We start from the raw sequence: 136089 nt of genomic DNA, 5'->3' as shown, positions 1-136089 counted from the left end.
GAGCGTGTGGATCAGCCTCATCATCTCCTGCTGGAGCGAGGTGACCTTGGGGTCGGGGTGTGCCGGGGTCTCGCCCCTCCCTGGTCCCCCCCCCCCGCACAGGAGCACCCACTGCCGTTCCAGGAGGTGCTGGATCCTGCTCACATGGAAGGCCGCCTCCTCGGGGTCCGGGCCCCCCTGTGGGGCCTCCTCTGACGCTTCGGTCGCCTGGACTTCCATGGACCTTCGGTTGGCTGAAGCCACGCCGTCGTGTTGCTCCTCTCCATCTTTAGGGTCGGTCAAATCGGCGGAGGCCGGGGCTTCTTCGTCCAACCCGCCTGAGGTGGACGGGCCGCGGTCCGGCGATGCTGCGGAGGTGCGTCCTCCTGTGGAGCTCTCCTCCCCGTCCTGGTCCACGGCCACCCTCTCGGCTCGGACCCAGACCCCGGCGTTCCGGGTCAGCTGCTCCAGCCGCTCGTCCTTCCTGCGCCTCTCCTCCAGCTGCTCCCCCAGCAGCGCCCTGGCCCTCTGCAGCTCCAGGCTGCTCTCGTGGAGCTTCTGCTCCAGCACCGCCACCTTGGCCTGCAGAGAGGTCACCGTCAGCAGCTCGTCCAGGTCCGTGCTGGTCCTCCACTCGTGGCTGGGGTTCCCGTCCCCTTCCGCCGTGTCGTGGCCGCGGGGGGGAACACGAGGCTCTGACTGTCCTGTCGGGCTCTTTTGAGGTCCGAGGTGGCGTAGGGGGGGTCTTTGGCGCCGTTGGCCGAGGTTCGGGGCCCGGGGCGGGGGGCCAGGCCCAGGCGGAGCCTCTCTCTCTCCTCCTGGAGGATGCAGATCTGAGCCCGGAGCTCAGGGATGACCCGGACCTCCAGCTCCAGCTCGCCCACGCGCTCCAGGGCCTCGCTGAGGCGCCGCAGCGTCCCCGAGAAGTCCTGGCCTGGCGGGCCGCCGTCCGACGAGCGCTCCGGGCAGTAGAAGATGTCTTCGGAGGACGTGTCCCTCCCTCCCAGGTGGTCTCGGGAGCTCCGCAGACTGCCGGGGTCCTCCGTGGACTCGGAGCCCTTCCTCAGGTGCACGGTGAGAGGCAGGCTGGAGGCTCGGAGGAGGTGAGGCCGGATGTGCTCCCCCAGAGACTGCTCATCGAAGGCCCTGATGCTGGCCTCCATTTCGGCCCGAGATGTGAACCCTCCCGGAAAGGCCGGCGACCTTCCGTCAAAGGTGCAGGATCCGTAGCCGTGCTGGCCCTCCAGGAGGCGGGACCTGGGGGCCAGAGCGCCAGTGGAGCCCCAGGGGCTGGGCCGGTAGCCGTTCCCAGAGAGGCTGAGGTACCGGGGCAGAGTACTCGACCTCGGGCCCCTGCTCCGCCGCTGGATGTGGACTCTCTTGATGGTGTTGCCCTTTTCGATGTCGTCCACATACTTGAGGAAGTCCAGGTCCAGAAGGAAGCCATACGGTGTCTCTACAGAGTATGGTGGTTTCCCCTTCAGCCCATTCTCTGCACCTGTAGGGGATAAGCCGTTTCCTACGGAAACATCAGGGTTTAAGTAGCAGCTTCTGCTAATACGGAATATGGTTATTGTCAAGATGTGGCAAATGTATGTAAAGAAATATACTGTATATATGTAAATGCCAACATTGAACCATGTTGTTGTCTCAGAGAGACCTTTACCATTTGGTTTGTCCATCCTTTACAGCTTTCAGTTGTTAGCTGTGTTTGTTGTCACATGATCTGGTTATGGCTACCTGCTATCTGTGGAGACAATAGAGAGAGATGCCTTGAAATCACTGGTCAGGCACTAGGCTGGATTTAAAAAAAACATAAAATCAGGAAGTGGTCATTAAGGAACTTTCTGTGAACTATCTAAACATCATTTCTGTGTTAAGGCCTCAGTGTGGTTGTGGTGTTGGTATGAATATGAACTTGTGGCTCCACCCTGGTATTTCCAAATGATGATTCCCTTCTTATCATGAGGGGACAGCTAATTAACTTGACAGTCACATTCGCTCAAGCATTTTCCGTCACTGCCTGTTCCTTCCTCTCTCTGCGTCTCTGTCTCTCTCTTTCTCTCTCTGTCTGGGTTTCCTTCTCTCTATCCATCTCCCTCTCTTCCAAACGCACTCTTCCTTTCATCCCTCATTCCCAGAGTCCTCCAGGCCAGCAGGGCTCAGCGGCTGCCCTGATGTTCTCTTGATTATAGCCCTGCCGTCCGTGCAGAGACCTGAAAATAACTCCCAGACTGTTGGGACCAGTCACCATGGTCCGTGGAACCAAACACACTCCTACATACAGGAATACAGGCGACCATTGTTCCAACTCTCTCAGTCCTTCTCTCTCTGCCTCCCACGGCACTCTCATAAAACTCCTTCAGGTCTTTTCTAGGCCTCCTCCTCTCTCTTCTCTCCTCACAACCTTTCCAGCCTGCTTTTACCTTGCAACCCTCTGCTCTCTTTCCGTCGTGGAAATTGTCTTAAAATGTGTACAAACTAAATAAATTGTGTTGAAACCTCCATCTTGACTAGTCGAATGACACAGACCCACAACAATTTGCCACCACAGTACCTCCGCCTTATCCTCTCCGTCCTGACCACTGGGCTTGGTGGCGGTGTCCTGTCCTTTGGAAAACACTGCAGGCCCCGGGCCACAGCCACAGCCCCAAACAATGTCAGCTATGCAGTCAACAGACAAACACCAGCTAACAGCCCGGCTGGGAATGAGGCCACTCTCACACACTGATATGAGCAGCAACAGGCGTGCTCACTAACCGTTTACACCGAGGCCCCGCGACACGCACACATACTGCACACATACTGTACACAGCTACCTTGAACACCTCATGCCGTGCATACAACCATGCAGACCTCTCCACCTTATATACAACCTGTACTTAGAATACCGAGGATGTGTCGCTGGATGGTATGCACAAACATACTGTACTGTACGTGAATTTGCACAGTATACATCCTTATATGTACTCCTGAAACACTCCTCTAGCCCTGTGCTTTCTCTCTCTTGCCAGTTAGCCAAACAGAAAAGCCCACTCGGAGCCATTGTTCTGCTTTTTTTTCGGGAGATTGAAAAGAGTCTTTCAGCACCTGTCCTGGCTAAGCCTAGCCAGCAGGCCTGAGATGGGTAGCAAAGCCAGGGACACTTGTGTTCGCTCTGGTAACAGTGAGTGTAGTAACAGCACTGCCTTGAGAAGACAAATAAACAGTGACACCTTAGAGAAATGTATATCATCCTAATTAGTCTGAGTTCTATAGCCTTCCAGGCTTAGTTTCCTATCCTGCATTGTCCTTTAGCTTTGCCGGACTGTACAGTTGAATGTTCTTTCTCGTGAAACTAATTAGCAATACAACAGCAGCTGCTGCTGTTGGGAGTTTCAGCCAATCCCCGGCCTCGCCATAAGGCAGGCAGGGAGTGCTAAGAGATTGGTTAATCACTCCTCAGCTTGGCCGCTGTGGCTGTCTATATGATTTAACATTACTGTCGTGTGATGTCAGCGAAGTATATTAAGGCAAGCTCCTCTCAAACACAAACACGCACACAGAAATAGATTAATACTCCACAGTTCCACCACAAGGTAAACTATGTAGCACAATACAAACTGTGTTGACTATCCAGTGCCAAACTCCCGAAACTCTCATTGCACAGGTTAGAATGGCCACAGCCTAGAGCAGAAACATGGTACACTCAGTTTCCCTGAATAGACCCGTCTCACACCAAGCGCCAGTACTTCCAAGCACTTTACTTTCATTCTGTTCAAATGTTCTGCTGTTTCCAACATCAAAGCTCTTCTCTGATCCACCTTAAATCCTGGGCATATTTTTCAAAGATCTTGCCTGCTGGAAAAAAAGAATCCCTTTTTCCAACAGGCATTTTCCCTTCATCCTGGGGCCTCAGACTCCTCCTGCTTCTGCCCACCACCCGGGTCTGTGGAGAAACGTGCACCCCCCCTCACATAACCTCGCTCCCACAGTGCATCATTGCAAACCTTGCAATCAAAACATCTCCATCCACAGCCTTTTTTTTCTTCTGAAAAACCGCAAATCTAATTTCAACTTATGACACTGTTGAAGCAGCCTCCTCCCTAGGAAGCTATGTCAAAACACCGGAAGGTTCTGATGGAGAAGGCTATCCCACTGAAGATGCTGGTTAAGATGGAGGGGCAGATCTGCAACCAGCACACATACTCCCTGTTTCCATGTATGAGTCATTAAGAGTCAGATGGCTGAACGGTTAGGGAATCGGGCTATTAATCAGAAGGTTGCCGGTTCAATTCCCGACCGAATGACGTTGTGTCCCTGGGCAAGGCACTTCATCCTACTTGCCTCGGGGGAATGTCCCTGTACTTACTGTAAGTCGCTCAGGATAAGGGCGTCTGCTAAATGACTAAATGTAATGTAATGCTATAAAGGTGCAGTGTTGATGCCCTGGCTACGAGTGTTACAGAGTTAGGGCTTTGGAATAGGGACAGATGCCTTAGTCAGTCAAAACTTCGTCCACCTGTTCTCTCTCCAAATTGCCAGTGGGTCAGACCAGTCTGATCGGCATCACTAGCTTCTGCACAAAGTAGTAAGATGACCTTTCGGTCTCATTTCTTTGCATTCCTCCTCCTCCACTCTCTCTCCCTCTCTCTTCCTCTCTCTCTCGGTGTGTGTTCTGTTCTCGGAAAAAAAGAATGAATATTGTGCTCCTCCGCTTTGGCCAGTCAGACTGTGTGGTTTTTCCAGCACATAACTCCATTCCTTGTCTTCTGGCCGGGGCTGGTTTGCAGTACTGAAGCCAGCTCCCCCCAACCCCACCACTGTCTTATTCTGCCTCAATCGCTTTCTCTTGTTTTCACATGTTGTCCATTCAGTGGGGCTCCCTCTGGTTCTGCAGCGTTCTCTCTGTGTTCTGTGTGTTCTCTGTCCAGGGAATGAGAAGTGCTCTGATCACCCTGGATACTTTTCAGCACGTTCTGTACAGAGCAAGGTCACATTGGTGGCCCATGATGGCTCACTGTTCATGTACAGGACCAGGAGCAAGGCCAAAACCCCAAAGCATAGTATGAAACAGCTGCCAGGGACTTCACACACTGAGCGCAGCATGGCCATGGCTTGGCTAAAATAGAATGTGCGTGTGTGTCTGTGCGAGAGAGAGATACGGTGAGCGTGACTGTCAAGATTACAGATGTGATTGATGTACAATTTAAAAAACGTAATTACATTTATCTTGATGGATTAAAAATGTCTTCCTGCTCCCATTAGTCTGGCAACCCGCCATCTAATCATATATCAGCACCAGCCCACAATATCTGAGTCCTCCCAGCCTTCAGTGAGCAGCCCTTTCAAGTTGTATAATCCTTACCAAAAACCCTTCCTACCTGGAGAGTACAATAATATCAACGGAGCATTCCTACAATAACATCAACAGATCCCTACCGTTAATATGGGTCCTTGGTTGGTATGTCCTCTGCCTGGTCCTGGGGGGTGAGGGAGTCCTGAGCTGGGGGGGTATCGTCAGTGAGACTAGGGGTGCCTCTTCCCTGGATGCCAGTGTAGAATCCTCTCATAACACACGCTGTGTTGTTGCGTGTAAAGAGCAAGGGACGGGGAGGGGTTTGTGGACACGCCCCCACCTCCTCCTGCCCAGTGACGTGGCCAGTGGGTGCCCACAGACAGCGGCCACACCCCTGTTTTTCGACGCCGTCCAATGAGAGTGTGGAGGGGGTGTGGCCTGTCAGAGCTGTGGACGGTCGCTCACCCGAAAGCCCTGCTCACTGTGGGAGCGTTTCCAGAAGGAGCCCCCTGCAAGGGTGGGAGGGCACGGCACAGGAGGTTAACTATGTGCCCCCCACACACGCACACGCACCGAAACTTTATCCCGTGTTATGTGGTGTCCGACCGTCCACTATAATCAAGGAAATAGCAAGGAGGGCAGAGAGTGCGGTCGATGCCCAGGGGTCAACTCTCTCAGGACATGCCTCTCATTCTTCATGGATCCCCTTTCTCCTTTACCTTCCTCTTCCAGCTCTCTGAGCCACTGTCCTCTCCTTGTCGGGGGAGATTCTGCCGGAGACAGTCGGACGCACACAGCTACAGCTCCCCCAGCCAGCGGGGTCCCTTTGGTACGAAAGCCAGCCCGTCCCTGTTTTCCTGAGCTACTGGATGACAGGGTGATCATGATTCATGGAGGCTGGAGTGTGTGCGGTGGGAAGGGGGTGTCACAAGCCAAGAGAAAGAGTCCAGCATATTATTACTATTATTACTTATATTTGAATGTCTTTATATTATCAGGAAAGCACACCTACTGTACACAGTTTATTTACTCTGGTGGCTATTCTTGTGCAATTAAACAAAAATACAAAGAGTCATTCTGCAAAGAGCTGCAGTCATAACATTTCACTTTTGCCATGTTCAGAACACGAATGGAAAAGGAATTAGTGAGAAATGCTTCTTTTCCATTACACAGGCAGACCACTGACTCCACAAGGGATTGTGGTTTAACTCCGGGAGAAAAAAATAGAGTCTTTATTGGACTTAAGCGCTGCTGACGGACTGACCACATTTTCTGAACTGAACAGAAACCTCAGACCTTCAAAGTTGGTCCTGGCAGGACAGCAGCAGATTTTTGGCTTCAAATATATGTTCTAGGGGAAAGAAAGGGTGTAAATTTGGTTTCAAACAGGTCATTTATGTTGTGTTGTTTGCGTACATTCTCATTGTGAAGCTTCACAGACTGAACTTGTTCTGTATCTCATGGTGCACACTGTATGGGCCAAGCCTGTCACCTGGTGGCAATACAGGGTCATCACATGACCATTGCAAATGCTGCTGCAAGACGACTGGGGTGATTTCTAAAGCACACAGGGGCCAATCTAGACATTCACCTGGGGTGGGAGGAGGTAGTTTTAGGGTGGCTTGGAGGTGTGGAGGGAGGGTGAGACCCAATGCCACATAAAGTATTACTACATTGGGGTTTAAATAATGCCAATAATACATCATTCATTAATGAAATGTACTATAATTAAAAAAAACAATATATTTTATGATGGGAAGATGGAATCATGTGTCTGTCTTCGTATGGTCTTAAATTATTAGGGTAAGCACACATAGGCAGTATTGACTATTTATTACTATTATATGACATATAGTAAACGAAACGCATTACATTATTCGGGTGAAACTGAATAATTGCCAATGATTGTTTTCTGTGTTCCGTGCAAACAAGAATGAGCTAAAGTGACTATGGACTCCACTTTGTATTATGTAACGGAGCCAATAAAAGGTTGTTTGCGCGTATGTTTGCTGCATGATGGACCTGTGACAGTGTGTTATCAGCCTGGAAGACACCCCCTTGGCCCAAAGTTCACAGACCCCCAACATCTGGCATCTTGTAACATCAAAAACCAATCACAGACCCACCTGTCAGAAGGGACAATCAAACTGTGTCTGTCTAAGGTCAATGTCATCCAGACTGAATGCTGTAGCTTGGTCCTTCTGAATCCCTACGTGTGGAATATATCATCATAAGACTTTTACCTCAGGTTAAGGATGGGTTTAAGACATTTAGGGAACATTGAATGACAAAATACTTATTTTTTAATGGTTTGTTCCACCATGCTATACTATATGCTCTTGTCATGAAATGGAATGAAACCATTCATGATTATGTGTGAATTAAACATTTTTGGTTGTGTTATGAGAAGAATGTGAAGTAAGATACAAAACTTTCCTTCGGAAAATTTTATAATTTGGAATATTAAACATTTCCTGGTGGTTGGGGTACTTTCAGACAGAAAATAAGTATTTTACTTGCTGTCATGGAATAATCAACACTTGAATACAGTCAATAAAGTCCATTGTCCGGTGTAATGTCCAATTCAAGCCTTGACGTCAGGAGTAAGGTCAGGTAACTCTCTCTCACTCTCTCACTCTCTCACTCTTTTGTGTGTTTGACGTTTATGTTGCGCAATCCGGGATATTCTGTGAATGAAGTTGCCAGTGATGGAACACAGAGACCAACAAAATAGTATTTCCCCAGTGACTGGATGACTCAGTGCTCCATCTACAACATGTCCCCTTACAAATTCCTGAAGTGCCCGGGGGGATTTGTCTTGACTAACTATGATCATAAATGTAGACCTAATGTGCTAGACAGACCATATTGTTCTGGTGCTCCACAAATGTTATTTTCAGACAGACACAGGCTAAACAAGGTTTTCCGGGCTGTGCAAGGACAGTGCATGGGCCCTTTAACGGGGACCCATGCCTGACTGCCAACCCACAATGGCTTCAGTTTGGTTTGGCTGACATGACCTGACAAACTCCTAGATACGCTCCTGTCCGTTAAAACTGTTTGACTTGTTTAGTATCAGGCAATGCTGCCCACATGTACAGGAAAGCAATCCAGTGGAAGGGAACCCAGTAACTGATAGACTGTTATCAGTGTTCCACAGAATGTTTATTTTCCTTCCTGGGGAGTCAGATGAAGTTTTACTCGTCAACACAAAGGCTCGATATCTGGTTATCTTTTTTTAGGTGACCTAAGTGAATCTAGGGCACTAGGTTTGCAAAATCCTGTTGACTAGCTGTAAGTCTTGACCCTCCACACAGACACAAAAATATGCATACAGTACATACCCATCGCCAAATCTACAGCCCTGTGCTGATCCTGGCCAGGGGTGAGGACTGTGTTTGCTGTGTCCACACATTTGGCTTTGATGTGGACCAATCCTATGGGTGGTTAATGTTTAACAGGAGGATACCCTGGGAGGTCATCCGCCCAGTAATGTGTGCTGGGGTACATGGAGTTTACATGTCTGATAGAAGCGGTCGGGCATGTTGCCTCAAAAGGACCAACAGAAGATCATGAGCTCAACTCATACAAACATACATACATACATACATACATACATACATACATACATACATACACAATTTGGATTTCGAACAACATGATGACTTTGATTGGCTTATAATAACTGACAGTAATGCATCTGTCTCTATGAAAAGCTCCAAAACTTAGAATTTGTTAGAATTATACTTTCAATGCTTACCTTGTAACAGTATGAACAGAAGTTACAAATCTATATGATGAAACATACTCCCACGGTTCTTGAAGTCTGGTCCAATGTTTCCATGTCTATGTTTACTTCCCATGACATAACAGATCTCTCAGATGGAAAAATACACAAAACACAGAAAATGCAGAGTAAGTCCTGCTTCCAAATCGATAGGAATGGTAAACTGGTACAACCTATTAAATAACTATGCAGTATGTTTACGTCACTGGGAAGCAAACGTATACGTAGATGGACCACAGGTTACCAAAGGTCATTTGAAACGGCCTCCTTGCTAATCTCTACTTTACATGGATGTTCACAGGCAAAGTGAAGAAAAAGTCAAACCAGAAATTATTCTTTGTTGCCATTATTCAGGAGCTTGAATTGTGTTGTGTTGTTTTTGAATGGGAGTGCTGACTGTGTTTTCCTGTACTCCCCCCGGCATAAGTTCTTAGTAGCATCACAGGGCAGAGAAATAACTGCCACATTGGTAAAGGTCACTGCCACTCCACACCTGAATATCAGGGATGCACATTCCGATACATGACATCATAGCATTATCTTTTCAAACCACTGAAAAAGAATTCAGAATTTAGAATGAAACTGAATTATTTGAACACCAAAACGACTGTCTGACAATACAGAAAACAACAATCAAACTAGTTAGAAAACAGACTTTGGGACACTCAAACTCAGGCTCCTCTTTCATCACCTGGTTGAAAACTCGGCCAGAGGGTGAAAGTCAATCATTGACTTTGGTCTGGGCTGTATGCTATATAAAGTCCTGCCTCCGTGTCTTGTGACGTTCTTTGCACCCAGGGAAAAAGGACCCCAGCAGGCTAGCGAAAGCACCGGCACACAGACAGAGAAATAACATCATGAAGCTTGCGCTAACACTCTTGTTTGTCCTCCTAGCTGCTTGGACCCCTGTCCGCTGTGGCAAGGGAGGCAAAGCTCAGGAGCCTCCGCAACCGCAGGATCCTGAAGAAACCCGCTCTGCCTTCGCGGCTCTGGACGACGTCCGTCTCCTGGCTAACGGCCTCCTCCAGCTGGGCCAGAGCCTCCGCGAGTTCGTCCAGAAGACCAAAGGTCAGATCAACGACATCCTCCAGAAGCTCAACATCTTCGACCGCTCCTTCTACCAGCTGTCGGTGCTGGCCAGCGAGATCAAGGAGGAGGAGGAGGAGCTGAAGAAGACCACGGTGGTTCTGAAGGCCAATAATGAGGAGATCAGGAGCTTGTCCCTGGAGATCAGCCACAAGGTGGATAGCATCCTGCAGGAGAGAGGCCAGCTTCAGAGCAAGGTGGGGGGGCTGGAGGAGAAGCTGAGCGGCTTGTCCCTTGTCATGGTCCCTGCGGAGCAGCTGGCTGAGATCTATACCCTCAAGGTAGGTTCATAAGTGGCGACGGGGACGGCCTCTGGTCCGCAGCTGGCTTTCGGGTTTTAGTGTCGAGGTTTTGTCAGGCTTTGGGAGATGGGGAAAAGGGTTTGAAGAGGAAAATCTCTGAGATTCTCGAGTCCAACGGGGGGGGGAAATGTGACGTGTGACTCTCTAGGAGGTGATCCACACTCAGGAGAGGAGCATCACTGAGCTCCTGAAGGCTGTCAGGGAGCAGAGTGACCAGCTCAACCACCAGCAGAGCAAAATCAACAACCTAGAGGAGAAGGTAGGACAGCTCACCCCTGTGAAAGCCACTCGGGTTTCACTCGAGCAAATGTGAACTCGCTGATGTTCCATCTTTCCCACCTCTAGCTCCGCTACAACACCCACGTCCAGGAGACCTTGGACAGACCAGCTGACTTCTTCAGCTCGGTGACGCCCACACTGCCCGCATATCTGACCAGCAACTCTACCAGCAGCAACTTGGACCAGGACGGTAAAACTTTCCACGATGGCTTAATCTCAGTTGGCTTGTCAGTCTCGCGACTCAATAAATCAATCAGTCACTCATTACGAGCCATACTGGGATTCCCGTCCTTGTTGGGTGCTATCAAAGTTTGCATTTACATTTCCCAATCCCTGTCCACACATTAGATCTTTTGTCTCTTGCTAAACCGTTATTGTAATTAAGCATGTGTTCTTAATGGACTTGCCAGGTCAAATAAAAATAAATTCAAAACTGTGTGTGTCTCAGGCCTCCCCTCAGACTGCACCGAGGTGTTTCGCAGGGGAGAAAGGAACAGCGGAGTGTATCCCATCAAGCCCAACGAATCAGAGCCCTTCATGGTCTATTGCGATATGTCCGAAGGTCAGACAATCATCCCAGACAGCATTGTTGTTCCCTTTGAAATCTGCTGACGTTAGATTGCACATACAGTTTACATCACATCGCCATGTAAACTAGTAAATACCGCCTTGACTCTGACCACCTGAATACTGACAGAACTACGCACTCCTTATCCATTATTGTCATGTTCACTGTGTGGCTTCGGATAAAAATGTCAAACATGTCAAATGAACGAGGACTAAGATGTGTTCTCTCGACCTCTTCTAGAAGGAGCAACAGTGATCCAGAGGAGGAAGGACGGATCTGTGAATTTTGATCAGACGTGGGAGATGTACGAAAACGGATTCGGAGACATCCATGGTAAATCACGTCGTCATGGCAGCGCAGGGTCCGCAGGGAACTGTCACAGGGCGGATGCATTCCAACCTAGGCCAATCAAAGTCTGTCCAAGTATGTGTGTGTGTTTGAGTGGAGCATGTTCACCCGGTGAGCGTGTCGAGGTGTGAGCCTTGCGCCATGTGCTCCAGGGGAGTTCTGGCTGGGCCTGAGAAGGATCCATGCGCTGGCTGCTCAGGGAGACTCCCTCCTCCACATCCAGCTGGAGGACTGGAAACAGGGCAAACGCCACATCCAGTACACCCTCTCCCTGGAGGGTCCCGACAGCCACTACACCATCCACCTGGCGCACGCGTCCGGGGATCTGCCCGACGCCATGACCAACCACAGCGGAATGATGTTCTCCACCAAGGACCGAGACCACGACAAGGACGAGGGCTCCAACTGCGCCTACGACTACACAGGTAGAGCCCACGAGGCTGGAGGCCGAGTGTAACGTCCTTTCGAGAGCTCCACATGACTCAGTCTAAAGGTTTTACTGCGAGTTCCAGGGTCCTTCACGTCCTTATCGTCCATGTCGTTTGTTTGTCCCCCCAGGAGGTTGGTGGTTCGATGCCTGTGGAGACACCAACCTGAACGGAAGGTACGTCCACGTGAGGCCCAAGGGTCGCCTGGAGCGCAGGAGGGGGATCCACTGGAGGCCCAGCCACAGGGCCTCCTACTCCCTCATGTCCACACAGATCTCCATCATCCCCATCGCCACCCCCGCCTCTGAAACACACTCGGGCAACTTCCTCTGAAAGGACTCATGAAAAACTCGAAAAACAAACAAAATGTACACCTATCTTTGGTAACCTCTGGCAATGGCTCTAAGCACAGTAGCAGGGTTACGTGTTTTGCATCGTACTGTGAGGTCCTGCCTAGTTAACCAGAGGGGCATTGAATAGGTCGCTGAATCTAAAGGGGAGTTTTTCTGAACCACAGGGTCTTACTCATAAAGTGACTGACTAGTACTTAAACTAAAGTTATTAGAGAAAAGTCACAAAATAAGTGATTAGAGAGACAAATAAGATACAACAAACACCAAAATGAGGTGGAACAAATATCAAAACTTGCATTTAACGGAATAGTAAGGCCTCAGTATTGCGGCATGCATACATACACACGCTGTATTTCAAGCTGTATATAAAACCATGACTGAAGAGGGGAGAGCTGGTCTGTCTGTGTGACAGTCTCTACCAGGATTTTACTGAGTCACATTGACTAACACCATATATATCCACACATCTTTACTGTACATACTGTATTTTTGTTACACATCCCATTTTTACAGGTCTGACAAATAAATCATATTTATATCACTGGTTAATTTGTTCCCAGATTACTTGATTATACAATTGTTTACCCAGCTAAATGTCTGTGCACTTTCCCCAAAGGAACATGTTGAAACAATTGGTGAGGCCAATCATCGGTCTAAATGCATTTTTTTTGTTACCTGGGTCAAAACAGGATCTGTTTAAACTATGCCTGTTTTGTTTTTTTAACTGTTACGTGTGAATAACCCTTTTGGAATGGGTGTCTCTTTAATACCTGTTATGGGTTCTGTGATTGGCTGGCCCAGGTTGGTAAACACATGAATGCCCTTCTGTCTGGTCATCACTGCCTCAGCCTTGACCCTGAAACATCCACTCTGGAACTAAAATGGCAACAATCCCTGATGCAACAGTTGACATCTTCAGTCAAGTTGATAGATGGATGAAAAAAAGAGAAATCACCAACTCTTCACTCCACAGTTTGCGCAGTCAGCACAAAATCAACCCCTAGAGGGCAGTAATGAACTTTGTCGAGGTAGACCCCGCCACTCCTCTCAAGCCCCTCATAATTACACAAGTGTATGGGAGACACCCTGCAGGACCTAGTGGTTGAAATGGGCCTCCCCCCTGCCCAGCCCTCCCCTCCCCTGCCTCCCAGAGGAGCCCCACGGGGCGGGCCGCAGCCTTGACAGTGATCTCCCTGCACATGTGCAAAGGAGCGTCTTCAGTTACTGTACCGCCTGCCTCGGCACTCACGTTAGACTGGCTGGTTATTTTAGGCCTCGTCTCTCCCCCTGTTCCAAGCGTGTGGGAAATGTTGGGCGTGGCTGCGACTGTCCAACAGGCAGGCTCCTCTCCCACCACGACTGGTTCCCCCTTCTTCTTTTTCCTTAGTTTGGGTTTGGACGCCCTCTGGAGCGATGGATGACAGCCCACTGCAGGTTCTGACGCTCCCCACTGCCCCGTACCCAGACCAGAGGCCAGGCAACAGCGGCCTCAGAAGGAAGGTCTTCGTTTTCCAGTCCAAGAGGAACTACCTTCACAACTTCATCCAGAGCATATTTTCCTCCATTGACCTGCGCGACCGCCAGGGGTCCACCATGGTGGTGGGGGGAGATGGACGCTACTTCAACCGAACCGCCATCGGTGTTATTGTGCAGATGGCAGCTGCGAACGGGGTCAGTGTCACCTGTCGCTGTAACCTGTCACCTGCCATGTGGCCTGCTGTGTGTCCGTGTCACCTGGCTTCAGCCACCTGCTCTTAGTCTTCATGTGTGCAGCGATGTGGCCAAGCCAGGGCATGCAAACTATGTAGCTAGCAATGGACCGAGGCTAAAGATAATTGGGTTCGAATTTGAAAACATAATCATACATGTGAATGCATTTCATTGCATTTGCCAGACCTCAATACAGTAGCAGTATATTAAGTCAATAAGAGGCATTGAAAGATATAGATATATGTCCCATAGGAGCTACCAGTCTTGAAATAGATGTGAATTAGACTGCCTTTGTTGTGCCATTGCCAGTACTTAGGTGCTCCCTGAGGTACCCGCTCTTAAATTAGAGAGCCTCTGTTGCATTCAAAGATGAGGGGTATTTTTAGGTTGGAAGTCCATTAAAAAGCCACGCACACTTTTTGGTCGAGGATGCACAACTCTCATTAACAAAACAGGGTCCATTCTAGACCCAATGGCCAAGGAAAAAAAAGGTTTCAAATTTATTGTAAACACAGGCATCTGTGACATTTGCCAGGTTGGCCGTCTGGTGATTGGTCACCATGGGATCATGTCGACGCCAGCTGTCTCCTGTGTCATCAGGAAGTACAAGGCTATTGGTGGCATAGTCCTTACTGCCAGTCACAACCCTGGGGGTCCTGATGGAGACTTTGGCATCAAGTTCAACACATCCAATGGAGGTACTGAAACCTCTAAGGAGGAAACAGGAACAGCTTTGCTAGTCTGCCAAGAGCACAACAGCTTTAACGAGACAAGCAGGACGAGGTTTTCCAGTATGAGTTATTGACAGTTATCCTAATAAGTGACACATTTGAGGGCAAACTAGGACTCTAGGTGAAAGGCTAAGCCTCTGTTTGCAACACAGAATGAACATTGATGTTTACATTTTAAGGTTGTTTGACTTCATGTTCTGCTCAGGCCCAGCCCAAGAGACAGTCACAAACAAAATCTTTCAGCTCAGTCGAACCATAGAGGAGTTTGCCATCTGCCCAGAGCTGAGAGTGGACTTGGCAACTCTGGGTAAACAGATGTTTGACCTGGAGAACAAGTTCAAACCTTTCACAGGTGAGCACAAACACCAGGCAACCCACAACCCAAATACAAATTATGCTGTATTACTACTACACGGTTAAGGAACAGTTACATCATTTTTCACACTTCACTTCTTAACTTGAATTCAACAATATTTACTCTTTAAGATTGTATGTGTACACTGTGTGCTGACATACATTGGTTAATACATGGGGATCTGATTATCTTGATGGCCCTCCACAGTGGAAATAGTGGACTCTGTAGAATCCTATGCCAACATGGTAAGGAACATCTTTGACTTTGCTGCGCTGAAGGAGATGTTGTCCGGGGAAAACCCCATCAAGATCCGTCTAGACGCCATGCATGGAGGTGAGAACAATCTGAAACATAATGAACGAGAAAAGTTGAAAGCCATAAACCTGGCCTTTGTATTGTCATGTTGTTTCAACAGACATTACTATGTTACCTGATACCCTGGTCAGAGCCACAATCAGTCAGCTGGTGTCAGGATGAAGATAAGCAGAGTGTGTTAGGATAGGAAGCCGGGCTGAGTTCTCAGCTGTTGGATCCAACCATTTGATATCTGATCCAGTCTTTCAGGAGAGAGCAGGAGGGTGTTACAGAAACAGTTTTCCCTCTGAGGAGTATGAAGTTTCTACACGCACGCTGTTTGTGGGCAGTGTGGGGAGGTTCAAAGGAGCCCCCTGTGACAACACTGAAACCACAGCCCCCCCCCCCACAGCGCCCCCCCCCCACAGCAGCCCCCCCCCCCACAGCAGCCCCCCCCCCCCCACAGCCCCCACCCCCAGGAAGGCATGTCTACCTAGAGCGCCACATAGAAGAGGATCTTGGGCATGAATTTCAATCTAACTAAGTTCCACAGCCCATCTTCAAAATGAGGTCGCCACTCATCTGGCTTTGAGCCATCAGGAGGTCAACTAAGTCATGTTAACAGTTATTCATACTATCGTCAAAACATTTGAATTTAATTGAATGATGGTCCAAACATGTAATAGAGCTCTTTGGCAGTCCAATACAAAATCTGTTTCAGGTATTTGATATACTTGTTTTCTTCTCTCTGTTTGACTCCTTCTCTTCCTTCCCACTCATCCGTCCTCAGCGCTCGGCCCTTATGTGAAGAGGATACTGTGTGAAGAGCTGGGATGCCCCACCAACTCAGCCATGAACTGTGTTCCTCTGGAGGATTTTGGGGGTCAGTACCCGGACCCCAACCTCACCCACGCTGCAGAGCTGATGGACACCATGAGGGGTGGGCAGTACGACTTTGGAGCTGCGTTTGATGGTGACGGGGTATGGACCTCTTTGTGCACTTCCACCTTAGACAACCATTCTGATAGAAGTGAAGCAATCCAATGGAGCCATTTGCTGCGGGATGTCTCATATGCAGTCACATCTAGTGAAGGCTTTGGTTTGCAGTTGAACCCCAGTTGAACCCCTCCTTTCTTCTTGCCCGCTGTGCTGGCTGTCCAGGACCGAAACATGATCCTTGGTAAGCATGGCTTTTTCGTCAACCCCTCTGACTCTGTGGCTGTCATCGCTGCCAACATCTTCAGCATCCCCTACTTCCAACTCTCAGGAGTGAGGGGCTATGCCCGCAGCATGCCTACCAGCACAGCCTTAGACAGGTGAGGCCTTAGCTTGGCATCGCCCTGGCAACAGTATCCGTGTCAGTAGGACTAGAGGACCAGCTCTGGTTGCTCACAGGGTAGAGAGTGTACTACAGGGGCTAAGGCCTTACCGCAGGGGCCATATTTGATTCCAGCCCTGGCCATTTCCTGCATGTCATCCTTTGTCTCTCTCCCTGCCTTTCCTCTCTCTCCATAACTATCAAGTGGTAAAAGTCCAAAATAGATATTTGTAAAAGAAAACCTGCAATGCCCATAAAAAAGCATTTGCCTATCAAAAAAGTAATTGGTTCTTTGGAATCATTCATTGAAATGACGGGGAGCACAACTTGTCTCAAATTCTCCTGGTTTTTCCTTTAGAGTGGCCAAGGCAACCAAGATTGAGCTGTATGAGACTCCCACTGGGTGGAAGTTCTTTGGGAACCTGATGGATGCAGGCAGACTGTCCCTGTGCGGAGAGGAGAGTTTCGGCACAGGTATCTCATCAGTGAGTGAAGATGCCAAGAGTACAATTTCCTACTTAGAGGGTGAGATTGCCAAAACAACATTGCCACTCAAACCCAATCTACATTTCTTCCATGTCAGGCTCTGATCATATCCGTGAAAAGGATGGACTTTGGGCCGTGCTGGCATGGCTGTCCATCCTAGCCACCAGGAGACAGAGTGTGGAGGACATCATGAGGGAACACTGGCAAAAGTTTGGCAGGAACTTCTACACAAGGTTTGCGTGAGCACTGACAAGCCTCTTCTGACCTCTGGTGGCCAGTTTGAACTATTACACGTTCTTTGTGTCGTGTCCAGGTTGATCCCAGTATCAAGATTAATTAAATGACAGATTACATAGATATAATTCTCCCTAGATTCATTCTTGCTATTGTTTCCGTCATTTCCTATGGACAGGTATGACTATGAGGAAGTAGACATTGATGCAGCCTGTGAGATGATGGAGGATCTGGAGATGTTCATAGTGAACAAGTCCTTTGCAGGCCAAAGGTTTGCGGTCGGGGAGAGGGTCTACCAGGTGGAAAGAGCTGACAACTTTGAGTACAGCGACCCAGTGGATGGGACCATCTCCAGAAACCAAGTGAGGTCACATGTGGCACTGGGGATGATGTCATGAAGTGTCTGGCCCTGGTGCTTGATTGGATAAAAGCTTCTAGTTGTAATTGTGTGGGATGAATACACTGTAATATAAAATTCATCATGTACACTGCAGGGCCTTCGAATAATATTCTGTGATGGCTCCAGAATCATCTACAGACTCAGTGGAACAGGTAGCACTGGGGCAACAGTCCGCATCTACATCGATGGCTATGAGACAGACCCTGACAAGATCTTCCAAGACCCACAGGTAATATATTTGCTGCAGAAACCGTTTGGTGATTCTGTTTATTTACTCTTTGGCTCAATGTCAATTGTGTGTGTCTGGGACAGGCGATGCTGGCTTCCCTGGTTACGATTGCTCTGAAGATTTCACAGCTTCACAACCGAACAGGTCGCAGTGGCCCATCAGTCATCACATAAGTCCCTAAATCGTTTTTTTTATTTTTATGTATCTCATTTTAAATTAATACCAATGTTCATTCAAGTGGAATATTGTAATATAAATAAAATGTTTTTTTGTTGGTTGGTATTGTGCATTGCTGAAATTCTGAATCTTTTTAGTCAGTTAATGTCAACCTTCATAAAAGTATTTCTTAGTATACAAATACTCATGTATGTTCTAAAATTATCCAACAGATGTGATAGGCTAATGCGATTTGATGTGCTTTTGGTGTCTGTAATGCGTGTTTTCTCTTTCTTATTTTTGCGATTGGACTGTTGCCCGTGAAGCCTGATTTGACGGGTCACATGGCGGCACGGTTCAAGGAATTAAATAAAAAATATTTTTGTATTTAAAATGAATGTTATGAATGCCGACTAAACCATCGAGATTAAGGCCTATCGAAAACGTAAATGTACGTAAATCCACTGTTTAGGCTAGTACTAACAAAAATAGTAGGCTATTGCACATTAGGCTATCATTTCGTTCACCGATAAATGACAAAAAAAACAACAGTCATGTTCTTTTGTTTGTAAGCATGCAGCAGAACGTTTGGTAGACACGTTTGTTGCCTGACAACACGGCTCAGAAACATACAAGCTTTGGCCAATTTGTTGCTGAAAACCTTTAAACTAAACGAACTTACATTGGGCTATGCTATGCTCCAAAGATATAGGCCAACGACAAATAGCTGTGCCCACTCGTTGCTGTGGAAAGAGTACATCGAATTTCAGAAAGCAAAACTAGACGTGGGTAGGCCTAGTAGGCTACGGAAAAGCTAGACTTCAGTTAAATGAACACATGACTACCGTAGCTACTGTAACTGTATGTAGGGCTATTCTGAAAAATGTTGAAGACTATAAGGGAATGCCTACAACAGTCAACTCTTTCCTTTCAAGCAATTATTCTATTAACCTTTTTTAATGTAATTATGTTAGGGTATTCAGGCACGCCCAGTGAATGATAACTTTCTTGAATGGGAGGTACAATTAGAAGGACTGAAGAACACATTATGGGAAGGTGTGACCTATAAAAACACATTAACAAAAATATAATTTATGAAATGATACTGTATAGGCTGAGGTGTGTGTGTGTGTTGTTATAAATGATTGATTTAATTAAATACTGTCATACCTTCATTAGGTGCTGTTCTGGAGTTGACATTACTTTTCAGTGATGCCTACAACTCAGTCCTTCCAACGGTTACATTTGTTACCATCCCATTTCACCCCAATGGTAAACTCAGCTCGAAGCAAAATGCCTGAGAGATACTAGTAATTTTCAGAAAATGAGTTCATAACTGTTGTATTCTAGTTCTCATTAAGCCTCTCTGTGTGTCCCACAAATGAAGTGGACCTACACTCAGGACGGCTCTGCCTCTCTTGTTTGGACAACAGACAGGATTGGCAGGCTGGCTTCTCCATTAGCAGCATTCTTGTCAGCATCCAGGTTAGCTTAGTTCTTACTGAACATTAAAGCCACACATTTTCAGTTACAGTTGCCAAAACAACTTCTTTGACCTTGGAGAATAGGTAGGGGAGGCCGGGGCAAGTATGTAGCAGTCCTTTTGCTGTAAAAATACAAGGCAATTATCAATTTTGTGTAGTCTTAGTCTGGTGGGGTCCTTGGCTTGGCACTGTTCTTCTCTTTAGATTCTGCTGTCCAACCCAGTCTTGGAAGGAGCAGTAAACCTAACGGCTGCTAACATGCTCTGGTCAAGCCCCACTTACTATCACAAGGTGTTGCTGGAGTGTTTTCAGGCCAGCCAGCAACTACACAGTGAGCATGAAGCACTGCATTAGATAAGGGAGACCTTTGTGTTTCATGCACAATGCTCATTTAGTTGTACAGTTCTACCTGTTTTGATTGGTCTAGAGTTATATATGTAGTGATGTTGCTCTGTCAGATACATTTATCATTATTATCTGCAGGGATTAGGACAGACGAGCATCCAAATTCACAGGACAAAAGGTGACCGCATCCAATGTAAAGGGTCCTCTGACCCTGTCCATTTTCCAGTCCAGATTTATTGAATATCAAGCCTGAGCTTTAGTTTGACATGAATATGTCAAACTCTCAGGCCTGTGAAGATAATTCATTTTGAGCAATATCTGAAGGCATGGACAAAGATGGCAACATCAACAACTGGATCATGGTTGAGGAACAAAGGTGTGTCAGAATATTGGTTGAACTATGTTAAACCATGATGTGCATTAGCATGGGCTGCTAAGTGGTCATCTTCTTTCAAAGCTCTGGAGGAGCTCATCAAGTCTGCTGAGACCAAATGTCTTCAACGTGAAGCGTGAGTGTGTGCTCATTGCACTAGCTAGCCAGTAAAACTTAGTTTGGCCGTTTCAGCCCTTTTTACTGAATGGCTTGCTTTTCTGCATGTTAACGCATTGCATGCAATTGAATGCTAGTTCAATTGTTTCATAGAATGGCATTGTTTCAGGTTCAAAGCTTTAATGTATGGCACTTTGCATGAGCCCAGGAAAACAGAACCAGTCAGTGAATGGCGTCAAGCCAGGGCCAACCAGCTGAGACGGATTTACCTGCTGCACAGGTCACCGGGTCAGTCCAGTATTTTGCCAAAGTTGCCAAACTTGACACACTGTGTGTGTGCATGTATGTATATGTCTGGTCATAAACCTATAAATGTTCTGTGTGTGTGGGTGTTTGGGTGTGCAGATCTACTGACTCTCAGGACTCCTGTACAGAGAGGCTGCCTAGGCCCCAGAAATGACTCTCAAATCGGGGGCAAACAGGACGACTGGGAGAATGAGGTGGACAAGCTGGTGGCCTGGACTCACTCATTGTCTTTCCAGGAGCTGGAGGGAGAGTAACTGCTTTACATACCCCAACCCCGGGCTCAGAGACTTGGACCAATAAAGATTTTGACACTAAGTGAATTACAGTATCTTTGTTTGCAATGATGAAGGTGGTATTGCAAAAGGATTTGTCGAATGGTTGGTGGTAATAGTCATAAACTGAGCATACATTAATGAATCAGTGTAAAGCGACGTAAAATGTGGGATGTCTCCTTTAAGAAAGTCAGCTGGAAGAAAAAAAACTTACAAGAAGGAAGTAGGAAGTTGGTCAACGTTGAATAACAAGCGATTCTGAAATTACAATAAACGTAAACTGGAATGGCGGGTATTAAATGTAAGCTATACTAATTGTGTGTGCTTTACTTTAACTCCAAGTACGGTTCGCTTCCTTCCAATGTAGCTAGTTACATTTTATCACTCGACAACTTGTTAGATAGTTACAAACTGACGCTGCATCAGTGGTTTACAAATGTGTTTATCAAAATGGGCCTACGTGAAACCGAGCTTCGTTAACTAGTGTAGCGTTCAGTATAGAACTGTTGACTGGCTTGTTATATCGTTTTTCTTTTATTAGAAACAATGTTTTTACTGAATTAGCAGATTTGCCTGAGGAATGTTTTTATAACGATCAATGCAACAGTAGTAATCTATCCTCGTCTATTGCCGTCCATGTAGCTCTGGTTGGGTTGTCCTTCAGTGGTGCCATTGGTTTGACGTGTCTGCTACTCGGCTGTGCATTGGAGCCGTATGGGTATGTGGACGGATGCGCGGCTCACCCCTTGTCAATCTTTCTAGTGCCAAAATGAACAGAACATGTAAGTGCAATGTGTTTCGTTATTACAGGGTGTACTGGCCTCTCTTCGTCCTGTTCTTCTACGTGCTGTCTCCCATCCCCACCTTCATAGCCAGAAGAATGACAGATGACTCAGATGCTGCCAGCAATGCGTGCAGAGAGCTGGCATACTTCTTTACCACTGGGATTGTGGTCTCTGCATTTGGGATGCCCCTTGTACTGGCCCGAAAAGAAGTAGTGAGTTGTAGCCTATGAAGTCTGCCAATAGAGGGTGAAGATGCAACACAACAAGGTTTTATGTCAAAAACAGATTTTTCTGTATCTCTAATGGACGTTTCTGATCCTGCAGATCCAGTGGGGGGCGTGTGGTCTGGTGATGGCTGGCAACGGGGTCATCTTTTCCACCATCCTTGGCTTCTTCCTAGTGTTTGGAAGAGGAGATGACTTCAGCTGGGAGCAGTGGTAGAGGGCCTGTGCTACCCAGGCTGACATAAACTGACAGGAAGGATTGAAAGAGGGACCCAACCAATCAGTCACTTACTGAGATGCAGAGTGGATAATAGCTTGCAGCTGTATGAAATGGGCTACAAAGGAATGCTATGGCTTCTTATATTCTTATAGTTCTTATATCACTACTAATGGATGTGTTACCAAGTTGATGTGTGTCTAGCATCTTTTCACAAGGGGATGGATTAGCAGGAGAGCACTAAATGGTCTTCTGTTGGTGTCTTTCTATTCACTGATGAAGACAGTTCAGTTGCTTTGCTTTTCTCCCCAATCATGCTTCGCCTCAGCATAACCAAAGTGAGAATCTTCAAGATCATCAATTTACTAGCAGCTAGCCACCTTTCTATCACTGTATGTATGAGTTAATTGGTATATAAAGGGATGTTTATGAATGGTTTAGTTTTAACCTCCACTTCCTACTTATTTTAATTGTGACTGTCATTTCAAGCAATCCCAGTATGGTGGGGAACTATTATATAATCATGGGGAATATCTGTTGACGTAAAATATCGTATTTTACTTATTCATTATGCTGCAAGACTAAATAGCCTTATTATATGTCCTGTTGCAAATGTTTACATTATCACCAAAGGCCATTTAAACTGCAGACGGTTGACTGATTCACTTCTCAGATTGTCTATTTTCATGATGCACAGGTGTTCATTCAGAAGCCACTGGTCAATTTGCATACACAGAGCAGACCAGTCATGATGTGGATGTAAATCTCGGCCAATCATTTTGTGTAATGGATTTTATTCTGTGTTGAATGTACACTACATACTTGCTGTTTTTAAGAAAAGACTTGTCTATTTTGTCCTAAACGAAGAGCTACATTTTCTATGTTTCAGCAAGGTTATACAGTAGTTGCCTATTGTATATTTCCTATAGATTTAGAATGAGGTGTTTGTAGAAAATGTGTGCATCACTTTTTTATGTGTTTACCATGATATATTGTGGTGTGTTTGTAGAAGGATGTTGTGCTCTTAAGTCTTGCATGGTCATGTGACAGACCAAAGAATTAGAACGTAGCTTTTTTGTGACAGGGTTAGGTATCAATTGGATAGCAATTTGGACATATAATATTGACATGTATGACCTTGCTAAAAGACACACTCAAAAAACATTCAAGTTGTTGCTCATCTACAAAATTCTTGACACTATTTAAAACATAAGTCAAGATTAGACAGCTGTTTAAGATACATCTCTGTCAAGCATTCCAATGGGAAGCTTTTATCTTGGCAGTCAAAACACAAAGCACTTGAAAACACTACAGATACCTGTTATAAAATCCCCTGTCTGCATCATGTTTTCTAACATAATTAAAGTACTCTTAAAAAAATACTAACACTGTAGTTTACTTACAGTGGCAGTTCTGCCAGTCATATTTTGTGTGGATGGGTGAGTAAGAGCGTGTCTGTCCCATGGCACTAACAGTGATGGATGATGTATTTAGCCAGACACCTGCATCTCCAGTCTGATATCCAAATACAAAAATGACAGTACAACAGTTTGGTAAAGACCTCTTGGGGCAGAGAATAATTTGGAGAGAGAAAGAAAGAAAGAAAGAAAGAAAGAAAGGGAATTGACACTACCCAAAGGAACAGAGTGTTAAAGTGCAGTTTGAATGGTGAGGAATCTAGGTGTGAAGTGCTGATGAATAATTGAAAGCCCAATCCTGCAATATTTATGGCATGTAAAACAACCGGAATTGTCCGCTGTGTTCAAGTCTGTCTGACCCTAAATTAAAATTGGGTTAATATTGTTTTTACTTGGCATGCATCATATTATTAACTGCCAATTTTACAGTCACATTTTTACAAAACGGGTAAGTGGTGTCCCAATTCATTTTCAATGAAACCGGGCGTTGACACTCGCCTGGGGCATTGTGGGAGCGTCAACGCCCGGTTTCATTGAAAATAAATTTGAAGCCGACGCGCCCCCCGCTCTGCTGTAGTGGACACGCACTGTGAGGATGCAGTCAAATTACCTGTCATTTGTAATCCACATATAGCATCCTGCCAATACAAACAAGCCAAGATCTGCTGTGTAAAATTGAATGCAGACAGCTGTGCCTCCTGACTAGCCTTTTACACACCATTAATGAGAAGAATAAGAACACTGGAATTCTCTCTGGCAGAGCGAATCGTCAGTGCTGATTACGTTGATGTAATAGTTGACAGGCGTTGCTGTACCTGTCACCTGGGGGCTTGTAGCAACCTCTTGTTTTAGTTCATTCAGTGCATCATGGGCAGAAACGTTTTTCTTCTATGTTCTTATAGTGCATGTTGACAGAACACTCCCCAGTAAGAAGGATGGTGATTGAGTTCATTATTGATAAACCTCACACACACAAACACAAACACACACACACACACACATATATATATATATATATATATATATATATATATATATATATATATATATATATATATATATATATATATATATATATAGTTATCACTATTAGGAATGATCATTCTTTATTAGCGCATCTCTGTGTTGGATAAGGTGCCCATGAACAGTTTCAAGCTAAGATATGGAAGAAGAGTCCAAGGATATATCTCCTTGTGTCTGGACATCAGTTGCTTGGCAACAACAGATACATCACGGTCCAGCCTACTGGACTAGAACCCTCCATAGAGGCCACCACAATGTAGGTGCATGTGAATAAAGTTGGTTGGCTGTTTCCACCACAGCTCCAAAAGATCAGGCAACTGCTATAATCTAAAATAATCTCTTATTTGTGGAAATGCTTACAAAAAAGAACTAGTGAATAAAAAAAAATCTGCTGTAAACAAGTGTAAAAGGTATTATTAGGGGTGCATAAGCTGGAGGCTGAATAAGCTGTATTTTCAGCTAAACACTGGTGGGGCAACATAAAAAGAGAGCGAGAGAGAGAGAGAGAGAGAGAGAGAGAGAGAGGTAGAGAGAGACTGTCAAAGGGACAGAGCTTGTACGCACGCCAATCGATGTGGGAGGAACAAGCACGCGGCACTCTCGAGAACACACACACTTGTACAGGACTCCGCCACAGAGAGAACACCACAAATTCAGCGGGTTCATTCATCCTTTATATCATTACAGAATTATAGTCTTTCGTCTTTATCTGCCTCGTCAGGTGCAAGTGCAATCATTAACGGGTAAGAGTTTTTGTATGTCCTTCAGCGTATGCTTGTTTTGTTTGTTGAATGTCCCACACTGTATTTTGTGTTAACGGGGCAGGTGTTGAGTAGATAAACCGTGTGTTAACGTACTTGTACTTGCTATTCGTCAAATGATTGCCGCACCGGTACCTATTGTAAGCACGGTTTCTGGGTTCTTCGTTTTATTAGAATAGATTGTGTTCTTTTTCTGCGTAGAGCTTGCTTGTACCCTAAACATGTTGTTGTCTGCGGTAAGAATGATGGACTGGCTAAAGTTAGAGAAGTTGCTTGCTAACTGATCAAATGTTCAAATACCAAATCATGTTTAAACCGGCATTTAAAGAAAGATTTGCGATTTATACTGTTGGCCACACTGACATACGAAAAAGTGAATTCAGGCAGCAGGCAGAATTTGGTCTAATCAGTAGCCTAAGGCTTAATACTGCTTAAACAAGGCGAATTGTAAGAATAATATGGATTCACAAAATCCAAATGTCAAGGTTTTAAATAATTGATGAATAATAATAAAAGCAGTATCATAGTACATGCCTAAATTACCTTTTAAAGTTAAAATATAGCATTTCAGATCTGGCTTGGGTGCACTTCCATCCATCCAATCTTTTTCAACATCAGCCCAAGGAGATGCCTAAGAACGCCTCACCATGCATCCAGTGACGCTCTCTGTCGGAGCTGTCTGCAATGTTCACACACACCTGATCTAATGACCAAATCAAGTGAGGTCCCCCAGACTGATATTTGGCCTCTCAGGTCTAGAAAACCTGTCAGTGAGATGTGGATCCACACCTGGCTAGGTTCTCTGAGATCCAGTAGGACATCTGGCCACCATTGTGTGCTGCTTTCAAACGATCAGACTGAAGCCTGTCATATGTGTATCTGATGACACGTGTTTGGAGTCAGAGTAAAGGGCAAAGCCTCTATAAGGCTCTAGCTTGCAGCATATCCAAGGTACAATACACACCTAACCCAACCTTATGGTCTCCAGGGTAACAATAACTAACCCAACCCAATGGTCTCCGGGGTACAAAATACACCTTACCCAATCTTGTGGTCTCCAGGGTAACAATACCTAACCCAACCCTATCGTCTCCCTGAAGTGGAGAATGGAGAGGCATCAATAGGTGGAGGAATCCTTTTCTAAAATACATCGTTTATCATCAAGTGACTTTCACAGTGGCTCTCTCAAACCCTGGGCTGTGAGCGGTCTTTCCGCTTTAATCCCCCTGGTTCCCTGTCATTATGACCTCAGAAAGGAATTTCAATCCATCAGACAAGCTTCCATAATCAGACCAGTGCTTTGTGGGTAGGGTAATTGACTGAGTGCTGAAACGGCTCAAACTTCAATCACTAGTTCCTCATATGGGCTTCAAATGACTTATGAATTAGATGGAAGGGTTGAGTGGGCTTTGATATACAGTGCACTGTGCTATTCCATTATAATGATGACTAAGCCAGGTAATAAATAGGTCTGATAATAAATGCGTCCATCTTATTATGTTTTCTTTCCTGGGGTCAACAACAGCTACTCTTAAATCAGACACTAAAAGTGTGCAGTAAATCATCTCCTGACTTCCCTTTAAGCTAGAGGAGAGACACTGCACAGGGTTTGTATACTGACTAGCGGAGTTGGTCCATCTGGAGAGCCTGTAAGCTCAGCGCTGCTGTTTACTGCCTTATAAGAAGACAGCGTAGACACCGACAACTATTGGGGTGTCTTCATCCCACTGTGGCGCAGACCGTTGGCTCAACGTGCGTGGCTCGACGCCAGCCTGACGTTGGCAGTGCCCTTGCCCGGGCCCTACAGTTCGAGCTGCATGTGGCCTTCACTGTGATCTCATCTCACAGCTGCTACAGAATGCTCTCCTCTCCGCCTCGACACACGACTAACTCTTCTTCTGACATGGACTCTGACTGTCGGGTCTTTCTCTTTGTCACTGCCCTATCATTTCTCAGGGCTGGGACTTTATTTGAGTGCCTTATTATTTGGTTTCAAGCAACTACATGAACATGTTACCGCTGTCTTCAATATGAAAGAAGCTTAGTTCTAATTAGGCTGTTTTCCATTCAGGTTCCATTCTAGTTGTCTGTCATTAGAGGGCTTAAAATGTCCCTCGGTGATGATCTTTAGCTTAGTGTTGAGGAGAGCCATGTTTCTCTGCTTAGGTTGACAGAGCTGCTGCAAATGATTGTGTGATTAAAATGGATTAACCTCCCCCTCAGAACTGTCATTGGTCTAGAAGGTCAACAGGGAATAGTGTCCACCTCATTACAGTTTAACTCCTGTCCATCACGAGTTGTGGTTTGATAACCGGGTATATGATGTGCTTTGTGTGGTTGGGGGAGGCAGGAAGATTCAATCAAGGCCATCAGAAGACTGTCAGAAGGAAAACCTTATTCACATTCTCTACTGCTCCTGCTGCAGATGTCTTGCACTGTGAATTAAAAAGGACCATGCCACCCATTACATTTTCCGCTTATTCACAAATAACCTTATATGTGTGACTCGTGTTGTGAGAGAGATGGACTGTGGAAGAGAGGGAGAAGTGGATATGGATGGCCAGGCATTATGTTGCAACTGTGTTGCAGAAAGGATTACTTATTGTGCCAACAGTGGGTGGATGGCTGGAAAATCACCCCCAAAAAATGTATCCTTGAACTAAAACAAGACTGCTCTGTCTTCAATGCACGTCAGTTCCATTCTGATGATAAGGTCTGCCAAGTCAATGCTTTATCACTTTGCCGAAATACGTGGCAGTTTAAAGGGAATTTCTCAGGGTTATTGTGCTCTTGAATGCATTCTCTGTTAGACCACAGGCAATTGAAGTTGATAAGAACGTAAGTAAGCGCATGATGCCTTGACTTTCATTGTTGTGGCTTCACAGAAGTAATCTTTGTTTGGCTGTCTCAAACTGCAGGCCTTTATTGTGCATACGTCTTGTGACATTGACAGAGACTGAGATCGGAACTCTCTACTTTTTGACTATAAACACAAGATAGATTTTTTTTTTACTGCTTTCCAGGGAAATTATGATGGACTCTTCTACATCTTGTTCTTGTGTGTGCTCTCAAATGGTGTCTCTCTAGGTGTTTGAGTGGGGTTGTATATACAGACGTAGTGCCAACACTCCAAAATGCCATCTCTCAAATAAACACAATCGACAGTATTTCGTTATCTGGCTTTCATCAGAAAGGAAATGAGTTTGTTGACCCACTTCTTCTCCTTCTCTTTCTCTCGCTCTTGTTTACTCCTTCTCATATTCGGCTTCTTCCCCTCAATCTAGAATCTACCTTCAAACTATTTGAACTTGATCTCAACACACAACTCCACATAGTTTTTCATCCCATATTTACATTTTTTTTAAATTTGGTGTTTTAGAGACATGAACTCAACCCAAGTCAGATATTGTTAAGCCCTGTGTTGCCTTTATTTATTGATAGAACATTTGGATAGAGACAGGAAAGCAGAGAGAGCGAGCAAAGAATGTCTTGAGCTGAATTAGAACCCAGGCCCCTGCATTAGACTTTAGCCTCAATCGGACGTGCTCTCACCCAGTGTGCCACCGTTAAAGCCCTTTTTCCTTTTCTTTTCTTGTTACAAGCAATGTCATAGAGCACTTCACAGATCAGCACCCATGACCAACCTAAACCCTCACAGAAGAAAAGGGAAAAAACTGAAAACTCAGGAGGAGCGATCCCTTCCTCCCTACATGGGATTTATCCGAATAGTCTGACCACCACTGCACACTAAGCAACTGTCTTTACTTGCGATGATTAAAAGCCTTGTTTCGATGACATCTCATTCCCACTTGCCGGCATCGTGAGAGACCAAATTTCCCCCTTGTTGCCTTGGCACCCGTTCCCTATTCCACCAACAGGCTTTGCCTCAGAGAAGAGGCCGCCCTGTTAGTGGAGTGCTGAGGGGGCTGACACAAGCCCCCCCACTGGGACCTCACTGGGGGTGATGAGGTTTCTGAGTAGAGGAGCCTCGCTGTGCTTCACCTCAGCCCCTCCAGCTCCTCTCAGTCACAGCTGTGCTGGAGACAGGCTGGTAAATATGCCGGAGAAGAGCTGGCTTCCTCGTTCATCTTCGCAGGTCCAAAGTAGCGCTCGCGAAAAAGCCTCTCCGACAAACCAACACGTGAAAACGTCCAAACGTGACGTCTCCGTGACAGGTGTCCCTTTGAAGTGTCAGCCAAAGCCTGTTTGAAGGCGTCATACTCCTGTTCAAACGAGATTTAGGTCCCCTCAGACGTAGCCAAATATAACATTGATGCTAAATTATGAAATGGCGTAAAGTAGACTTCAACAGTGGGCAGATGTCGGTGTGTACTTGGCTCTCCTCGGTATCTCCCTAGTCCTCCTTCATAGGAAGAAAGACTGATCTAGATAGAATGTGGTGGGTAAACAACAAACCCCTCCAGCTTCAATGTGGGTTCCCATGCACCAAAGTAAGAATTAACTGTCAATCTGAATGAAGGTTTTCCCTAGCTTGACCACTGGGGGAATATGCATGCTTTAATGACTTGCTCACTATTGATAATGTTAACAAAGTGCGTCATCGTATCCGGGATACAGGACCCACTAGTTAATACAGAGACCAGCTTGGTTATTTTAGCTATCATCTTATCCATGACTGATTATCCACATGACTGATCCAACTGATTATGGATGGTCGGACTTGCCGTTAAACCAACACCCAATGAAGTGTGAATGTATTCCACTCTCACGCAATGTGTTCCTCCACAGATACCATCAGTGAGAGGCAATCCAAATCAAGGGGTTCCGAATCAAGACCACTTACCGGTTAGTCAATTCCTCCTGAGGGATATTCTTTTCTTCTTGTCACTTTGCATCCCTCCTTGATGACACCCCTAAAAGAAGACCCGGTGGAAGAGGCACAAGAGTAACAGTTTGTGCTGAAGCCCGGCCAGCAGACTGGGAGTCACCTGTTTACGCCATGTCTCGACTGGTGTACTCCCAGGACCGCCTGTTACAAAGCAACAGCAGGGAGCTCCTGTGTGCTCTCCAGATTAGAGCAGGTTGGGGGCGCCCCTGCTCCTCTCTTTTTAGGTCAGACAGACCTCTCTAAGGGCCTTCCACTCCGCATGATTAGAGGGTTAGACTCCGCCCCTCCCCCTCTCTGAGAGACTGTAGTAGGATGGCCCTTCTCAAGTCTGCTACTACTTTAGTCTAGATACTGGCAGGATTTGACCTTTGCCAGGCCTCCTTTGTCTTGCTCACTCAAACTTATGTGATGTCAATGTTGCTCTTACTTTGGGGTCTGATTGGATACCTATCAAGATGTTCATCCATGACCTCTGGCTTGACCTTTCTTGGTTGACCTTTTGGTTTTGGAGAAGAGAAATTGTATGCAGGAAAATAATATTTGGTGGAGGAACTTGACAGCTTGGTATTTGGAAACGTTTTGCCTGAGGTTGTTTCCTTCCTGTGCGGCAAAAAAAAAGAAAAGAAGCTTCACTGAAAGTCAAATGTATTTCTGGTGAGATTTGGTTAGTTGGATTGTATTTGGGTCTCAATGACTGAAATGGTATTATGGCTCTATAGGGTATCAACGTTGTGTGTCAGAGGTCCGTTTTCACATAACCTCAACTGTACAGTGGATCCACTTTTGTTTGCATTTTTTAGTTGAGTTTGGAGAGCATACATGTGTTACTGAAATAGAAAATGCTGAAATATTCATGTATGCAAATTCTAGTAATACCCTATCGGGACCCCTGTAGCATCCTTTCCCATCTGTCTGGGTTACTAAGTACCTTCGCAACATCTTGCCTGTCAATCAGGAATCCATAATGTTGTGACAGGTATAGATTAGTTACTGTTGCTAAGCAGCCCGGGGAATGCCTGATGATTGGCTCCTTGCCAGCCTGCAGCAGGAGTCATTCGTCCCATTACAGCCGAGACATGGGTCTCTGTACAGGGCCTCGAGACAGCAATCAATCCAGCTGGATGAATGATGAATCTGTGACCAGCAGGAACCATGGCTAGGACGATTGTACCCTAGAATTTGGCCAGCTTCAGTCAGAGCGGCCCTCCTCCATCGATTTGGCATGGGTTGTTACTCCAGGCATGGACGTTAGAGTGAGTTAGTCCTGACTGGAATGTCTACGTCCTGAGAATGTGTCAGAGAATGTGTAATGGACGTGGCTGCTCCTCTCTCGCCGCAGGTGTCCAGGTGTGCTGGCGAGTCCGCCCGACGTGGAGAGGGTAAAGGAGGAGCGTGGAAGGACACCGGGAGCAGAACCGTCCCGATAACCCTGTCGAGGATGAAGAAGAGCAGAAGTATGTTGGGGGTGACGCCTAGTGACGTGAGTTGCAGTACCTATTCCCCAGACCTCCTTTATCTAAAGCAGACCACGTCCTCAAATGACCTTTAAGGTTTTTCCTCAGGATGCTAGTGAGGCTAGCTCAACCTTCCCAGTCTCCCCAGAGATTGATAGAGTGGTGCTGTTTTTGAGGTGGTGCTGGAGATGGTGAGTCATGAACAGATGACCATACACAACAGACGGCTACCCGACCGGGCAGGCTGCAGAGAGAGAGAGAGAGAGGGAGGGAGGGAGGGAGGGAGGGAGGGGGGAGAGAGAGAGGGGGAGGGAGGGGGAGAGAGGGAGGGGGAGAGAGGGAGGGGGAGAGAGATAGAGAGGGAGAGAGAGGGAGGGGGAGGGGAAGGGAGGGAGGGAGAGATAGAGAGGGAGAGAGAGGGAGAGAGAGGGAGAGGGAGGGAGGGGGAGGGAGGGAGGGAGAGAGAGATAGAGATAGAGAGGGAGAGAGAGGGAGATGACGAAATACAAAGGGAGAGAGCGAGAAATGGGAGAACGAAAAAGAGGCAGGTCCATCTGTTTCCCTTCAGATCTCCATGTTTAATATAAGACAGGCAGGCTAGATCATTCACTGTGACCTTGTCCAACAGGACCACTTTCAATCAGTAGTCTCGTCGGCCCTCTCTGCCCCCCGGGAGGTTTACAGTACTGGTCCAGCTCTGTAACCACCATCTGTTTGATAGCAGGAGAACTTCACTGTAGAGTTTCTGTCTGGTTTGTGAAGAAAACATGCAGGCTAACACAGAATCTGATCATGTTAGATTAACGGGAGGTGCTGATATTGTTTACCTCAATATTCCACTGTAAAACAACAAGATGTTTTTGTAGAAACGCGATGTCTTATAGTCTTAACTGGCCTCCTTTTTTACACTAGGCGTACATATTTAATACAGTCCTCAATTATTGATGCCAGCAGCCTTTCACCTTATGGTTACTATCAGTCTCAATAATTCTGTTTCCTCGCAGCACTACATGTTCTTAAAGCCTCATTTGATTCGACGTGTTATCTGAACGAACCCTGACCGATGTCTTAATTATACAAGAACATTTCCCGGACTATAAAACAGCCAAACAAAAAACAAGCTCTTAAAAGGAAGTTGATAATAAAGGACGGGTGACAGAAACATCCACCATGTCGTATAAATTGGATCCGCGCGGCTTCCAGAGATTTGTCCGATCGGTATATCTCTTCCTTCCTTTTTCCCATTCCATGGCGGAGATGTCCAATCAATGACTGTTTAGCATTACACAAGGTTTTCGAAGCCATGTCATCTATCACAGTTGTAGAGGCCCAGCAGGAATACACATGCCACGATAATATTGTAATTATTGACAAGTTGCTATCGAAACGTCTTGTTACGGCTCCTATCAGACAGCGTCTGTCCAGGGTCAGTCAGGAGTGGCATGTTGCCAGTTAGTTTAATCACTCTCTTCCTCAGTGCTTCTCTGAGACAGCGGGGATAAATCAGAGAAAATTATATTTTCCTGGAAATTCCCGCAGAGTCAGCATAATTGGGCTCACTGTCAGTCAATTACACCAAGGCAGCGCATGGGAGCAGGTGGGGTGTCCATTTCTTGTATCATCAGACTGCACTGTCTCTGGTTTGTGTCTCCCCCCCCCCCCCCATGTTCCAGCCCCCCCCCCTTCCTACCTCAACATGTCCCATCTATCTGTTGTCTGGTTTCTCCGCCCTCTGCTCTGCCCCTATCTCTACTGTTGTGCCTGAGGCCAGTGGCTTGTATAGGTGTGGGGAGCGAAAGCCCGAGAGGATTGAGGGAGATCGTGTCGTTTCCACAAAGCTGTGGTCCAGAGCTCTACATTGACATTTATGCATTTAGCAGATGCTTTTTTCCCAGAGCTCTGTCTAAAGCTGGTTGATTCAGATACTGTGGAGGCTGTTTTGTTTGGGCCTGGAAGACTGCGGTTGCCATCCTGTGGGTGTGCTATTGTGTGTGTGTGTGTCTTGGCGTGTGTCGTGTGTGTCAACATTTTGACAATAATGACTATACAATGGCGTTCTGTTGTCACCAGGCCTTTCATTTCTGATTTGTGATAAATTGTGGTTGTCCTTCAAAAGAAGGTGAAGGATGAAGACTGTCCTTCAGTTCAGAGTCCTGGGAAGAGCAGTATGTCTCCTTTGTTGTAGTTTCCCCCCGTCGTTTGTGACGGGTTGTTAAATACAGCTGAAAGGACAGTGGGGGAGGTTGGTTTGGGTTACACAAGAAATGGTACATGCTGACTAGAGGAGACTCTTTCATGGTTTACCTCTCCAAAACCCTCTCTCTCACTCTCATCCCTCTCCCCCAAACCCTCTCTTTCTCCATCTCTCTCCCACACCCTCTCGATTTCTCTTATCTCTCTTTCCTACACCCTCTCTCTCCTTTTCTCCCCTCTTCTCCCGCCCCTTCTCCATCCTTTCATCTGACTGTCTCCTCATCTCTCTCTCTCTCTCTCTCTCTCTCTCTCTCTCTCTCTCTCTCTCTCTCTCTCTCTCTCGCTCCCCCTCCCTCCCCCTTCATCTGACTGTGAGTCTCTCCTCTTTCCCTCGCCCCCTCTACACCCTTTGATCTGACTGTCGCGCTTTCCACCCGAGCAAGACTCTGAGACGGTACAAATCTCACGCACTTGAGCACAAATATCCGAACACCTCTCTTACAAAGACGGGATTCTTGGAATTCCTTGAGCATCCCCCAGCCCTCCCCACTTCCTCTCTGTCTCATTTGGTAAGTGTCTGTGCTTCATTGACACCGGGACGGCGTGGCTGTAATTCCCAGGGTTGATGTATGTGATGTATGTCCGCTGTCTGGCGGCCGCTGCTTCCGAGTGGCGCTCGTTTTACTGCCAGGCGTCGGAGGAGGCGCCCAGGAAGCTGTCTCATGTCACGGCACTGACCCAGGAGCTGTAAAACACCCCGCTGACGCTCCCTTCTGCCCCATGAACCTGTCAGGCAACACGTTCGCCACGGCCACTCGAATCGGCCGTTGATTTTAACCATTAATTACATTTCGTCTAAATGGAAACGTGAAGGAAAACGTGTCGGGTTTTGATGTGGGGTTTTGAATTTGTTGCGTGTAACGTTTTGTGGTAACGCTTCGAATGTTGATGATGGTGCTGTTAAAACGTCAGTTAAAAGCGTCTTTGAAGCATCCTGTCCTTTAAATTACTTTTATATGACTAATAAAAGGTAGCCTACCTTGTCTAACATGGTAGCCTAGACTGCCCCCTAGAGGTCTTGGAGATTCTCATCAAGAAAAGGGATTTTAAACTGTAAACGCTATAGAGTATTATACCTTTCCTAGTTAATGAAAGGTAAATGTTGGCCTCTAAAACTCAGAAATGAAACAAAACTACTTAAATCTTACACAAATCCCCTGAAAACGTTTCCATAACTCTCATTCTACATGACAATAGTATGTACAGACCACTGAATGTCACAAGCACATATCTCCTCCCTAAAGGTGGTGGACACAACCAGATGCTCGTTAAATGCTCAATCCTTTCAGTAGCAATGGCGTTGAAATGACATTCCCTCCCTCCTGCCCCTCCTCCAGGAGTGTAAGGAGTCGCTGGGTGGCCCCGCCCTCTCCGGCAGCACCCTGGGAGTGGACCTCCGCCGGGGCCGCCGCCGTCTCTCCGGCACCCTGCAGCTCCCCCCGTTGTCGTGGCGACAGGCGGAGCGGGACCGGGGTCCCCCGCCGGAGGAGGACCCGTTGGCCCGGCCGACCACCCTGCCCATCTTGCCCCTGCCGCGCATCGACATCACCCACGCCACGTCGCCAGACAGGTGACCTAACTGTGGACGAGCCACCATGACCCTTCTCTGTCGTGTTGTGTGGAGGGGAACCAGGCTGTCACTCATCATCGCCTTGTGTTGTATGATGGCTGTGAGGGTTTGGACTCTCTCTCTCTCTGTCTCTCTCTCTCTCTCTCTCTCTCTGTCTCTCTCTCTCTCTCTCTCTCTCTCTCTCTCTCTCTCTCTCTCTCTCTCTCTCTCTCTCTCTGCGAATTCTTTGCTCGTTTTCTTTCTTGGTAGTTGTTAACTTGGCCGGGGTGAAACTTCTCACATTGCACACATGCGTACCCTGAGGGAATTTTGACGGAGTGATGGATTGGCTCGTGTTACTGAGAAGAGAGGGGTGGAGACTTAAGAGTGTGTAAGGAGAGAGAAGGAAGGAAGGCGGGAGGGAGGGAGGGAAGTTGAGCTCACAGAGGAAGTGACCCATCCCAGCTCTGTTCACCTCCCTGGAGCGTTAGTGCTTTTTACTCCGTCTCTCCATTCGCTTCCTCAGAGGAAGTCACTGCTAGTCCAGATATAAACTCTCAGAGGCAGGACAGTGCTATGGGGAGCAGCGCAGGACAAACAGAGCTGGGCCAGGACCAGGACCAGGTGTTCTGTAGTGAGCCGAGCTGTGACACCAGGACAGAGTCGCCTCACAGCTCACCACGGTTGTTTCGCAAGCAGGTGGCCAGCAGGCGTCTTCCCCGACACCGGCGCTTTACGATCGCTCACACCTGGTAAGGCTCCAGAACGATCCATGGAACAGAAAGAGAAAGCGTTTGTTTGTCTCTGTGTGTTTGTCTGTCTCTGTGTGTATGTTTGTCTGTGCTGTGTGTGTGTGTGTGTGTGTATGTTTTCTGTGCCTATATTATCTTGATTTTACCAAGTCCATTGAAAGCATATTCTTATTTACAATAATGGCCTGGCAAGAGACAAAAGGTGTGTTTGTGTGTGTCCAGGGCACCCCTTTCGCTATAATTGGCCCAAAGCCAATAACCTTTCACTCTGTCTCTCTCCCTGGTCTGACCAACTCCCCTCTATCCTACATACCAAATCAACTGGATTTCACCATCATCAGGCTACTGGTTTAGCTCCATGGAGCATTTGACTGTAGATCCTGCGGTTCAAATCTCTTTGGATAAAAGCATCTGCTAAATAAATACATGACATTATCAGGGTTCGAATGAAGCCCTTAAGGCCATTTCACTCAGCAAAGACTGCCCCCTGGTGGTCTCACTGCTTTGCATGCGTATCTTCCCGATGACCCTCCCCTGTCCTCCAGGAATTCGGGGGTTAGAGAGGGGAAGAACTCAGGATGACTTCTGTAGGAGAGATGAGAGAAAAAAGGCAGAGTGATAGATGTCAAATGAGAGTGTTTAACCTTGATTTAACCCTGAAAACCCTCATCGAGAATTTTGAAATGGCAGGAGAGAGTGAGGGAGGGCGAGATTAGAGTCCATTCCTCTAGGTCCAGCCCATATCTGCCCTCAAGCCTTCCAGTGCGGTCAGCCTCAGCCGAGCAGAGAGAGAGAGAGAGAGAGAGAGAGAGAGAGAGAGAGAGAGAGAGAGAGAGAGAGAGAGAGAGAGAGAGAGAGAGAGAGAGAGAGAGAGAGAGAGAGAGAGAGAGAGAGAGAGAGAGAGAGAGAGAGAGAGAGAGAGAGAGAGAGAGAGAGAGAGAGAGAGAGAGAGAGAGAGAGAGAGAGAGAGAGAGAGAGAGAGAGAGAGAGAGAGAGAGAGAGAGAGAGAGAGAGAGAGAGAGAGAGAGAGAGAGAGAGAGAGAGAGAGAGAGAGAGAGAGAGAGAGAGAGAGAGGGGAATGTTCAGGATGGGTCACAGGGGCGGGTCTATTTTGACTTCAGCGACGAGGTCATCGGGAGAGCCCACCTCTCCAGTCACAGGTGACTCTCTCTTCTTCCCGGTCTTTATCTCTCTTTACCTCTCTGTCTCTCTCTACCTCTCTCTCTTTCACACTCTCATTCTGTCCCTCGTTTAGAAACGCTCCCTTTCGCCGTTGTTCGTAAAAATGTTCTTCTCCCATTTTCTTTGTTTTTGTTCCCTCGGAGAGATACTCAGGAAAGCCGAGTGAAACTCGACAAATTTGCTCTCACCTTTTCAAAGTCTTCCACCTATCTCCCTTCAAACCGTTTTGTCTGTCTGTGTACTTTAACTTACCTCTCTCCTTTCCACTGTGTACGTCAGCCATTCTTTCGCTAGGTTCACATTCGTCCACATTCCTGCATTGTGACTGCACACACTCCTGACCAGGTATGCTGTGTCTGAGTGTCAATGGATCCGGAGCTCGATGACGGCTGTGCCCTCTGGGGCTTGTTAGGCCGCGTGAGGGGATGTGTGTTCAGCGCGTCAGTGTTTCTGTTCAGAGAACATCCGCGTCGTCGTCACCTCAGAGGAGAGGTGTGGGTGGGTGTAGAGTACATCTGTGGGTGGAATAATCCCAACGTTGTATGTAGTATGAAGGGGGGGATTTGAATTGGTGTGGGGGGGGGGGTTTGGAGTAAATATTCAAGCAGCTTCAGAGTTGCTCCATTAAAGGATCTAGCAGCCTGCAGATGGGCGAGATGCATGTCGGGATGCTGTGAAACTAAATGGTGGGGCTTTACTTGTTAAACAACTGGGGTCCAAATTACAAGCCTGTTCCAAATTACGTTGTGTCCTTGGGCAAGGCACTTCACCCTACTTGCCTCGGGGGAATGTCCCTGTCTAGATGCACTTGCTGCATTATCATTCGCTGAGTCGGCTGGTGTGCTCGAGCCCATACACACACACACACACACACACACCCTGTCTGTTAGCCATCATTTTTGGCCAACACTTGGCACCACATCTAGTGTGACTTTTGAGTTGCAGGTGTATCGGGATCAAACAGACCCACAGCATCTGCTCCCTCCATGGTCATCTGACCTTCTGACCCTTGACCTTTTCATCCTGTTACAGTTGACCTACAATATCAGCTGCTGCTGAGGCTGCACACTTCTACAGTGATTAAGCCGCTGACCCTCCCCCCACCCCCTCCCCTCAGGGTTGTCATGGATACGCAACAATGAGAGCCCATAAAGAAATGACTCCCCCCACAACACAACACAACCAGCCAGCCGTGAATGATCGAAAGACTAATCTGGTTTGCCATGACCTGATTGGTTGATTAATCACATTTGGATTTATGTAACCATTGTTATGGACAGCAGCAAGTTGCATAAGCCCCCACCTCCCTGGTTGTGTACTCAGTTGATTCCACAGTTTGTTGTGTTTAGTGGAACATGGCTGTGTAGAGTTGGAAAGGTCTAACGTATGGACCTGCTGCCTCCCTGTACAATCTCTGTCACCAACGACCATTGTATTCGGTAGGGGTTTCCATAGGCCACTGGCCACTGTGTTAATGATACGGTAAGCTGGTTGTTACAGTCTTGGTATGACATGACAATGAATCGGTTCTTCTTACAAATGTTGGATTTCTTAACTGTGGTGAATGTGATTGGTTGGCCGTTTCCCCCAATTTCCTGAGACCAACTGCACTGCACTGCACTGCACTGCACTGCACTGCACTGTACTGCACTGTACTGCACTGCACTGCACTGCACTGTACTGTACTGTACTGTACTGTACTGTACTGTACTGTACTGTACTGTACTGTACTGTACTGCACTGCACTGTACTGTACTGTACTGTACTGCACTGCACTGTACTGTGCTCTCTCCTTCCACCAGTGGCTCCTGAGGAAGCTAACCGTGTCTCTCCTGCCGTCCTCAGCTTCGATGTGGAAAATGGCCGCTCGGCGGGCTGCAGTCCGTCCGACCTGCCCACGTCCCCGAGCTCGGGCCTGGTCCTCCACCCCAACCTGGCGGGCCACGGCCAGCGGAGAGAGTCCTTCCTCTACCGCTCCGACAGCGACTACGACCTCTCGCCCAAATCCATGTCCAGAAACTCGTCCATTGTAGGAGAGCTGTGAGTCAGATACCCAGACACGCCCTGAAGACCTTTCAGAAACTTTGAAAAGGAGGTTTTTGTCCTCAGTATATACTGCATGGGTGTAATTGATACAATGTTTTGCTTCTTTTTAGGCATGGGGAAGATTTGATTGTGACTCCATTTGCCCAGGTACTGTAGAGCCCCTGGTTTGTTGCCAGCTTAAATACTGTATGTTGTATATGTGAATTCTGTATTTTTGTTTCTCGGCTGTCTGAACTGTTGTTCTCCTGCTGCTGTAACAGAACCAGTTCCCCCAGGGATCAATCATGTACTACAGCTCTCTCTCTCTCTCTCTCTCTCTCTCTCTCTCTCTCTCTCTCTCTCTCTCTCTCTCTCTCTCTCTCTCTCTCTCTCTCTCTCTCTCTCTCTCTCTCTCTCTCTCTCTGACATTTGGTTTCAGGTTCTGGCGAGTCTTCGCACAGTCAGGAACAACTTTACGACCTTGACTAATGTACAATGTAGCTCCAACAAGTAAGTCACGTGTAAGACACACTTTTTTTATGGGACTGATGAGCAACTTGACATGAGTTCTTTACAGAAGCCACTAGGTGGCACTAAATGTGTTCATTTAAAAACGATCAAAGACACCAGAGTGCTGTCACTGACTGATGACTGCAATTATCGGAGCATGGTCATACATTCCACACGCAGTCCATTGAGAAAGATTAAATCCATGTTGTGAAGTTTTAAATGGACATTCCTAATGCAATATGATACATTCTATAGTTCTATTCAATCTCTTACTACCCGTTGAAATGGGTCGCTCACCTGAACAGTTCCCTATGAGTCAATATTGGACTTAAACACAAGGGTCACACTGCAAGCTTTGGCTAGGCAAAACTGTGCCAACTACTTTATCATTTTACATTTACATTTAGTCTTTTAAGCAGACACTCTTATCCAGAGCGACTTACAGTAAGCACAGGGACATTCCCCCCGAGGCAAGTAGGGTAAAGTGCCTTGCCCAAGGACACAATGTCATTATGCACATTCAACCATCTGACCCTCATTTTGTAATTGTAGTTGTTTTAGCAAACCAAGATTCACTTACTTCTCATATCAGTGGCTTATAGTCAAAGCCGGACAGGTTAGAAATGCAGAGGAACCTCCACATTCAGTCAGGGGATAAGAAGGATACCAGTGTTGGAACAAGGTTCACTTAGTAATTGTTTCTCTTGTATTTCAACTTTATTGTTCCCTGGAGGGCGATTATTTTGTAGCAAGACACATAAAACAGACATAGATACAAGATTATAAAATTCTAATAGCCTTCATAGGGTTCATCAAACAAACAAGGAATGTTCCAGTCGTGAATTTACTCAGGAAAATAAAGTGCTGAGTTTCGGGACCAGTTACTAGTTAGTAAGATCAACGTGCCACTAAAAGAAATAGAACATGGATATGTAAATACAATTCAACAGTCTAATGTAAGCAACATGGCCATCAAGGGTATCATAAACATCAACAACATTGTTTGTTTGGTTCCAGAAGGTCTCCAGCTACATCCCAGCCTCCGGTCACCAAGGTCAGCCTGTCAGGTGAGTCCAGGCCAACTAGTCACACACTGTTACACTGTCCACAACGTAATCACATAGAGGGATTCACATTTTCAACCTAGGAGTCGTTCGTACTCTTTTCATAAGGTCTAGAATAGACGTGTCCTGTTGCTCCAGGGAGGAGTTTGTGTCTTACTGGCAGACAGACAGAAAAGTCTCAAGGCTCGAAAGAAAATGGCATTGTTGATATTTACAGCTGCTCTGCCCTTGTACTGTGGAACTGATGTTGTCAAGATGGGTCCAGGAGGCCGCTGTACTTGGAATCGAACATAGAAACACAGCAGTACAAAAACCCTCTTTCCAAACATGCACTTGGATGTGAAACACATGTTTATTCTGCAAGTACACAACATTAGAACTTAAATCCGTGTAGTTATCTATGCAGCCCCTTGATAAACAAACAATAGCAACACCTATAAACTTCCCTGAACTGACAACTTATCAGACAGAGGAGTCGTAGGTAGACCGTCGGGAAAGGAAAGAAACAAGTGGCAGCACGTGCAGAAACTCATAAGGGAAGGATGAAAGAGGGGGGGGGTAGGGTGTGAAGAAGGAATCTAGTTCCTGTTTCTCTGGTATCCACGTCCATTGACGTCAGTCAGGTCCACACACAGGTTATTTCTACTTCCTTGTGGGCCAGATGGCCCAATGCAGACCCTCCAACCCCCCAGCAGGAAAAAACAGGAGTGTGTCATCATCCTTCCTTCCAGCAGGGCTCCCCTCTGGAACTGAGCTTACTTCTCTCAGGCTGGGACTCAATCAAACTCTTAATAACACACGCTCCAGGTTTCCAGTGGTGGCCTAAAAAAAACGTTCTCTCCTCACCTGGTTCCATGTCCTCCTCTGTTCACAGAATAACACAGTCGGGTTTATGGCAGTTGGTTTCATTGCGTGATTTAGCAAAACGTTGTAATATCTGTTAATTTGACATTCCAACCTTTAGTTATCAAACCGGAACCTGACTCCTGGCTGATGTGGTGTTGTTCAGTGAGTGAGACCATAACAAAGAACAATGTGTCAACCAGGGAAACATCGCCTCATATCCTGTCCTATGTGCCGTGGCACTTGGGTCTGCTCTGTTTGTCTACTCAATAAAATGTCATGGACAGGAAAAGGGAGAAAGAGCAGAATCTTTTGTGCTGTGCGTCAGGGTTTCGTGGCCTGTGGAGTCGGTGAGCGCCCAGCGGGGTGCTGGAAAAGACATCTGCAGTTTTCCACCTGTTAAATCTCCAGAGAGAGAGAGAGGGGGAGAGAGAGGACGAGAGAGACAGTGTGAGATACACAGAGCGATGAGGTAGGAGACAGAGAGAAAGGTCAACAAGTTGGCAAGCCCCCGGGAAGAAGGTCAAAATATATCTAAGTAAATGACCCGACCAATGTCACTGTGTGAGAAGGGTCGAGAGGAGACGAGGGGGCCTGAGATCTGACCAACAGGAACGTTGTCCATCCAGCTTGTTATTATTATTATTATTATTATTATTATTATTATTATATTACTATGGTCGTACAAAAGTAAACTTGAGTGGATAAAACGCCGCCTGTCATTCTGTTTGCATGTTGACAAACATTTTGCTCCAGGTCTTGGCTTCCTCTTCTCTAGTCTCGTGAGCTATGCAACTAAGCACTACTCATTGCTGAATTAGATTATCGCCTTTCTCCTGCATTGCGGTGTTGATAAAGGGGGTTTCTGAAGGAAATGCGTGAGCACTGACGCTGTTGGCCATCTGAGATCAGCAATTCATCTGTAACTGTTCTCACTAGCTTTAGCCGAACATCGTCATGCTAGCTAAGACGTGGTTGGCTAGTAAATGCAGTAGAGGGGAGCCTGCTGATCTTATTTAGAGGGATGAAAATGATCGTGCACTCTGCGCATTCGTGTCAACTGTAGGCGGAACAGTAATGTAAAGTCTGGAAAGTGTTTGGGTATCAACATGTATTTGTGTTTTGGTGTGACAGTTGCACAGCACTGTCCTCTGTGTGTAGTTTTCAACAATTATAGCCTACTTATATGTGCTTACAAGTACTGTACATTCTGTGTGTGTGTGTGTGTGTAAGCATGTGCATGTGTGAGTACTCTCCCACAGTGGTGGTGATCTGATCATGTAACCTGTCAGTGACGTCATCAAATTAGCAAATTCTAACTAAGGACATTGCTCCTGCACAGATATTCCTGAGAAACAGCACTATAGGGAGTGTGTGTGTGTGTGTGTGTGTAGAGGGTGTGGGCCATGAGCACAACATCCACCCTCATATACCTGTTGTTTCTTGTTTCGTCACCATCACGTCATGAGAATTAAAACCAATATAACAGGTTTCATTTACTTTTACTGAGCTCAGCGCGATTATATTATACTGAGTATATGATATTATACTGGTTAATGGGTAATACTACTGTCCTTATTATACACTAATATTTACAGTATACTATTATAGAGTACTTCTAGTATACCAATTATAGAATATACAGTACACTATTACAGAGTAATTAATGCATACAATTATAGAGTACTACTTACAGTATAATATAATTTTAACTATAGTGTATACATGCATACAAAACATTTATAAAAAAAATCTTTCAAAAACATTGTGTATGCGTGTGTGTCTGCATGCAAACTTGTTTTTTTGACCGGCAGCACGAGCTGGAGAACCCCTCTCAGTAGATCCCAGAGACTGAGGGCCATTTGTAGCTCTGGGCTCAGTACAGACAGTGTCACACTGTCCACCATGTCCAGCCAAATGACATCATCCCCACGAGACACACAGGGGGGAGGCCTTTGGAAAACCCCTTGTCTGCACATGAAGCTTCCATGACAAACACATGGGAAACACTTACACCCAGAATGACCTGCATGGCCCTGAATCCTGAGCTTCCTAGTTTGAAGTTCAATAATGATAACATTGCTATAGGCTGGTTAGGGATAGTTTTGACCTGTTCAGTTGGACATATTTCATCTGTCCAGGCTGTGGACTGTGGTCCGGTCCAGTCTGAGTAACTCTACTCCTGTTCACCCGGTGGCTCCAGGTTTTCCCCCGTCCCGCCTAGAGCAGGGGACCCTGAGGGCTGGAAGCGTGCAGCCTGGTTAAGTATTTGAATTATGTTATTGACGTCAGCACACAGCCATAAAGCTGACTGCCGCCCATCCCACCCAGTAGCCTGTGCCAGAACCGCTCCATGGTCCATTGTGAAGGCTTGTCAAACAGGCCCAGAGCTGTGTGTGTGTGTGTGTGTGTTCATGCCTGTCTGTGTTGCTGGCGAGCTGACTGTTGTTTCGCTAGTTTGAAAGATGAAGCCACTCTTGTAAACTTTGAAGAGTCACAGGCTAGTGCTCCTTGTTTTGCTGTGGTAATACACCCAGCATGACACTGGCTTCTGAGTGCACCAGAAAGACCTCACCACACAACCGTAAAACATATGCCACGGGTAACTCCATATCAAATGCGTAATACATGTATATATGTATATAGACACACTCACTCATACACACGGTTTGTGTGTGTTGTTATCACCCTGTCCAAATGTATCTTTGTTTATCGTTTGTTGGATGGTGGACTTCAAACGAGGCGTTATGATGTTGCTGGGAAGTGAAGACTGTGGGTTTTCCCTCAGTTTCGTCCGTCAGAGCTATTGACATCTTGGATTCGTTCTCTGTGAGGTGTCATGAATATGTAGTCCAACAGACCGAAAACTTGCGTGTATTGATTGTTCTCCTTTGGTACATACTTCTGGATGACTCTCTGATGACTTTCTGATGACTTCATCAGCTGTTGTCAGGTGAATCATTCATTCTCTCTCTCTCCTTCTCCGAGACTGACGCACGTACAGGGAGGTGTGTGTGCGTGGCAGGGCTCTCTATAGGGTGATTCAGTGTGGCTCCTCTTCCTCCTCCGGGCCCACATGCATGTACACATGGATCCTGAGCCACACACGCGGGTACTGAGACATACGGTCAAATCACTCACTCTAGGAGTCCCTAGTCAAACTCTGCTTTGGGACCATACAGCTCATAGTTTTTTCTCTGAAATGGGTTTGACTTAAGGTGAAATAGCACTTTGCAACCCAAGGAGCTGTTTGCAGGATACTAAATATATGTATCTTTTTTTTCTTGTCCATTTCCACCCAGGTATCTACCCAATCTAATGTCAGATACATGGGGTGAATAGAGAGCGAGAGAGAGCGAGAGAGAGCGAGAGAGAGCGAGAGAGAGCGAGAGAGAGCGAGAGAGGGCGAGAGAGAGCGAGAGCAGGAGAGGGGGAGAGGGAGGGGGGGAGGGGGAGAGAAAGAGGGGGAGAGAGAGAAAGGGGCAGTGTGAGACGAAGAGGGTTTGGGGGCAGAGGGGGAGACAGCGCTGCCGTTGGACATCTCTCACAGAGGCCGGTCTGTGGGCCTGAGAGAGGGAGGGGGAGAGAAGAGGGGGTGTGGCCTGCTCCACTCACTGAGGCCTGTTGTCCTCCTTGCCTCCAGCATATGGCCAAAGCATTAAGACCACCGCCGAAAAAAACCCAGACCTCCGTCTGGAAAACTACGTTGAAAAATGTCTAGGAGCAGCCTCTCTGAATGTGACTGGGAGCGTGCGTCACTCTTTGACTGGTGACAATGGGAAATGTCACCTGACCCACGTACAGTCGTGTCTGTTGTATTCATGAACAATTTGATGTGAGGATTGATTTACCAGTCCTGTCTGCTTCCGTTATGTCCCTTACCGTCTTGAATCTAGACGTAAACAACTGCTCTCTTGCATGAATGGCGATTTCAATGAATCATGTTTCAGTGTTTTGAAATGACCTTATTTGACACTTGAAGAAGCTTGGATCCCTAGTGACTAATCCCTGATTTCCACACCTTTTTGAGTCAGGTCTATGTCAAGGACCATGTCACTTGATTGAGCACTGGTTATCAAAGATTTGTTGCCAAATTATTGATAGTGTCTGTAGAGATTTATGTAACAGTTTCAGACAAGACTGTTGACTTCATCCTGCTGTTGTTGTTGTTGAGTCACAGCTCTGTCAGTGATATTATGGGATAGACATTTTCCATTACACCATGAACCAGTGTCAGTCGTTTTTGCCTTCACATATCTGGTCAGTCTATCCTAGTCCCAGCGAACGACCCAGGATGAAGTTCTGGACCCTGCCCAGCTCCACCGCACTAATAGGATCATCCCTCCATCCCTCCCCTGGTAGAACCCACGGGCGGGTTCCATGATCCAGTCTGCTGGGTTCTGGGACTGCTCCGATGCCTCTCTAATGGTCTTTATATATCCTCTTTGAGGTGAAAAGGCGGGATGTGGTTGAACCTTCTTGGCAGGTTCCCCCCCCCCCCCAGGCTCAGTGGCAGCAGCTGGCTCCAGCCTACCAAGGCCCCTCTCTGATCCTGCTCACCGCTCTCTCCTCCTCCTCTGCAACAACTGCCGTACCTGTATCCCCCCGGCCCCTCCATTGCTGCCCTACTCCATGGGATCTCTCTTACCCCTGGCAGCTGTTTGGTACGGTGCCGTGGTTTGGCGCTGTGAAGGATCGCGCACCCTGGCTGCCGTCACTGCGCCGTCTAAGCTCTTTTGATGTGCTTTGATCTGCTTTTATTGACGTAAATTGCTGAGGCGCGTGCCAGCCGTCCCGTTGTGCGAAGCGTATGGGGGCAAACCTTTTCCACATGCGAAGTGTGTGAAGTTGAGATCAACCCGCTCCCGCTCCCCATCCCCCCCCCCTCCCCCCCGCCCCAACCTTGAAACAACGTTGGAAGTTGAAAGGCCAAGATGCCTTCAGTCGTTCCAGATGTGAAATGAGTTGAACCATCATCTGCTGCTTTGTCATCGTGCCATTTGTTCAGGATTGTCGACCGTCGAACTGGAAAAATGCTGTAGTCCAGATAGACACACTCCGTTCCGTGTTTTGTGTGAGTCCGGTCCTGGAGAGGAAGCTCTCTGGTTTCTTTGGCTCCCAGTCAAACCCAGGTCTGGAGTCCCCCCGCCCCCCCGTCCCCCGTCCCCCAGCTCAGGGAGTTAAAGTTTGCCTCTCGTGTTGCTTGTGCAAACACAGCGCTGGGCTTTTGATATCCTTTTTTTTTCTTCCTTCCTCCCTCGCTCGCTCGCTCTCTCTCGCTCTCGCTCTCTCTCTCTCTCTCTCTCATGTGTGTTTGGAGGGGATCAGAGAGCAGAGCTAGTTCGCCCAGCGTAGAGGCATGTGCTGCAGAGCGGAGTCTGGACATGGCTAGCATGTATTCGAAGATGAGAGCATGTGCAGGATGTGCTGTGGAAAGACAGTTCTGGAAGGTTTGCATTCTGCAGCGTGGAGATAAAAATCTTAATATGACAGCCTCAAGTCATAATGTTAGTCTCCACTGTGTGAGAGTGAATGTACTACCCCGTTTCTGAAAACTGCTGTCATTTCCTGTAAGGGCATGCATGTACACCTGCAATATGTGTGTGTGTGTCCCACCTCAACCAGTGTGTGTGTGTGAGCAAGCATCTAACCAGATATTGCACTGTTCCAGCTGTCACAAGCAGCTTTGTAGTGGACTTGAATGTGTTTGTAATATTGTAAGTGTCTGAGAAAGTTGAAACGCAATTGGTGGAGTCAAGTAAATCATTTAAAGTGTGCATGTATGCATTGGTAAACGGGTGAAAGGCTTGTGTGGGAAGCAAGTACACAAGCCCTACACACACACACACACACACACACACACACACCCAGCACCCTAGACCGGGGGCTCAGTGACACATCAACACCACAACGCTGACCGCCGACCCAGCACCACAGGGTTGAGGAAGGGGAGAAACTGGGGGAGAAGAGGGAGGGGGAGAGACTGGGGGAGAGGGAGGGGGAGGGGGAGGGGGAGGGGGAGAGACTGGGGGAGAGGGAGGGGGAGGGGGAGGGGGAGAGACTGGGGGAGAAGAGAAGAGGGAGGGGGAGAGACTGGGGGAGAGGGAGGGGGAGGGGGAGAGGGAGGGGGAGAGACTAGGGGAGAGGGAGGGGGAGAGACTGGGGGAGAGGGAGGGGGAGAGACTGGGGGAGAGGGAGGGGGAGAGACTGGGGGAGAGGGAGGGGGAGAGACTGGGGGAGAGGGAGGGGGAGGGGGAGGGGGAGAGGGAGGGGGAGAGGGAGGGGGAGAGACTGGGGGAGAGGGAGGGGGAGAGACTGGGGGAGAGGGAGGGGGAGAGGGAGGGGGAGAGGGAGGGGGAGAGGGAGGGGGAGAGACTGGGGGAGAGGGAGGGGGAGAGACTGGGGGAGAGGGAGGGGGAGGGGGAGAGACTGGGGGAGAGAGAGGGGGAGGGGGAGAGACTGGGGGAGAAGAGAAGAGGGAGGGGGAGAGACTGGGGGAGAGGGAGGGGGAGGGGGAGAGACTGGGGGAGAGACCGGGGGAGAGGGAGGGGGAGAGACTGGGGGAGAAGGGGAGAGGGAGGGGGAGAGAAGCACAGAAAGAGTTGGAGAGAGACTGAAAGAGGCAGGGGAGAGAGACTGAGGGGGAGGAGGAGGAGATACGCTCGGAAAGGGAGGGGAGGAGAGAAGCCGAGTGGGGAAGAGGGAAAAGAGGCCAGAGACAGACACCGACAGAGACGAGCGAGATAGAGTTTGCGTGTGTGAGAGACAAAGAGAAAAAGGAGCACTTTGGCACCAGCCTGCGCCGTCAGACACACGGAGAACGCCACATAGGATGAAGGAGCACCGCGTCTCTCTTCACACCTCTTCACCTCCAGGACATCCAGGACCCCCCGGTCGACACAGCCACCCGGCCCTGGGCCCTGACTACGTGTCTGTGTGTCTGTTGACAGACGATTCGTACCAGAAGCTGGCCATGGAGACCATGGAGGAGCTGGACTGGTGTCTGGACCAGCTGGAGACCATCCAGACCTACCGCTCAGTCAGCGACATGGCCTCCAATAAGGTAAGACCCGCTCACAAAACCACCCGACCCACAACCCGACCTTAACGTAACACAAACTTTAAGCACTGTAAGACGCATGGACCAGGTCCACAACACAGCCCACAGAACCCATTCTCAACCTGTCAACCATGTCTGGTTAGATAATAGATGTGAATCTCATTTAGAACCGTAGCCAGGGGGTCAGTCTTCATGTCAAACCTGTTGTGGGTGCTGCTTTGCTTGTGTAGGTTTTCACAGGGATTGCAGTATCCTTTTTTCTCAGTACTGTGTATGCAAAATGTATATTAAACCGCATTGACGTACTTGCAAAGTGAGAGTTGTCTTGTGGTTAAGTGTGTAAACAAGTGCCAGTGTTAGACAGACAGACTGTAAAACGCACCAACAATGGTCTGTTTGCATATTGGACCTGAGAGGAATGTTGTCTTTGAATAATATCAGGCTGGCCTCCGGTTGTTGTGTGTAGTTTTGCATAATAACTTGTAAATGATCCATATATTTCCATACATTTACTGGTAGGGTGGTGTGCTTTAGTATAGAGGAGCACTGCTGGGTTGTTGAACTTACTTGCCAGTAGGTCTCGCTGTCTCTCATGACCTTATCATGCCTGTTGCCTTTGTCTACAGTGTGCCTGGCCAAGTACCAAGAGCTAGGCTAACTGAGCTACGCTAATTGAGCCATGCTACGCTTAGCTATGCTTAGCTACGCTAAGTACATTGGATAACCTAGGTTCCCAGTAAATATGCTGTTACAAGGTCATGTTTTTTGCATAGTAATTGGCTGTTGTAAATAGCAACAAGATGCTAGCTAGCTTTGTCACTGGAGGGCTCTGCTGGTCCACTGTGCTGTATCCAGTGTCCTCCGACAGTCCCTTTGACTGCATAGCTGCGTGTGCAGGAAACCTTCAGACGGCGCCAGGAGGACTGGTGTTGTCTGTGTCTGGGTCTGCTACGTACAGTAGCACTACGGTGTCTTTGTGGTCAGGAGGAGGGGCTAGGTGGAAGCTTTGCAGACTGTGACCATGACCATGACAGGAGTTTCCTGTCGCTTCCTGTGTCATTTCCTCCCCGACCACCAGACTACAATGGCCGTCCACCGCACAGCCAGGGCTGGGCCCGGGCCTGATACTGTAAACCACGTCACTGGCACGCTAACACAACACCCTGAACACTCGCCAAGACCTCAGATAAATGTTCATGCTGGCTGTAGGTTATATTGCTGAGTCATGGCGCAGAAGATCATCAGGGCACCTTGCACTTCGGGGAATGGGGAGGAGGAAAGGGTGGATACAAGGTCATGGTGTTTGACTCTGTTTATCATGTTGCAAAATGTAGAAAATACTGGCCTACTTCTCTGTTTGCGTTGGGAAACAGAGTGTGAAGCTCGTAGTTATCTCCCGGTGGGCTGAGCTGGGATTTTCACCTACGCAACTTTACCGTTCAGGCCTCAAAGGCAAACCTGTAAAAACGCCCACACACACACACACTCACACACACACACACAGGGTTGAGGACAGACCACCAGGCCTCTCTCCTGTCTATAATAAAGGACCAAAGCCCGTCACAAGCAAATGAAGGGCACTTTCATTTTTCCAAGACCACAGGTGTGTCCTGCACTAGGACCACACACACTGCAGGACCACCGGACAGGCCCGGATGGCCTCAGAGCAGCAATGCGCCGCCTTAGCCTAGCCATCATTAGCTTAGCCACAGGTCCTTTCTGACGTTACCACGGGCCTTAGACAAACAGCACCATCTGAATCCAGTTAGCGGGCTAGCGTTGTGGGCTAGCATTGTGGGCTAGCGTGCGAGGAGCGCGCCGGTCTAGTAGGAAACTCTAACTCACGTGTGGTCAGGCCTCTTTGAAGCCCCACCGTCTCTGTGAAAATGACGGAATTATTGAAACAGATGTAGTGACTAGGTCAGGAGCTTTAGCAGGGGGAAAATGGCTGTTAAATTATATTATGACGACGATTATTAAGAGTTTGAAGCAATTGTGGCGGAGTGTTGCGAGAGCTAACGCTCCATCGTCTGTTTGTACAGAAATCACAAGCTTTTACCTGAAAACACTGACCATGAAACATTCTAGAAGTATGTGGTCCCCACACACCCAAACTGAAACTTTGGCTCACGGAAACATGTGTGTTTTGGTGCCAACCTCTGCCCCCCCCACCCAGCTATGACCCCGAGCTGTTTACATGGCAAACAGGCAGCCAGAGGCGGGTGAGTGGGGTACGTGGGGGGGGGGGGGGGGGGCTGAGCTGTAGGGTGTGGGTGCTGCATCAGGTTAACTCACCAACCAGGGCCTCCACCTCCTCCCACCCCCAGGACCACCTCTCTCTGTGGGAGCAGGAAACAAGGCCAGGGGAGACAGCAACCGCAGAGAGATGAGGCCTGGTTACGAAATACTCATTTCACTTTGCTCTAAATGACGTGACAGCAGCATTAACCAGTTTAGTATTTGGTAATGAGGGATTTACCTGGAGCTGTGTTGGTGTGGAGGTGGGGTTTAGGGTAAGGCTGCGAATGGGAAGGGAGCAGGAAGGTGTGCTTTCTAGGAGGCTCTCCTTACCGGTAAATGACCATGGTGGTTTACTGTAGTTCAGATTTGGGGCGAGGCAGGGGGAAGGAGGCGTGGTCTGTGACGGAGGGGAGGAGCCTTGGGTCTTCCAACATGCCGCACGCCTGGCTGTCACTTCAGTCAAGTTTATCGCTTTAGGTTTCCTGCCACGAGAATAGACGTGAGCACACAGAGGAAGCACTCGCACACTCACAGATAAGCCTCCACACACTGGAGACAAGTTCAGACAAGAAGTTTGCAGACTGAAGAAAAATGGGACTATGTTACCCTGAAAAGAATGAGATGTTTGGGATTCGGACGAGTTGGAAACAGGTAGGATCCTGCACAGTTATAGAGTACATTTGAAGACAACGGTTCCTCCAATCGTTTTGTTAAATATTACAAAGTCACGTATCCTTGAACTCTAGAAATATTTGGTTACTGAGCCGTCTTAAAATATTGTGTTTTAGTACAGAAAATTGCAAAACGCTTTCATCATCCATTTAAACTGGAATTCTTCTCCATTTATGAAGTGAAAACAGTAATGAAAACTATGCAAAATGTATTCAATAATCAAGTAAATATTAAACTATATAACCAGTGTATTTTGCAGAGGTCATGTTGGTGGCTGGGGATTAGGATCAGCTGACAAAGCTGGTATTGTGTGGCCATTATGTAAAGCCAAAGAGGAAATAACTAACTTTTGTATCCAGTTATGACAAAAAAAATAATATTTATATTTTAAACATCAAAAATATGAATGTATTACATTTTTTTGGACACGCATACAAACTAGTAGCTTGCTAAAGGAACTGGACATCTAGTTTTCCCTTGCTTGCCAGCAACCGCGTTAAGTATGCTGAGTTACAGTAGCACAGTCACTTTCTTACTGAGAACTCTGTCTACCCACTAGGTGTCTTTTCTTGCGTCATTGAAGTGTAGCTTTTCGTCTTGCCAAAGAAAGGGCAATTGTCTGTTATGACGGTACGCTGGCATCCTTGACACAACAGAATGTGCTGGGTGACGGCGCGTGTTGAGTTTGTATCCTGCACAACACTCACGTATCAGTCAGCAGGCCTTTAACGTATGCAGCTGGGGTTTATCAGCATGGCTTCTGGGGGAAAGAACTGACACACACACATACACAACACAGTGTGGTGACTCACTGTGGTCACAATATGCTGCTCTTTTTCTTTGCTCAAGGATGAATAACAAGTCCCCTTTCAATAGAATCAGGCTAGCCTGATTCCAGGTCTTAGTTTTATGATGTTTCTCGGGAGTTTAAGTAACTGTCTCTGGCAAGAGGATTTGTAGGGCGCTATTGCAGCCAAAGCTTTGAGTTGTGTTTTAGGAGTTTCAAGTCAAGTGGAGGAGGACTAACTTGACTGCCAGATGGCACCTGTTTCAGCCACAGACTGCTCGATGGGATAAGAAATCTGTAATGAATAAGGGTAATAATAATGTGACCCATCTACCATTGGATTTGCAACTGGACTCAGGAACATATGATTTCGGCGTTGAAAGGGGTTCTCTAAGAAAAGAAACAAGGCAGACCTGCGAAACATCAATGCAGCTCCGCTAGAACTGAGTAGTGAGAGGCAAAACCACAGATAGCTGCTCCCTTCTTCCTGAGCCTAGCAATGCACTGCAGAGTAACCTGTGCGCGTGCACGTGTGCCTGTGCGCTCGTCCACACTTGTACTCTAGTGCATGGTGGGATGCGCTGTGTTTGGATGAGAGACACAGACTGGCTCAGTAGGTCAGGTGACTCTGTTGCCATGGCGTTCAGGTTGTAGCGTAATTGGTGGCACCCTGGCATGCTGCAGACGACCGACGTCCTGCTTGTGTGTTCCCCCCTCCCTCTCCCTCTCTCTTCCACTCTCGCTGTCTCTCTTTCCACCCCTCTCTCTTTTTCTCCTCTCGCTCTCCGCTCTTTCATCCACGCACTCTCCTCGTTCCCATTCTCCTCCCCCTCTCTTCCACCCTCTGTCTCTCTCCCTCTCTCTCCCTTTCTCTTCCACCCTCTCTCTCTCTCTCTGTCTCTCTTTCTTTCTCTCTCTGTCTCTCTTTCTTTCTCTCTCTGTCTCTCTCCCTCTCTCTTCCACCCTCTCTCTCTGTCTCTCTTCCTCTGTCTCTCCCCCTCTCTCTTCCACCCTCTTTCTCTCTCTCTCTCTCTCTCTCCCTCTCTCTCTGTCTCTCTCCCTCTCTTTCCACCCTCTCTCTCTCTCTGTCTCTCTGTCTCTCTCCCTCTCTCTTCAACCCTCTCTCTCTCTCTGTCTCTCTCCCTCTCTCTTCTCCGCTGGGAGACGGAGCCAGCAGCAGCTGCTGCAGACCAGACAAACACGCCCGGCTCGTCTCACGGTGCCAGATAGCATCTGAGGCGGCTCGCAATGTCGCCGCCCGCATGAGGGACGCAGCCGCGCGTCTTCCCTTTCACCACAGTACAGAGCACAAGCCGGTCCACACTAGTTAGAGGAAGCAGGAGCATTAAACATGCCTTATCTGCAAGGGCTGCTTCACAGGCTTAGGGGGGGGGGGTGCTCCTTTGATAGACAAGATTGATAAGAAAATCAAACAGAAGGAGAGGTTGTGTTTGTGTGTGAGAGGGAGGGATCTTTGCAAAGAGAGAGAGAGCGAGGGAGAAAGAGGAGGGGATTTTGCGGAAGACTACCAATCAGAATGCGTGGAGATTGATATGGAGAGAGAGAGAGAGAGAGAGAGAGAGAGAGAGAGAGAGAGAGAGAGAGAGAGAGAGAGAGAGAGAGAGAGAGAGAGAGAGAGAGAGAGAGAGAGAGAGAGAGAGAGAGAGAGAGAGAGAGAGAGAGAGAGAGAGAGAGAGAGAGAGAGAGAGAGAGAGAGAGAGAGAGAGAGAGAGAGAGAGAGAGAGAGAGAGAGAGAGAGAGAGAGAGAGAGAGAGAGAGAGAGAGAGAGAGAGAGAGAGAGAGAGAGAGAGAGAGAGAGAGAGAGAGAGAGAGAGAGAGAGAGAGAGAGAGCGGGAAGAGGTATCCAGCTGTGCTGAGCAGAAGGGGGGAAACACTTGCAGGAGAATAAAGCAGGAGCAGCGAGAGAAGCAGAGGGTTGTCTCAGCCAGCCCCAGGAGACTTGAGGCTGGAGCCCTCCTCCTCTTCATCACGATCTTATTTGGCGTGGACACAGAGAGAGACCAGCGAAAGTGGAAGGGGGGATTACCTCTCTTCCCCGCTTCGGTCCAGAGGGGATTCCACGGTCAAAGGAGATAGCGAGTGTCGCGGGCCACCTGTGCACAGACTCGTATCAGTCACGGAGGATTGGGTTGTGGAGCGTTCAGCAGGGGCCACAGGGGGCTGACTCTACCCCTGTCTAGGGGCTCTGTCGGTGGGGCTTTCATCGTGTGAGAGAGGGCTGCTGCTGGTGGTGGTGGTGGTAGACGTGGTGCGGGGTCCCCCCAGAGAGAAGCACAGACGGGGCTTCTGCTGGGGAGAACCAGGGCTAGCTCAGCACCATGCCCGAGGCCAACTACCTGCTCTCTGTCTCCTGGGGCTACATCAAGGTGTGTGTCCTGAACGAAGGCGTGTGTGTGTGTGTGGGGGGGGGGGGGGGGTCTGCTTGTTTTTGTGTCAAACTTAATCTGGAACTCATAACAAATATAGGCTGGTCTGGGACGATTTACAATTTCCTTGTATGGTCTACAGCAATTTGACTTCTCCCAGTGGACAATGACTCTGATGGAAATTCCCTCAAAATGGTTATGTTTTTTCCAACGTTGTTTGTTTATACATTTAACCTAACGTGATCTGATCTGTTTTTCTCCAGTTCAAGAGGATGTTGAACCGAGAGCTGACCCACCTGTCGGAAATGAGTCGCTCTGGCAACCAGGTGTCAGAGTTCATCTCCAACACCTTCCTAGGTAAGCGTCTCAGTCATGTCCAAGTGACATGCGCTCACACAAACCACACACTGATAGACAGTTCCTTCTTTTCACGTGACGGGTATTCATGAGGTAAATCCAAATGATTCAAAAGGTCAAATTCTTGCTGTTCTATTGGTATTAGACCTGAGGGCAGGAAGGTCAGCATGTGTGCCGGACTCTTCAGGGTTACCATGAGCTCATTCAGCGTACTGGAGGGGCAAGTCGCTGGTCTGCACCACTGCTTTCAAACCAGTCAGATCTGGTCTGCAGGAGTGTTTCCCTCGCTCTCACTGCGGCGGGGGTGGGGTGGGGGGGGGGATGACTTCAGTCTGGAGAGGGAGAGGACTGTGTGTGTGTGTGTGTGTGTGGTTTGGGGCAAGCCTCTGTATTATTCAGTAGTGTGGCTGCAGTGTCTCCCTGCCTTTGACAGCTCCAGAGCATAGTCCATGACTCACAGTCAGTTAGTCAGCATGTGGACTGGGGCTAGGACTAGAACGAGCAGCATGGAACCGCTTTTTCTTGACTAAAACGAGTGCGCGTGCGTAGAAAACCCATCCGCGCGCGTCGAGAAAAGACAGACGACGAACCTCTGAAGCAGAAATGTCTCGATGCCCTTGAAGCTGCTGGCGTCTCTCAGAAACAGATCTGTTCCTTGTGCATGGCAGTGGAGTAAGGGGGAGGTCCTATGAGATATGGCATGGGCCCACACACACACACACACACACACACACAGAAGGAGCACAACAAAGGGGACATCACCTGCGCCAGAGGGCAAACCACCAGCACGGTCCCAGCATGGCACCAGCATCTAAGCAAACAGGACCTCTGAACATGAGAAGGCCCATTTCTTTTTCTCCGTACTGTTATTGTTTACGTCACTGCGTTATACCTCTCGACCTCTCTTCCCAGAATTGGTGGACTCGTGAAGGTGTTTGTGAAAGGGATTGTAAAAGCTTTCCGTGCTCACAATTTAAAAACAGTTTCATTTAGCAGTTTAAAAAAAACTGGGGGTGTCTGGGTATTTTTGCGTGGCACGTAAATAAAAAAAGTGATGATGAGGCGCTGGGGAAAGGAGAAGGAAAGGAGATGGAAGGAAAGAGAGCACAGAGATCTGACAGATGCAAATGGAATGAGACCGAATGAGAACGACTACTGGGATCATTCAATAACTTTGTCTGTGGTCTCACATGTCAGAGGTCAAGTTTGGTCATGAACAAAGCAGCAATATAACCCCTTCTGCTGTTTCTCTCTCTCTCTCTCTCTCTCTCTCTCTCTCTCTCTCTCTCTCTCTCTCTCTCTCTCTCCACCCCTCTCCCTCTCTCTGTCTCTCTCGCTCTCTCTCCGTCCCCCAGACAAGCAGAACGAGATGGAGCTGCCGTGCCCCGTGCAGAAGGGCCGGGAGAGGAAGAGGAGGCAGGCGAGCCAGCAGACGGGGATGATGACCCAGATCAGCGGGGTGAGGAAGGTCAGCCACGCCCCCGGGGACTCTGCGCTCAGCCGCTTTGGGGTGAAGACGGACCAGGAGGACCTGCTGTCGAAGGTGCGGCAGAGCGTGGAGACACGCGAGCGTGCGGCATCCAGAGTGTCATCATCCCCTCCCTCCCGTGGTTGTAGTCTCGACTCACCCCTCCCCCCCCTCTGTCTCTCATCCACATCAGGACCTGGAGGACATCAACACCTGGGGTCTGAACATCTTCAGGGTGGCAGAACATTCCCACAACCGCCCCCTCACCTGCATCATGTACACCATCTTCCAGGTCAGCCTCCTCCTAGACACACACACACAGACACACACACAGGCAGACACACACGCAGACACACACACTTTAGTATTATACGTCAAAGGATTAAGGAAGGAGTGACTCACTAGTCCAAGGTCTGTGTGTGTGTGTGTCTCTGTTCTACTGAATCAATTTGCTTCACGTCCTGTTATGCTGTTCTCAGAACATCTTCTAAATGAATGACTAGACAGAGAACCACCACAGTATATTGAGCCAGTGAGTCACTCATCTTCTGAACTCGAGCTCCTTCAACTGCCGAATCTGTCACTGCATCATTCCAGTAGTATTTGCCCAAACAAATTCAGTTCATTCGAAGTGAATTTCCCCAACCACCCGAGTGCTAGGCTACAAAACACTACTGCAGTACATGGTAGGCTGAAGTAAAACCCAACTGCAGTGAGCTAAGTGTGTTTTTTTTGGCGTGCAGGAGCGAGACCTGATGAAGACGTTCAAGATCCCGACGGACACGTTTGTGACGTTCATGTTGACCCTGGAGGCCCACTACCACTCGGACGTGGCCTACCACAACAGCCTGCACGCGGCCGACGTGGCCCAGTCCACACACATCCTGCTGTCCACCCCTGCCCTGGACGTAAGACTCTCTGCTCTGCTCCCTTCTCTTCCCCTCCTCTCCTCCTTTCTCCTCTCCTCGAACCGGCCTGCCTCTCCCCTCCCCCTGCTCTCTCCTCGCCTTCTCACCTGTCCTCTGATCAGGCCCGACTCCACTCCATACCGCATGTCTTTTAGTCGCTGTTGTAGCGGCGAAACAAATTGACGTTGGTAGAGGAAGGGATTAGCGTCCTACGATTTTGTTTCTTTTACACTGTGTGAAACTCAACAAGGTTTCCTCTTCCCACGCTGCCCCTTGTCCAATCACAGGCCGTCTTCACCGATTTGGAGATCCTGGCGGCCATCTTTGCGGCGGCCATCCATGACGTGGACCATCCGGGTGTCTCCAACCAGTTCCTCATCAACACAAGTGAGTACAAACCATGTCACACCCTGACTCATCCGTAGGTATTGATTCATGGTCTGTGCCATGACTTATCAGTAAAAAAATGCTGTATTTGCTTGCTGTGTCTTACCCCATCTCTCTGCATCTCTGTTGGTCTGCTCTCCCTCTCTGTCACAGACTCAGAGCTGGCTCTGATGTACAACGATGAGTCGGTTCTGGAGAACCACCACCTTGCGGTGGGCTTCAAACTACTCCAGGAGGACAACTGTGACATCTTCCAGAACCTCAACAAGAAGCAGAGGCAGTCCCTCAGGAGGATGGTGATCGACATGGTGAGAGGACACCGCACGCACACACACATACACACACACACACACACACTCTAGTCTCACCCCTTCTCTCCCTCTCTCACCTCATCCTCCTACTCCATACACTCTCCTTTACCTTCTTCCTCCCTCTCCCACTCTCTCCGTCTCTGTCTCTTTCTACCTTTCGTATGTGTTGATTCTAAGTGAGAGTGTCTCTGTTGCTGTCCCTCCAGGTTCTAGCTACAGACATGTCTAAACACATGAGCCTGCTGGCTGACCTCAAGACCATGGTTGAGACCAAGAAGGTGACCAGCTCAGGAGTGCTGCTCCTGGACAACTACACCGACAGGATTCAGGTACAGACACAATCAAGTCACACACAACAGACACACACGTATACAGACATACTGTCGCACGCAATTATATACACACACAAGGATAGTCACACACAACACACACACACACACTACCGCATAAGGGACTCACCCTGGTTCTCTGACCCCCTTCCAGGTGCTGAGGAACATGGTTCACTGTGCGGACCTGAGCAACCCCACCAAGTCCCTGGATCTGTACCGCCAGTGGACCGACCGCATCATGGACGAGTTCTTCCACCAGGGCGACCGGGAGAGGGAGCGAGGCATGGAGATCAGCCCCATGTGTGACAAACACACCGCGTCGGTGGAGAAAAGCCAGGTGGGACACACACACACCTCACACAAGAACGTTGTTTCGTCCGTTTGCTTCTATCCGTCATGACGTTGGAGCCGTTGTTATGAAAAAGAGTGGACGTGTTCTGGACTCCTCGTCGACGCTGCCTCGTAGTCCCGTGACAGGCAGAGTCGTGTGTTTCCTGAGGTGCTTCTGTAACCTCACGGTCTCCCCCTCTCCTCCCTAGGTGGGCTTCATCGACTACATCGTCCACCCCCTGTGGGAGACCTGGGCCGACCTGGTCCACCCCGACGCCCAGGACATCCTGGACACCCTGGAGGACAACCGCAACTGGTACCAGAGCACCATCCCCCAGAGCCCCTCGCCGCCCTTCTACAGTGGGGACGCCGAGGGGGACGGGGAGGGGGAGGGCGGCGGCGAGCAGGGGACCAAGTTCCAGTTTGAACTGACGCTGGAGGACGAGGGGGGGCCGTGCGGACAGACGCAGACTCTCCCTGGTCCCTCCTCCCCCGACCCCGCCGACACCAGCCCGCCGTCCTGACCTCTGACCTCACACGGGCGGCCACAGCATTGGCTGTTCCACAGCGGCTCTTTTTAATTGCAGTGGAGGAATCCTGCAAACCTGGCTCTCTGGAGCTGCCCAAGAGGGCCTAACTGACTCTGGGGGGCCTCACCCTGGAGAAGAAAGGGGGAAACCCTGTAGCGCTTTGTCTCAGAGCTCCCCTGGGAGAATAACGGTGTTGGAAGGACGTCCAGACATGAAGGAACCAATGGAGAAGAGTAGAAGGCAGTGCCAAGGCTTTCTAGCCACATGGGGCTATCTCCTTTATTTGGACTAATACTGTAGAACAGTAGAGAAAGATAACTATGTCCAGACAGACAGGAGACACGTGCACTTTCACTTTTTTGTTGTTGCTGTTGTTGGGTTTCTTCATTTCTTTTGAAGAAGGTTTACTTGTTTTTGTAACACTTGTCTGGAGACAGTGTGTACTTTTTTTTTACCAACCATGTCTTTAGTGTGTAATGTTTTTTTATAATTTATGGAACAAAGATGTGAAATGTTTGTTTTCTACACAAGAATATGGAGGTGTGTCTCACAAGTCAGAAAAATGTGCAGTGAGTCTTCCCAATGAAGGCAATATTATCAAAAGGATTTTGGGATATCACTTTTTAATCATGTGACTTCCAAGCATAATTTGCACTTTTTGACGGATCGAAAAAGGAAGTGTATCCATTTTCTTTTCTTTAATCCCAATTAAAGGTCAAAGTTATTTGTACGCTCTAATAAATTGCACAAGTCAGTGTCAATACCAGTGAACACAAGCTCCCTAAAACATCAAAAGCACTTACAAAACCCATCAATAGTTTGTATTGACACAAACTCCCGTTTATTTCCTAGGGGAAATAAGTAAAATCAACCAGTTCCAAAGATATTCAGAGAGAAGCACTTTAACAGACAAACTGCCACTAAGGAGAGATGTAGAGAACCTTTTATTAACTCCTGCACCCAAAAATGTAATCCCTTATTAGACCCATTCATTGAAAACATTATTTGGCCAATTCAGCTAAAAAGATGTTTACGTTTTTTTACTTTCAAACCTAGGAAGTGAAATCCTCGCGGCCGCTATTTTCCCCGCCATACACGTATCCTCCTGCATTAGGAAGAATAACCTCCATCAACACAGCCTGACATCATTTTGATGTGGTTCAAGACAGATCTGTATCTGCACAACTCTCCTGATCTGGCAGAACATTTCTAACAACAACAATGAACGTAATTTAAAGTTAAGGATAAAAACAAGTGTCATCCTTTTTTCTTTTTTGCTCAATTTAAAGGTACTGCAAAGTATGCTGCCATTCCTTTTAACCTCTTGTTTAGGGATGTGAACATTCCAACCCTATGTGTGTGTTGCATCCATACCTTGCGTTCACCTTGAACTGTTTATTTATTACCATTCCATTGTACCTGTAAATAGAAATGTATTCACAATCCAGTTGCTATTATTAATATACACATTTATACACATCTGTCGTGGTGTTCTATGAGTCTATGAAGCAATATCCTGTTTTATTTCCTGAGTAAAGTGCTCAGATCTGCACACACCGTTCTGAAGCACAATGTGGACGAGGACTGTCGACACAAACACAATAACTTTTTTTTTTTTTTCATGTGTTGTTTTTTGAGAGGACAAACAATATTTGAAATCCACTGCAATTTATTCATATCTGTGAATCCCAAAAATATGTTTGTATTGTTCTCAAACACCCTTGTATTGAGGTGATGGGTGATAGTAACTATGATCCTTCGTAATGAGTCCAAAGGCTGGATTGTTTCCTACTAAGTACGGTGACGGGTCACTGTAGTTGGAATAATGACATTTATTTCAAATGGGTTCTTTATACTTTCTCACACAATGTATGGTAAAATATTGTCTACTCCATTCCAATAAGATCATTAAAATCAGCATGAATTACTTTTTTGTGAGTCTTTTCCTATATCCAAGTTTTTGACTGCAGAAGTTGTGTGCTGCTGTGTATAGAGGTGATAGACGCAGGGACTCGTGGACACAAGACCAAGACAAGGGAGGTACGGGGACACAGGTGACATGGCCAACACAGGGACACAGGGAGACTGGGATATGAGGCACAGGCAGCACAGGGACACTGGGATATGAGGCACAGGCGGCACAGGGACACTGGGATATGAGGCACAGGCGGCACAGGGACACTGGGATATGAGGCACAGCTGGCACAGGGACACTGAGCTATGAGGCACAGGCAGCACAGGGACACTGGGATATGAGGCACAGCTGGCACAGGGACACTGAGCTATGAGGCACAGGCAGTACAGGGACACTGGGATATGAGGCACAGGCGGCACAAGAGATACAGGGACACATGGGACACAAGAGATCCAGTGCAGAAGATTCAAGATCACAAGGCACACAATAGACACGGGTGGAGGAATGTCAACAGGAAGTGGAAAAATTGCCCTGCTCACCCTCCCATGGCCCAGGCTAGCTACGCCCAAGATATCAGCTCAGATAGAAATCAACATGAGGGTCTGTGCAGTTTATAAACACAGCAGCTCTCTGAAACTAGAACTGTGCAGGACCTGTGGGAATGACACAGAAGGACAAGCAATACTAGATGTGTTTTGTTGTCCATCCAGGCACACAGCCTTACCGTCTCTGTTACAATCATCTAGCCCCACTTAAAGAACGAGTTACACTAATAACATATTACTGCAACTGAAACCTCGCCCTGTATCGTATTTCCCCAAATTCAGGGAAAACGTGGTGACTGATTACTGTAAACACGCTTGCACAAGGCCAGCGTTTTCCGTCGTGGTCAGTGAGGGCCGCGTTGCCTTGGCGATGGATAGATAGTTTGTTTGGAACTTGACTTGTGGTCCTGTGGTCTGTGGGCATCTGACGTCAATGGGCCAGGAAGGTAAAGCGGGCGGTGAGGCGTAGGAGGGGAGGGGGTCCAGGAAGGGGGTCCAGTCCTGTCCGACTTTAACCCAGCAGCAGCAACAGCTTCCATGGATGGAGCATGTGTACCCACCCCCTCCACACTCTTCCACATGTGGACCCACCTGGACACACTCCTCCTCCCCACTCCTCCTCCAGGCAGGCTGTCCAGGGGCCCGTGGGGCCGAGGAAGGGAAGAGAACCACTTCCAGTTAAACAAACCTGTTCTCTCTCTATCCACATTATGAAAATAACTGTCTTCCTGGAGCTCTCCTGGCCAGCTGTTGCTTGTTTACAGTCTGGCTGACAGTGGAGACTGACGTCCACCAGCCAGTTGGCTTCCCAGGGGGAATATGAAGGCCAGCAGCTACGGCTGACAACCTACAGCCACATAAGGCTGTAGGCTGCAGAGGCGAGCTAAGAATTGTCTTTACATCTCCAGATGCAGCCTTGTCGCAGTTGTATTAGATCAGGGTTCGGGTGACCTCAATTTTAAATGATTTTTTAAGTATGCAAAAAACGACTAAAACAACTAGATAAATTATTGTAGAAGAAACATTTTCTCATCCCAACTTTCCAACAAGGAGCATTTTACAAAACTTGTAACAAAGTTTACCGTATGTGCCAATGCTGAAATTGGGGTTGTGTTAAAAAATGTTATGATAAATGATAAATGAACAAGTATGTAACTGTGTTTCTGTGCATGTGTGTTTTTAAGAGTAAGCGTTTGTAAGTACAAATTATGAAAGGACCGGTTCAACATTCCTAAAAGTCACAAATAATCTAAAAGAATGTTTGGAATGAATGTCACATCACACATAATCCGCAGCAAGAGAACATCTCCAAACGGGACAGGTTATCAGGACAGGCAAACAGGACAGGCAAACAGGACAGGCAAACAGGACAGGTAAACAGGACAGGTAAACAGGACAGGCAAACAGGACAGGCAAACAGGACAGGTAAACAGGACAGGTAAACAGGACAGGTAAACAGGACAGGCAAACAGGACAGGTAAACAGGACAGGTAAACAGGACAGGCAAACAGGACTGGCAAACAGGACAGGCAAACAGGACAGGTAAACAGGACAGGTAAACAGGACAGGTAAACAGGACAGGTAAACAGGACAGGCAAACAGGACAGGTAAACAGGACAGGTAAACAGGACAGGCAAACAGGACAGGCAAACAGGACAGGTAAACAGGACAGGTAAACAGGACAGGCAAACAGGACAGGTAAACAGGACAGGTAAACAGGACAGGTAAACAGGACAGGTAAACAGGACAGGCAAACAGGACAGGTAAACAGGACAGGTAAACAGGACAGGTAAACAGGACAGGTAAACAGGACAGGTAAAGAGGACAGGTTCTTGGACCGTGCCACAGAAAATTTGAGGAGGAGAACAGTCTTAGTCTGGTCTTCACATCTGAAGCCTGGAGCCTCCAATCCCACAAGTCGGCAATATTATTGTACATCAAGAAACTGTCTGTATCTTATCGGTGGTATTTTATTCATACTGCAGAGATTTCAGGTACTAGTGTAGCTGCACATTGTGGCATGTTCTGTATAACAACATGCACTGCTGTGTCTACAGGATGGAACCATTGATAAATGGTAATGTGCACTGAGCAGCTGACTGCATGAGGCTGGGGAGAGAGAGAGAAGTACAGAGAGAGAGGGAGGGAGAGAGAGACATAGAGAGAGAGAGAGAGAGAGAGAGATATAGATATATATATATATAGAGAGAGAGAGAGAGAGAGAGAGAGAGAGAGAGAGGAGAGAGAGAGAGAGAGAGAGAGAGAGAGAGAGAGAGAGAGAGAGAGAGAGAGAGAGGGAGAGAAAGAGAGAGAGAGAGAGAGAGAGAGAGAGAGAGAGAGAGAGAGAGAGAGAGAGAGAGAGAGAGAGAGAGAGAGAGAGAGAGAGAGAGAGAGATATAGATATATATATATATATAGAGAGAGAGAGAGAGAGAGAGAGAGAGAGAGAGAGAGAGAGAGAGAGAGAGAGAGAGAGAGAGAGAGAGAGAGAGAGAGAGAGAGAGAGAGAGAGAGAGAGAGAGAGAGAGAGAGAGAGAGAGAGAGAGAGAGAGAGAGAGAGAGAGAGAGAGAGAGAGAGAGAGAGAGAGAGAGAGAGAGAGAGAGAGAGAGAGAGAGAGAGAGAGAGAGAGAGAGAGAGAGAGAGAGAGAGAGAGAGAGAGAGAGAGAGAGAGAGAGAGAGAGAGAGAGAGAGAGAGAGAGAGAGAGAGAGAGAGAGAGAGAGAGAGAGAGAGAGAGAGAGAGAGAGAGAGAGAGAGAGAGATTGGTAGCAGGTTGGCATTTGTGGACTATCCTGAGGGTGCTACCCTGCCGGCCTTTGGTCACAAAGGGAACTTGAGGACATGCAAGAGAACATCCCCATGGGGATAGAGCACACACACTCTCACACACACACTCACACACACACTCACACACACTCTCACACACACACTCACACACACACAAACACACACTCACAGGAGGGCAGAGGCGCATCCTGTCATTCTCGGTCAGTGAGGACATGATAAAGAACATCAGCCCTAGGATTGAATGCATTCACACACACACACACACACACACAAACACACAAACACACATGCAAACACACTGATGCACACAAACGTGAAACCATGGCTGACATACTGGTTGAGTGGAAATGGTTGTGACATTTAGAGATGTAGGCAGTCGCCTGTCACCAAGGCCAAAAAGAACTGTCAGACTTCTTAAATGCATGTCTTGAAATGTACAGTAGTAGTGCTAAATCCCAGTCTATGATAACCCTGGATGGATATAATGGAGGAGTATAATGGCTAGATTACAATGGTTGTCCTCGCCTCACTGAGGACTCAGCCAGAGACAGAGGGGTGTGACAGAAAAACTTGTAGTGTCTTTATGTGTGGGTTAGTGCGTGTGTGCTGGTTTTTCAGGCTAGGGGTGGTGAGTAAGGCAGAGGAAATATAAACATTCGAGATGCTTAAGAAAACAGACGACAATCAAGAGTTTAACCAGGGTAGCAGTTTAACAGAAACTTCTGAGATACCATCAAACATTTTGATCTCGAAGGTGATTCATTCATGCCTGCATGGGCCCTCCCAGAAAACCTTCTGAGAATCTCTCAAAATAACACTTGTGCTTTATAATATACCACTGTATAATCCCAGTGAAGTATTTCATTCTTCACAACATCCACCGTTTGTTATTATTCTTTTTAGCTGAGCCTGACCATGTGATCCAATCAGCTTACAGTAATTGAATAGGCCCCTAGACTGTAACCAGATCATCAATGTGCCTTTCCTATCGTTACTTAGAATTCCATTGTTGTGTTGTTGTGGATTCCCGTAGGGTGGTTTACAGGAGGCACACTTAGCAAGCGTTTATCTGGCTTCCTCCCTGGCAGCTGAATTGTCCGGTCCTCCCTGGTACAAGACCTCCTTCGGGCCTCTGCCTTGCCCAGAGAGGAGCAGCTTCACGTAGGCTCCAGGGCCCGGGCATGGTCCTGGCTGCACGTCGCTCCCTGGAGCTGATCAGGGAGGGAGATTAGATGAGCTGTTGTGACGGGTCTGCCCAAACTCAAACTGATTGGGGTCAGATAACTGTGTGGAATTTGTGTGTGTATGTGTGTGTAGTTGCGGATGTGTGCGTGGTAGTTGGGTGTGCCTTGTGTGTGTGTAGGGGGTTTCCAGTTTGTGCGCGTGCGCTGTTTGTAGTGTGTGTGTGTTGTACGTGTGTGTGTGTGCATGCTGATGCATGCTTGTTTGTCGTCGTTTTTGTACCCTCTACGAGCCTTTGTCTGTGGGGTTGTGTGTGTCAGAGAGGCAGGCTGGCAGGCCTACGTGCGGATCGGCGTGCCACCTTGGATGCCATGCCCTGTCTCCCCTCTCCGCCATGTTACACTCATTAGCTGTCTGGCGACCCTTTTTTCCGACCACTCTCTGTCACTAATTATTTTTAGAAACGTTTTATAGTTATAACTGCCTGGTTTCTCTGTGATGTAGAGCAGCCAAACACAAAAGTCCTGATGAGGTCTGGGTCCCTGGTTTCAGTTTTCTATTGTTAAATATGGCTGAATACTCTCTTGTGAAAACAGTCAATGTAAGATACAGTATCATGCCTTCCGACGTGTTTGTTATCATAGAAAAAACTGAGGCTGTTACTGTACTATGGCTATAATTTCATAGAGCAACAGAGAGATGTGAGAATTAAGATCTCTAGTGCCATCGTGTGTACAATGCAAGACATAAGGAAGGATGTATTATTATTAATTCCGCATGCAGTGTTTGTGAAATACTTCGTGACTTACGAACGTTACTGCTGAAAAAATCTTATTAAATAATAATAATTTAAAAAATAATAATGAAACACACATACAGCGTAAAGTAAAAATAGCTTGAGAATAAAGTTAAATTAGCTTCAGAATAAACTAGTGCCAGATTATATACAAATATTTTACAATGTTAATTTTCACAAGTTACTTTATTTAGTTCAACCAATGACTAGGCTACGTCGCCCACACGTATTGATTGACACAGGCTACCGATCAATTATGAGGTCTGCTATGTGACGAGACCACACTTGATTATCGCAAACCGACTAGCGTCATCCAGCGATCAATAGCAACATGCAACAAAGTAAAACTGCACACATTTTGCTAGCTTGCCCGATTAAAATAGAGGTAGCCTATACACACACATTATAATTAACACTTACAACACAGGGGTGCCATTTTTAGATCACATGGTGTTGCGCAATTTAAACAAAGCATCAAACATTTATTTATTCATTCATTTAAATATGTATTTGGGCCCTGCAGAGAACAGGACTCAGTTCGCCAAACAGCACACAACCCGGTAAGAATGACTAAAGAAATCCCTCGTAGTATTTCGGAGAGCTATGTTCGAGCAGTAAAAAAACATTCAGGAGTTCCTATCAGTAAGTGCGTTGCTGGGGATTTTTATCCGTTGGTGCCTGTTAGCAAAATGTGTGTGACTCAAACTACACCAACATATTATTCCAAAGTTAGCTATAGGCTATGGCTTAAACAAGACAGATGCCCAGCTATTGACCTCAGTTCATCCTCCTCCACAGCCCAGATTGGGCTGTAGCAGGACTCCTAATCCCAGCAGATCTGTCTTGAGGGCATCTGCCCTTGCGTAATCAGGTGTACAAGAATATAACAGCAGTTCTGGTGTCCCACGCCAAGTTCAGCACCATAATCCTATTAACGTTCACAGTGAGAAGTGGACAACATGTGATGATCATGACAGTCACCCGAGTGACTGGTTGTGGAAAGCACACGCTGGGCACCTAAAATCATCTTTCTCCCATTAAATTGTTCCTGTTGTAATCATGCGTCATGAAAGAATAAAATCCCCAACCACACAAGGAGAGAGGGTGTGAGAGACAAGGGAGATGATAGAGGAATGTCCTTCTTCCTCTGAGTGTGTGTTTGTGTGCACAGTTGTCCGAAGGAATGTCAGAGTGACAGTCATCCACATATGGATCGATTAACAAACACACCATAGAACACACAAAGAAAACAGAATAACCGACAAAGATGTTATTTTATACTACACACAGAACTCAAAACACATAACCCCTTCCTTCTTGATGTTGACATTCATGCAACATATCCACATATTATGAAATACTAATAGTTGTAATATTTATAGGCAAAATAGGAAAAAGCTTGCAATGCTAATGTATTTGGATTGAATGTGCTCCTGTTACAGAGAAGCTAAGGGCTAAGACATGAAGAGGCAGAGGCCATGTGACAGAGCAGATGACTGCAGGGATTGGCTTAGTGCAGCTGTGACATCAGCAAGCCTCCCACTTCCTCCATCCCTCCCTCCTCTCTCTTCTCTCTCTCTCTCTCTCTCTCTCGCGGTCGACCTCTCTTTCTCTCCCTCGCGCAGTCGTTTTCTCCTCTGCCTTTTCCTCAGCATCCCCCTCTCAGAGATGGCGTGTGTCGATGCTGCTCGGGCGTCCGGGGCCTAACGCGCACAAGGCCCTTCCCCCGATCCGCTGCAGCCTCCCTGGGCCCCGTGTCCCAGCCGCGTCCTGCCTGCCTGCCTCCACCCCCCCTCCCGCCCTGCGCTGGTGTCTGGAAGCTGGGCTCTAGGGCTGGAGGGAGCCGACGTTTCCGCTTCGCTGGGGGAACCTCTTTAAACGAGCTATGCCCTACCCCGGCATCCTCTAACCAGTCAGACTCCTCCGAATCCGCTCTCCCACCATCCGTGGGGGGGGGGGGGGGGGCAGAGGAATGAAAAGCTGCAGTCATGATGGAAGGTAATCTGCTCCTCCACCTTCCTCCTCTTCGCTCCTTCTGCTGTGCTGTATGAGGCTCTGCTGGGGCTCTGTGATAATGGCTCATGCACGGCGGATGTTTTCCCCTCTCCAGCATGACGCGGCTTTCGTGTATGTATATGTGTGCGTGATGGGGCGGTGTGTGTGTGAGTGTGTGTGAGTGGATTGATAAGTGAGTAGCTGATTGAAGCTCTCTGTGGTGCGGCACCATGAGGACGACATCCTGGGGTGGCCGTGTGTGTGTGTGTGTGTGCCTAAGTGTGTGTGTTTCTATAAATCTGGTGTCAAGGTTACACACGGCTGTGGTTCACTGTTAAACATGTGTGGGTGAAGTCGACAGGGTCTGCGATGGTATCTGGGCCTCACCAGGTCGGTTACCACTTGACTATAAGGTCCAAAACAGAACCTGCTCACGGACCACTGTCACACCTGATCAACAAACCTCACACATGATTTTAAAGGTTTTTACATGACTCTATGCATTGTATTAATTCTCCCAGTGAGCAAGGCCTTCATGGTGTATGATTACTATAATGCGAAGCAGTTGTCAATAATTGGCTTGTTTATGGGTTTGTGACCAATCCTTTCTGACAGATTGTGTGCAAAACAACAGCTTGAACATCAGCTCGAGTCCACTTCACATCACGGAGAGCTCTGCTGTGTTCCAGCTAGCTGTTAGAACATTCCTCTTTAACAAACAGTACTGTGTACATTTTTTGCCTCATAATGGATTTTTGATCATAAAAGCAGGGTGTCTACAGTCAAACTGTTATTACAATCCATGTTCTGTATGAGATACCTTAATTAAAGGCAGACAGTGTTTCATGGTTGTCATGCTAGGTTAGGACATTACCGTGACATCACTGGTATTGATCACTCTACTACTAGGAGCCTACCCTCCATGACGGAGAACTTAAAGTTAACAGGATTAATTACAACAATCAGTGTTTAATTAGAGCCTCAGGGTTTGGTTCAGTCAAACTTGATAATTGGGTTACAGAAACAACCTTGTTGCAGTGCAACGTGGATGTCGTACTCTTATGTGCAGGGAGTCCTTGACATTTTGGAAAGATTTGATTAGATTCAACGTTGTCGTCACAGTGCACAGTACGAGTGTAGAGCCACAGAAATGCAAATAGCATGCAAATGGAATTGCAATTGCGAATTGGAATTGAATTGAATGTGCAAATAGTGTAGTTCATTGAAATGCAAGGTGCAAGGTTGTGTGAGAGTCTGTAGGTGTTATCCTGAGTCATGGCTGGGAGGTGGGGAGGGGTGGAAGGTTAGAGGGTGGGCTCAACATTTGAAGGTTTTTCAGGTGGACAGCTGAGGTAAAAAAAAACATTTCTGGACCTACTGGAGTGACAGTGTAAGCTTCTAGTTACACTGCATTATGGGTACATGTGTTGTTTTGAGTGGTTTTATTTCCAGGATTGCAGGACTCTCTGTCTGTTTGTCTGACTTCTTTTCTCTATATTGTAGTATCTGGTAAATGGTCAGATATAGGAGACAGTGGCGTGCATGTAGTCTTTAGGGGGAGAGGGACACATCCCAGAATCCCCTCTACCTCTTGCAGCGCTAGCCAATATCTCACAAGCTCTCATTAAGCTGGGAGATCGTCTGCATCGCGGATCCCCAGTTCTGCTCCCCGGGGAAGGCGCAGACAACATTTTGGAGATTCCACAACAGTGTGAGAAAGACCTCACATTACCTCTCCCTTCTTCGGGAGGGTAATGGTTAATCCAGTACCCGGTCCACCTTTTGTGGGACTCACCAAGATGGCAGCAGGCATTCAGGGCCTGGAGAGGGTCTAAGCTGTGCACACTCAGTAAACTGTGCCACTCTGGGTGTTGGTTTTTTCCCGTTGCCCTGATTACAGCGTGGTACGGTGCCAGCTCACAGCCCCTGAGGGCTTTGGCATCCGTTTTGGCCCAGGGTTCCTGCAGAAGCATCCCCCTCCAGTCTCCGCAAGGTGTTTTCGTGGATCCCTTCTTTCCAGTTCATTTCTTTATCCTTGTATATGGATGGTGGGCTATGCAGTGTTTATTTGGCTAATATTGCTAAAAGATGATGGCGATTATGTTTGTTGTGGGCCTGGGTGGGTTCTCAGACTCTATCTGTACATGGGCATGGCACATACAGGCTTCACTCTATACTTGTATGTGCAATTTCAATCTGTACCTTGGTTCAAAAGAAACGTTTTCCACACGCTCTCGTTTGTTCCTCTCTTCCTTCAATCTCTCCGAATCCTTCCATCGTCCTACTTGACGATAGAACCTCATGTTGTCCAAGTGTTACAGTTAACCCCCCTGTTTGTGATAGGTCGGTCCCTCTCTCTAACTCAGCGTCTCTCCTGCTCTGTGCGATTCCTCGTTAGGACTGAAAAAACGGACGAGGAAGGCCTTTGGGTTACGGAGGAAGGAGAAGGACAGCGACCCCACGTGAGTGTGCTCGTGCGCTCCTCATGAATGCAGTTAGAGACTCCAGCGACTATCGAAACGCTGCATTATTTAACCTCCAAAAAGCATGTTTCGAAAAGACTGTCCCTAAAACTCAGTGACACCAAAGATCAGTTTTAGGGAAGTTCTATGGGTGTATGTGAAGCCCTCTGTGACATTGCTTGTAAAAAGGGCTGTACAAATACATTTTGATTTGATTTGACCAGTTTTAGGCTGTTGGCCTAACAGTTGATCTTGTTCCAAGATGTTGGTGTTATACTGATCTGTGCTCTGTCTCCTTACACAGCAGTTCACCTGGCAGAGAGGGAGCTGTAAGTCCAACAATAAATACTTAATGTCATGTATAAATATGTTACTATAGTTACCATCTTTTCTTATGTTGGATAATCCTTTCCTGTCATTTAGTTTACAAAAAATACCCTGACCAAAATGTCCCAGACTATATACAGTATATCCATTTCTGCATCATAATGTCTAATATTTGTGGGATATACATTTATATTGCTATTATAACCCTATAGTTGCTTTTTTATGTTATTTCATTCATCCCAGAAGAAGACCAATGGGGCTGCTAACGGCTACAATGGCGAGATTGATTGGGGCCGTTATGTAAGTGTCTCACCTAGTCTACCATCACTTTCTGCATGCTCCTAGATCAGGGCTGTCCGGCGCTGTTTCTGGAGACCTCATCTACTGTAGCCTGGTCCTGTAGGTCCTTTAGCCTGCAACACATTTCATCAGGTCTTCCCTGGCTGTGCTGAGGGAAGGATGGTTATGTAACGAGTCTTGGGAGAGGGACAGTTTGTCCCGTGTGAGTCAGAGGGAGTCGAACGGCGGCGCAGAGTGTTGGCACGAGGAAAATAAGTGTTTGGTTGTGCACATGACATGACCAATGAGAATGGGTCCTTCTGTGTGTGTGCCCACCTCCCTCCCTCCCTCCCTCCCCCCCCCCCCCCCCCCCCCCTCCCTCCCTGTTTCAGACTTCCCCGGATGTGGACGACGAGGGCTTCAGTCTTCGGCCGGGGGAAGAGGGAGAAGATATCCTTCCACAGTATAGCAGAAGGTCACTGGGGACACTGCCTGCACTATTGACCTGTTTAACTGGGCGAAATGTTGGACGAGTGCTTCTCAGTGTTAAATAGGCCAAATCAATAGACCCTCATCTCTCTCTCCCTTTCTTTCTCTCTCTCTCTCTCTCTCTCTCTCTCTCTCTCTCTCTCTCTCTCTCCCTTTCTCTCTCTCTCTCTCTCTCTCTCTCTCTCTCTCTCTCTCTCTCTCTCTCTTTCTCTCGCTCTCTCTCTTGCCCTCTCTCTCTCTGGTACACATGGAATGAAAACTTGACTGCTGGATGCAACAGTGCCAGAGGATAGGAGGTAGAATTGGACTCCAATTGAAGTCACCTCTAAAACTAGCTCAAAGTCAGAAGGTATTTCTCTACATAGAACATAGACATGTTGTAGAGCTAGAATGGCTGTCAGGGCGAAGGCTTAGCACATCGACCTGTGCTGCCGAAAGGTTTTGTGTTTGTGTAATCGGACCTGAGAACTGTCGTTAGGGACAGAGAACCTTAAGGTGGAGCAGTAAGGGATATCAGAGAGGACGTGGAGGTGTCTGTTACAGACGGCGCAGCGTGTTCGACAACCACACAGGTTCCAGTCCTTCTGTCATGTCCATGTTCTTTAAGTGTAGCTTGCTTAAGGTACATCATCTCTTCACATCAAGGCAGGGCAAAGCTGGCATCTTACGCCTCTGACAGAAATACCCTGCGTATAGCGAACGCCTCATTGAGTAAACGTTGAGAGAAAAGTGGCTTGTCCTTGACCAGACCTCACCAGCTCCCAAAGGCAAGCAGTTCTTCTCCTCCAGCGAATCGGAGGACGAGGAGGACAGCAAGAAGAAGTTCAAGATCAAGATCAAGCCCCTGCCCTCGGACAGCGGCAGGTGCTCCGTCCCCTCCATGGACGAGCTGAAGGCCTCGGTGGGAGGCCTGGCTCTCTCCCCCTCGCTGGTGAGAACGCCCCGTCTGCCATCCGTCCCCACCAGGCGCCTGTCTAGCGCGTACCAGTGCAGCGTTTGGAGTCTTGAAGCTGTCGTCGTCAGTGGAACCAGAAATCGGGCTCACATCTCATTGGTTCTCTCTCTCTTTTTCTCTCTTCTTTGTCTTTATGTCTCTCTGTCGCTGCCATGTTTTCCCCGGGTAGAGGAGAAGTCCGGTAAGTCCTTTTTTATTATCTCTCATCTCACTGGCCCAGATCTTGAGAGAGCATTGCATGAAGTCGCTCTGTTTACCTACCTTGGCGGTTTACAAATACCTCATTTGGGGGTGTTGCATTGTATATCTGTCCCCCTCTGTGCATGTTGTCCCATAGTCCCTCCATCATTCTGCATTCAGCCTTCACATCCTTCGAAACACTTCCAAAGAACCCCTTCCCTGTTCGAACTTCACTTTTTGTTCAAGCCTTACTTGAAACTCGCTCGTTACAAAATGTGCAGCTGAATCCGAGCTGTAGCAAACATAACACCTGTTTCCCAGCCTGGTGATTTAGCTGTGTTCCAGCTGCAGGTTTTTAAAACATTTTTAACCAGATTCCATGTGTGGTAACACTGAGAAGGGGGAGCTGGCCAGGCTGATACTGTGAGGTGTTAAGTCTGTCGCTGCATCATATAGGCTTGTCCTCCCAGGAGTTCAGTAAGGACGGGTTTGTTTTTAGTTTGGGTCCATTTGACTGATCTGTCACTCACTCTCTGACCAGGTGTGTTCTCTCTTCCTTTTTGCTGGTCTCAGAGACGCAGTCCGGTGAGTCGCCCCCTGCTGGCTTCATGCAGAACTTGCCTTACCAGAGTGAAACATGCTTGGCTTTGCTTGTGTCTACACAGGTTGATAGGATGTGTTTATGATTGTGTTTAATTTATGCCGAAAATGTTTTCATTTGGTTTCAGGGACCGATAAAGAGACACCTGTCTTGTAAGTACACTATTTTGTGGCTATATTCAGCTGTGCTTGGATACGTTGAGTTGCATTGTGACTTTGCCCAGTCTGATGTGTGAGCCTGAATGTTCTCCGCAGGTGAGGAGATCGCCAGACCCAGACGCTCGACTCCAACGCCAAGCCCCGCCCCCGAAACACCAAGGTCAGACTTCAGAGTACATTCTATCAGGAACAAATGACTCCTTTGTGATCTCCAGCTAGTTGAGAAATTGATTATCAGTCCGATTCCAGATGGATTTATTTTCGAACTGATAACTGTCATGCTGATATTTGTATGTTTATGTGTGTTTTATGTGTGAATCTCCCTTGCAGTGACAGAGTATCCCAGAATCCTTCAGCTTTCTTTGGTCCTCCTCCTGAGACTACGCACAGCATACAAAGATATGACGGTATCTCACAGATAGAAATACATTTGTCTTTGCATGTGGGTGTGTGTGTGTGTCATTCATTTCTCCATTCATCGCCTGTCCCTGTGGTTTGTCCCATGGTAGTGGTCCCTAAGGAGTCATCGGAAGCATGGAGTGACTCCAGACCCCAGCCAGACTCCCCTCTGTCCAGGGGCTTTCCGACAGGAGGTAACTCAAGTTCACATGAAGAAACAATGCCTTTTCATTCCGTGGATACCGTTTGTGTCCTAATATACACAATTGAATTATGTAGGGGTGAGTGAACTTACAGCAGCTAAGACACTTCTCTTTGCAGCTCCTCCTCCACTTCCTCCCAAGAAAATCCCAAGTAGTCATGGGTACTCCTCAGAATCTTCTGGTAACTAATCAACCAATGTGCCTTGGCATTTATTTTGTGTGCTTCATGTTTTGAATGTCATTTTGATAAACCACCTTCCTGACTCCTCACAGCCGATCTACCCAATGGCAGAGCTCTCCGAAGCCCTGCTCCCATCTATCTCAACATCCAATCACCGGCTTCCTACAGAGGCTCCCCGGTGCCTGACCTGGACGATGTGTTTGGCCCGGTGGACAACCTGCGAACCAGTGAGGACAGAGCGTCACCCAGATGGGTCAGCTTCAGCGAGAGGCCGCCCCCTCCAGATGAACCCGCCCCTCCCCCACCCCCCTCCTCCCCTCCACCAGACACCCCCTCCTCCGCATCCTCCCCCTCCTCCCCCTGCCTCTCCCCTGGACCCCCGCCAGACGAGCCCCCTCCTTCCCCACCCGCGTTCTCCCCCTCCTCCTTGCCACCCTTCTCTCCCCCAGACTCGCCCCCCTCCATTGTCCTCGGACCACCTCCCGATGAGCCGGCACCCCCCCTGCCACCAGATTTCTCCCCGCCAGACTCCCTGCCCTCCTGCCTGGACCGGGAGCTGCAAGATCTGTACGCGGCTGACCTAGAGGCACTGGAGCTGTCTCAGTACATGTCCTCCCCTGCCCCCACCAGCCCCGTGCCTCCCCTGCCTGCAGAGCGCTCCCCCAGGGCAGGCATCCCTCCACCCCTGGTCCTGGGGGCCACCGGGGGGAAGAGAACCCCGGAGGGAGCTTACCTGAGGGAGGAGCTGCCTGACTTCATGGCCTCACCCAGGGAGCTAACCCCCGGCTTCCGGGGCACCCCTCCCCCCCTCCCTCCAGCAACCTACAGGTCTATCGTCTCCTCACCCGGACCCTACTCTGGCAGCGGTGAGCAACGCGACAGTCCATGTACGCTGCGCTGCACAAGCATTTTGGGACCCATGGAATCATGTCTGACCTTCCTCTGTTATTTTCCCAGGCCCCTCCTCTCCAGCTCGTCCTGTTACGCCCCTCTCGGGTGGCAGTCCAGTCCCTCCTCCTCCCCCTCCAAGACCCTCCTCTCGGCCCAAACTGCCGCCTGGGAAACCCTTTGGTGACCTGGTATGGACCTTTCCTGAATCCCAACACACACAGGCTAGACACACAATGATCTGATTACAACTTTCTTGTGAGTTGTGAGTTGTATTTAAGTGTGCTGATGGAACCAGGCCAGCTTTTTCTGCCACAGTTCTTGAGAGTGGCTTAGTCCTGGGTATGTCACCGCAGTCAAATTCTCAAGGGGGTCGTGGGGGTCCTCTTGGCTTCCACAGACTCGGCCCTTCAGTCCTCCGGTCTCCGGCAGCCCCCCGCCCGTTGCCCCGCTGGCCAGGGCAGAGAGCTCCTCCTCCATCTCCTCCTTCACCTCTGTGAGCGCAGCCTCCACCCCCACTCTGGGGAGGGACCTCAACTTATCCGCCACAGGTGAGAATACACACATAGCATTTGCATGTACATTTAGTCATTTAGCAGACGCTCTTATCCAGAGCAACTTACAGTATGTACAAGGACGTTCCCCCCCGAGGCAAGTAGGGTGAAGTGCCTTGCCCAAGGACACACATCATTTGGCGCAGCGGGGAATTGATTCGGCAACCTTCTGATTACTAGCCCGACTCCCTCACCGCTCAGCCATCTGACACCCCTCACACACACACACATAAACATACACACACCCAGGTGCTGCTGTATCAACCTTTCAGCCTGCCTGATCACTTTGTGATGACCTTGAAACGTTGACGTGGTTCGTTTCGCCGATGACATGCCTAATGGCCCTCGTAGCAAATAACAACACGGCTCACAGACTAGCATTCATGTCGTGCTTTCAAACGGGCCAATCCCATCATGTCCATCTCTCGTCTTTACCCATCATTGGCCCAGCTTCACCTCCACCATCATGTGATGGGCCTAACTGTCTGTTAACTCATCCTGCTGTCCTTCTCTCCCCCTGTCCATCCATCCATCTGTCCGTCTTGTGTCCCTCTCTCTGTCACCCCCCCCTCCCCCACTCAGAGGGCCCGCACCCTTCCCTGGTATGGTTTGACCATGGCAGGTTTTATTTGTCCTTTGAAGGTGAGTCGCACCAGTGCACTTGCTCAACCTTGCATGACCCTGCCCCATGTTCCTGTCCTCCCGGTGTACATCGCTACCCTCGCCCACGAGATACTCCCTAATTCCTGCTAATCATCAGAATTTCCTACATCCTCTCCATCTAGGTCCTTCCCATCTTCATACCTTCCTCCCTCTAGGAAGTATGGCTTCTATGTGGGACAAGATCCAGTAGCCAGGTGTATTTGATGTAGATGAAAGTGAAAGAGTGAGGTTGTTAATCCACTGTGTGTGTGAATGTGTGTGTGTTAGGGTGCTCCAGAGGACCCAGTCCGCTCACTATGGGATCCCAGGACACCCTGCCTGTGGCAGCTGCTTTCACAGAGACCATCAACGCCTATTTCAAAGGAGCTGACCCCAGCAGGTTAGACAGCATGCACCTTGCAGACAGAACACCCTGACTGACTGAAAATGTACAAACATAACACTTTGTAACACAACCCTTGGTAACGTAACACTTTGCGTCGTAACACTTGTTCATGCAAATACTTAGTCACATTTGCCAACTTAACACAAACTAACATAAGTTGATGTGAGTATTGAGACTGATGGCGTGTCTTCTCTCTTCTTGCTGCAGGTGTGTGGTGAAGATCACCGGGGAGATGGTCCTCTCCTTCCCAGCAGGCATCACCAGACACTTTGCCAGCCACCCATCTCAGCCCATCCTGACCTTTAGCGTTAGCAACTATAGCCGTCTGGAGCAGGTGCTACCCAATCCGCAACTACTGTGCTGGTGAGGAGGCCGTCACAGAACACACTGACTCATGTGGTCCTCGTCATGGCCAGGGTTTGGATCTCATTCTTGGCTGTGTTCTAGATGTAGGGTGCCGTGTGTTAACTACGTGCTCTTATGGTTCTTCCCATTGGCACTTATTTGCTTTTCACAATGTATGCTTCATGCTTTGGCAAGCCACAATGTTTTTGGGTCTATCTCGTTGTTTATGATCATTGACCTGTGCACTTTTGTAAAGCTCTCTCTTGGAAGTCGCTTTGGATAAAAACGTCTGTAAATTAATAAATGTAAATGTTAAGTAAATGTGTGTAGTGAGACTGAGCCACAGTGTTTCTGTGAGGGGAGTCAGGTGGCTGAGCGGTTAGGGAATCAAGCTTGTAATGAGAAGGTTTCCGGTTTGATACCTGGCCGCGCAGAATTATGTTTTGTCCTTGGGCAAGGCATTTCATCCTACTTGCCTCAGGGACTGTCGCTGTATTTACTGTAAGTCGCTCTGGATAAGAGTGTCTGCTAAATGACTAAATGTAAATGTAGTGATGCCTGAAAAGGTGTCATGGTTTCCAAAAGGTTTCCATGCTGACTACTTGATGGCTTGACTATCCCCCCAGTGATCTGAGCTTTAAGTCCACTTTGATTATATTGGATTATTCATGGTTATTCTTTTAGGATGTCATCTGACTTGCTTTTGATGGTGTTATAGCGATACCACTATGCCAGATGTGGACACCAAGGAATTCTGGGTGAACATGCCAAACCTGATGAGTCATCTGAGGAGAGTGGCTGACCAGAAGCCTCAAGCCACCTACTACAACGTGGACATGATCAAGTATCAAGTGAGAGGATCACCATTGCATCATCATATTCATAAAAATGATAGTGCATCATGTGTTTATTTGGCACAGAACTTTTTCTTTGAAATGTCCCATTGTATCTCTATCTTTTTATTTATTAAAAAGATTTGGCATCAAAAATAATTTTTATGGTACATAACAGACATGTCAAGAGGCAAAAAAAAGCCTCTGGTGAAGATGGGATTGGGATTTATATGAATGGGATGACAGAATACAGTGGATTACAATATTACAGTCCTAGATCAACAGTCCTACATCTGTCCCAGGTGTCATCAGATGGGATCCAGTCCACTCCTCTGAACGTGGCAGTGAGTTGGCGAGGTGACGCCACCAGCACTGACCTCAGGATAGACTACAAATACAACACTGAGGCCATGGCCACCCCCGCGCCGCTCCACGACATCAATTTCCTGGTTCCCGTGGACGGGGGAGTTGCCAAACTTCAAGCCATGATCCCCCCAGCCATCTGGTAAGTAAGGTTTCAGATCCTGGTGTGAGCCAATCAAGGCTGATTGGTTCAAATGCTGCTCTAATAAATGTAATAATCTAATAATTGTGCAAATTACAAACCAATCATCTGTTGGGAGATATTATCAGCCGAAACTGACTCTGAGCTTATATATATATATATATATATTGTAACCCCTATCTATAACGGACCCCCAAAAAATCGATACCAGTCTTGCTCTAGCACAAACATCATTGTAGGGGTTTTTCGAAATGCTTTCCTGGTCTCTCACAACATTTCCTGACTGGGTGTTATTTTCCTGCCACAGGAACCCGGAGCATCAGACCATGCTATGGAAGATCCACAGCCTTTCCCAGCGGTCGGAAAATGGAGGCAAGTGTCATCCTCTTCCTTCTTAGACCTCCCTTCTCTTGTTCTACTGTTGTTCAGCGTTGTCAGCATCCCCATCTTCATGCCTCATCCTTCATCTCAATCCCCCTCCAGGCGTGGGGGCCTTACTGGGGAGGTTCCAGTTGACGGATGGTCCTAGTAAACCTTCCCAGTTGGCAGTGCAGTTCACCAGTGAGGGCAGCACTCTCTCTGGCTGTGACATCCAGCTGGTGGGGACTGGCTATAGGCTTTCCCTCGTCAAGAAGAGGTTCGCCGCAGGTCAGTTCATATGCCAGAGTTAACGTAACACTTTGTGGGCTGCATCATTAAAACACTCCATAGAGCGTTGAACCACAGAAGACATGGGACTGAACCTGGGTACCCGACTTTTTCTGCCTTCAAACATGCTCCAACGTTCCATTGTTCAACATGGTTTTGAATTTTTCTATGAGCAGAAAGAGACTGGCACTCAGGGTTTGAGAATCCAACCATTTGTTCACTGCAGTTCATCCACTGAATGGCCTGACTGAGTTCTCTCTGCTTGTGGCCTTTGCAGGGAAGTATTTGGCCGACAATTAGTCCACACTGTTGTAAAAGAAGCTAAAATGGAACAATGGATTGTGAGAATAAGAGACGGGGAATGGATCGCACACTTAAAACATGGCATCAACAGAGAAACTTCTGGGACTTCTTTCACTTCTGTTATGATGATGCATGTTGGACTAAACCAGGATGTAGTCAACACTCCAGGGTATAATTTTACTGTAAAACACATTTTATTCAGTAGTGTCACTGCTGAGTTTATGCAAATAGTACCAGTTTTTGTTGTTGCAGCCACTGGGTTTTGGAGGCAAATCACAAAGCACATTTAACCCCAATTAGCATAGTTACTCATCCTTCATGAGTCCATACAGTGACCCAGCCTTATTTGAGAGAAGTTTATAAATAGAAAGTTATAAAAAAATATTCTTAGCAGAAAAATACTGTAATTAATGTCACATTTGTCTAAATTGAGAATAAAGGTAATTCCTTTCCTGAGCCAAGTTAGTGTAACATTTTGATGGATGACATTATTCAGCGTTTTTTCTATTTGATCTTGTTGACACATTCATCAACCAGCACCTGATGTAAGGTCATGACAAATTAGTGGTGTTTTCCCAATTACGGAGTAAACAATATGGCTGCCTTTTCTAGCAGGAACAAGGAGTTAATAGGTGCGTTCGACTTCATGCAGCGCCGGTGTCGCCTGCAGCCGCCTGCAGCCCGGCTGACTTGAAGCAGCCAATGGCATTCTCAGCTTCAAGGCAGCCGACTGCAGCCGACTGCAGCCGACTGTCGGCGCCGCCGGCGCAGCATGACGTCGAACGCACCTAATGTGTGTTGACTACTACAAAACAGGTTAATATCGTAGAATATCATAGAAACCTCCAATAACTGTTTATTGAGAATACAATACCATGTGATGTATGTCCCCTTTATTATTTAAATTTCTTGTTTTTCCACCATGTGGAGTAAATAGATGTTTTATCATTTTCTAAAAGCAATATTTAAAATCGGTATGTAAAAATTGTAAATACGAAAGACGTTTCCTGATCTGATATATGTTTGGAAATATGAGTGTATGTGTATTGTTTAAGAATACATTGGTGTTGTTAGACCTTAAATGGAACATTGCAGCACTTTTTAGACAATAATTCATGTTTTTTTCCGCGTGGAAATTACTGTGACATGTCCATGATTTAAAAAATAAGTAAAATATGGCGCATGTAATTTGCATCACTTAAACCGTTAATCATCATCACCCCAACTTTATTCTGTACTCCAGTGCAAATCCGTTTCATTTTAGGATGTTAAGATAAAAACGATATGGAAAGCAAAATATTAAACATGAGTCATAGTCTGTGACGAGGAGTAGAGAACTTCACTTGCTGTAAATTCCACGTTCTACATTGTGGTTGCACCTGAGAACTGACACTAGCCTACCTTTAGCATGTTTCCCAAGTATTGCACCACCTTGATAGATTACAGTCAACGTCATCCTCTCTTTCCCGACATAGGCTACACACGAACATTTTTATGGCATCAGTAATTGCTTCCTAAGTTTGATGCCATCCACGCCGTGTGTTTTGAACATTACATTTTATAGAATGTTTTGAAGCGTCCTGGTTGCATCACAATATTCACGTTATTTAAGTCAAACTCGTTTTAGTAAAAGTACAAAATAAAGAAAAATAATAAATAAACGGCTGTTTGTTATTTTTTTTTCTTTATTTTAAGCCTTCAAGTAGGCTTACAATATAATTTCCCTTCATTTTGATCACACAAGCGGTAATCATAATTGCAGCAATTTATATAGGCCTAGTGCTTAGCTACGTTAATTTGCCTTATGGATTTGCATATTTCTAGTGACATAATTACATTCTTTCTGTACGTTCGTTTTATTTTTCTATAATAATACTGTTCTGTCTGTAATGTATTCATTGGACACTGCGCCGGACACTAAATATGCAAACATTTCATGTACATTTCCCATCCAAAGATTTTAAGAGTAATTATATAAAAATGAATATCATGTATTATCTGTTTTACTTGGTAATAAAGACCTGAAGAATATTGGGTATTGAAATGTGACTCAATTTGTTGTGCATTGCGGATCTATCTGCAGAGTGTGTATTAGGCCTACCCGGAGGTCGTTGGAGTTTCTACTGAGTTGTCATCGTGCTCACAAGCGGACTAGACGGATGTTTTTAATGAATTTAGTGACAGGTCCCTTTAAAACTTTTCTAGTGCTTGAATGGAAAACTCCTCCCCTAAAGCTGAGTGTTGTCAAGACAACACGATACTCTGGGTGGCTAGAATGTTTCCTGTTTGGTTCATGAAATTCGAAAGGTAAGAATGTAGATTTCCATTAGAATGGTTTGTTTTTCATTTGGAAATCTCTCCACTTGGGTCAGAACGTTGGGAAATCGATACATTCTGTGGGCTTCATTTGTGGATAATGGACTGGACTTGCTCTTAAACACTTATCTGTTCAGTGTTGACAATGTGTAATTGATATTGGCTCTATAATTTTAGCTCAGCAAATAAAAAGCCACTTTTGCGTATATTATAGGTTAACTATAAACACACATTGTAATGTCAGTAGTCATAAAACCTATTAAATAAGTAATCAATCATGTCTGTTTACAGCTACAAACGAACATCATAGCTCAATCATTCCTAGAAAAAACAAATTCATTCTATGAAGAAAAGACTAAAAACCTAGAGTTAGTATGTCTGACCTGGCTAAGGAGAAAGCAGCTCGTCTCTTGAAGAAGAGAGCCAGCGTGTCTTCCCTTGGCAGCCATGAGGTCAAAGCCAAGGAAACAGCTGGTAGGACGAAGGAGTGAGTATTGCCTGTCAACCCTCTATCTATATTCAACATGTACAGTACTTATATGTAAAATACTATGTAATGTAGGACATGACACGGTCTATAGTGATGTTGTATTATGAATGCCATTTGTATTTAACAAATTTTGACTTCTAGCTCCTTAAGTACTGTATCTTACATGGATGAGCCAGGTCACCATGACGATAACCTCAGGCCTGCTGTTCAAATGGAAAACACTTACCAGATGGGTGAGCCAATCATTTCCTTTATCCTTTAACCTGCACTTCCTGATAGACATATGGTAACCCGAGTGGTTCATCAGTAATTGGCTGACCTCCTTTGTTTTTGCATTGCGGTTTAGGACCCTACCGGCGCTTCCCTGTCATCACTGTCAATGATATTCTGAAGGATGTACTCGCCAGCTACTTGCAAGAGGAGAAGTATGAGGCCGACCTATGCCGGCAAATGACAAAAACCATATCTGAGGTACGTGATTCAACTCAGGAACACACGTTGTAGCTAGAACACTGCTGTTAAGAATGCCATGTCTACCTATCCTTTCCAGGTGATTAAGGGCAGGGTGAAGGAACTGATGGTTCCTCGTTATAAGATCATCGTTCTCATCAGCATCGGACAGCTCGGTGCCCAGAATGTGCGCATGGGCAGTCGCTGTCTGTGGGACTCGTCCAACGACACCTTCTCCTCACACACCTTCAAGAACAGCTCTCTCTTTGCCGTGGCCAATGTCTACGCTGTTTACTTTGAGTGAGTCACAGTCACGGATAACTGCCATGGGCTTCAGATACACTGGGAAAGGCTTCATGCCCTTCTTTAACCTTAGATACTGGGTCTCATAAATCCGATACATTTGATGTGTTTATTGTCATGTTTGAAACATATCAGCATGCAGGTGATTTGGGTAGTTTCCTAGAGTTCTAATTGAGGCACCCTCTGATGAACTGGGTGAATGTGTTTCTACAGAGAGGCTCCACACATTGTTGTTTTGCTAGTACTGCAGCCAGAGTTGTTTTCAGAAAGTATAAAGATAAGGTGGCCTAAAGAAGAGGGGGAAAGTGTGTACATGGAGTGTAACTTTTTTTTCCCAAATATTTTTTCAAATATTTATGACGTCCAAAACGACCACATTTTATAGGTGCTGGCTTCATCGAGACATTCTAATACTAAATGATGTACATCTCAATGCTAGACCATTTTACGTCCAAGCAACCTTATGACTGTTTAGAACTAGCTTGTTTACCTGTGTGTATACTGTCATCATACTTTTGTCTTGGTAGGTCATCTCTATTTGCACTAAAGTATGTTTGGTTTGTCAGCAACCATGCCTTGAGAAAGAAATAATGTTTCTCACTGAGAAAATGTTGTCATTGGTTTAAGTTTGGGACTTGCTCCTTAAAATGAAAATAAAAAGAGAGATCAGTACAGAATTGTATTGATGATTTATTGTACATATGTTCTGTGAAGGAAAAGGCATTGCCACTGTCATGATGTTTTGCTGATTCATTGAAGCCATCCAAATATGGGAAAAAGTCTTATCCTCAACACAAGGCAGAGAGGTCACTCTTATTACAGCCTTGTTGACAGCACAGCTTGATCAAGGATCCACTGAGGTCTCGTCTCCTCCTCTCTGCCATCCAGGTGCTCAGCCCATACTGGTCCACATTGCCTGGGCATCAAAAGTTAAAGTAGTCATTACAAAGATCAAAAGCTTGCAATCTAGTAAAATCCCTTTTCGTCACGCTTTGAGTTACCTCATTTAGTGGAACAGTCGTTAAATAATGTAACATTTGACAGGTAATACAGTTGGAGGTGGGATATTGCACCCCATGTGTAAGAACGGTGTAACGTGTCCATGTGTAGGTGGGTACTGACCATCAGGTGAGTCCTCGCCAGCGGGGAACCGTCTCCACCTGGAGCCCCCACAGGTGTACACCACAGCCCTCAGCAACTCTCGTCCACACAGCCTCAGAGCCCTCACACCTTCCTGGGGCTCAGCCCAGCCAACAGCCAGCACACACAGCAGCAGTAGAGGCAGCAGCAGGACTCTCATGGTGGCTTGGAGGTGCTATCAGAAAGATTCACTCAAATCTCACGCAGTCACTCCCTGGTTCTTCTGTTGTCTTCTGAAAAAACACCTGGGCCTCTTTATGTAGCAGGCCCCTGTTATGTCACTCTTCTCCAGAGGTCTCGGAAGAGATCCATGTAATTTCCGTGGCAGTGACGCGAATTCACTCTGGTGATCATCATTTGTATTTGACAGCGGATGAGATTTAGGTCGTTTAGGAGATGTGAGAATGTAGCATTTAACTGAATTGGTATCCATTCTCTTAAATGTTAAAGAGGGGCATTGCTGTTACTGCTCTTTTATGGGGTTTATAGCTGTACCGTAGCAAAGTGATTTCTAATGAGGGTTCTTGAGAGGTATCCAGTTACTTGACATCATGAAACAGATTAAGGCAATGGCTTTCCACATAGCAACATGACATGTGTGGCTGTATTTTGAAATGGCAATGTCAACATTTTCCAGGAAAAACACAATAACATTTTTGCATGGCATTTCAATTTAATGGAACTCATGATAATTTGGCCTAACCATAAACTATCAAAAAATCTTTCAGCAACAGGTAATGAATACCTCAATGGCAATTATAATCGTTGGAACATAGTTCCCCATATGGTTTGAGTGCATCAAACATCTGGTTTTCATGTGAATTGTAATTTAGTTTAGTAGTCGCATTAGTAGGGTGAGATTGTTGTGGGCGGGGCTACCTTATCCGGGGTCTGATTGTGACCCCGAATGTGACCCGAACTGGATTGCGAACATGGCGGAGGTAAGAAAGACTGAATTATTCGGAAAATTATTTTGTTTCTGTTTGACATTTGTTGTTCTATCGGATACACAGGTGCCAAATGTAATATTTTACTTATGCGCAAAACTTTATTGCGACTCGCTTACATTTTCTAATATTGAACTAAGCCTTTTTCTGGGGTTAAATTGCATTTTGCAAACTTCAGTATTAGCTAGCTGCTGTAGCTACTGCTAAGTTTGCTATGGGGCTAGCTAACGTTAGCCTAGCTATGCTACCTACGTTCTGTTCTTGACTTCATCAGCGCAACACAGTGATTCCGGGATAGTACTCTTGCTATAGCTAGCTGACTAGCAAACACATTATTGTGCACATTGAAAACACTACTCTGTTACTTGTCCGTTTATATTCGTTTGTGGCCTATTGTTCAAATTGTTATCCAGTTGCCAGAAATGCTACTGGTGATGATCGGATATCATATGCTATGTATGTGGCACCATCATAAGTTAGCCTAATAGCTGCTGCTTGATCAGCTAGCTAGGTTAGCGAAGTTCAGGCGCGCTTTTTGTGCTCTGACTCCCACTTCCATCCACTAGAGACCAAGTATATTTTAGATTGATAAATGATCCTCTGTACTCACGAGATTAAACATTACAATTTGGCTAAAAGTAATGTCGCCGTCTTTTATGACTGTAAATTGCAGATTTAGCTAGCTAAACAGTATGAAAGGTGCTTAGGAAGACAGATTGTGTGTTTTAAGGTGGTTCGCTGTTAATAACTTTGCTATGTACTTGCATTTGATATCAAATTGTTTTTGTTTCAGCCCTCCGTTGGGAGTACGAGCCCAGGTAAATATCTAACGTCTCCGTAGATGCAATGAAATTTGGTGCATTGGGGGGAAAGACTACAATTCCATATCTGATTTCCTGTGTTTGTTTTCAGGAGGTTCAGCAGGTTCCGATGATCATGAATTCGACCCCTCGGTAGATATGCTGGTCCATGACTTTGATGATGAACGCACACTGGAGGAAGAGGAGATGCTTGAGGGGGGAGAGACCAACTTCAACAATGAGATCGAACATCTTGAGCGGGTGCGCTTTAGCCCGGCATTGCCTGACCAATTTGCAAATGTGTAGTAGTCTGGAACCTTTCCCTTCATTTGACATTTTAAAGGGACACATACCAAAATGCTGTTGGAGGCAATTAGACTGGTCAAACCAATCAGAGCAATGAAACGTAATCTTGGATGTTTACAAAAATGCCTCAATGGGGCTCCTTTGTATAGTTATCATATTAAACCTGCCCCGTATCAGATAGACTGTTGTGATTGGCCAGACCCGATTCTGGTTTGAGGGGAATCTGTTTAAACGGGAGGGTAGCCAGACCAATCTTCCAGAGCAAATAAAACATGAGCTGGCAGATTCGTCTGGTTTCCTGGCTAGATGCGTTTTCTGACATTAGCTAACTGGGTATAACATGTTGTATTCCGATACAGGATCTGACACCTAGTGACCCAAGTTTGGTTGGCAAGTTGTTTAGGGTGACATTAAGTAAGGAAAATGGTTTGCATCATTTGTTAGGAAAGTGAAATGCCCATTCACGAGTTGCTGAGTCTGTACGGATACCGCGGTGGCTCGCCTGTGGACGAAGAAGAGGAGGAGGAGGAGGAAGTCGAGGATGACGAGGAAGACGGAGAGGTGGAGGACGATGAGGAGGAGGAGGAGGAGGAAGAGGAGGACCTGGACAACGACGAGAGCAGCAGAAGCACGGGGGAGATGAAGAGGAGCAAGGTGCGTCCCGACAGGACCCGTCCCCCATCAGAGCACCCAGACGAATCGTCTGAAAGCATGCATGCCACCTTAAGGCAAAGTCCACATTTGACCCGGTCCTTGCGTGTGTTTCAGACCGAGGGGGTGAAGATCTCGTCGGGGCTGGGGGAGGACGCCCAGTCGTCCTGCGAGGTCCGCACGCGCTCCGTCAAAACCCTCGGCACGGCAGAGCTCATTCGGCCTCAGAAACTCAAGTACTTTGAAAGTAAGAGCCTCCGACTCCTGTCCAACTTTTTTCCCACCGTCGAAGTTGTTTGCCTTTGTCGTCATAAAACCCCAAATGTTACATTTAGTTGTCTTGGATCCTCCATTTTCTTTTAGATGATGCCGAGGAGGAGTCTGAGGAAGATGAGGATTATATTCCGTCAGAGGACTGGAAAAAGGTAACTATACCGACAACGTAACATCAGATGTGTCTGTCCTCTAGCTCATGTAGATGGGTGATAATGTAACTGGGAGGGGGTTTCCTTTTCAACAGGAGATTATGGTTGGTTCCATGTATCAGGCTGAAACTCCGTCGGGTCTGTGTAAATATAAAGACAACGAGAAAGGTAAGGACTTGCATGTTAGATCTGCTCGCGTTAGGCAATACATGACATGGTCTGTAAAGAATTTGTTGAAAGGTCAGGTCACCCCAAATCCTGAACCATAAACGTATGATGTGGAGGGGAGGGATGTACTTTCCCTGTTACTTACGTCAGTATTTCCTCTAGGATTTTTTTTTTGTTGCAGTGGGGGCAGGTCTGTCCGAACCCCCCCCCCCTCCCCCCTCTAAGCTAATGTAATATTGCACATATTTTCGTCCTGTTTCCCTTAAAGAAATAAAGTTTGGCTGCTTAATGACACCTTATAGTCATAAAGTATGTTCTAAATGGCATAACTGCTGCCAATTAACAATTCACGTAACAAATGATTGTAAATGGTCAGTAGCCTATCGATTAAGGAAGCATGTACACTGTCTGCTTCATTTGATCTTGATAGGTTAAGCATTCTGTAGCAAATAACAACAATATACCCACAATTTATTAATTCAAACTACTTCAGCATAATAATGCACCTAAAATACAAAAGTGAGCAAGGGCAGCAATTGCTATCGACATGTGCAATTTCGCTAGCAGGGGAAGAATAGCCTACAAACAACGAAAATCACCAGTTAACTTAATTTAAATAGGCAAGAACTATAGACTAATACAATAACAGGCTTAAATGAACTGACAACACAAGTTATACGACTTACAGTTCTCAAGGACACACATGCAATCTCAACTGCGCTGTGAAGCGCGTGTCCGTGCTATCCTCCGATATGCACTAACAATCACCGCTGATAGACAGCCTGGTACAGCCCCATTTCTGACACGGTGGCGTCAGAAATTGAGCCGTGGCCGGCCGCCACGGAAAAATCAACATAGCGGAAACACTGTACATCATTTCCCCCCTCTCTTTCTTACGGTCACCTCCTCTGTCTCTCTCTAGTGTATGAAAACGATGACCAGCTCCTATGGGACCCCGAGTTCCTTCCGGAAGGCAAGGTGGTGGAGTTCCTGACGGAGGCGTCGAGGCGCACAGGGGAGGAGAAGGGAGTGGACGCCATCCCAGAGGGCTCTCACATCAAAGACAACGAGCAGGTGAGTGTGGTTAAGGAGCGCACAGCTGGAGCCGTGCCCACAGACCCAGGCTGCAATGACACGACTCTCATCCTGTTCTTCACAGGCTCTTTATGAACTGGTCAAGTGTGATTTTGACACAGAGGAAGCTTTAAGAAGATTGAAGTTTAATGTCAAAGCAGCTAGAGGTAATTGTATTCTGTATGTTTATGGATTTTGTGTTAACAGATGCAATGTCTTCTGCATGGGTATAATCGCCTTGACAGGGTTGTCTGGGTGAAGTATCTTTTTTTTTTAACCCTTTCTGTTTTGCCATAGAAGAACTGTCTGTGTGGACAGAAGAAGAATGTAGAAATTTTGAACAAGGACTCAAAGCTTATGGAAAAGACTTTCATTTAATTCAAGCTAACAAGGTAAGACATTGTCAATGATTATACAGTTTATCATTTCATATTTAATTGAATTACAATACAATATTTGATGTTCCTGAAAACAAAAGTATTAGAATAATGTACTTGTTCATTTTGTTTTTGTGATTTGCATATGATGTGTTTTGAAAGCTATCAGAGTGGGAGTCGGTTTCATTTCAACTCCAATTAGTGTCAGGAGAGGAGTCAAGATTTGATTTGTGAATTGAATGAAAATCACTCTGTAATCCCCCACTACAAGAGTGGTTTTCAATTCACTGCACATTTCTGAAAGCTCTCCCTCTGAATCGAAAGTTGAACTGGAACTAAGCCCCACTCTGGAAGCGATGGTAATAATGGCTATCTCTCGTGTCTGCTGAATTAAATTTTTCAGGTGAGAACTAGGTCTGTAGGAGAATGTGTGGCCTTTTATTACATGTGGAAGAAGTCTGAGCGTTATGATTTCTTTGCACAGCAAACCAGGCTTGGGAAAAGGAAATACAACCTTCACCCAGGTGTCACGTAAGTCAACACGCTGAACACTGTTTTTTTTTTCATTTGAGTTGCATACCTTGTTCTATGGAAGGCCTTCCCAGTCCCCTCCGTCCTCCCCCTGCATGTGGTTGTGACAGTGCCGTGACCAGGGCTCCGCCCCCTTGTCAGTGCAGTGTGTGGCGTTGACCGTGTCCCGCCTGTGTGCGTTACCAGGGACTACATGGACAGGCTGCTGGATGAGACAGAGAGTGCTACATCCAGCAGGGCGGCCTCGCCCCCGCCCACCACCTCCAACAGCAGCACCAGCTACTCGGAGAAGGAGGACGGCAGCAGCCACAACGGTGAGGAAACACACAAGACATTGCTTCGCACACAGACAAGAATTATGTCAACAGCCACGATTTGGGGCAAGTCCATTGACGGCAACTCATTCGGTTCCGACAGGTTTATCGAGCCACAACTCGGGCTCAGGAGAAGGCTCGTTGCTATTGAATGAAGTGAAAGCAGAAGCTGCCCAGCAGTCAAACGGGCCCTCGCACGTCTCCGACTCCCCTCCCCCGGCCTCAGACAACGACTCAAACGGCTGCGAGCCGTCGGAGGCGCCCAGCCACGACAGGAACGGGGCCCTGGAGCCCCATGGCGAGGCCCCGCCTCCCTACGACCTGCTGAGCAAGAGGTGCCGGACGGAGGCGGAGCCGTCGGGCCAGAGCGAGCCCGAGCCCTCCAGAACTCAGGAGGACTGACGACTCCTCGGGGGGGAGGGCAGGGCAAGAAGGACATGGAAACCAAACGTCAACGACCAACCAAACCCAGCTGGGCCACCAGCAACCGAGGGAGGGGCAGAGGCCTGATTGTAAAGGAGCACACATGGCCCCCCCCACCCCCAAACCCAGCAAACCTCGGCTCCACTCATCCAAAGTTCCACGGGATCCTTCACTACGGTTCTACTATTCTTTTTCAATATCCATTTTTGGACAGACTGATCTCAACATTTTTCCCCCAAAAAATGCTTTCTCCCCCCACTCCACTGTTTGTATCAGAAACAGAAAAAAATTGCCTGTGATATTTTTTTACGCAAGAGATATTTATATATTTTTAAAGAAATGTACTACGGTGAGTATCTGCCGTCAAAGCCGTTTGGATCCAGAAAATAAGAGGATGCGTGGCTTCAAGAGCTTGTAGCAGGCAGAAGCGTTTTAGCAAGCACACTTTGTTGCACTTTTTTTTTGTTGTGGTTGTCATTGCTCATTAGACACCCCTTATAGGCGGTTTCCTAGCCTATGTTTGTTCAGTTGAGAGAAATAAATCTGTTTCCTTCCAGGTTTGTTTGTATAAAGCGTTTGGCATCAGTGATGTCTTGTATTATATAACTCATCCATAAAAATTTCAAAAGCTATTTTTGGATTTTCTTAGACGGCTTTTTCATGTTATTTTATCGTCTTTTTTGGTTTCTATTAGACAGTACGTCCCTAAGTTTTGATGTTTGTATAGATTTCTTAACTTGTACAGTTCTTACACTTTTTGATAACCGTAAAATCTTAAATCAGCCTGTATTTTACAGTCTTCCCTGTGAGATTTTGGTCAAAGATGTTCTCGCCTTGTTGCTCTAAACTGGGATGTAACAAAATGTCCATCTCTGCTCTGCAGTCTTTCTATCCCCCCATTCCTGTTTCACACCAGTCTCATGTTGAAATGGATTTACTGCTATTTTTATTGACTCGGCTTACAAGACACTGGCGGTCGTCCTTTTATCCCGTAGCATCGTAGGAGGAAGACTTGTGTTGTGATGTCTCTGTACTCATTACGTGCAGCATACAGGCTGTTGTTAGCCCCAGTCAAGACCCTCTCCATTGGGTACTGAGAGTCCTCTTAGTAACTGGGCTCGCTTTGGAAATAACCTGAACTTTAGCACAGTAACTCTTCTTTTTTTTTTTTTCTTTGTTTTACTTCTTTGTACTCTTTTGAATCGTACATTCGCAAATTCATATGGAGATCTTTTTTTTTGTATTTTAAAAAGGTTATGCCTCAATAATGTTGATTCATGTAGTTTTGTTTTTACTTTTGACGAAAACATTTGCTGTAAGTTTTCCTCCAGAAAATGAGTGAGGTGTATACCAAGACTGGTTGTGAATGGAGTAACGTTGGCTATATTTAATAAAGATTCAGAATGTTCCAGATTGTTTGTTTTAATTTCAAGACAGTAGATAGTTTGGTTTGTGAAGACTCACATTTTGATGTCAGCAATGCCTCTGAATTTCTAGCAAAATCAATGATACTGTTTTTATATTAAAAATACATTGTTTTTGTAAAAAAAATGAGTAAAATCTAAATGGATTACAAATGATTGCTGTAGGATAATTATACAAAACATGCTTTCACATCTTGATCTGTTAATATTAGAGTACTATATATCTAATGGCAACCTTCCACTGGCATGGCCATGTTCAGTATTTTTCTGCGGAACAAAAACATGAGAAAATGTCATTTACATTTTATTTTTTCATACATACAGAACTCACTTGTCTTACCCCTCCCTCCCTCCTTCCAATCTGTTGAAACCCCAACTAGACTACAGTTGCTTACTTGATTGTTCCTCCGTGAAGGTGATGTACGAGTACACTAGACTGCCAGCAATGCTGCAGAGGGGAGAAGCAGTAAGTGTATAATTACACTACATTCCTGACAGTTTTAAACCAATAAATTGTTCTAAACTACACTCATAGCAATGCCCCTTACCTGATGTTTAAGCCAATGAAATTGAGCCAGGTGAAAATGTAATCCCCGCCAAAAACAATTCCAATATACGTCACTAGAATATTCTATTGGAGGACAGAAAACCCATAGGTCAAAATTGTGTTGACGGTCTTTAAAACCATATAATTGTCTTAAGTTTATCAAATCTTACTTTAATACATCCCACAATGGTAGTGGTCAAAGCCGAGTTGTACTGAGTGCACAGCACAATGGAGTACATCAGAATGAACCTGTCCAAGGCAGAAAAAAAACAGATTAAAAATGAAAAGGAAAAAAAAAGGTATCAAATTGAATGGTAGGAATGAGGTCAGGAACGGTGTGCTCACCCCATAACACAGGAGAGCCCAAACTGGATAAGAAACACCACATTGGACCACCCTTCAAACTCCATGGCCTAAAAACACAAAACACATTAGTTACATTCAATGCAAAGTCCCCAAGAATCTAACAGCAATAACTAACAGCGTGACTCCATAATATATATATATTTTTTTTTACCGTCTGCAGTTCCCCAGTGTAGTGTGCATACAACACAGTAGGGAGGATCATAAACAAGGCATTGTAGTACAGCAGTCCATACTTGCCCAGCTCCTATGAAAAAAAGGACATGTATTGTTTATCACAAAAAAATGAATGAAATTTGTTTTTGTAAGCCATTGCAATATATATTTCTTCAGTTGTTATCTACAAGAGAGGGTCTCAGACACCAGTGTGACAAGTCTACAGCTAATGGTTTTCCTATTTTTCAGTGCAGTAGTATGTATTCCTTTATTCCGATGTTGATTTCAAGATCATCTGATTTCCCTAATCGTCAAGGACGGAAGCTCCACCTGAGCTTTTAGAAAATAAAAGTATTCTGTAGCACAAGGATTGGATCTTATTCTGAAACTTGAGTACTTGATATACGCACCGTGTACATGACACCACATTTTACAAATGTACAGTTGAGTGACTACTTTGTGTTGGGTTATGCTAAAGCACTCTACACACAAGCTGTTGTTTCTCTGCAGGGGTACATATTCACTTACCTTGGAATCGAGTTTCTGCTTTACATAAGCCCCATTGGCAGCAGTCAGGACATTATTCAGCATGACGCATACATACCCTTGGAGGTCAAAGGCCAAATCAGAGCTACAACCAACAAGAAAAGGATGTCACCGTTTGAGATGTTACACCCAGTCATTTCTGCCATCATATCTGAGTCATTTTATACTCCAAAGTCACTCTAGTTATTGATTTAACAATTATGGATCTTACCTTGCAGCAACAAATGCACCAAAAATCATGGCAAACACTGTTAGCTTGACAGACCCAGAGAAGGTCTTTCTGTACGGAAGGATTTGGACTCAAGTCAGGAGATGAAGAATGGACAAGAGTACTGTGATCTTCACATTCCTAGATTTTCGACTTTCGATTCAGTGTTTAATAATAATTCAGTGTTTAAACCTACTTCAGTAGGAAGCCCTCTGCCAACATGGTTAACAAGATGGAGAATCTCCTAAGTACTGTAAACATGGGGAGACTGGAGAACAGCACAATTAATAATACAACCTTTATGTTTTATTGTTTCAAATGATGGTTATTATGGACAGAGCCTTACTTGAGTCGTTGTGTCCCAAACAGGCCTGATACCTGATTCCCCACATACAGAAGAGGAAGTGGGAACATCTGTAATAGCCAAAGATCAAAGGGTGTTTCATTAGGTCATATCCTGCCCATGTAAGGTTATCTGACCTTACAACTCATCATCATGATGTTCTTGCATCTATGTGAGGTATGATAAATATGCATATAATCAAAACAATATTAGATTATATTTGTGCATTCATGCATATGTAAACTTACCTTCTTAGGTATACTCAAATCCAAATCTGGAAATTTGATTACACCTAATGCCTTTCCAATCCATAGTACTACAATTGTAGCAAACATCTGCAAAAGCAGCACATTCACAATCATATTCAACGCCAATAAATAGCCTAAACAATGGGAAAATAGCCTAATTAATACTCAAAACCCACTCACTTGACCAATCCCGACACATGTTGATGAAGGAAACCTGCAAAAACATCAATAGTTCAATAAGCAATGACGGACTGGCTGACATTACGATGGATGCAAACTGACAAGCACTGTTGTGCATGCAACCCCCTCTCCCGTAATTTAACAAGAGTCAATTCCCCACACGTTCAAAGTCCAAATCAACTCCACCTGTAACTAGTGAGAACACTTTTGTTTACAACAACAATGAGAAAGGAGCTTAGTCCGTAAAATCCAGCTGCGAAAAGTTTCAGTACGATGGTTGATCTCTCGTCGCTCTTCTCTGTTATTTCGGTCTCAGATAATGCGCCTTTAGCAGAGGTTTTCTTCTCAGTTTGTTCATGTTGACGTTTCCTGACTTCCGCCATAATCTGAAATCACTAAAGGGGGTGTGGTTATCGATTTACTTGCCCGCCCACTTACAATTCCCCACCCAAAACAAAGCTGCCTATCAAACAGCTCCATCTTGTGGGTATTAATTTTATGGACTTTTCAATGGTAGAATCTGATTAAACATATTTTGAAACTGTCATGCATGGTTGGATGTTTCCCTGCTCCAACACACGATTAAATATATGTTCGTTATCAGGCTTCTGCTAAGCTTCATTTGAATCAGGTATGTTGGAGAAACACTGTTTTGGAGTATATGCAGGGCTGGCAACTTTTCGAAAAACCTTGGAGTGAGATTTGGTGGGGCCAACCACCATATGTGTTTGCACTGCATTCTTACCATGCCAAGGTATTCATTAGTTATATTGTAGCAGGTTCAGGGGTGTGGGGTTTCCACACCATCATCATCATATACCAATATTTGCTTGATGGAGTTTTTGCTGCATTTAACAATACTATAACCAAAAGTATGTCGTTTTGTCATGTTGACTGTTCTGAAGCTATACGCTGCACCATGTTACAGGTACGAAAGTGCAATTATCCCCGCAAGGTCTTGTGTTGAGATAAACGTACTATATATATATATATTATATATATATTCATATTCTGAAGAACAACACTTGACCTGAGAGTGCGTCTTAAAGCAAATTCAATTCATGCAATATTATAGAAGGAAAGAGTGAATGAGATGTAATTGTGTCTTTCTGTTTTGTTTTACTACAAGTTGTCAACATTGAATGTACTTTTAGCTAATGTATACAACCAGGACGCCTATAGAAATGAATACCTACATTCTACAATATGTATAGACAGGGCTGCCAACTGAAAAAAACCGACGAGCTTACGCAGGTGTTTGCGCGTCTATTTTGCTTCACTCCGTATGCCTGCGCCTCATCTTATACTGTTTACAATGTTGGCAGGACTACTTAGTTGGCAATGCCTTCTCAGCGTGAAAAACACAAGGAGTGATGTGAGAGCGTGTGAACTGGTTCAAATGCGTGTCTCAATGCGTGAGTTGGCAGCTCTGTATATGAAGGGTGCACAGCAATTTTCCTGTCTTCAAATTGGCCTGGCCTTTATGAACCATCCGTTTCCTAACTTGACTATTAAAAAGCAATAAAGAGTCCAATGCAGTAATTGTTTGGTTTTCCGTTTTAAAATCACAGTAATGATTTCACACAACTCACTGCCGTTGGCAGAATACATGTAACACCTCTAAAGCAATTTATTAGAACAGGGATGTTTGCAAAGTCTGTCGTCAAGTGGCTCAAACAGTGACACAAAAGATTTGCTCCAGTCGTCTGTCTGTACATGACCAGCGAGTCTTAAGAGCACGGAATATAAAGCTTGACTAAAGTTTCACTGGTCTAAACTCCCCTCCCACCCCATCCTTTTTCCCCAACCCGATGAGCTTGAAGTATACCCACGTAAGTAAAATCAAAACCAGGCTGGAGATGTAAACACAGATGGCTGCAAGCAGGGTAAGCATTCATACATTCTGTTGCACTTGAATGCTCCACGTTGAACGGCACATTTCTTTCAGACAAATTATGCAGTAGTGCTGCTGGATCGATAAAAATAACAACAATAAAAAAATGACAGCAAAGATCACAAGAGGAACAAACAAACAAAAACCTTCAGAGTACAGGTGGTGATAAATCATGTGCTTCCAAGCTCTAAAAGACATTTTAAAGATCTATCAACACCTTAAGTGCAAGATATGTCCACAGTCTATCATACCTAGATAGAATTACTATGTTCTAAAAATAAAAACTACTTCAGGTAAAACCATATAGCTAAGAACCTGCAGACTGCATTGAGAAGCTCATAGCAAAGGAGTACTTTAAGTCTAAGTAACTATTGTTCTAGCATCACCCTTACATTCTCTCTCACACACACACACACACATACACACAGTGCACAAACACTCCCAACACATAAATGGTCACGCACAAAAATATATTTTCTTCGTGGTCCTAAAGTTCCTTGTAGAATGGCTCACTAACCTCTGATCCGTCAGAAAAGAGTTGAGCCACCAAAAAGGGGGGAGGAGTCAAAAGGAAAACCATAGGCGATTACTTTCACTGCACGACAAAGCAGAAAAATATCAAGCTTAATGAAGAGTCCCTAGACCCAAAGTACATTTACAAACACATGTCAAATAGTTAGTACAAATGTACTAAAACTGTACTTAAAAGTCTAGCATATCATTAAATGCACGACTCATAAACAACCCCCTGAAACTGGTCTAAGATGACTCCGTAACATTTACGTTTAAGTCATGAGGAAAGAGATAACAGCCTCAGGGGTGAGACCAATACTTAAACCAATCCTGGAAATGCATATTATCAAGCAGCAATACAAAAGAATATCCATGAAGTATGCATAATCTCTGAAAAAAACAATACTGTATGAAAACATCCCTGCTATCATGTCTCTAAATACAAAACTTCTACCAATAATTTGCTTCAGTGTAACAAGAGAAGTCCTTTTTCCTTGTCTTTTTTTTTCTTCTCCTTCTCCTTTCAAAACGGGTTAAAATTTCAGTCCTCGGAGGTGAAGGGATGACAGTCTTTTTCAGAGTTTAAAATATTTTTTTCTTGGTTTTTCTCGTATAGTTGAAGAAGTTGTAAGCATGCAAGCCTCGTAGAGGAGGGGCCCGGGGGGGGGGGGGGGTGGGGGGGGGGGGGCAATGATGGAGTGCTGGCGTCAGGGTCTTCCTAGGCCAGGGCAGGGAACGCCTCAGGGTCGTCCACATTGGGAACAGACACTCCGCTCGGCTGAGGGGAAAGGCCAGACAGAAACAGGGAGAGGTTAGGAAAGAAAAAGAAGGAATGTTTACAAAGGCAGAGAATAATAGTCCAAGACATGGGTACAAGCTTCAACCAACTTCACAAAATTGTGAATCAATGTGGCTTTGTGTCCACAGCCATGCCAGTGGATTCACAGCCATGTAGCAGTCTGAGACTACAGCCTTCAAATGGTACCTTTTCGGATCGTCCTCCGCCTCGCGCCGGCCGGGTGCCTCCCCCTCCGGCTCCGCGTCCTCCCCTCCCCCCTCGGGCTCCTCCGCGCCCGCGCCCAGGGCGCCCCAGGTCTCCGAAGTTGATCTCCAGTTGTGATGTGATGTCGTTGGCGGGCTTGCGGAAGTGGTGGTCGGCGCCGGCGTCCTCGGGGTTCGGCGGCTGGAGGTTCAGAGCGGCAGAGTTAGTCATACTGTGGCACGTCCCACATGGAACTAAGAACGACGGTATTGAACTCAGCCATTGGCTAATTCCCATCAACTGGTTCACAGTTGGAGAGACATGGGACGTGTGACTAAACGGGAGCAGGCAGAGGGGAGGGAGGGGAGAGAGAGGAGGGAGAGAGAGGAGGGAGAAGGATACCTTGGTAACCACGGGGATCACCTCTGCTTCGATCTCTGCAGCATCAATCACAGCGCCGACCGGCTTCTAGAATCACCCGAAAAAACAAGATGCACACAAGTCAGAACATGAATGATGCAACTGGTGAGATTGAAATAGTAAAAGCATCACCAAGTCCTCCTAAGAAGCCGGGGTGGGGACAGGCAACCCCCCCCCCCCCCCCATCAAAAATGACTCTTAAATAAGTGAACTGTAGACAGCAGCAGAAAAACCAACACCTGGTGTACATGCACCCTAACAGGCAACTAAAATGCACTCAAAGAATGGTGAGCGCTGTTGGCGCTTACGTCTTCACTCTTGGACTTGTGCAGAACGTAGCCCTTCTTCCACTGGCTGTCCGCCCCCTCGTTGGGCTTGCGGATGTTGAACTCCACCTTGGCGCGCTCCTTGTCCTGCATGGCCTTCCATTCATCCAGGGTCATCTCCTTAGGGCCCTCCTCCTTCACTTCCTCCGCCTCGTTCTCCCTGGAGAAGACGAGCAATCACGTGCAGTTATTATCGTTATCGATCATCTGGCGTCTTCATCATTACCAAAGTGCCTGCCTTCTCCCATTCAATCACTGTGTCACTCTAGTCCTCTGGGCCTCAATTAATACAGCTTTAACTAGACTCTCTTGGGGCAGCTTTGTGTTATTGTGACTCTGCACCAACTGTTAGGCTACAGGTTTGAGGGCTCGTTGGCTTTTGATAAAACAGTAGCAAAGCTAGAGATTAGCTGGGTTATGAACCGAGAGGTCCTGTTCCCCAGAAATGCCCCAGGGGTGATTAGCAGGAGAGCATGAGGCCGAGACCCTGGACCCTCCAGGATACTCACTTGTTCTCAGAATCAGCAGGTGGGTTCTCTTCTCCCTCCGGAGTGGCTTCAGGGGCAGCAGTCTGTTCAGCCTCGCTAGGCGATGCAAAACACATACAGTGTTTATAAATCGAAGCCTTGGACACTAGTCAAGCCTGCGAACACGGCAATGTCTGTTTTACTGGACAAGGGGACGTTTTTTTAATGACTCACCTAATTTCCTCCTTGGCGTTACCCCAGTTGTGAGGCCCACTACCTCCGCGCTTCTCCTCGCTTTTCTGACTGCTGGATTGGAGAGAAGAAGCACTGAGACACTGGGGATTCCCCTTTAGGAAAACCCTTATCCCCCATTTCGAGCACCCCGTCAAAGAATGACTCACGGTTTGTCACTGCCACTGTGTCTATCAAAGTCTCGTTTCCCGCGGGAATCGAAGCCGTCACCCCGCCCAATGCCCCGCCCCCGGCCGCCACGCCCGCCGCGGCCACCACCACGCCCTCTAGGGGGCCTGTCTCCAGAGGGTCTGAGGGACAGACAGATGGGTTCAGTAGAAAGCCAATAGCACACAAAAAAAACAAAACAACATGCCTCGTTATTCCTACTGTATACGTTGCAGTCTTATGAGAGAGAAGCTCATCTGCTAGCTACTTAGAGAAGGAAAGAACATAGGAAGGATAAACCCCACACACTGCTTCATCCTCAGACTTCAGCAGTTTTCCCTCAATACTCACTTGTCTGCAGAAAACTCTCCTCCGCCTCCTTCAGGCTTCTCCTCCATGGGTTTGTCAAAGCGCCGTTCACGCGGTGGTCTCCTGTCTGGCCTCCGGTCCCCAGGCCTCCCCTCACCCGGCCCCCCCTGGTGCTGCTGGGAGCCTGGCTGACCCTGCTGGTCCGGCCTCCGACCCACTCGCCTGATTCCTGACAACAAACAGACAAAGTGTTATAATGACCTACTCCTACTGTCTCAAAGGGGGGGTTATAATGACCAACTCCTACTGTCTCAAAGGGGGGTTATAATGACCAACTCCTACTGTCTCAAAGGGGTGTTATAATGACCAACTCCTACTGTCTCAAAGACAGCTGATTGGGTTTACTTAGAAGCTCATTGACAGTGCAGTTAAGCCTTCACACAACGCTGTAATAGTGGACTGCTACAATGTCAACAAACGAAAGTCCTTGGCTCCATGTTGTGTTAATATTATTACTGAACAATAATGGCAAGTGCCAACATGAGCAAACAACAAAATGTTACGATCGCTGCCTTGTCAGCTAGCTTTTTTTTGTCAACACATGCACTTGTATTTATGCACATGTAGCCTACTCATACACATTTTGACAGCTAGCTACATAAGTTAGCTCATCACAAACGATGCTCTAGCATCATGGACCCTGTCACTCGGAAAGGCTGTTTTTGACAGTTTAGTGTTGTTACACTATCAGCTGGAAATTGACATGCTTTAGATTTCATGCATTTCTGCAAATTAATAAGGTTACTTAGCAATAAGCTGCAATAGCAGGTGCACGAATGCAATACTGAAAACCATCGTGTCACGATCCCTTCCCAAAAATAATACATTTGTGCAGTGCACGCCATCAATAGCATAGTTTGCCCTCTAATTGATCACAACAGGATAGGAACCATGTTGACCTCATGTTGTGTTTAGGTGTTACCAAGCTAGCTAGCAAAAAGATGTTTGTAGTTGCATTGTCAGATAGATAGCGAAACAAACTTGATACAAATATGATTGAGTGCAAATCTGGTACCTTCTTTCTTCAAAGGTACTGGAGCTTGAGATTCTTCCTTCTTGTCCAGAAGCGGGTTCTTCCTGTCCTTCTGTGACTCTTTCTTAGGCTGCTTGGCTGCCTGAGCTGCAGTCTTGTTGGTTCCAGCAGCGGCCCCCTCTTTCTTCTTGTTTTCAGCCGCTTTCAGCACCTCAAACGGGTCCGACTCATCATCTAATAGCTGGTCGAACCGGTTGGTTACGACGCAGCCGAAGCCTTCCTGCAGGTGTCCGGGCATGATGGCGCCCCTTTAGCGGGATACTCCTCCGATTCTACGAGGCTTGGTGCGAACAATTCGCTGGAAGCTGCCACAAGATGGCTGGGAAAATACCCCTTCTCTTCCGGCGCGAGGAATATCCGGGACCTTCAGTGGACTGGCTTGCCGTATGGGGCATGTAGTCATCTGTCCAGTTTTATTAATTTATTTTCTCATAAATCCACTCACATGTCATTCAAGATCATTTCATGAAACAAAATAATTGAACAGGACCCTCTAAGAAGTGAAAGTCAATGAAAGCTTCTTTCATATTCAAACAAAAAACACATTTTCACGCCTGACAAAACTAGAAGGTTAAAAAGACACTAGATTTCAAGGAACAAAATGAGGCTATATGGCATATTCCAAAACATTTATATTAATATAACTGTATAGTATAACTTTATGACAATAACAGTACAAAACAGAAGACATGTTTGTATATTTTTCATAAGATTTCACTTGATAGTCATCATTCTCATGATATCTACTAATAGGTATACCACTGCAGATTCCACTGCAGCATTACACAACCGTTTCCCACAGAGCAGTGTGCAACAGATTAAGGAGGATTTGGTTGTTTACTAGTGTCAAAAGATGATGGTAGTGTCATGAACTGTATCACGCCTCCCCCTTCTGTTATGTCAGTACTTGCACCATCTAGTTAATAGATAGTCTGCTGCCTCAAAGAGGACATCTACACAGTATATGCCAAGTTTACAGTACAGTCCAACTGATGTTGTTGCGTGTCTGTAGCTTTGCAGTGCATTCCAGTGTAGAATGAATCAACCCTACAACTCCATACCACAATGGTTGGACTTAAATTTGAGATAAATAAGCATTGCAACATTTTTTATCTCTTGTAGCAACACTCAAACAATTAGTATGTTTGTCACACTGTCGCATTCAGAGCAGCACTGTAGATCTACAGTTCTTATTTAATTGGTATCAGCAGCATCTTTCCTGAATGCAGCAAGAATGAACACAGACGTAAGTACTCCTACTTACGGTTGGTAAGGTAACACCATAGTAGCTTGTGGGTGTCAACCTGATACAGCTATCAAATGAAGACTCCAGAGACTTCAGTGCCCAATTGTTCAGACAAGACCAGCTGCTGCTCTGTTAACCGTTTCAAACCTTGACAACACAGCTGTAACATGATATTGATCCTTCAGAACACTTCAGCGTCCCCCAAATGTACCCAACTTGACTCGGAAGTCATACACAGAAAACAATACTTTTAAGTGATATGATACAGATGAGTGAGTAAAGTTGAAAGAACCAAAATAATTAAGATTTATTCAATGTTAAACAGCTCACAAGTTGGTCTTTAGATCAGGGTAAGGCAGGGCTGTGAAACAAATGCTAAATTAATGACAGGAATGCATACAGGGCCGGTGTTTGCTATAGGCAAACTATGCAGCCGCCTAGGGCGCCATGAAGAGGGGGGCGCCAAATACCGAAGTGCTTCCATTAATTAACCGTTCAGCACCACCAGGCGAGGGCGTCTATTACATTGTATAGAATTGTTTAAAATTATTTAGACTGTTGTAAAAATTGTTCTTTTTATATTTAAGATTCTTTTATGTTTATCGTATGCACCGTCCTGCCACAATAAACTTACTTGGCGGATAAAGCGGATTCTGATTATTCTTAAATGCTCTGGCAGTCTAGACACATCCAAAGTTCTAGTTTCGCTCCTTACTTTCCATTTTATTAACTGTTTGTTTAACAGTTAATCTGTTTCAGTCATTTTAACATTGATGCAGATAAGCATCACTGACTGCTTAACTGCATCACCCTTCTGCCCCACATTTTTACGGTCCAAAAAAAAGGAGTAGCAGCACTTATTTGTATCAAGTCACAGATATTCAAACATGTGTAACCTTGACTGAACTACAAAAAATCAGCAGGTAGCATGATGAAGCGTCTTACTCAAATCCTTTACGTTCCTGTAGAGTAGTGATGTTCAACCAGGTTGGAAAGCTATTGACTGAGGTGCTGGTAATGGGTCTGTTTGGCAGTCCATATCTTTTAATTTAATTTAAGACTTGGGTGACTTCAGATGGAATGGATCCCATGGTACAACATGAGGTTGGTAAAAGCATGGAGCTCAGGTTTGTTACATAGTCATTTAGTCTGTGTGGTTGAGGTACTGTTTGTGGGCCAGAAGATCCTCGTCTTCCTCTGTTAGTCCACCACGTACTACTTTTTCAAGCTCCAGAAGTTTCACATAAAGGTCCTCAGACATTTTGTCATCAATGTCCATCTGCAATCAAACAAAAAATACATTCAAAGAAATGTAATAACACTGTAGTGTGTCCCACCTCCAGACATGCTGTTAACAGATTCATTGAGATCCAGTATAAAATGACAGAGTCTACTATGTCAACATTTTCACAATCCAACCAATTCTGTCAGAGTCAGTTTCATACAGCAAATGATTTCAAATGTCAAACATGGGGTGGCCTTTTCAAACCAGGTCCCCAGTACATGCTTACTTGTCGTGACTGCGTATAGTTAGTCCCAAGGCCAGATGTCAAACTATGGTACTTTGCTCTTGAATCCAGCGACTCTGGTCTTTGATGAAATAGCCAGTACTGTTAAAGAGCAGACGGCACAAAAAGAGGACGCCAGCTTTTTTTAACAGGTTTTTCAAAATTTGTAATGTAAATGTAACAAAATGTATGGCAAGATTAACAACCTTACCAATACTCTGAAATTAGCTTCATCACTGCAGTTTTAACTGAACATTGTTTTATATAAACCCCCAAATATTGAATGATAAATATAAAAACAGCTGTGGAGTCTTTTATAGACCCAAGAAGAGTCTATAAAACACAAAACGAGGATTTGCGTATGTTTTTCATTTCTTTAACCTGTATTTAACCCGTTTTGAGGGGTTAGACGATAAAAACATCCTTTTGAATACATGTAGTGCTTTGGCTGTTTTGAAATGCTGTGCTTTAAATGATGTGTGCACTGCAGTGAGCATACGCTCAGCATACTGGACATACCAAAGCTTCCGCTCCACTGTAGGGCGTGAGGGTGAACGTGTTGGTGAAGATTCGGATCTGTTCAGGAAATAGAACATTGAACGTTCGACATCCAATTTTAGCAACAATACTCCAAATCACCATCACCCCCATTGAACATGTATTGCTTGTCTTGATCAGCTTGAATAAAATGGAGGTGACCAGGGGATGGTTAAACTCACGAGCCACATGATGGGCATGATGAGGGTCCAGAAGAAGGAGGGAAGGATTCCGTAGGTGAGGTTGGTCATCACCAGACCGGGACATATCACGGAGGAGTACAGGCCCTGCAGCCATCAGACACACAAATGATCAGGATGCTGCTGCTGCTCACCGCAAGAGCTGATCCCACATTCTGTCATAAGCTACATCCTGTAGTATCGATGTTCACTACTCGTTCTGCTTAGGCCGAATCAGACTGAGGAGAGACCATGGCGGGAGGGTAACACCAGTGATTGGTTGGCTGTAGCGTGACAAGTCACCTGGGTGTTCATGTGTCTGTTGAGCGCCAGGCTGAGCAGGTCCGAGGCGTACTTGGAGGAGCTGTAGGGCTCCGTCCCTAGCCGGTGCTGGATGTCGTCCAGACGGAAGGCGGAGCGCCTGGCGTTGCTGGAGGAGGTCCACACCACCCGAGAGGTGTGGTTCGTCAGGCACAGGACCGGCTCCAGCTCCCTGATCTGGATCAGAGACAGACACAACAACCACACAATGCACGTTTGGGATCATTTAAACACATTTACCCTACTATTAATATACACACACAGCATGCACGATATTACTAAGGCCTGCTGAGTTGCAACTCCAACACCACTGTCTAATACTGTAGGTGTCTGGTCTCTGTCAGCTGTAATTAGCTGTCACTCAGCCAACTGCGTCATGGAGTGAACATGAATACAAACAGAATGGAAACGAACGTTAATACTTAATGGAAGGAGATGCTGGGAGACAGCCTCCAGGCTTCATACAGGCTGAGTAGGTTTCTATCAATATTTAGGAAATGAATACAACTTTACCCCAGAGGACCTTTATCTTAACTACAAGGCCAACGTGTTTTTTATATAATTGTTTTACTGTTGACTTCAACCAATGCATGGGATGTGAGTCGTACCAGGAGGAAGTGACCAAAGAGGTTTGTAGCGAACACTTCCTGGAGGCCGTCGGAGTTCAGGCTGTCCTGTTGGGTTAGCAGACCCTCCCCCGTCATAAACATGTTGACGACGTTACTGCAGCAGAGATGCACAGTCAGAACAGCAGACACAGGTCTCGACAACCAAACGACTTTTGCGGGTTACACAAACACACACTCTACAGTGCGTAAACTGTTTATATTCATTATAGTGTGTTTCTTTATGCACTCATACACAAACACACACACACACTCCACTACTTACAATACTTGAAATTGTAAATTGTGAATTTTGATATAAGGGGGTACACAGACGTAAGGTTTGACTGACATAATTGTCTCAGTGCCTGTTGGCTTACCTTGAAAACAGTCCCTTGAAAAAGGCCTTCATGTCCAACTGTGGATTTGGCATGATTCCTGCATTTAGGTATAGGTAATCAAGTTGGTTGTACCTGTGGAAAGTAGGAAAATGACATGACCATTAAATTGTATAGCCAATTTAACAGTGCAACAAGTATTCGAATAGGGTTTGGCTGAAGAAGAGGAAGGCCAGCAAAATGTGTGGGGAGGGGACAGAGATTGATTTTCTGAATGTTGTACCTGGATTTGATCTCCTGGGCCGCGCTGAGCACAGAGCGCACAGAGCCCACGTCCAGGTGCAGCAGGTCCACGTGGGCCTTGGGATGAGAGTTCAGGAGGGCTGCCCTGGCGGCCTCTGCCCTCTGCATGTTCCTACAGGCCAGGCACAGACGCAACTGGCCTTCATCTTCACTCAATAGGCGTTCACACAAAGCCAGACCGATGCCGCTGCAGGACAAACACACACAGGCCTACTATTCAAAGTGCACTGCACAACAGAGGAGACGATTAAACGGAGGCTTATTTTAAACCATCAGGTCATCATTGCACAGGGGAAAATCAGAGTATCACATCAGATTAGGATTATAGGATGTTTGTCGGTCCGAAGAATATGTGCAGAAGAGTGTACACTTCCCTGTCACATATTCAAAAGTTTCTTTACAGTTACTTTACGTTACGTACTGAAACAGGTAGGCCAATGTGAAATTGGATGACAATGTGAAATTTGATATTTTGTGGAGAATTGTTTTTAAGATTCTTATTTTTGATATGGATTAGATGTTTTCTATGCACCAATTATCAAATCATGATTTGATCAATGTATTCTTTATATTTTCATCCAGCCAATACCAAATGAAGTTCATCTTCAAAATAATTATAAACGAATAAACGGTAATCTTTCCAATAACTCTCATTTTTGAATTGTTGTTAAATCCGACGCACTACAGTAGACTCGTCTGCAGGACGTTTTGTAATTCGCTTACCTGTTTGCACCGGTCACAAGAACAACTTTATCCATTCTCGCTAATTAAAAGCAGACTTCTTAGCACGTTGTGATGAACAGTGTTACTACAGGATAAGACAAGTTTCTATCTACAAATCATACGGAGTGTACAACCCCCTGGTTCGATCAGTTGACATTTCTCACCAGCCTATGCACAGCAGACTAGAGCGTAGAGTACGTGGTGTGACATCAACTCACGGAACCATTGGCCACTGAGACACAACTACGGATAGTCAAAAGGACCATTTTGCACAAACTCAAAATTTGAAATACTCAAAAGTTGTAAAGTAGAAGTTAGTATTTCTGTGACTTAACTGGAGTGTGTGTGTGTGTGCACTGCAGTGTGTTTCATGTGTCCAGTGTGAAGCGATACACATTTTACTGTTTGGAAATACAGCTTTATTTGCAGCAGACTTTATTTACATCATATATTTAGTTAACCATAAATGCATTCCGTACAATGAAAATCTCGAAACTGATACAAAATCTCTTATACAAATGCTAGAAAATACAATTTCCAGGTGCACTCCCTGTCATTGTCCCCTTTGTTAAAATGGCATCAAATATATAACAGTTCAAACTATTCATTTCCCTGGTCCAATTTTTTTAATGATCAGGTATAATGAATGTAGACGAGAGAGAGGAGAGACATGAAAATGAAAAGGCAAGACAAACAAATAATAGAATAGAAAGGACTACTCAGAGACTGCCACTGTGGGTCAAAAGTAAAGCGGATGAGAAGTTGCTGTCAATAAGCTGCACAGTCCCGGATGTGTTTTTCTGCGTGTCAGCAGTTATGCCTGGTCCTCCACTAGTTGGCTGTGGATCTGCTGGAAGGTGGGCCTCTGCTTGGCGTTTCTCCTCCAGCAGCCCAGCATGAGCGAGTTGTAGACTTGGTCAGGACAACACCTGGGTTTCGGCAGGTAAACCTGGGATATCGTCACGGAATCAGTTAGATCAGAGACAAGGGAAAAGAAGGTAACACATCCAGCTGTCTCTATCTGCACCTGGGCTTTAGCTCAGCAGACTATATACACATTTCTCAGATAAGATACACGCACATTTTCGAGCGTTACCTTAACACCAGCAGGAGTGTTCGTTTCCCTCATTGACTGTTAAGTTATGAGATATAACACTCGTATAAACACTACTGGTGTTTTTGAACACTTGAGAACATTTGCTGTGTGAGTACATTCACCTGCTTGCTCTGGTCCCTGAAGAACTCTCCGGTGTTCTCAATGACCTGCTCGTCAGACAGGTGGGAGTAGGGCTGCTCCTTACACAGGGTGAGGATCTCCCACAGGGTCACTCCAAACGCCCACACATCACTGGCCATCGTGAATTTACCCTGGGAGGGAGAGACACAAAACTGTTGCATAATATGTAACCTGTTGTGTTATCAGTAGGACTGAAAAACCTTTCCCCAAGGACATGAAACAATGTGACACAGCCTTCTATGTAGGTTGTTCATGCTCATGTTGTACACACTAAAATAATGTTGTTGCACTCAGATCCAATCATCAGTCCCATTCCACTGTCCTCACCAATAGGATGCTCTCCCAGGACATCCAGCGAATAGGCAGCACCGCCCTGCCCTGGATACGGTAGTAGTCACCGCGGTACAGGTTCCTGCTCATGCCGAAGTCAGCAATCTTGATGGTGTAACTCTTTCCTACCAGACAATTGCGGGTCGCCAGGTCACGGTGAACAAAGTTGAGGGAGGATAAGTACTTCATCCCAGAGCAGATCTGTGTGGCCATGCGGATCAGGTTACTGTAGCTGCGGGAGAGAGAGAGAGGGAGAGAGAGAGAGAAACTGAACTGTTGTCCGACAGACAACGATTTTCGCGCGGAGGACATTGTGTACTGCCGCCCCAGCAGAACATCTCCCTCCTGTCGTGACTTACTCTCAGAGAATCCCATAAGGGGGGATGTGATGTCGGATTCGGATCATGTAAACAATACCTGTGGATGCATAGCACAGTACCTGACAGTGGCTCTGTCTCCTGACTGGTTCTCCAGTCCTCCTTCTTTCATCCCCTCCATGAGCTCCCCCTCTTCCAGCTGAAGGCCAGACAGGAACTGGTTGAGGTCTCCGTTCTCCATGTACTCCGTGATCATGCAGAGGGGGTCGCTCTCCACACACACCGCCAGCAGGCGCACAATGTTGGGGTCCCTCAGACGAGACATGATCCGGATCTCCTTCAGGAAGTCATTCCTGAAGTCACGGTAACACGGTTACAGCGGTGACCTCGGCGTTGACGTGGCGATGGGCTTCATGCTATGAAACATATCTCATGACACATGCCTCTCTGCCTTTATGTGGAGCAAGAAAGATAAACAACACACTCAAATTGGTAAACGGGGACACATTTGCCGTTCCCACCTTGCGTTCTTGTTCGCGTCTTCTCTCAGTGTCTTCACAGCCACCAGTACGGCTGAAGTAGCACTGCCCTCTACGGGCAGATTTTCTTCCACAAAGTCCAGCATGCCCTGGGCCTCACAGAGGTGAACCTGATGACGACAAACAAAGAATCACCCCTTCGTTTACCTGCACGGCCCTCATCTCACTCCAATCCCCTCTACCATCAAAAAAACAAACCCTCTCAGGGTTCAAACAGACCTCTCCGAACTGGCCCTCTCCCAGCTTCTCCTTGAAGGTGAGCTTGTCCCGAGGGAACTCCCTCCTGGCGGCGTCTCTCCCGGCCAGCAGGCTCAAGCGGACCGAGGTGATGGAGCAGGTGGGGCTGCCGCTGGCCTCCTGCAGGCTGACGATGTCGGCCTCCGCGTAGTGAGGAGCCCCGTCCGAGCTGCTGCTCTGGGCGAGCCTGGAGGGGGCGCTGCTCCCCGCTGAGAGGCATGCACGGAAACACCCGGACACAGATCAAGAAACACGTGTAGTGAAGCCAGAAACACGCGTGGTAAAGTCGAGAAACACGTGCTGTATATTAAAGAAGGACACCGGAAAACAGATAGGACCAGTCTTCCATACACCCACACATGTACAGTACACACACACACACACACAGTAACACACAGTAACACACAGTAACACACTTACCCAGGTCCTCAGAGGACTGCGCAAACTCTGGCAGCTTGCGGATGAGGCGTGACGGCTCCTGGTAGTCGGAGCAGAGGGGGAAGATCCTCTCGTAGGTGGAGGTGGAGTTGGAGCCACTGTCGCTGGACAGGGAGTGGTGGAAGGAGAAGGCCTGGGTCTGGACAGCCAGGCGAGCGGTCAGCTCATCGTCCAGCATCCGCCGGGATGCCTACAGGGAGAAGGCAGCAGCTGTTGCTGGAGGTTGTTTTGAAGTCGTCCTACGTCTACAAGTGCGACAGACTGCATGGCAGTTGTGAGTGTAAAAAAACGTGTTTTGATCACTTAATCTATTCACATAACTCAGGGCCGTAATCATAATATATATTGGGGGAGACACATCCCCCCAATATTCAAATCTGGTCCAAATGTCCCCCCCAATATATTGATATAAATATATAAATAAAATATAAATGTGCTATGCTACGACAGGCAACCACGCACGCTGTCCAAAATTATCATAAAAAATGTAATCATATAACTAATCGTCAAAAGTTTTCAAGGGGGGACCCTCAGACTCCCCAGCAGATTTCGTCCCCCCCAATGTTGACTCCATGGCTACGCCCTCGACATAACTGATTCTTCTGTCTCTGCCTAACACTAATGGTTTGAAAAAAAACAATCACACACCTTTTCCAGCAACTTCTGCCAAACCTGACGCCACAGAATGATGACTATGATGGCTAACAAGATGGCAATGATGGCCACTAGGCAGCCAATCAGAATCCTTGTATTGCTGTCATCCACTTTGTGGGTGGGGTCATCCCCTGTTGGTTAGAATGCAATACATTTTAGTCATTTAGCAGACGCTCTTATATGTCCAGATGATGACATGAGAATTAAGGACACTTCGATCCCACATTTGACAATGACAGAATGGCAAAGACACCCTCATTATGACATCTTTACAGACAGGAGAGGGTGCTGTTGACCATCCAAAATATTTTCAGTTTATCTGGAGAAAAACGTGTTTTAGATCAATGGTAACTGTTTCTGACCTGGTAAAATATTGGTGGGGGGACCACGTTTACGAGGGGTGAGGGATGTGTTATACACAGAAGTGCCTGACAAGTAGAGTTGGAGAGAGAGAGAGAGACAGAGAGAAAGAGAGAAGAGGGACAGAGAGAGAGAGAGAGAGAGAGAGAGAGAGAAGAGGGAGAGAGAGAGAGAAAGAATAAAGAATAACGAGAGAAATGTCACAGTATGATATCAAGACAAGGCAAACAAAGACAGCCTATATCATCGTTTTTTTGTTTGTTGGTAAAATTCCTGTTATACCAGGACCTCCGGGCTCACCAGACTGGAAGGCCACCTCACTGAACAGCATCCACGCCTCATTGAAGGTGAAACGGCATTTGATGGCACTGGCCATGCGGTCGCCCAGGGGCACGGTGACAAAACGCGCGCCCTGACTGACCCGGTCTACAGGGAGCCTGAAGGTCACCGGGCCGGCTTCCCAGTCCGCCTCCGAGCGGAAGAAACATGTGGTCTGCCGGAACATTCTCACCCCGCGGCTGAACATGTTACTGCAGTGCACCTGTGAAGAAGGGAGACATTTAGAGGGATTCATAGTCTTTCATAGGGGTGCAGGGAGGGGTTGGTGGGGGTGGTGGGGGGGATTTCCTGGCTGACCTCTCACCTTCATGGAGGTGAAGTTCCTGACGTGGTCAAACTCAAAGGTCATCTCCACGTAGCCCTTTGGGAGGCTCTCATTGGTCCAGCCCACGTAATCGTACCCAGGCCACATGCCGTAGACATTGCTCTGGAGGAAGTCGTCCAGGCCCCACGTGCCGTCAGTCAGCTGACCCAGGCCCTCCGCCAGCCTGGGGAGGGGGGACGGGGGAGGGGGGAGGGGGAAAGGATGGGGGGTTAGAGAGACACATTGCCTCAATGTAAGAGTGGAGTTCAGGATTACAACACTCAACCTTAGGGTGGGCATTCCTTATCAGACAACCCAGCTGTAGTTTTTCCAGCCCACAGACCTTTCACCTGTAGCACCATCGTAGACGGAGTCGTTGAGGTGGACGTCCAGCCCCCTGTAGGTCATATGATGTCCAGCAGGGGTGCTGTATGACACCAGGCCGTCTGCAGACAGACGAGGAAGAAGACAGGAAGGGGGGGGGGGGGGTAAAGACAGGGACAAGTTAGAGATGACCAACGTAGCTCAGTGGTCGAGCATAAGCCTGCTGATCAAGAGGTCTCTGGTTCAAATCCCCCTTGTGTGCCGCTTTAGATCAAAGTGTCCGCTGCGCAAAAACGCTGTTGTACGACGGCCCTGCGTGGGACAGACCGAGCCAGAAGAGAGTCAGACCTAGCCATTCACAGCCATAGAGCTCCACCCTCATGCAGACGGTCATGGAAGGGTCGGTGACGGGCATGAAGCGCACAAAGCGGGCGATGATGGGCGGCTCCAGATCCTTCAGCACCACGTCATAGGCGTTCTTGTTCCCCTCGATAACCTGACGCAAGAAAAGGAAGTCGTGGAATCCAGAACAGGGCTGTTTCATTTCTGACTGTTGGGTGGGCGAACGGATAACATGCAAAACGTGCTTTGCTTCAAAACTCATACCCGAAATGTTGTTTAGGTGGAGTGCAAAGACCACCAGATGTTTGATAAGTGTGCTATAGATGTTTTCATCTTCTGAATGTGTACAAACTGCTATCACTGCCTTGGCCTGGTCTTCAGGTTAAATAAAGTTTTATAAAAAAAAGAGTTGTATCGTTTAGACTTGGACCGTCTCCCAATCTCTCTCGCTGGGTCTACTTACCTGCCGACCGTTCCTGTCCTGCCAGGAGACCCATCGGCCGCCGTCCCGGCTGAACCTGATCCGGTAGCGCTGGGCAAACTCGTTGCCCATGCCGTCGGCGTGGCGACCCTGGGTGCCCACGAGCGTGATGAAGTGCAGCGAACGCAGGTCCACCTGCAGGAACTCCTTCAGGCCGTCCCTCTCAGATATGATGTCAGGACACCAGGCCCCATCCCCATCTCCCTCCTCAAAGTCTAGTCTGGGGAGCGAGGGAGGAGAGGGACGAGGGGGAGGAGAGTGAGGAGAGGGATGAGAGGGAGGAGAGGGAGGAGAGGGAGGAGAGGGAGGAGAGTGAGGAGAGGGAGGAGGGGAGGAGGGAGAGGAGAGGGAGGAGGGGGATGAGAGGGAGGAGAGGGAGGAGAGGGAGGAGGGGGAGGAGGGAGAGGAGGGGGAGGAGGGGGAGGAGAGGGAGGAGAGGGAGGAGGGGGAGGAGAGGGAGGAGGGGGAGGAGAGGGAGGAGGGAGAGGAGGGGGAGGAGGGGGAGGAAAGGGAGAAGGGAGAGGAGGGGGAGGAGAGGGAGGAGAGGGAGAAGGGGGAGGAGAGGGAGGAGGGAGAGGAGGGGGAGGAGAGGGAGGAGAGGGAGGAGGGGGAGGAGAGGGAGGAGGAGAAAAAATAGAAGGTTTGCTGAGGCTGTGTCTCATCCTTCCCTCTATGTCTTCATCTCAGCGTTGGTGTATTTGATGCTTTAAGTGTAATAAGTGTTAGGCGTGTGTCTGGGCTCATGGTAGCGGCCTACCTGCCAAACCTGGCGGCAGTAGACTCAGACCACTGGCTGGAGGCGGAGATGTGCTCGTCCTGGATCTGGCCTCCTGTCATGCCTAGGGGATACCTGCACACTCCTACACACATGTACACACACACATGCATTTGCACATTAACACACACACATTCAGTCACACAGTCAGTGGGTACACACTGAGCAAACGATAACAAGACCAGCATTGTAACATGGGCGGACAATGTCACATGTATGTACCGTGGCTAATGGTACTGTGCTTGTTGGTTTGTGTGTACCAGCGTTTGTGTGTGTGTGAGCCACATGCATGTGTAGGGTTTACAACAGAGCCCAAAGTGTCCAGGGCCCCTCCCCTTCCTGGAGGTCTGTGAGGCCTCTGCGCTGGAACAGAGGCGTCACTGTGAAGCTGCCAGTCCAAGCAAGAGAGATGGGAGGTGCCTCCCTCCCTCCCTCGCTACTGCCTACTCTTTATTTATCATCACTTTTCCCCTCATTTGTACCAGAGCCAAGAGCGAAACAAATCCCAGGGTGCGAGTTGGTCGCATTGAAAACGAAATGAAAGAAAAAGTACTCTATTGGTCTAATGGTCAATCCGCCTCTATCATATAGGACCTGTGTGTATACTCTTTCTACTCTCTCATCCACCTTCTAGTAGTCTCTCGTCAACACACAGACATAGAGTTGAGGATGAAAAAAGCTATGCTACATTATGTGAAAGCTCCAGGAGGTATATGTGTCTGACTAAATCCAATAGGTCACATACCCAAACAAACAAACACACCAGACTTGAGACCAGGGGGCAGATCCTGCTGTTTTAGCAGGATCCCCTCTAACCGAGAGCTTTTCAGACATTTTCCGAGGTGCCCCCCCACCTGTAAAAGGCCTGTCTGTTCTCACATATTTGCTCTCTGACCATTGGATAAACCACACACACACACACACACCCTCTCACACAAACTCTCTCACCCACACAAACTGAATAACCTCGACATAACTGAATCCTACCAGCAATCCACCAGTGCTTGAATGTCCACCATGCCATCCTGTCAATTAGGAAAGTACTATGTATTGAACTAAAGATCTTAACCCATCATAAATCAAATCAAAATGTATTTGTTTAGCCCTTTTTACAAGCAATGTCACAGAGGGCTTCACATACGCCCAGAGAACTGCCCCTCAGCCAACCTAAACCCTTCAATCCTTGAGGGTGATCTATCACAATGATAATGTTTGCTATCTAATATTTGATTGCAGTGTATTGTGGCACACACTATCATAGACGGACCGAGTCCCTGTACCTGGGTTGACCTGTGACCTCCCTGCAGTGGCGAGCAGGAAGAACAGAAGACCGCGTCTGATCTGCAGCACCTCCATGGCCTTCATCTCCCCCAGGGCAGCCTCCACACCTGGATCAGAGGGTCACGAAGAAGACGTTCCAAAACGTGACGAGGTGTCTCGACCGTTCACAGCGTGCGCTCTGCTCCAGAGCGGCCCCTGCCATACACATCCTTATGACTCTGATACTGAACGCACACCAGTTCAAGAAGATAACCCCATCAAGGAGGAGTGGAGAGTTCGACACCCAGTGGGCCCTTCTGTAAGTCAGAGGCTTGGAAGGGAGACAGAGACCTCCTTGTCACTAACCATAGGTAATTGACTAGCAGCTCTTCCTCCCCAGCACAGTACATGTAGTATGAGTCGATGGTTTATTTACCTTGTAAAAGGCCCCCCCCCCCGTAAACGTCCCACGTGAAATATGCCTCTTTAGCGCAGCTCTGCTGAAAGGACTGTACAGGCATACGTGAGGCTCGGTGCAGTGTGGATGCTAGCACAGGACTGACTGTGTGTCTCTGTGGAGTGTGGTTTCATCACATGGACAGAACCACATGCTTGTGCAGCCATGCTAAGTACTGCCCTGGGCTTCTGTGTGGTCCAGTCCAGCTGCATTAGCTACAGTATATAGGTAATCATTAAACCTCCACATTGGTCCGTTACTATGTCTGTACAGACAGGCTGGCAGTTTTTCTCTCTCTCTAATGTAGACACACACAGAAGAATTAGTCCCAGAAAACGTAGAATAGTTCAAGAAAAGTTAAAGGGGAATATCTGGGATCATTTCATCGTAGTCGTGTCAGTGTCAGTCACAGACCAGAAGCAGAAAGGCCAGGGAGGTGAAGCTTCATCAGGACTTCTTCTGCTTTCATCAATCATCTAATAGCTACCCACCGACACGGTGTCAAACAACTCCAAATATCTTGTCACTTGACTTTGAAATTAGCGCTTAAAATCAAGTTAAGGACAGGACAAACTGACATAACTTACTTTTTAAACGTCTCTCCTTCTTCAAATGAATGTGTCTTGGGGAGTACTCCACATCTTTGTGCAACACTGTACCAAATCTCTGACCTCTTCCTGGGAAGGACTTTCTCAGAAAGGATAAGCGAGAGAGAGAGAGAGAGAGAGAGAAAGAGAGAGAGAGAGAGTGGGTGTGAGAGAGAGTGTGAGAGAGAGAGAGAAGGAGGAAAGAGCTGATGTAAGAAGTTCTGACAGGAAAGAGAAATGAAAAAAAAAGAAAATAACACACTTTGAGAATCTTGGGGTGACGCCAAAAGCCCCAGCATTCCACCTGATCCACAGAAGGTTTCAATTATGGCCCCTAGGGCCAGTTTGTAGTAGCAGTCTCTGTTGGGCGGCCAACTGCCACTGAAAAAGGACAAGAGTTTACATTCCTGCTGTGGATACCTGATAATTACCGTCAAAATAATGAGCTTTATAGACTTAAAGGACGAAGACCAAAAATAGAATCAATTCAAGTGAGGAATAAGTCTGGTTAGATGCAGACACTCCTTGCATGACTGGATTATTTGTTCAAAGTGCTGACACTTTATTCACACCAAACAGCCAATAACACACCAAGGGTTTGTTGTCTGGATTGAAACAGATAAAACCAGGTCTCAACATGTTACAATAGCTTCCTTCTTACAGTGATAGGAAATAGAATACCGGGTTTAATCATGCACCGTGGAAAGAACCATGGAAGGAAGCTGAGTGAAATTGTTGAGGTTGAGCCCACTGCTCTGCTGTTGTGTTGTCGTACCTGAGTTTGACCATGAGGGGGCAGTAAAGTATGACGGCAATATCTCCTGGCCTCTGATGCCAAACTAATTGAGAGGAAAGTCAAACAGAATAATGAGTCATCCAGGATCCCAGGTGGAGTCGTGAGAGCGAGAGAAAATTACAAGGTTGACAGTAGTTTTAAAAGACGAGCAATTTAACAATTTGCTGAGTGCTTGAAGATGTCCCCAAAGCAGCCTGAATGAACGATGTGAGATTTGCTCTGAATTGATATATTGAAGATTATATATATATATATAGCACTAATGCAGTCACCGTTTGTGCAACAAATAATATATGAGCACTTTGCTACGTCTCACAGGTGGACACCATGCATGTGATTAGCATCAAATACAAAATCACAAACACCTGCTGGGATAAAGGTCGCTGGATTTACATACAGTGGATTTACCTTTGCACAAAGCTAATATCAAGAGCTATTGCTGAGCTGTAATCTCCTCTTAATGACCACAGAGCCAGTGGCCTTAGGGCTGGCTGGTCATGTCAGACTCAAAGCTCCTCAGGAGATGGTGTTCACAGAGGATGTGCATCTTCCTACTGGGTCTAGTTAGCCAATCAGGGACCACAGACGGGCCATCGAGGTGACAGTTGTCACCATGAGCCTAATAGACACCTAGAGGGTGCTAGCCCACTGCACCTCTCCACCTACCACAGGGAAGCCACATCAGCTTGAAGAAAAAGGGCTTTCCAAACCCAGTCCACTTAGCAAACAGCTATAAATACCCCAGGGGACATTTTGAAAAGGTCAGTCTGTAACACTGGTAGGAACTTGTATGCAGTGGAGAGACAACACTTAATGCGACGTTGACATATTTCAGTTCAGGCATATTTCAGTACAGAGTACATTTCAAAAGAGAGGACAGCACTGGCACATGCATGGCATTTAGTAAAGGCCATTTAATTCAGCAAGGGAACACATCCAACTAAGTGCATTTCCACTCTTAGCTCTTTCATATCCACAGTCACAACCTTGAAAACCAACTGGATGCAGAAAGAGAGAGAGAGAGAAAGAGAGAGAGAGAGCGAGCGTAAGAGAGGTGCATGAAAGAAAGAAGAGACAGAAAGAGGGAGAAGTGTGCACTACAGAGTCGCCAAGAAGAAAAGGTGCACGACAGAGAAAAGAAGCGAAGAGAGAGAGACGAGAGAGAGAGAGGCCTGTAAAGAACAAGAGGGAGAGGGAGGGAGGAGATTTATTGATTTGGAGAGTGCTTAAAGACCTGTCCCCAATACAGTGAGTCAGAATGCTGGAACAGTGTCAAACACTGCTGCTGCTGTACAGCTGTGACCCTGGACTGGGAGAGAACACAGCAGAGCAGAGTAGCGCAGAGTAGAGTAGAGCACAATTATAGTAGCGCAGAGCACAATAGAGCAGAGTAGAGCAGAATAGCGCAGTGCATAAGAGCAAAGCCAAGCAGAACAGAGCAGAATGGAGCAAAATGGAGCAGAATAAAGCAGACAAAAGCAGAGCAGAGCTACCTGAAGCCACAGTGAGGTATTCTGTACATCAGCCCTGAACCCAGTGTCCAGCAGCCAGGACTCAGGATAGGGGGATGCAGCTGGCTGGACACAAAGGGACGCCTCTTCAAAGCAAAGGCAGGGGACATTAAAACCTTTCTCTTCTGGGGAAGAGGAATGAATCATGGTGAGATGCATGATTAACAGGCATCAGGCCATTGACCCTCACAAAATCTAATGAAGTCAAAGAAATAATACTAATGACTTTTCCCCTTTTTTTGTCCCCTTTTGCCAACAAATATTTGTAAGCATAACCAAACAGGTTTGGCGAGGACTTTCTGCCTGTTCTTTGAGTTTGAGTCAAAGTCCATCGGTGTTAACGGGGGGGGGGGGGGGGGGGTGCACATGCTGGGTGTCTGTCACTACGCTCCAATGGTGACAGAAAGCACACAGCAATAGGTCCTGGAGAATGTCAACACAGCAGGTCACAGACCAGGTTTACAAAAGAAAATGAAACACTGTCAAATAGACATACATACATATTCACGAATCCCATAATACACTGGCGAATACTATATTTGCACAACTCACTGTAGCATAGATTTGTTGAAAACAAAAATACATGGACACGTGGAGACATAGAGTTGACAGAAATATTTACATGAAGGACAGCATAGATGTAGGCGAGGCAGTAAACAGTGTTCATGTTCAGGACAGGGGTTCAGGTATGGAGGAAGGAGGGCAGAAGATGTGTGTGTGTGTGTGTGGCAGCGCTACACAGCCATGTCGTCATCTAAGGAGTCTGCCGGGCTCTCTGCGTTTAGCACGTTGAAGAGACGGGCTGCTCCCTCTGGCCCCGCCCCCTCACCCTGTCCCCAGCTGTCCCTGTCGTCGCTCTCGTCCGTGTTGGACTCGTACTCCGAGCCGATCCCCGACTCCCGGAACCGCAGCAGCTCCAGGGCGCCGAGGATCTGCTCCCCGAGCGGAGAGCCCACGTCTGGGCCGCCGTCACTGGGAGTCTCCCCCTGGTCCTGGTTCTCGGAGCCGCAGGGGAAGCGGAAACATTCCAGCCTGACCACGCTGCCGCCAGGGCCCAGAGGGCAGATGTCTGGGCCCCTGGTCCCTGGGATGGAGGGCCCTGGCAGAGTGGAGGACCAGGGGCCATTACTGATCTGGGCCTGAGGGCGGAGCAGGTCCGGAGAGGTGGGGGCGGGGGGGGCACGAGGCACATTGGGGGGCTTAGCACGGAAGGTGATCTCCAACAGACTGTCTTGAGAGCCCACTGAGTAGGGGAAGGAAAGAAAGACACAGAGAAAGGAGAAAAGATCAGGCACAGGAAACCAAAAGACTGAAAGAAAGCGGGTGGATCGTGAGGGATGGAAACAGACAGAGGTGGATGCAGACGGAGGGGGGGTCGAGGGAGCGAGGGGAGGAGGCAGGATGACAGGCCGAGGACATGCTGGCTGAGCTACACAGTCAGTGTTTGATAATTCATAACAGTGTGGTCGAAGAGAGACGGCGTCGCGCAGCAGCAGGAGAGCTGAGCCGGGCTGAATTCTATGAGCCGTTGGAAGGTTTTTGACAGGAAAATTAATATGTTTCAACACCGGAGAGGAGGGAGAGATGAGGAAGGGAGTAGGAGGGAGAGACGGATGATAAGAAATGGACGTCACCGAGACAGAAGAAAGAGCGTGTATGAAGAGATATCAGAGATCAGACAATAAGAAAGACTAGAATAAAGGGAGTGGAAAGAGAATTGCGGTCAGACAGTGAGAGAGAGAGAGAGAGAGAGAGAGAGAGAGAGAGAGAGAGAGAGAGAGAGAGAGAGAGAGAGAGAGAGAGAGAGAGAGAGAGAGAGAGAGAGAGAGAGAGAGAGAGAGAGAGAGAGAGAGAGAGAAACATTCACTGACTGGAGTTGATTCCCCCGGATGCTTTGACCTCCAGCTCCTGGATCTGGCGGACCAGCAGGGAGATGTGCTGCAGCAGGTCTGTGTTCTGCTGCAGGAGTCGCTCCACGCGGGCCTGGGCCTCTGTCCTTGCACACACCTCCACCGACAGCTGCTCCTGCAACACACGCACCTGGACACACACACACAAGTACAATGGCACACATACGCAAACAGTCAAATACACTCAAATACACACACGCACGCACGCACACCCACGCTCACACACACAACATGTGCAGGAACAGATGAAAACACCCCCGCAAACACAGATTAGGAAGGGAAAAAAAAACAAACATCCCCGCCATCAAACACACGCCATCAAGAACACGATCAAAGCTCAAGTGCCTCTCCCCCGACTCTTTCAAACACAAGATCCTTCGTCAGAACCGACGCATCATTGGAAGTTGATGCCGAGAACACAGGGACACCTGTGCACGGCGCCGTTGATCAGCCCGGGGAGATGCCCGCCTGCCTGACTCCTGAAAGGCTTTGATTAGCATCTCTGAGCCCGCGCAGCGGAGACAGACGCCTCCCACGTGGAAGTCATCCCTGTCAATCAACCCCCCGCTGTCAGCTGGGGTCAAGCAACAGCCGCCCACCCCACCCCCCCACCCCCCTGCACACACACACACACACACACACTCCACCCCAAAGCGAAGTCCCCACTCCCCTAGAAGTTCTTTTTTACATTTTAGCTAGCCACGCTAGGCTAACGCCCCCCGCCCGGATATAAATACCCCCCACAACTGAAGACACGACGCCGTGTGAGTAAACCCCGGCTGGCGGAGCGGCAAGGGCGGCTCCGGTTACCTGGGCCAAGGCAGCCTGCGCCTGCTGCTCCTGCTGCTGCAGCTGCCTCTGGAGGAGCTGCACCTGGTGCTCCGTGGAGCGGGGCGAGTCCACCGCCAGCAGGCCCGCCGCGGGAAGCCCCAGCCCGGGGGAGCTCAGGAGCAAGGCTGGCGCCGTGGAGTCCTGTGGTGAGGGGGCCGAGAACAGGTCACTGAGAACCAGATTCACAGTTTGATTTACTGAGAAGACATACATTTATAAAAGGGGGGGGGGGGGAGGGGAATGTGAAAACATGGCACTAAAAGCAAGCTGTGATACTGCAATGGTTGTTATCAGTGCAAGTCCTGCGTTGATGTCAAATAGCACCATAGACAGCTCCGTTAGCCGTTGCAGTAGTAGAGACACATACACCATACCGTTCCCTTCAACCCCAAACAGGTCAACCAGGAAGGCAGGACAGAGGCGTAGACCGGAACAGAGAGCCCTTAGCCACAGACTCAATCAATGGAGCCTATAAATAGAACTGATAGACTGAACGGAGACAGGCTGCTATTAGATGGCAGACTCTCGCAGTAATTATGGGGGTCTTGGAGAGCTGTGTGCTCAGCATGTTCCAGAAAAGATTCTGATCCTATCTGTCCTGGTCGTCAGTGTGGTTGGTTCCCAGGTGGGAGATAACGGATCGGATTCGGTTCGATTGTGTCAGCAGCACTATCTAGGACAGACCTGTGCACTCTGCTTGCCTCTAAATACTGTAGGAGAACGCCTTGAGATAAGACCCACAGCAACACCACTGACACACTGAACGCATGGCCACAGAGTATTCCAAATATTGAGAAAATCTAACAAAGCCAGATTATATAATATAAGGAATATAAGGGAAATATTATTTGATTCCATTCAACCCGTAGGGCCCAAATCAGAGCAAACCTACAACAATTCTGTAGTGTATTAGCTATGTTTTACCAAAGAAGAATCCATTTTTTTACCAACACAGCAGCATTTATGACAAGCAGAGCAAAGCTTGTCTGACAAGCATTCTAGCAGCGCACAAGAGAACCAGGCTGTGTTTTCATAAATAATCTACACGGAAACATCAATATTTAACAGGCCCATGAAAAATGTCTCGGCAAACGGCATCTTCACTAAACGCGTCTCACTGGTACCAGCCCAGTTCGCTGAACATCACGGAGCTTCTTCACAAAGAACCCCCTCGATCTAAAGCTCTACATGCGTGTCCTGTCATGTCTTTGAAGGGCACATCTGTTGGTTTATGGTTTGTTTATGGTTGTGCGTGTGGGGGGGGGAGGGGAGTTATACGATATATAATAAATTATTTAATAATTTATTATCATGTAAATTATTAAATGATACATGGTAAACTGCTTCACTAAGCAAGTCAAATAACCCTCAATGCACTACTAAACCAGATGTTTGGACTTCTCTGAGGGTTTAGGTGAATTTCTGTGTGATTTGTTGGCTACTGTTAAGCCCTTTGTGACACTGCTTGTAAAAAAAGACTACACAAATTAGATTCAGTCTAAAACATCTCATCTGATAAGGGTTGGATGACTTTGGTTTTCCTACGGTCATGTTTCATCGTTGCTCTTGGCACATGAAGTCTCTGATAAGTTGGAGCAGATGAGAAACAGACGTATTGTACCTTTGCCTCTTTACTGCACACTTCTTCCGTCTTGGACTTGTCCAGATCGGACAGCATACAGTCAATACTCTCCTCTGTGGACGCCTCAAGGTCAGTCTCCTCTGACAGCACCAAGCACTTAGCTGAGAGAGGGAAAGGGTGTACATTGATGATGTATATTCTATAATGATATTGGATGTCATGTATATTAAACAAGACCATATCTATTTCTCTTTCTACTTTCACAAACATCCACAGCATATATTCCGAGATAAAAGGCAGTAGCTGCATCAGAACTTGCTACAGCCCACACTGCTGCCCTGCCACCTTTTCTCTCTTGATAGGAAGACACAGTCAAACCGATTTACCACGCCAGAATGTCATGCTGTGTAAACAATCAGCGGTTGGTAATAAGATGATCTGTGTGTCTGTGAGCGCGTGTGTGTGCGCGCACGTGTGTGGGGGTGCGGGCACGTGCATGTCTGTGTGCATGCATACGAGTGTGTGTGTGTCTGTGTGTGTGAGTCACCTGGCAGGGCTTCAGTCCCCTCTGTGTTCCCGCTGGCATCTTCCTGGTCCTCAGAACTCTGCTGCAGAGTGAGCTGATGACACACGTCAAAGGCCTGGCCCACCGTGCGCACGATCCGCATTGCCTGGGACTGGAGGAGGAGGGGGGGGGGGGGGGGGCGTGTGTGTGTGGGGAGACAGAGGAGAGTCAGAGAGAAGTGTGGGGAGGGAAGAGAGAGGAACAAGAGTGTGTGTGTGTGTGTTTAGGAAAGATCAATGAGGAGGAGGAGTGGTTTAGGGTTCGGGGTGACGGAGAGACATCGAGGAATGGGTGTAGGGAGAGTGATGAAGAGGAAGAGCGAAGTGGAGGGGTAGAGAGAGGACAGAAGAAAGGGAAAGGCTTTCAATGGCACAGTATTGATTGATTGATTAATTGATTGATTGATGATGCTTGATGATGATGTCAGACAAGTCAGAGATGTGTCTTGTGTCACAGTGTTTCCATTTATCACAGAGAAGACACTGGAACAAAGAAAGGCAGATACAAACATGTACCATAACATAACAATCAGAGGAGACAACAGAACACTTTGAAGCAACCCCCTCGCCAATGATAATATTTGCTCGAATATCCACTACCATTTTTACTTTTCTCAGGGGATTAAGCTCCATCTTTCTTTTCAGGATTGCCTGGTGCACAAAAGAGTGTTCCCAGGATCTCCCCCTTGCCCATCGACAGTAGAAACATGGCTGTCGTTGTGATGGATCGGTCTATTCCAGAACTGTTCTCTCCTCTCAAGACGTTACTGCTCGCCCCCTCGTAAATCCACTACCATTCAATATTTCCAAGGTATTTGTGCTGACCTTGGCCTCATGGCCACACCAGGTTAGCGCCTGAAGGTGGATTACTGCTGTGTTCCATCCTGCTAATGTGTGGCTAGTATTGTCAGAGGGCTTATAAACCACCTTCCCTTCTTCTAAATCACATCCCGGAGGTATGAGGAAGGCTAGCTGCCTCCAGCCAGTCATTTAAAAATCCAGGACAGTGAGTGTGCCAATGTGTTGTAGTAGAAGAAAACTAATACCAGTGACATGTATTTACAATGCCCTCATGATGAAGCCTTCGGGCATATTTACAATGCTTCCATTTCAAATGAAAAACATAAATACTGGACATATTCTAGATATGGCCCGTGCAGGGGTGAATCATTCAGCCTTACTGTAATTGGCCGTCTCCTCTCCAACTAAGACAGCCCCCCTTGAGGTCATGAAGAGCCCTGTGCACATCTGGGGGGAGGTCGCCACACTGCACATTGATCCACGGCTTTCATCTGGCTGGACCATCTCTCCACCCCTCCCCCCCATGGCCCACCCCACCATAGGGGCCCGCGTTCTGGATCTGGAGGCCCGAGATAAGGCTCTGAAGCCCGGGGACACTCCCGTGGTCCACAGCCTGTGTGTGTATTGGGATAAGGATGGCTGGTCCGTGTATAAATGTCATTATGAAGCGAGTAGTTCCTCAGTCTTCTCGCCGTCCTCATTAGTATTCAGCTTCGCTCAGTCTCTAGCTGTCTGGTATCCATGGAGAAGCAATGGGAGTCAACCTCTCTGGTTGCTATGTCTTTGTCATACGACAAATTAGCTCTGCTTGATATGCAGTTATGGGGGAGATGCATGCCTTTCATATTTGGTAAGGAGAGAGGGGTCTGTAAAATCCAGTTGGGAGTTTTTTATTGTTTAATCAGTTGCTTGCTTCTTCCAATACAAAATGTGCGTGACAGAATGCATGTGACAGAATGCATGGCGTGGATGAAATAGACTTGATACAACCATTTCATTTGACGGCGCCATATTGAGATCAGTCAACATACCTTTCTCTTGGATTTGAAGACGTTACAATGGAAATTGTTGCTCTTCCCGTCTCTCGCAATGTAACTGAAAATCTTCAAGTCCTGAGCATCATGCGAGACATAGAATATCCTGCATGAAAAGCATTACAAATAACCTGTTAAGCATTTCATGTATGGATCTACCATCCATAAGTAACATTGAATTGTCAAGCTTTTTACACCTGGGAAGTAACATGGATGACATCAGTTGTGAAAGACTAGCATGATGCAGTGAATCCAAATGGTTCCTGTGTGGTCAGTGTTGGGTTCTGTACTGTACCTGTAGATGGGGTCCTGTGCCACCACGACTGTACTGTCATCCCAGGACCACTCTTTCCTCTGCAACACCATGCATAGGCGGCATTGAAAGAGTCAAATGAAAACATTATACTCTATCCCTTTCTTGGGGAAAGTTTTAATGAACAGTTTCTGGTTTCAAGCTTAATTCTCTTTCCCATTTGGAACGATTACAAACACAGGTCCATTTTGGTCCCGCTCCCCTTGATAGTGTTCTATCAGTCTAATCTTAGTCCCATGTCATGGTTGCAAATCATTACTGTAGGATCGGAAATGGGGGCTGCTCACTGCCAAACCTCCCAAACAAATATATGTAGCTGGACTCACCTTCTTCTTTTTCCGCAAAATCACCCGAACACAGTCAGCAGAAACAATGATGTTGACCTTCTTCTTCTTGATGTTCTTCAGCTTGAACTCATACTAGGAACAAGATTCAAAGGGACTTTTACATGAAGCTAGAGGACAGACAAACCCAGATGTGATGCATGTCCCACACCAGTGAGTAAACAGGAGGGGGGTTCCTAACATGAAAACAACTGGCAAACGTGATCCCAGAGAGACGTGGCATCAGTGTTGCTGTCAGTAAGCTACATCTTCTGCTGCTGAACACAAATTGCAAATGGAGTAAACATGAAGTTCTCCAGGGCTGAGTTGGTATTTAGTGCTTTAGTCTCCAACAGCAAATACTTTCACTTGCTCCCCAGGGTGGGGTAGACATGAGAAGACTCAGTGGTGTAACGCTTTAATTCTTCCCCCTTGATGAGTATCGGAACTTAGTAAACACTGCTAGAGCATTAGAACACACATGGTCTTTTCGGTTTTTGATGCTGCGCAAGTCAAACATCTCGAATCATCTGACAATTATTTTTCGAATGTAAACATCCTTTGATTGTTTGATCGTTTGATATTTAATTGATCAAATGTGAACTTGTATCTAATAGTTTTCTCTTCGAACTAAAGGGACTAGAACTCTCTGATGTGGCAGGCTTGAAGTTTCTTCCCTCTGTGCCTCTCTTCCCCTGCTGTGAGAAATGTTGACTTCCTCTCTGTTCTGTCAAATCCCCAAAATACTTATTCATGGCGAGAAACTGTCCTGTGCGAGTGGCATTCCTCTCCACTGATGTTTCACATGACGGCCCAGAGAAACAGAGTTAGACGAAAATGGACCTCACGTCTCAATACCTTCTACTGTTCATCCCACTCGGTTAACTGACCCATCCATCTTGGAGTTTGTGGGAGTGACTCAAGCATCTCTTCTGAGACCCCCACCGTGAAGCCCGAGGTCACTGGGACAACACTGAAGCATCCATCTACTGTGCCCCTCATGACAGTACTAAACAAGGTGAACTATCCCGGGGGAATTTTCCATATGTCTATGTGTGGTGGTATAACTCCGCCCCCACATTTAAAGCCTGCAGTACCCTCCTCCAATAAACATCTGCATGGATAGTTGCTGTGTGTAGTAGAAGCACATTTCCTTCATCTGATGCCTGCTGTTCTGTGATGCATCTTGGACCATTGTAGATCCTTTTAGAACAAAACAAACTAACATGCTGCGATCCCTGTCATTGCAGTGGCAGCTCAGGTAGAGCCGGCACCAACAAGACACTTGTTGGGCCAATGTCATTGAGGGATCCCAGAGGGATCTCTCTCTATGGAGCTTGTGCCTCTTTTGTCTGTGTCATTGAAGATGTGGCTGACCCCTGCATGGCACTAACGCATTCGTAGATTAGATGAAGCATTTGGCTCCTCCATCTGACGATGCAGCTAAATCCTCTCTCATACTGTAATACTAGGATCACTGCAAGGCTGTCCTTTAATACCAACCAGACCCCGATCCACAGTGTGAGGACTCAGGACTGTGGTTACAGATCCTGATCATTGCCATTCTGTATCTGATGCCAAGTCACAAATCCCGGGAATCAGAGATCAGAGACAAAAGCTTGAATGTTGTTGGATACAGTTACAGTATACATACGTAGCCTATACCCTCACTTTGGCAAGTACCGTGTTTGCATTACTTACTGGGGTCCTGTAATTTGAGTTTTCCACGGTAGTAACATTACCTGGAACCGCGATACATTTTTACAAACAAAATCTGTTAACATATTCCTGACCGAGGTCAAACCGCTTGAAGTGTTTGAAAAGTGCCTCACCCGAATTCTTCTCATTGCAGCCACTATCTCCATTCGGCTGTTCGGCCGTGACACCTCCAAACTGCCGATGTACTGCAATTTTAAGATAAAAGTTAGAAGATGTACAACCCAAGTACCGGAGTGTGAAATCCTAAATGCATACGAATAAGAACCAATTACTATACACCCGAAGAAATTGATCAATGGAATCAAACATGCGGACAAGCAACACAAACAGTAGCCTAATGTTATTTTTCTGACCAGTGTCCAATTTAGAGTAACACGGTCACAGGTCCAGTTAAAATGTGAGCATTCCAGATTATGATTCTCTGTCATTACACATTTTGAAAGCATGCATTTTTGCTTTCATATCTGGGAAACTCCTCCGCATTATCGACAAATGCGCTTACCTTTGCCTCGAAACAGACCCCATGCTGAAATACTTCTTCGTTGTGCATGGGGATCCTTAAATCCTGGGCATCATCCACTAAATTGTACTTTGTTATCCCTGGCATCGCCCTATCGATAGATGAGTTGCCTTGATGTTGCTTTATGGCAGTCCTACCAGCGGACCGCAAAAACGCGCATCTTGCTGAACACCCCTGTGTTTTGATTGGACAGTCGGAAATCTTCGGAGGTCATTCGGGTTGAGTGTATGGACGTGCAAAATTCAATGGTTAACAATTTATTTTAACGCCACTTAGGCTGACAGTTTCGTTCAGAACTGTTTAAACAATCAAATCCGTGCTGTGATTTTGACGACGCACGGATAAAAAGCCAATTATTGGTCGATTACTGTTAAACTACCATTGACAGGAAGAAGCTGTAGCCTACAAGGTTCGCACATGCCGCTACTGTAGAATTTCCATGGGCATTTAAGATTTGTTGAAGCTGTGTGAATAACAAATAATAAGATTCCTGTTATTGAGCTACAGCTCAATCAATACATCTAGGCTGCACTAAATGACCTACCGCATGAGATGATTGTACGACATCTAGTGGCGATTGTCAGACTAAACTAGCAACTCAACCCACTGTCAGGCTAAAGGATGCATGTTTAATCTGAGCATTTGTGAGAGAGTATATTGATCTTAGAAAGAAAAATAGAAAAATAAATAATACTTTATTCAAGGAACACTGGAGCAAGTTGCTTTGTTAGAGAGGTAGAGACGGTGCATACAGAGAAACAATGGGTTGAGGAGAATGGAACTTCGCTGTCCATGGTACTGACTGGTGACGCTTACCGTGACGCCCAAGGTCGAATCGAGTAGGTATACCAACGTCAACATTAATTAAATTAAGTTCAGCACATAGAGAGGAGAAAACGTTTATGAATGTAGTCTCTCGAAGTCTACAGACTTACTCAGAATATTTTAAATAGTGTTCCATGAAGCTCTTTTAGGGTTGAAGACTTGCTTGTGGCAATTGCAAAGGCAATACAATGATGTTTCATGTCTTGAATGACTATACTTTTATGATCACTTTCTTTCAGGATCCAGAAGATGGCACTAAAGCTCTACAGGACCATCAGAGCAACCGACTATTTTTATTTCGAAATACAAAGAAACTGACAAGCTTCTGGCATAGCCTAAGTGTATCAGTGACAAGCGGCTAGTTCGTTTTTAAATGTGCTTTTATATATTTATTTATTTTATTTACTTATTATTTAATTTAACAAGGAAAGCAACTGCAGAGATAAAGATTGCCTACAGTCTTTTTCTCAAGAGGAACTTGGCCAAAGAACATGCAAAGAGCTTATGAAAGTCAAAAGCAGACATAGTAAGACACACAAGGGACAGTACCACATAATCCATCATCTATTCCTTTACAGCAAGGAAAATAATCTACAAATGATGTTGCACTCATCTGTCACCAAAGACCTTATCTATCCTATGAGTATCAGCACTTCCAGTCAGAGACTGTAAGACATTCCAGGTTGTTGATTCACCTTAACTCTAAAGGAAATCCTGCTTGGTTGAGAAGCTGGGAACCCAAATACTCAATGACAGAAATGTGCCATTTATTTTGTGGGAAATGGAATAGTTACTTTCCTAAGTAGATAGTGCTACTGTAGTTACTACAAATGTTTATGTATATATATATTTTTTTATTTTATTTTTTAACATGACTTATTTTGTTCTTCTAAGATGTCAAATAAAATACAAAAGACACCAAATAGTCGATATCCTTCCTATCAAAGCTTCCGTAGTACAGTGCCATTGTACAGTGCCACAAAAAAAATATCTACAAAAATAAGTGCAACATCATTGGACCTCATTTGAAGAATAGTGGTGACGGAGAGGTGCATAGCTGAACAAGGAGATCATTCCACCACTGTAGAGCCCAGAAGGAGAAGCAATGCATTGTGGGTGTATGAGAGGTCTTCTTTCTTTGTACAGGGATCACGAGATGAACAGATGTCTCAACTGTTCAACAACTCCGGTTAGGGCCAACAAGAACTTTCACGTGTTTATATTAGTAGGAAGAATTGGTGTCTCTTCAACTTATATTTAGTCTTCTCAATAAACAAACAGTGTGCATGCAGAGAAATGAAAAGATATGAGCATGTGGTTTTGTTCCAGTTGATTGACATTGACATAGTAATATCCGGCGTCAGTAATATCTGGTGTCACAGCTCTCCTGTCCTACTGCATTAGCATACAACAACAAACAATGGCAAACAGCCAAAACTAGAAACAAAACCCAAAAGAAGTGCAAACTGATGTTTGGAAGAAACTATCATTAGGACCATATTTGCTGTTGCAGAAACCTGCCACTGAAGGTATCACGCAGTGTGAGTAGCTCAAGAATGTGAGTCATTCCTGACCTCCAACATCATTGACCATGTTGCCAAGGAGATGAGGAATCATGAGGCCCCTGGGCTTCCTCTCATACTCCTCCTTTGAACAGGTCTAGGGGCATCTGATGGATAAGACTCATTAGGGAGATATCTTCAGTTCAACTCCTCTGCAATGTTATTATCAATTAACCAGTCACACTTTATTTACAGCCTGTTCACTTTGCAGTAACATGTCAGTATGGAGGATAAAGACTATATTCATATTTACTGGATTTGGTGGAGCCTGTTTTGAATTTATGAAAATCATAACTTTTCTTGATATTTATCACCAAATACATGGACTACAGTGCTCTTTTTAATTTATTTGTACGCAATACATGTATTTAATGTTAGCATCACATTCTTGCTTATCACACTGCAGAAATACATCAGAAATAATAATGACACTGAAATATTAGCTTTCTTAATTTTCTTTGACCCCTTTAGATGTCAACTGTCTCTGCTAGCAACGACTGATTTTCTATTTGCCAGGTTGCAGTCGGGACAAAGCCACATGTTCCTGACAAAATGGGCTCTGACATTCTAGCTGAAACTAAATACCCTGAGCAAGATTTTAGCTGGTTAGATTCATTCAAAGATAAAGAGGGTACCCATTTCCCAGCAGGCCTACTCATCCGTAAGCACAGGCGGTCCCTCCGACAGACAATAACAGAGCTGCCAGGAAGTAGCATGAAGTGCTATGTACTTAAAACGAGTTTAGCTCATGAAGATGTGCCCAAAAGGAAAGGTGTGCCGGGCTGTCATGTGATTATATAAACTGACAATGAGCACTGTTCAAAGTGCGTAACGATTCACCTCTCGCAGAGAAGAGCCGTCAGTTTATCAGGTTATTAGAGAAGAGAGAGGTCACAGTGACAGCTAGAAGCAATGTCCATGAAAGGACATCTTAGACATCATCTGAGCATGAATGGTTGAAATCAGTTCCATACAAAGAACTGGACACCTTGTAACAGTACTCTCTGCCTAGCCAAGTAAGTGGGAAGAGAGAAAAGTTGAACAGTTTCAACTAGAATTAGAAGGCGATACGTAATTGGCTTGTATTTGGCTGTTTAACTAATTACGTGGTCAATAAAGAAAACATGACTTTTTAAAAACGTGCTAGGTTGTAAGTCAAGGATTCTAACGTATTCCCTAAGACCTGCCTGTAATTGTTACAGTACACAACAGTCAAACGATTACAGTAATAGTTTTCAATTAATAAATAACAATGATATTAGATAGACATGTGCTCTTACTGATACTGTTGGCTAGATAAATGTAATTACTAAAATCAGCCACTCACAGTGAAATCAATTTTGTTGCTTTGTGTCTTCTTGAAATACACACTGTATACTGTATACTGCATATCCTCTTTACATCTTGCTAGTATTGTGTGAAAAAAGGGATGTGAGTTGCCTTCTTTATCTGATTTACATAAAGAGAATTGTAAAACTTGATCAACTTCTTCTTTTCTTCTTTCTTTCTTTTTCTTTCTTTCTTTCTTTCTTTCTTTCTTTCTTTCTTTCTTTCTTTCTTTCTTTCTTTCTTTCTTTCTTTCTTTCTTTCTTTCTTTCTTTCTTTCTTTCTTTCTTCCTCACACCCCCACACTCAAGTCATCAATTCCATACATGGCTACCCTGGTAACCTGGTTACCATGACTGCAGTTTGTTTATACACCACTAACTCTCAAGGTTTCTTTTTGTTTTGAAGAGATGGCCAAAACATAAGTACCTCTTACCAGTAGAGCCACATGTGTTTCTAATATAAACTCTATGACTCATTTCTACCCGTGCAGGCTCTCTCAAGCCTCTTGGTCTTGTACACCCTAAAGTACCCTCTTACGAGGGGCCCTATTTGCATCTAAATTATACTGTTTCTGATATTACCAGCACATTGGAGACACAGCATTTTAATCAGTCTGAAGTCCATATAACAATGTTATAAAAAAAGTCAGAAAGCAGAACGTCGGCTCAAACCTGTGTACCAAAATTCCACTTGATTTTACCACCCAAATTGTATAAGATGATAGTTTGACATTAAGCTTTGGAGTTTTCAACAACCATATAATTTCCTTTGAAAACGTGTGTGGAAAATGATTCAGGGCAGACAGCAGAGGCAGTAAACAATGAATGTGTCCAGACAGGAAAGACCTTGTTTCTCCAGCCAGTGACTCAGACATCTTCCTCTCCTCTTCTAAAGAGACACCTACTCTAGATATCTGATGGGGATGGTGGGTTAATAGGAAAAAAGACGCCCAAGATACGTCCTATTTAAAAAAAAGAAGCAATTGTTTTCCTTAGCAGTGTCAATCCCTATGCATACAGTTGGGGCCTGGAGGAATTTCTATTGTGTGACTATTACCCTGGAAAAACTGGCCAACATTTCTGACGAATGGTTCTTAGCTTGACATTGTAAGGGGAGGTACTAACAGTAAGTGAAATCAGAGGAGAATCTATGGGGAATAGTTTGGCAAGCGAGGCTGTTTCCTGTGGTAAACTTCCTGGCTTTTGCAGAGCCGTTGTACAGCAAGAAAGCAGAGTTGCAGTTTCTTCAGGCTGAAAGCTGAAGAGTCATTCCTCGAATACTTAACTACTACTGAAATATTACTGTATTATAAATGACGCTTGAAAATAACCGTTCTGGTCTCTTGTACTTTCTGAACCGACACGGTGGTGGACTTCTATTCAGAACATCCCAGGTACATAAAGTATCGAGCAGAATGTCTTCCTACAGTATAAAGTGAGATCTTGCCTAACATCCGGGTCCAGGTGTATGATGTATGATGTGGCTCGCCCAGAGAGCAACTTACATTCTCCAGTCAGCATGGAATTAATGAACCGGGTCTTTCCTTTTGACCACGCGTAGTGTGGCTGTGTGGGAGGAGGAGGAGGAGGAGGAGGAGGAGGGGGAGGAGGAGGAGGAGGAGGGGAAGGAGGGGAAGGAGGGGAAGGAGGGGAAGGAGGGGAAGGATGATGAATGGAAAGAGCTGGAGGAGGGGGAGAAGGAGGAAGAGGAGGAAGGGAAAAGGGGGAGGAAGAGGAGGAGGAGGGGGAGGAGAGTTTCCGAGCGGCTCTCTTGGGCTGTGTCACCGTGAGGAAGTAAACAGACCTGCGTAGGTGTACAGTGGGCGACAGCAGTTGCCATGGAGACGGGCCTCTGCACACTGCCGTGTTCCGGGAAAATACCTCAGAGAGGCTGAGCTTGCTGGGGAACTCTGGTGGTTTAACCACCCTCGCACACGTCCTTGTAGTGCAAATTATACAATGACAATCGGGGGGGTCAACTTCTTCTCCAGGGCGTGTATCGACCCCCCCAACCTGTTGTTTTTACCTCTTTTGAGGGGGTCCAAGTCTTAATTACGGGGGTTAGAGCCCCCAAAACCCTCCCTTAATTCGCACCCTGCTTATAGCCTATGATCCACTCTCCATTCTCATGCGAAAAAAAAATAATATATATATTCCAAACCGTTTGTCCTATTTCAGTTTTATTCAATGGATGAACTGTCATACACAAGGTTTCAGGTAGAAAAATAATTTTAAATACATAAATATCACACTTTTCTACAAAACATATAGATTACAGGCAAAAATAAATACAGAAATAAATAGACATAGATAAGACAAAGCTGTAACCGCTGTCATTCAACTAAATGTGCAAAACAACATTTTCTCTCATCATTGAGCTTCTCTTTTCCCTCCAAATCAAGCTCTTCATTATGTCTTCTGACAATACAGCCTTGACGTCAGATATCAACACCCTCAAGATCCCACTGTACAAGGTATTCCCCCACAGCTTCAATCAAGGTCTTTACTGTAGGTAGGAAATGTATCTTCCAGTTTGGGCCACAGTGTACCCTTCTCAGTGGGCCAGAGCACGTCATCTTCTCTGCTCAGGACGCTAGCAGCGGGACCATGTGTGAGTCTCCAGTGAGTCTCCTGTCTTCCACTGACTCGTCATTATATCCAATTGACTTGTGACTGGATGCAGACCTTCACCTGCGACCCCTTTAGCCAGCCCTGACCTGCCGGGTGAGCTCAAGGTAGCTGGGGGACTTGAGGTAGCGAGGGTAGCAGTCTTTTTCCATCAGGGTGTAAATCTTTTCCTGGGCCAGATCGAAACAGGACGGGGCGGGATGCTCCAGGTTTGTCTTGGTGATGGATCTGGTCTCATGGTCGAGGTTTACCTAAGGAGAGAAAAATGGAAGACAAAGATTAGCTCAAAAATCAGCTTTTGTTCTATCTGTGGCTGAAGAGCCATTTGTCTCTGTCATCAGCGCTGCACACTGTTTTGTATCCATCCGCTGATGCTTGCGTACCTCTCTGGGTGCGTCACAGCAGATGAACTTGTCATAGATTCTCTTGGCCTTGACTGAGAGCTTGGACTCTTTGGTGTCCCTGTACTCCTCACAGGCCAGGTAGAAGGCCAGGTTCTCCTCACTGAACTCTGACACCAGGAATGCTCGGAAGGAACACTGTCCATCTGAAACACAAGGAGCGGCATGTTAGCATCCAAGATCCTCCATCGAACTTGGAACAGCTTGCAGGTTCTGAGGCATTTCTATCGAGCAGCACTTACGTTGACTGGACAGTAGGTTGTCAAAGGACTCCCTCCATTTTGTAGGCTCGTCCATGTTCAACCTGTCAATAAAATAAAAGTCAGTACATCCAAACATGGAAATGAACAATAAGATGTTTTTCAGTACATGTAATCTCTATTTAATTAGGTTACAATGATCAATTTTTTAAACAGACTAAAATGCTTCCATGGTTGAAACAACTTACGTCGTTTTTTCACTCTTATGTGAGTGTCCCATTATACTAAGATCTGGCCGATGAAGTAAATTCCCAAAGAGAGATTTCAGCACTTTTGCCCTGCAAACAGAAGGGAAAGGAATATTCACATATTGGTCCAGCAGCTGTTCAAAGAGTACACTTCATCTTCACCAACGGCTCAGCGTCACAGCAGCAGGGAAAACAGCATAGACACATACCTCTCCAGACAAGTCACAGACAGGCATTCAAGTCCTTTGCACATGATGAAGGATGAGCTATCCAGCGGATTGTTCTCCGTGTTCACGGGTAGCTGTAATTCTCTGCAGAGTGGTTCAGAGTGTGTGGGTGTGTGAGCTGTGGAGCCTGTGCTCTGCAAGTGTGGTTCAACAGGGTCTCGCTGTGCCTTTTATAGCCCCACGTGTGACATCACATCTCTCGTCCAATGGGGCGAGGGCCATGGGAGGATGAACACACAATACCAGTAAAGTGGTATTGAGTCAACAGACGCTTCTAATGAACTTAGGGGAACGTCATAACCTTCACAAACTGTCTGGAAAGGCGGTATGAAAATAAAGAGTTAAGTCCTTAGTAGTTAATGGCATACATTCACATGAGAGAATGAGAGTGCATCTTGCACTTCTGTGTGACTAACTAGAG

The 136089-nt window shown here is 46.6% G+C and overlaps 16 protein-coding genes across 29 annotated transcripts in view; 8 read left to right on the top strand and 8 right to left on the bottom strand.

Annotated features, from left to right (window-relative positions):
* The window catches only part of LOC146271088 (KN motif and ankyrin repeat domain-containing protein 4-like), a 10327-nt gene extending 4212 nt beyond the window's left edge, over positions 1-6115 (bottom strand). The window contains 4 exon segments of the mRNA XM_084707697.1: positions 1-660; positions 663-1498; positions 1646-1726; positions 5401-6115. The exon segment at positions 1-660 is cut by the window's left edge and continues 52 nt beyond it. Of these exon segments, the coding sequence (XP_084563823.1) occupies positions 1-660; positions 663-1498; positions 1646-1661 (1512 nt within the window). The 5' untranslated portion in view covers positions 1662-1726; positions 5401-6115.
* Positions 6116-9838: 3723 nt separating this feature from the next.
* On the top strand, positions 9839-12957 carry LOC146271087 (angiopoietin-related protein 3-like). Of its 2 annotated transcripts, XM_084707699.1 has the most exons (7): positions 9839-10411; positions 10581-10691; positions 10778-10901; positions 11160-11273; positions 11520-11612; positions 11780-12052; positions 12186-12957. In XM_084707699.1, the coding sequence occupies exons 1-7, from the start codon at positions 9902-9904 to the stop codon at positions 12386-12388; spliced, it is 1428 nt and encodes a 475-aa protein (XP_084563825.1). In that variant the 5' UTR covers positions 9839-9901; the 3' UTR covers positions 12389-12957. The 2 variants fall into 2 exon arrangements, with proteins under 2 accessions (XP_084563825.1, XP_084563826.1); XM_084707700.1 differs by lacking the exon at positions 10581-10691.
* Positions 12958-13354: 397 nt separating this feature from the next.
* On the top strand, positions 13355-18715 carry LOC146271086 (phosphoglucomutase-1-like). The gene is made up of 11 exons (XM_084707698.1): positions 13355-14079; positions 14654-14816; positions 15055-15201; positions 15412-15537; positions 16289-16479; positions 16660-16814; positions 17175-17290; positions 17400-17535; positions 17715-17898; positions 18031-18165; positions 18249-18715. Exons 1-11 carry the CDS (start codon positions 13822-13824, stop codon positions 18336-18338), a joined length of 1701 nt encoding a protein of 566 aa, XP_084563824.1. The 5' UTR covers positions 13355-13821; the 3' UTR covers positions 18339-18715.
* Positions 18716-18799: 84 nt separating this feature from the next.
* LOC146271085 (ubiquitin-conjugating enzyme E2 U-like) lies at positions 18800-21361 on the top strand. 5 transcript variants are annotated; one of them, XM_084707703.1, is made up of 10 exons: positions 18801-19106; positions 19296-19377; positions 19501-19593; positions 19709-19806; positions 20010-20136; positions 20289-20328; positions 20475-20526; positions 20608-20659; positions 20810-20928; positions 21046-21351. In XM_084707703.1, the coding sequence occupies exons 7-10, from the start codon at positions 20487-20489 to the stop codon at positions 21198-21200; spliced, it is 366 nt and encodes a 121-aa protein (XP_084563829.1). In that variant the 5' UTR covers positions 18801-19106; positions 19296-19377; positions 19501-19593; positions 19709-19806; positions 20010-20136; positions 20289-20328; positions 20475-20486; the 3' UTR covers positions 21201-21351. The 5 variants fall into 5 exon arrangements, with proteins under 5 accessions (XP_084563831.1, XP_084563829.1, XP_084563828.1 ...); XM_084707702.1 differs by having other exon boundaries at positions 20438-20526; positions 20849-20928; positions 21046-21274; XM_084707701.1 differs by having other exon boundaries at positions 20438-20526; positions 21046-21274.
* A 41-nt stretch (positions 21362-21402) lies between these two features.
* Positions 21403-24249, top strand: LOC146271084 (leptin receptor gene-related protein-like). Its single transcript, XM_084707706.1, has 4 exons — positions 21403-21519; positions 21861-21936; positions 22029-22215; positions 22328-24249. The coding sequence occupies exons 1-4, from the start codon at positions 21504-21506 to the stop codon at positions 22442-22444; spliced, it is 396 nt and encodes a 131-aa protein (XP_084563832.1). The 5' UTR covers positions 21403-21503; the 3' UTR covers positions 22445-24249.
* A 1259-nt stretch (positions 24250-25508) lies between these two features.
* On the top strand, positions 25509-61821 carry LOC146271083 (3',5'-cyclic-AMP phosphodiesterase 4B-like). 3 transcript variants are annotated; one of them, XM_084707217.1, is made up of 18 exons: positions 25509-25628; positions 30396-30452; positions 31835-31975; positions 35540-35772; positions 39531-39725; positions 39842-39878; positions 40150-40220; positions 41238-41287; positions 49078-49190; positions 55538-55631; positions 56987-57174; positions 57293-57391; positions 57843-58007; positions 58295-58394; positions 58548-58702; positions 58912-59034; positions 59189-59371; positions 59574-61821. In XM_084707217.1, the coding sequence occupies exons 3-18, from the start codon at positions 31934-31936 to the stop codon at positions 59886-59888; spliced, it is 2163 nt and encodes a 720-aa protein (XP_084563343.1). In that variant the 5' UTR covers positions 25509-25628; positions 30396-30452; positions 31835-31933; the 3' UTR covers positions 59889-61821. The 3 variants fall into 3 exon arrangements, with proteins under 3 accessions (XP_084563343.1, XP_084563344.1, XP_084563345.1); XM_084707218.1 differs by lacking the exon at positions 30396-30452; XM_084707219.1 differs by lacking the exons at positions 25509-25628; positions 30396-30452; positions 31835-31975; positions 35540-35772 and adding an exon at positions 36244-36503.
* Positions 61822-69047: 7226 nt separating this feature from the next.
* On the top strand, positions 69048-82502 carry LOC146271082 (SH3-containing GRB2-like protein 3-interacting protein 1). Its single transcript, XM_084708448.1, has 23 exons — positions 69048-69116; positions 71512-71575; positions 71880-71904; positions 72146-72202; positions 72574-72631; positions 73426-73601; positions 73795-73806; positions 74379-74390; positions 74534-74558; positions 74661-74724; positions 74895-74971; positions 75074-75157; positions 75285-75347; positions 75440-76213; positions 76305-76426; positions 76636-76786; positions 77720-77831; positions 78045-78200; positions 78901-79033; positions 79318-79520; positions 79828-79892; positions 80004-80168; positions 80446-82502. The coding sequence occupies exons 1-23, from the start codon at positions 69107-69109 to the stop codon at positions 80466-80468; spliced, it is 2631 nt and encodes an 876-aa protein (XP_084564574.1). The 5' UTR covers positions 69048-69106; the 3' UTR covers positions 80469-82502.
* Positions 82503-82733: 231 nt separating this feature from the next.
* On the top strand, positions 82734-84697 carry dynlt5 (dynein light chain Tctex-type family member 5). Its single transcript, XM_084708043.1, has 5 exons — positions 82734-82778; positions 83079-83274; positions 83419-83510; positions 83624-83748; positions 83828-84697. Exons 2-5 carry the CDS (start codon positions 83162-83164, stop codon positions 84029-84031), a joined length of 534 nt encoding a protein of 177 aa, XP_084564169.1. The 5' UTR covers positions 82734-82778; positions 83079-83161; the 3' UTR covers positions 84032-84697.
* Positions 84698-84818: 121 nt separating this feature from the next.
* LOC146271080 (relaxin-like) lies at positions 84819-85330 on the bottom strand. The gene is made up of 2 exons (XM_084708381.1): positions 85153-85330; positions 84819-84946 (listed from the first exon to the last, which is right to left on the bottom strand). The coding sequence occupies exons 1-2, from the start codon at positions 85328-85330 to the stop codon at positions 84819-84821; spliced, it is 306 nt and encodes a 101-aa protein (XP_084564507.1).
* Positions 85331-86010: 680 nt separating this feature from the next.
* LOC146271079 (mesoderm induction early response protein 1-like) lies at positions 86011-92594 on the top strand. Of its 4 annotated transcripts, none has more exons than XM_084707058.1 (13): positions 86011-86111; positions 86911-86935; positions 87030-87178; positions 87668-87877; positions 87992-88121; positions 88238-88299; positions 88395-88467; positions 89390-89541; positions 89627-89708; positions 89842-89933; positions 90403-90449; positions 90636-90763; positions 90867-92594. In XM_084707058.1, the coding sequence occupies exons 1-13, from the start codon at positions 86103-86105 to the stop codon at positions 91163-91165; spliced, it is 1458 nt and encodes a 485-aa protein (XP_084563184.1). In that variant the 5' UTR covers positions 86011-86102; the 3' UTR covers positions 91166-92594. The 4 variants fall into 4 exon arrangements, with proteins under 4 accessions (XP_084563184.1, XP_084563182.1, XP_084563183.1 ...); XM_084707056.1 differs by having other exon boundaries at positions 90322-90449; XM_084707057.1 differs by having other exon boundaries at positions 89839-89933.
* LOC146271078 (nucleotide sugar transporter SLC35D2-like) lies at positions 92593-95596 on the bottom strand. Its single transcript, XM_084707060.1, has 13 exons — positions 95388-95596; positions 95202-95235; positions 95022-95108; positions 94777-94844; positions 94627-94698; positions 94434-94502; positions 94205-94307; positions 93675-93767; positions 93503-93570; positions 93328-93406; positions 93159-93241; positions 93006-93058; positions 92593-92877 (listed from the first exon to the last, which is right to left on the bottom strand). The coding sequence occupies exons 1-13, from the start codon at positions 95582-95584 to the stop codon at positions 92867-92869; spliced, it is 1017 nt and encodes a 338-aa protein (XP_084563186.1). The 5' UTR covers positions 95585-95596; the 3' UTR covers positions 92593-92866.
* A 2671-nt stretch (positions 95597-98267) lies between these two features.
* LOC146271077 (SERPINE1 mRNA-binding protein 1-like) lies at positions 98268-101964 on the bottom strand. Of its 2 annotated transcripts, none has more exons than XM_084708467.1 (9): positions 101587-101964; positions 100554-100740; positions 100205-100345; positions 100038-100109; positions 99846-99920; positions 99319-99496; positions 98993-99058; positions 98594-98791; positions 98268-98386 (listed from the first exon to the last, which is right to left on the bottom strand). In XM_084708467.1, exons 1-9 carry the CDS (start codon positions 101840-101842, stop codon positions 98327-98329), a joined length of 1233 nt encoding a protein of 410 aa, XP_084564593.1. In that variant the 5' UTR covers positions 101843-101964; the 3' UTR covers positions 98268-98326. The 2 variants fall into 2 exon arrangements, with proteins under 2 accessions (XP_084564593.1, XP_084564594.1); XM_084708468.1 differs by having other exon boundaries at positions 100038-100106.
* A 1168-nt stretch (positions 101965-103132) lies between these two features.
* hsd17b7 (hydroxysteroid (17-beta) dehydrogenase 7) lies at positions 103133-107558 on the bottom strand. Its single transcript, XM_084707059.1, has 9 exons — positions 107365-107558; positions 106622-106828; positions 106381-106473; positions 106004-106118; positions 105378-105572; positions 105078-105182; positions 104878-104934; positions 104362-104460; positions 103133-104129 (listed from the first exon to the last, which is right to left on the bottom strand). Exons 1-9 carry the CDS (start codon positions 107397-107399, stop codon positions 103995-103997), a joined length of 1041 nt encoding a protein of 346 aa, XP_084563185.1. The 5' UTR covers positions 107400-107558; the 3' UTR covers positions 103133-103994.
* A 237-nt stretch (positions 107559-107795) lies between these two features.
* Positions 107796-116444, bottom strand: ddr2b (discoidin domain receptor tyrosine kinase 2b). The gene is made up of 17 exons (XM_084707239.1): positions 116346-116444; positions 115322-115429; positions 114024-114126; positions 113249-113486; positions 112792-112939; positions 112463-112565; positions 112120-112303; positions 111777-112017; positions 111479-111544; positions 111111-111247; positions 110445-110652; positions 110007-110233; positions 109770-109897; positions 109371-109601; positions 108929-109163; positions 108583-108732; positions 107796-108313 (listed from the first exon to the last, which is right to left on the bottom strand). The coding sequence occupies exons 2-17, from the start codon at positions 115404-115406 to the stop codon at positions 108179-108181; spliced, it is 2619 nt and encodes an 872-aa protein (XP_084563365.1). The 5' UTR covers positions 115407-115429; positions 116346-116444; the 3' UTR covers positions 107796-108178.
* A 2841-nt stretch (positions 116445-119285) lies between these two features.
* Positions 119286-128336, bottom strand: LOC146271074 (carboxyl-terminal PDZ ligand of neuronal nitric oxide synthase protein-like). Of its 3 annotated transcripts, XM_084708034.1 has the most exons (11): positions 128232-128336; positions 127843-127914; positions 126014-126106; positions 125670-125728; positions 125372-125480; positions 123523-123652; positions 123006-123136; positions 122541-122547; positions 121373-121518; positions 120524-120692; positions 119286-119895 (listed from the first exon to the last, which is right to left on the bottom strand). In XM_084708034.1, exons 1-11 carry the CDS (start codon positions 128334-128336, stop codon positions 119387-119389), a joined length of 1530 nt encoding a protein of 509 aa, XP_084564160.1. In that variant the 3' UTR covers positions 119286-119386. The 3 variants fall into 3 exon arrangements, with proteins under 3 accessions (XP_084564160.1, XP_084564161.1, XP_084564159.1); XM_084708035.1 differs by lacking the exon at positions 122541-122547 and having other exon boundaries at positions 121373-121534; positions 123015-123136; positions 125670-125721; positions 126010-126106; XM_084708033.1 differs by lacking the exon at positions 122541-122547 and having other exon boundaries at positions 121373-121534; positions 123015-123136.
* Positions 128337-134126: 5790 nt separating this feature from the next.
* rgs5b (regulator of G protein signaling 5b) lies at positions 134127-135823 on the bottom strand. The gene is made up of 5 exons (XM_084707395.1): positions 135651-135823; positions 135442-135531; positions 135236-135297; positions 134976-135139; positions 134127-134843 (listed from the first exon to the last, which is right to left on the bottom strand). The coding sequence occupies exons 1-5, from the start codon at positions 135692-135694 to the stop codon at positions 134667-134669; spliced, it is 537 nt and encodes a 178-aa protein (XP_084563521.1). The 5' UTR covers positions 135695-135823; the 3' UTR covers positions 134127-134666.
* Positions 135824-136089: the final 266 nt, after the last annotated feature.

The sequence above is a fragment of the Hypomesus nipponensis genome, chromosome 10 (genome assembly GCF_054491055.1).
Source record: "Hypomesus nipponensis isolate SF chromosome 10, ASM5449105v1, whole genome shotgun sequence".
Lineage (NCBI taxonomy): Eukaryota > Metazoa > Chordata > Actinopteri > Osmeriformes > Osmeridae > Hypomesus > Hypomesus nipponensis.
This window is presented reverse-complemented; position numbering and strand designations above follow the sequence as displayed.

Coding starts and splice junctions, on each gene's coding strand:
- LOC146271079 (XM_084707054.1), top strand. Junction 88,300..88,394: donor CGTCAGAGGACTGGAAAAAG/GTAACTATACCG, acceptor CCTTTTCAACAG/GAGATTATGGTTGGTTCCAT. Junction 90,764..90,866: donor GGACGGCAGCAGCCACAACG/GTGAGGAAACAC, acceptor CGGTTCCGACAG/GTTTATCGAGCCACAACTCG.
- hsd17b7 (XM_084707059.1), bottom strand. CDS start 107,399: ATGGATAAAGTTGTTCTTGTGACCGGTGCAAACAG. Junction 106,474..106,621: donor GCCCAGGAGATCAAATCCAG/GTACAACATTCA, acceptor TACTTTCCACAG/GTACAACCAACTTGATTACC. Junction 105,573..106,003: donor TCTTTGGTCACTTCCTCCTG/GTACGACTCACA, acceptor TCTCTGATCCAG/ATCAGGGAGCTGGAGCCGGT.
- LOC146271084 (XM_084707706.1), top strand. Junction 21,937..22,028: donor TGTGCATTGGAGCCGTATGG/GTATGTGGACGG, acceptor TCGTTATTACAG/GGTGTACTGGCCTCTCTTCG. Junction 22,216..22,327: donor TACTGGCCCGAAAAGAAGTA/GTGAGTTGTAGC, acceptor CTGATCCTGCAG/ATCCAGTGGGGGGCGTGTGG.
- LOC146271086 (XM_084707698.1), top strand. CDS start 13,822: ATGGATGACAGCCCACTGCAGGTTCTGACGCTCCCCACTGCCCCGTAC. Junction 14,080..14,653: donor AGATGGCAGCTGCGAACGGG/GTCAGTGTCACC, acceptor GACATTTGCCAG/GTTGGCCGTCTGGTGATTGG. Junction 16,815..17,174: donor ACCAGCACAGCCTTAGACAG/GTGAGGCCTTAG, acceptor TTTTTCCTTTAG/AGTGGCCAAGGCAACCAAGA.
- ddr2b (XM_084707239.1), bottom strand. CDS start 115,406: ATGAAGGCCATGGAGGTGCTGCAGATCAGACGCGGTCTTCTGTTCTTC. Junction 114,127..115,321: donor GAGGTCACAGGTCAACCCAG/GTACAGGGACTC, acceptor ACATGTGTGTAG/GAGTGTGCAGGTATCCCCTA. Junction 111,248..111,478: donor CCCCACCAATATTTTACCAG/GTCAGAAACAGT, acceptor TCTAACCAACAG/GGGATGACCCCACCCACAAA.
- LOC146271082 (XM_084708448.1), top strand. Junction 71,576..71,879: donor GAGAAGGACAGCGACCCCAC/GTGAGTGTGCTC, acceptor CTCCTTACACAG/CAGTTCACCTGGCAGAGAGG. Junction 72,632..73,425: donor GCCGGGGGAAGAGGGAGAAG/ATATCCTTCCAC, acceptor ACCAGACCTCAC/CAGCTCCCAAAGGCAAGCAG.
- dynlt5 (XM_084708043.1), top strand. CDS start 83,162: ATGTCTGACCTGGCTAAGGAGAAAGCAGCTCGTCTCTTGAAGAAGAGA. Junction 83,511..83,623: donor GGAAAACACTTACCAGATGG/GTGAGCCAATCA, acceptor ATTGCGGTTTAG/GACCCTACCGGCGCTTCCCT. Junction 83,749..83,827: donor TGACAAAAACCATATCTGAG/GTACGTGATTCA, acceptor TATCCTTTCCAG/GTGATTAAGGGCAGGGTGAA.
- rgs5b (XM_084707395.1), bottom strand. CDS start 135,694: ATGTGCAAAGGACTTGAATGCCTGTCTGTGACTTGTCTGGAGAG. Junction 135,532..135,650: donor TCTGTGACTTGTCTGGAGAG/GTATGTGTCTAT, acceptor TTCTGTTTGCAG/GGCAAAAGTGCTGAAATCTC. Junction 135,140..135,235: donor CAACCTACTGTCCAGTCAAC/GTAAGTGCTGCT, acceptor CTTGTGTTTCAG/ATGGACAGTGTTCCTTCCGA.
- LOC146271078 (XM_084707060.1), bottom strand. CDS start 95,584: ATGGCGGAAGTCAGGAAACGTCAACATGAACAAACTGAGAAGAAAACC. Junction 94,845..95,021: donor ATTTGAGTATACCTAAGAAG/GTAAGTTTACAT, acceptor TGGCTATTACAG/ATGTTCCCACTTCCTCTTCT. Junction 93,407..93,502: donor GGGCTCTCCTGTGTTATGGG/GTGAGCACACCG, acceptor TGCCTTGGACAG/GTTCATTCTGATGTACTCCA.
- LOC146271080 (XM_084708381.1), bottom strand. CDS start 85,330: ATGAGAGTCCTGCTGCTGCCTCTACTGCTGCTGTGTGTGCTGGCTGTT. Junction 84,947..85,152: donor TGGCGAGGACTCACCTGATG/GTCAGTACCCAC, acceptor TTTGATGCCCAG/GCAATGTGGACCAGTATGGG.
- LOC146271083 (XM_084707218.1), top strand. CDS start 31,934: ATGAAGAAGAGCAGAAGTATGTTGGGGGTGACGCCTAGTGAC. Junction 49,191..55,537: donor GCGACATGGCCTCCAATAAG/GTAAGACCCGCT, acceptor GTTTTTCTCCAG/TTCAAGAGGATGTTGAACCG. Junction 57,392..57,842: donor TCATGTACACCATCTTCCAG/GTCAGCCTCCTC, acceptor TTTGGCGTGCAG/GAGCGAGACCTGATGAAGAC.
- LOC146271085 (XM_084707701.1), top strand. CDS start 19,017: ATGCTCCAAAGATATAGGCCAACGACAAATAGCTGTGCCCACTCGTTG. Junction 19,594..19,708: donor CATCCCATTTCACCCCAATG/GTAAACTCAGCT, acceptor CCACAAATGAAG/TGGACCTACACTCAGGACGG. Junction 19,807..20,009: donor GCATTCTTGTCAGCATCCAG/GTTAGCTTAGTT, acceptor TCTTCTCTTTAG/ATTCTGCTGTCCAACCCAGT.
- LOC146271087 (XM_084707699.1), top strand. CDS start 9,902: ATGAAGCTTGCGCTAACACTCTTGTTTGTCCTCCTAGCTGCTTGGACC. Junction 11,274..11,519: donor CTATTGCGATATGTCCGAAG/GTCAGACAATCA, acceptor GACCTCTTCTAG/AAGGAGCAACAGTGATCCAG. Junction 12,053..12,185: donor CTGCGCCTACGACTACACAG/GTAGAGCCCACG, acceptor TTGTCCCCCCAG/GAGGTTGGTGGTTCGATGCC.
- LOC146271077 (XM_084708467.1), bottom strand. CDS start 101,842: ATGCCCGGACACCTGCAGGAAGGCTTCGGCTGCGTCGTAACCAACCGG. Junction 100,346..100,553: donor GGAGAGTTTTCTGCAGACAA/GTGAGTATTGAG, acceptor TCTGTCCCTCAG/ACCCTCTGGAGACAGGCCCC. Junction 100,110..100,204: donor CACAGTGGCAGTGACAAACC/GTGAGTCATTCT, acceptor TCTCCAATCCAG/CAGTCAGAAAAGCGAGGAGA.
- LOC146271074 (XM_084708034.1), bottom strand. CDS start 128,336: ATGCCAGGGATAACAAAGTACAATTTAGTGGATGATGCCCAGGATTTA. Junction 126,107..127,842: donor CTGCAATGAGAAGAATTCGG/GTGAGGCACTTT, acceptor TCTTGTTCCTAG/TATGAGTTCAAGCTGAAGAA. Junction 119,896..120,523: donor ATCCGGGGGAATCAACTCCA/GTCAGTGAATGT, acceptor TCCCCTACTCAG/TGGGCTCTCAAGACAGTCTG.